The sequence below is a fragment of the Homalodisca vitripennis genome, chromosome 7 (assembly GCF_021130785.1).
Source record: "Homalodisca vitripennis isolate AUS2020 chromosome 7, UT_GWSS_2.1, whole genome shotgun sequence".
NCBI lineage: Eukaryota > Metazoa > Arthropoda > Insecta > Hemiptera > Cicadellidae > Homalodisca > Homalodisca vitripennis.
Genome location: NC_060213.1, coordinates 105003953 through 105148131, shown reverse-complemented (window position 1 = coordinate 105148131; position 144179 = coordinate 105003953). Strand labels below are relative to the sequence as shown.

At 34.0% G+C, this 144179-nt stretch overlaps 1 protein-coding gene across 3 annotated transcripts; it reads left to right on the top strand.

Moving 5' to 3' along the window:
- The first annotated feature begins 24559 nt into the window (after window positions 1–24559).
- LOC124366125 (peroxisomal biogenesis factor 19) lies at window positions 24560–109322 on the top strand. 3 transcript variants are annotated; one of them, XM_046822407.1, is made up of 7 exons: window positions 24560–24680; window positions 34276–34383; window positions 48399–48560; window positions 64563–64714; window positions 92260–92436; window positions 93945–94121; window positions 108993–109322. In XM_046822407.1, the coding sequence occupies exons 2-7, from the start codon at window positions 34305–34307 to the stop codon at window positions 109107–109109; spliced, it is 864 nt and encodes a 287-aa protein (XP_046678363.1). In that variant the 5' UTR covers window positions 24560–24680; window positions 34276–34304; the 3' UTR covers window positions 109110–109322. The 3 variants fall into 3 exon arrangements, with proteins under 3 accessions (XP_046678363.1, XP_046678361.1, XP_046678360.1); XM_046822405.1 differs by having other exon boundaries at window positions 24601–24872; XM_046822404.1 differs by lacking the exon at window positions 24560–24680 and adding an exon at window positions 33827–33938.
- Window positions 109323–144179: the final 34857 nt, after the last annotated feature.

Genomic DNA, 144179 nt, shown 5'->3' with positions numbered 1-144179 from the left:
TCTCATCCCAAGTCTTGTGGTATGTCCGTGAAAAATTCGTACGTGCCACCTTAAGATTTTTATTAACCCGCATCTAGCATGACTAGGATTAGGATTCGGGTAGTAAGCAGAAGTGCGTAATATATGTTGGATACCGTAAGTCATACACATGTCTGCCAATATGTCTAGATTTAAAATGGGATAACGTTATTCTGAAACTAAAAAAATTTTGGGGAACCCAAAAGGAGAAAAACACGTTTTTTAGGAACAAAAAATATCCACTGTAGTTCTTGGCTGTAGCATTTCTCAGCTGGTTATACAGGAAATAAACCAAACTTGGTGAAGAAACGCATTCAACTACCGTCAAGCAAGATTATTTGGTTGCTTAAACCTTTGTTTGATCTAGGAAGTTTTTACCAATGTGATCTATGGAATATCTTTTCAAAAGGTTCTTGTAACTACTTTCCGATGCAAGTTTTACCCACTCTAGAGTTTTTGAGACCTGCTTGGAAACGTTGACAAAATTTGACATGGATCTTACTCGGTCTGCTATTATTGTATCAAGTTTTTGGGCCCAAAAATATTTTATGAAGGAATTCGTTTTTGATGTCTTTTTAATGCCCAAGTGAGCTGCAGTTGGGGACTCATGATAATATTTAATTAACCATATCGGATGAGTTTTGTTAAGGTAATACCACTCTAGGTGTATGTTCTGTCCGATATTTTGTACCATCAAAACACATCCCTGACTTAAGTTGATAGTTAGTGGGGCCTATTACTCGACTTTATAATCTTTAAGAGATCTAGGAGGGTCTTCACGTTGATGAGTACCAATATCTTTTAAACATTCTGGGAATCCTGCCAAGAGTGCCACTTGGTGTGTAAGGTGGATTGGCTTTTCCGAATGAATTATTTTGCGTGCACTTCAGCTTGCGTTCACTGTTTTCGAACAGGCGCGATAATAAACTAATCGCATACTACATTATCCGATCTCCATTTGATAATGTTGTACTTGGAAATTTAAACGAATACTTAATTAATTGTAATCCATGCGAGAAAGAAATTTTTCCCAACTTGACGTGGGTGGTTTAAAAAGCTCCAGGATTAATGCCGAGCAAATCCGTCTGCCAAAAGGAATTCCCTATGTTCAAAGATACTGTTGGGAATTTGGAAAAGGCAATGGTCAACCAGCCAGGCATTCAAGTTGAAGAGTCGTTCATATTTTGCTCATGCATTGTTTAGTGGTCGCGAAAGCAAGATGCCACTGGCAATCAAGTTGCATTATATTCTTGGCTGAGTGAAGCACCCCTAAAGGCAGGAGGGTTGATGCATCGGTTTGTTAAAACAAAATCGATCGATTTAAAAATCCGGGGCATTTTTCAAACTGCATTTGAATGTCAAGGCTGTTTTTAAAGTTTCGATGCGGATTGTGTAGTTCAAGCCCCCAGGTAAAATTTTTACACCTTTACTTCTTTAGACTATTAAGTGGTTGCGCTATTTTTGCAATATGAGTTTAATGAATTGTAGGAATAAAAGGCTTGTATACCCAAGAAATCTATTTAGCTGTTTCAAGATTTTTAGGAGCGGGGGAACTCAAATCTATTGGGCTTTGCCACCTAATCCGTGTGAATCGTCACGGTATGATTGAGCAAATGTGTGGACCTAAAAATTTGGCATGTGATTTGCTGCCAGGGTCATTTTATGCATGGGATTGATGGTTAATCCTGCACCTGCTTTAGCCGATTTTTTCATGACTTCTCGGAGATGGCACAAGTGCTGGATCCAAAAGTACCCGTTTGTGTATATGCACAATCATCGAAAAAATTGAAACCACATATTTGTATTTTGATATCTCCAAAAATTTGATTTTCCCCCCAATTAAAACGTGTTAGCGACTTGAGAAGCCGGTGTTGCAAGACCGAAAGGCAGAAAATTTGTACTCAAATTGCCCGAAAGGTAGAACAAAATGCTGTATAATTTCTTTGAGTTCTCTTGTAAGAAGGGGAACCTGTAAATAGTGCGCTGATTTAAATCCCACTAACAAAACTAAAGACAAAGTAGCTTGCCCTATAGTGCTGGAAAAGCAGTAGATTCTATAGTTGGCATGGGAGTTGACCTCAGATCTATTAATTGAGTCTTAAGCTGTCTATAGTTAATTACCATTGCGCGTTTTTTCCGCCTTTCTTTGGTACTTAAAAATGCTGGGCGACGCATAGGGATGCTCACATTGATGGTTCTAAATCACTCCGTTGGCCATATAAATGATCCACATGTTCCTTGATTGGCCTCCCATTTTAGGTGGAGCATAACTGATAGGGGGCCTATTTCTAACCGAATTGTATCAGAATTCAGTAATTTGATTTGATATTCGACCTAAATTTGTTACTGGCCTAAATTTAGTTAGTAATTGGTTTCTGGAAATTCATTTACTAGTCTTAACAGTTGGCGTACCGCCTTGATCAGATGAGAGGTTTTCCCCTAACATAGAATTGGACATATTGTTCGTACTTGAGTTAAATTCAAGCTGATTGAGCGAGATACATGATCCGAAGGAGTGCCAATATGGAAAAGTTAATGTATTATTTTGCCATATTAATGATCACCCTAGGTTTTAGTTAGAAAGTCACAGCCAGAAAAAAAAACCCCCCCCCCCCCCCCCCCCCCCCCCCCCCCCCCCCCCCCCCCCCTCAAAAAAACCCCCCCCCCCCCCCCCACCCCCCCCCCCCCCCCCCCCCCCCCCCCCCCCCCCCCCCCACCCCCCCCCCCCCCCCAATATTGGCATTGGTAATTCCTGACGGCGACATAGGAATAGGAAAATCACCAAGACAAGTTTGAAATCTTTTGAAGTGTTAAGTATAACCTTTAAAATTAAATATTAATATTTTTGTCCCGAGGCCTGGAAATGGCGGATCTCCATTGTTATGGTTTGACAAACAGACTTTTATCACCCTTGGTATATTCTTTAAATTCTGCAAAAACAGGCATTCCGAATATAATTGGAGAATGAAGAACCCGAATCTACCAAAGAATTTGCAATGATTAAACTTGACGAAAAGTCAAAGGGACTGTACATAAACTGAACTCCTCGGGGAAAGAAGGAGCTTGAAGGCCCGACTTGGTTGAAAGGTTGTCTTCCACTGCTGGCTTGATTTTATCAAAAACGGGCGGTTAATGTTAGAAGATGGGGATTCTCCGCCCCATTCAGAACCCTCTTTTGTACGTTTATAAAACCCACGTTGAGATTGATTTCTGGAGAATTGATTATATAGTTGATTCCTATTTGTTTGGTATTCATATTTTGAAAAGGAGGTCTATGTTGAAGTTAAATTGTTCCCGATTGACTGCCGGCGGTTATGAAAACTATTTTGCTGATCTGTGTATGGGATATCGATTATAAGTTACATTGGCCTCTCCCTATTTGGTCTATAAGATTGGTTTAGTTGACGTCCACCATGGGGACCTGGTGGTCCAGTTTGTTGATAATACTCCGGTGAATTTAAATCTTGTGTGAAACCGGTTTTCCGTATTTTGAATTTACTTGTAATCGAGGGGGCTAAGCTCAAACAATTCAGAAATGGTGGCTGGAGAGAGCCGGAAAACCCGCTAATACGAGCTCTGGTTTTGAGGTGTTAAATTCCTGTAATGACAATTTCAAGCATTCTCCTGGGGTGAAATAGCCCGGTATATAGCAAATTCTGCTAACGGTTTGATTATCATTGATAAAACTATAACCAGTGTTTTCATTTTGGTTTCTGGGTTCTATATATTAAGTTCGGACCGTGGGCCTGTTTGACGAGCTCATAGCAGGCAGAAAAGTATCGAGGTACACGGTGGTAATTAGACTTTACGGATTCTGTTTTGATTGAAATTAGCTTTGTAGCCAGAATATTTCTTAATTGACCTGTAGTTTTAGGTAAAATTGCTAATATGACGCTGTCTGGATTAGCTAAATTTAGCATCAAAATTTCCCTAAATTTTATAACAAAAATCGAGTAGTTTTTCTAATAAAACTATTCCAATCAAGCGATGGTAAAGCTGTAATTAAATCAGTCTAACACAGGTAGCGGGAAACCATTGCGCGGTGATGTCCGCGGGTGGGACGGTGAAGTCCCCTGCATCTGCGACAAGGCTGACGCAATTTGGTTTCCCACAGCGGTTGCCGTTGTTCGTGGACTATTTGCATTCCAATTCGGTTAACGGGACTCTAGAATGTTCTGTGGTTGTTATGGCTAGTAGACGGACTCTGTTGGATTAAGGAACTGTTGCTTGAACAGTTGGCTCACTGATACGCTCTTTTAGCTAGAACACGATTGTTCTACTAATTTAGGTGACTGGAGTTATTCCCCAACATACCAGCATGTTCTTTGGCCCTGAGATTGCATTTAAGTAGATTTTACCCAAAGCCAGTCCTTTAGGGCGTTTTTCCCATTTCAATACGGTGGATTCAGTGACACTAAGTCTTCTTTGAGGATGATCTTCGGACTCGTAACATCTTATTTATGCTTGACTCAATATATAATTAAATTATATCTAATTACTAAAATTATATCAGATACTAATATCACAATTAACTATTTTTTATGTAAAGATGGAGGGGTATTCCAGTACCCATTGTAATCCATAAGGGGGTTTACCAAGTAATATGTGTTGTATGTTTCACTTTTATCTATATATCTTGTTATTAATTAATTACTGCACAATAATTGAGTGCTTCATTTGATAGTTCAATTTTATTATAGTGGACCAATTATTTAAGCGTAAATATTCAATTGGATAGATAAAAAAAAATTATTATATTTAGGTAATATTAATTACTTAAGGCTTATATATGCATTCATATTTTATCTTATGGATACCCTTTTATTACTTTACTGGCATTAAAGTATTCTTTTTACAGAAAAACCATACACAACAGTCTGTATATTAAACCTATGAAGCATTTAAATTCAGTTTTAAAATAACAAGTCTTATATTCATATTTTAGCTGGTTTTAATAACTGGTTTCAAGAGTTTTTTTTTTTTAACTCTATCTTTCAACTAACATTGTTTAAACAGTAGGAAACCCTTCATTGTTAAAATGTACGCTGTCTAGTCTCGTCCGAATGTGGGTAAAATTTATGGAATAAACTTATCGATTATAAATGACCGTGGGAGTAGGAACAATAATGTTGGTTTACCCGCGACTTACAATGAAGAATAAAAACTGGTTGGAAGGCATTTAATTTATTAACTGTGTGCATGATTGCACCGTTGAATGACGAGGTATAAAACCGGAAGCTCGAGACATTAGAATGTGTAAATTTCAGGACATAGGCCGTCGGAATGCAATTTCAATAGAGCTACTTAAAGTGTTGCTTTATAAAATGTCAACAGGTCGTGGCTGGTTCAGAATATCATTTTGTGCGATCAGCAGGGAATAGAGGGTTAATCAGAATTTAAAAAAGGTCGCTGTGATTTGATTTTTATCTTTTAAATCACATACTTTAAGTCCGGAAAAAAACTAAAATTTTGTCTCAACCTTTAATTGTGGAAACTTTTGAATCTTACTTAAATAGAAAAAATAAACGTTCGGGCTCAGCGAGTCACCCATTAATTGAATTTCGTGAGAATTTATTTCATTTTATTTATGGTAAGAGCGAGGGCGTAGGGCTTTCTAAAAATAGGAGGCAAGAAATACTATTGTTAAATTGCATGAGGGTTATTACCGAGTCTAAAAATATATTAATTTTAGTTAAAGGACAAATCATCTATAACGGGTGTCGAATAAGACATTGTTTAAATCAAACCATTCATTACCAACCAGTATGCATTTATAATTTAAGAGATATTCATAAAAAAAACACGCAATATAAACAGGATAAATCTATAATTGTTTATAATTTTTAATTTTTCATTAAACTGTTGTATCATAAAACTTTTACTCGACCTTATCGTATAAGTTAATTACTTTTTTTTTTAAACCAAGTTTGAACAAAAATATCAAAGTTTCAATATCTACAGATTAACAATAAATAAGAACAAAATTAAATTATTTAAGTATGTTACATAATTAAACTAACTTGTTACAAGTTTAATTTCCAATAATTCAATTGATTTCAATACTTTAAATTAACTTCAAACATAACTTCCTCACTTTCTTCAAGTGTTTCCTGTCCGAGATTTTCTCACGATATATGTAAGACAAAGTTTGTAATTGAGTGTACCTAAATAAAATTAAGTACAACTCAAACGCATGTTGTAAAATCCCAGCAGAAGGCAAACAATAGGGCCAACTTTCCGGTACTGATATAATAAGCGGATAAGATTTATATTTATTTCCAGCAACTTTACTACGCACCATCAGTTAACTTTACCTTTTTAAATCTTGGTTAACCCTTAAATCGAAATACCGGGTCTTGGATGACCGCTAGGGTAATTTTGTATGTAGAATGTTGGTAGTACTCTACTTGACACCCCTTGGAGGGGTACTCGCGCCTGTTGTACACTTTCCCCCCACTCTTTTTTTCCGGTCGATCAACAACTCTTCCCGCTCAGTTACAGTTCCAGATTGTGGAAGCTCAGGTTAGTTGTGTCTTTTAAAACGTCTGGCCGGTTTCTGGTATAACGGTCCACCCCATATTTCTCTTAACGCGCTGCCCCGTTTTAGCGGTTCTCTTACATAACTGATATTTCTTGGGAAATGAGCTCAAAAATACATTTTGAACTTTTCTTATTTCTTTGTTTATCTTTACTTGGACATGTATTAATAGAGTGCAACATTTGTAAATACTTGTAAATTGACTCTGTATAGTGGGTGCTGGAATAAAATAGTTGGATATAGGGGAAGTAGTGGAAAAAAGGTCTTGGTTTCATTCACTATGGATCAACAACCTTCATCCAAGTATGTGACCAAAAGGATCCTTTAGCAAGTGATGTGGACGTCGATACCAGGATCCAGAGACTCTTGAACCGATGGATGATAACCTTTCTGATGGTTAGTTCAGAGCTGACGATTCGGTATCAAGAGCCCAACTATGTTTCCATCAGACAGCGACAGCTCCAATTGTGACTACAAATGAATCCAGTGATGGATGCAGATATAATGCTGGAGGATGCGGTAGGTTGTTGTCACTGTAGATTAAACTTACCTAGATTCGCAGCCAGCCACAAGTTTTTTACATATATAGAGAAAAAACAGGATATGGAGCTGGTAGCACATGTTTGAGCGCTCCCAAGAAAAATTCGGCGAAAACGCCCAGCTCACAATATTATTAGGGGGCTGTCTGGTCTTATGCTGAGGCTTAAAGCTGTGGGCGGAAATCCACATAACCCAAAAAGGACGTTTGGAATATTGGATGCTTCACAGATAGGTATGATAGATACCTATAGTGAAGGAAACCACAATAGATTAAGCATGGACGGAGCTTAGAGGATGAAGAATAAGTTGACCCACACATTCAAAAGTATTATAATTACAATCAGTGTGATCTCAAGTAGAGGGTAAAAGAGCTCTGTTTATGGGTTGTTTCTTTATACCTCAATATTTAAATTCTGGTACATGATGATATGTGAGATCTCTGTTCAACCAAAGGATCCTACTGGGCGAACCAATATTTTTTAGCTACAATGTTAGTGATAAAAGGTTTGAGATTTTAATATCTTGTCTACGATTTGACGACTCCAACGACAAGAGAAGAGAAACAGGCCGCCATAGGCAGAAGATAAGGCAGCAGCAATATCTGATTTTATTCAATTCAAACTAATCTCAAATGGCATGGGGTTGGGGTATTTGTCCAAAAAGCAAATGTAACTGAGGATGAGCATGCTTGAGGCCTTTTAGGGGCAAATGCTCCGTTTTCAATACAGTATATGCCAAAAAAATCCAGCCCTAAAATATGGCATAAAATATCTTTTGTATGGCCGATTCAGGGTAGTTCGGATCTCTCTGTAATGCTTTTATTTTACCAACTTGGTAAAAACTGTTTGACCAGGTTTTGGTCTCACCAGAGATGAAACAACAACTACTTGAAGAGTACGCAGGTACTGTTCATAAAAATTAACAAAGCATATAGAAATGAAACACATCGTAATGTTACTGCTGACAATATGGTTCACTTCCATCCGAGCTAGTTTGACCAATTGATAACTAAGGGGATTAAAACATTTTGTTGAGCCACTATTAAAAAAAACAAAAAAGAGATTCCTCCAGAATTTTTTACCTCACAGGCAAAGACGTGTGGGATCTTTCGCTGTATGCTTTCCACAATTAACAACAACGTTAACTTTCTGTTGTGGCCGAAGATAAATAAGGCGCGTACTTCTTATTTTCCTCGATGCACCACGGATATTGAGACAATTTCTGAAAATAAATTAACGCCTGAAATTGTAGGATTTCTACAAAAAGACTAAGCGGTGGCGTTGATAACCCTAGATATGAAGGACATCTAAATAAAAAAAAAATAAAAAATCTATGGGCTGTAATCGAAAGACTCTCGTCGTTGGCTCAATGGCAGTATTTTTATGCCATAAATTAATATTGCCTGTGTTAACGCCGTTCATAATTGTTTCTTTGCTATCGGGGGAAGTTCCAGTTTTGACAAGACTTTCAGTTTTTATAAGCAGGCTGGCTTTTGAACTAGTAGGAGCTCTTATATTGAAGGAGACGGACTAGAAATGCTCTAACTATGAGAGACAGACCTGAAAAAGGATCCATTCTTTCTGTTTCGTGGACAAGATCAGGTGCGAGGAGAAGTGCGTGACGATCGCTACAATAAGAGGTAAATACCTGCAGCATATGACCCTTATGTAAAGTAGAGAACAAAACCATAATACAAGGCATTGATAATGTGAAGAAACGCCCATTTGTTTGGAAATGCTCCCCGCATAGTGTGCCTAAATGGGCATAGGTAAGAAATGATGTGTTCATACATTCATCCAAGGACATATTAAGTTTTCGTGCATGATTTACTCTTATTTAAGGCTAATTTTTATTACGTATTCCCATTGTTCAATAAAAAAAAAAAAACATTAACCAAACTTACATGTGTAAAAAAGGTGGTCATTTTTCATTATTCCTCTTGTTCAAATCCAACAAAAATACCATTGATGATAATAAGTATAACATTCTTTAATTATCTAAGCTATTTGCATTTTAATGAGAAGATTTAACTTTAATAGGCCTTTTCAAATGTAAAAATAAAAAACAGATAATTACTCAGCGGGTCTGACAGACCTCGGTAGTTTCTCTGGCGAAAACATCGGGCGGTCTTGGACATTTTCCGCTAGTTCCCTGGCGAGTCAAAAAGTGCCTATTTCGGTTTATGTTTTAAAGGGTTAAGAGGGATATAACTAATTGTAAAGCTTTATTGCTATTCATAGAATGGAGAAAGTTTAATTTATATAACTTGTACTTATCTAATATGTGTAGCATGTGTGTAAGTCTATGAAAATAACATACTGAATTGGCCAGAAATTTATGGAAACTAGAGATATACGCGGACAAACATTATAGGTTATTTACCAGTATAATTATTTTATCCCAACTTATCTGACTACAAACCTCATTCCTGGGAATCCAAAATATAATACTGAACCTGATTTTGCCTCAGTGGTTTTAAAATTATATCAGAATGAATAAAAGTAAATAATTTTGATCAATAGGCCTATTAATCTACAAATAATGTTTTTATTGGCCTTAATAGATACGATTTTAATATATACTTCAATTGAGAGCTATAATTTTGGAATGTTTTCAATCAACAGAATAGTATGAAAATACAATTACTTGTGGCTTGATATTTGCCGTTAAAACATACCTCCCAATTTTATATGTGAAATTACTCCTGTAAATGGTATTAATGTTTTATAATCAATTTAAGATCGATTTTTTTTACAACACGGGAAAACTCTAAAATAATCTATTATGGTTTGGAATTCCAAAGTAGTCCTATTGGGGACTGCTAATGTAATTAACGTATCATCAAGTGTATTAAATTAATAAATTAGTAACTAAAATGTATCAATAATCTAATTAGTAAAACTAGAAAGCAAGCCATCTAGTAACCAATAATCTATTATAATATAGATGATGCTTAGACTGTTGTAATAAGATTAAATTATATAAAAGTTTAGTGTTTTCCAAAAGCTTGCACTTGAATTAAAACACACCGTGTCAGTGGGACTATGGGAAAGAAATAAATTTGTGGAAAAGTGAGCATTTTACTGGTTTGAAAAGTATCCTGACATTTGACTTATTTTTGTTACAATTTTATGTATATTTTATGCATTGCTTTTTGGTATTTTTTATAGGTTTATTTTGGATACTTGAAATAAATTTAAGCTCAAATCTCAGTTGTATTCGTTTTATTTAGATCATATTGCAAACTTTCACAACAATCGCAACTCTGTATTTCTTATAGACTAGCAGTACTGTCTGTATATGTACTTATTCAAGCATAGCTGTTGGAATTGTAAATTTTGATTTTAATTTAGATAATATGACCATCTTGAACAACTTGTTTTTCATTAAATTACATATGTTGACTATTAGAAGTATTACCAAATATTTAAACGGAATTTAAGTGTTGATATTTAATTTATTTTCACTATGTTTGCATAACCATAAAGGTTTATTTAAGTACCAATGTAAACAAAATAAAATTTTGATAATGTAATTACTTTTGTTCTGATGCCAATTCCCCAGTTTTTATTAGGTTATATACTCGTACTATATGTCTATTAAAATATGGCCGAAAACTTTCCAAAATTAAATCATTTCATAATTAAATTATAGTTTGTAATGCAAAATTGAAAGGTTTTTTAATATTAATTTCAACAAAATAATTTTGAATGTAAGCCCAAATTCTCCATTGTCGGCGTGGGTGTCCGGCAGCGTTGGGAAAACTAATTATACTCGATTATATTGTTATTATAATCAAGTTAATGAAATACATAAAGATCGTTAAGTACTCATGGCTAAAGTTAATTTATATTTCTGGCAGGAGATCACATTGTTAAATACTATCAAACACGGCAATTGTAAAAGGCCAAACTTAATATAATGCTGGTCGCGATAATGAATATTATTCTGTGATAATAAATATTTCTTTTTACAATAAATAGATTGATATTCACCTTGTTTAGTAATAAGTTGTAGAAACATATTTCAATCTTAGAACAAGTTAATATGAATGTCGACATTGATTTGTTTTAGGTTCTTATTTAAAAAAAAATTATTTAAGATTTTGCGAAATGAAGTATAAGAATTTAGTTTATCCAAAAGGATTTTTGAAAACAGATATGTTAAAATAACTTTGATTCAATCAAAATTTTATAGTTTTTCGCCTCTGCTGACTTCACATTTGTGACGCATTTGGGATGGCATTTTTTGCGAAGCAACGTGTCACCGCGCCTAGGACTATGGCTTGTACCCACCTGCCACGATGAAGACCGTGGAGCGACCAATAATTCCTAATTACACAATATTCTCCTGCCAGCATTTGGGATATCGAATTTTAAGTTATTAATTTAAGCACAAAAACAGTTTTTAAAAAGTAAATCGTAAAACAATTTAATAACCGCAAAGATTATATTTTCACATTCACGACACCAACTTACACTTACCGACCACGACCGACCTACCAATTACGACAAAAACCCGCCCCGACATACTAACAATTTAGAATTTACAATTACCACCCTTAATTTTCCGGCACCTAACCCCCCCTCCTTGACTATTAAAATCAATCCATAGTTGTAAACACATTAATACAAAAAACGCAAAACATCTAATTAAAACTTGCGACAGGTAATATTTCCGTCACCGCCACTCGCCGATCAGACGTCCTCTCACTGCTCCCTGACTCAATTCTAGACTCCTCCCTTCTTATCAGACCACCGGTCCTCCATCCATCGCACTCGCGGCTTATCAGAGAAAGACCCGGTTCCTAATCGTTTTGATTCGGCGGTCTGATAAATGTGGTGGGCAGTCACCACACATGATTCCTGGAAAAAGAGTAAAGGCTTTCAAAGAACTTTTTGTTAAAGACGAGCAGGGTAAACTTTTGAGGGACCCAGTGGCTGTGTCAGACAGATTCAACACGTTCTTCGTTGAGGTGGGCAAAAGAGTTAAAAGTCATGCTGACTCATCTGGGTCTATGTCTTATCGTTATTCCCAGCTGAAAGAGTGTGTTCGTCGATGGTTCTTTTTCCTGCAAATCAAGGAGAAGTCGTTAAAGTAATCAAATCGCTGAAGCCTGGTAGCTCTGCGGGATTTGATGGAATATCATCTAATCTCTTGAAGAATTGTGCTGATCTTCTTGTTGGGCCACTGACATATTTGATTAATTGCTCTTTTGAGGAGGGAATATTCCCTACAGCTCTTAAATTATCTATCGTAAAACCCCTCTATAAAAAGAATGGCAGTGATCATGACATAAATAATTTTCGTCCCATAGCTATTTTATCCACGTTTTCAAAGGTATTCGAGAAGCTCTTTCTTGCAAGGTTATCTTCTTTTCTGATTTCAAACAATATTCTTTATGCACATCAGTATGGCTTTAGAGAGGGTCTGTCTGCAACAAACGCAATGTTTAGTCTTATATCAGACGTAACAAAGGCTCTAGATAACAAGGAACATGTGCATGGGCTCTTTTTAGACCTATCTAAAGCCTTCGATGTGGTAGATCATACTTTGCTTTTGAGGAAACTGGAGTATCTTGGGCTGAGAGGCAATGTGTTTGAATGGATACATTCTTATGTGACTGGTCGAAAACAGATGGTTGAGATTCCCTATATGGATGCTGACGGACTGCTAAAAAAAAAACTTTCTCAAGAACTAATTGTCAGAACCGGGGTGCCCCAGGGATCGGTCCTTGGTCCTGTATTTTTTCTCCTCTTTGTAAATGACATAGCCGGGTGTATTTCGGACTCTCACTTGTACTTATTTGCTGATGACACATCCCTCGTAGTCTCCAGTAAGAGTAAACCACAGCTGGAGAATCAAATTTTCATAGACGGGAGCTCATTATTTCAGTGGCTGGAGGAAAACTCTTTATGTATTAATACAGCAAAGACCAAGCTAGTTGATTTTGCAATCAGAAACCAGTTGGATAATGAATGTTTGAATATTATCATAGGGGATACCGAGTTTAGTCCGTCAGCCACTGTTAATTATCTTGGTGTTGTTTTTGACCGTAATCTGAACTTCTCAAACCATATTGAGAAAGTTACAGGTAAGCTAAGTAGCAGTATTTTTTTATTGTCTCGACTTGCCTGTTTCAAAAGTGCTGACATCCTCTTGTTGGCTTATCATGGTTGTTTTTACCCTTATTTATCTTATGCAGTACCAATTTGGGGCCATGAAAGCACCAAGACGCAGAAGACGCAGTATGTTTTCAGGTTGCAGAAGAGAGCTGTTCGGATAGTTTTTCACTTGGCCGGAAATCAGTCATGCAGATCGCTATTTCGAGAGAAAGGCATACTCACTTTTCCATCAATATACATCCTCAACAGCCTGACATTTCTAATCAAGAATTTTGGTTTATTTACTTCTCATATTACACATACTCATAGATACCAACTCCGTCACAACAATAACATAACCCTACCTCGCCATAGCACCACTTTTTTCAGAAATAAAACATATTCCTCCTGCATATCATTGTTTAATTCTCTACCACAGTATCTAAAGAATGTTAAGGAGCCCAACAAATTCAAAAGCCAATTGAAAGAATTTTTAATTCAAAAGGAATATTACAGTGTCCAGGATTACTTACTTGAGAAGAAAGACTAGTTTTAGTATGTTATGTTTTGGTTCTGTATGTAATGTTAAATTTAGTAATTTAGATAATTTTACTTTAATTTGACCTCTGCCTGTGCAATCCTTGTATTGTTTGTGGCAATAAATGATTTGACTTTGACTTTGACAGTATTAACCCATATCTCAAAATTTTGTCCGTTACAAGGGTCTCATATGAGTCCTGTAGGCAACCTTAAAAAGTTGTTCATGATTTAATATCCAATTGTGGAAATTCATTAAAAACCACAGTATTGTTAATTAACTTTTATATAATCACAAAATCTCCAAAACTACAAAATGGATCCTTGTTAACATCTTACCTCTTAGGTGCTCGATAAGAAAAGGTTTAAACAAATTTTGCAGTCTGACCAAGTAAATCTGTGAGGAGTCACGATGCATTTAATGACATCTTCTATTTTGTCCTATATCTATATATAAAAGCCAATCCACTTAAGACTAATCGCAAAATTTCCATTGTTAAGAAACGGATTTATCTGGAATTTTGTATGCTTGCTTGTATAAGTGTGTTTTTTGTCCAGCGGTTCAGTATCAGAAGCTTTATGTTCCTGCTGGTGTTGGTGAAAATATTATTTTATCTCCTTAAACCAAAAGTTACAATCACAAATGAAATTTGTGCATTATTATACCGTAGTGAAGCACAGGTATTTGAGCTAGTTCAATCATAAAACTAAGTTAAAAACTACAGAAATGAAGATGAAGTAATAACATTGTAAAGAAATGTATCCAAAATAGTAGTTCAGTTCAGGTGTAAGAAGTAGGTAGATTTTGGCAATTGAATTAATTACAAAATTTATGGAGGATTCGTCAAGCTTCCATAATATTATGAAGATATCTTAAATTTCATTTGTGAAAATCAAGAGAGGGATGCCTGAAGTAATGGAGGAGATCCAGGGAGAGAGCTGCAGATTGGGAATCGTCCAAATCTGAATTCAGATGATTCCCAATGGACAAGGCAAGTACTGTACTTCCTCAGGATTGGTAATTTCTTGGAACCTTCACCTTGTTTGGATCCCACTTTGGCGGTCTTCTGTTGGTGTCTTCTGCCCACTACCAGCAGTGATGCCAGTCCCAACGTGATACCTGCTGTCAACTAGTCAGTCTTCAGGTCACATAATACAATGTACATGTCAGGGTTGAGCTCTGGAAGCTAATAATATTGAAGCCCTTGAATCCCAAGGTGTCAGGTAACCTGCTCCTAACAAATGAATGACAGGAGTTGTGTATCTAGAACGAAGATCTTGAAAAGTGGGTAAATAGGCTTACCTGATGAAACAGCTCTCACCTGGTATATCAGTTATTTTCCCATTACTTGTGGGACATGGAAGTTAAAAAACCAACCCAACAAACCTTTACGTGATTTTAAGCCAAGCTGGCTGTTGCTTATGGCAATCTTTAATTCAAGTTATTTAAAGCGGTGAACGTTATTCAAATATTTGTATCTTCGTTATGATTCCAAGTAAAGGGAACAAAAACAAAATGTTTTTAAATAGTACATTTCATAAAATGTTTCCATTTATATGCACATAACTATTTCAATCTTTTACAATTTGAAGATAGTGGGACTTAAAAATTGATGAAAATATTACTGTAATATGTGATAACTTTAGAATGATCCTGCCATACATGTTGATGCATATGAATGAGTAAATATGATTACCATTCAAACTTTAAGTTTTCTTTTATTAAATGTTAAATAAAATTATTTGTCATGTTACTAATTTCAGTTTTCCTCCAAGATCCCTATACTAACTAAGAAACAAGTACGCAAATAAAAACTGTATTGGCGTTACCTTGAAGCAAAATATAAAAACAACATTGAGCTAAAATGTGTTGTATATCATTTTATGCAATAGGAAGGTAAAAAGTGTTATTGAGTGAAATTGGCTAACAAATTTATATAAGTAATGTGTGCAAGTTTTTTATTTACACCAAGTTTAGTTTTTAATTAATTATAAAGCACTTAAAAGATAACCACTTATATCCCATCTAAGGTAATGAGTTAAGAATATTGGAGATCTCGGAAAGTTGATTTCAGTGGGTCAATTTCTTTGAAATATAGCTTAAAACAAACATAATAGTAAGTACAATGCAAGCATAATGTCCTTTAATATAAGCTGTTCAAATGTAGTTTTTAACACAACTAGTCATTCTATTTATTGCCGATTGGCGTTATGAGTCCTAAAAGATTAGAGTGACAATGAATGAAATATGTTTTTGGTCAGCATTTTAAAGTATCCATACCAATTCCTGGATTTTAGGCTGTACTAAGAAAGTCTATTAATATTAAATTTGTTCATTAAATACCTGATATCCATATAGATACCTATTCTTGTAAACTGTGTTGTTTTACGAACCAGGGTGATAACAGTAATAATTTTTCACTTGAACAAAGTTATTCAAAGATTTTTTGTATTTTATCATGGTTTTCAGTTTGCGTGTGAGTGGTTTATAATTATTCACACCATAAAATATGAAAGAACTTATAAATGCAAAATATACAATTTGTAGCGTTATTAAGTAAAACTTTTTTTTAAATTTTTCAATAAATGCATAACAATACAATCATACAAGACAATATTAATAATTGTATAGTTGACTTTCGAAATGGTTGTCTCAACTTAATTGTTATCTAATTGATTGGAGTCATTTTCTATTGGAATAATTAGGTTAGTTTTGGATTTTTATTTTTGAAAAAGGATATACACTTTGTTTTATTGGGATTTTAGAGGTTTTATTTTCTAAGAACTTTTTAATTTATGTTAGATTAATGCATGATGAAATATCAGATTGTATATTATTTCCGGATATTATTACATTTATATTATCTGCCATTAAATAGACTGAGCCACTATTACCCCATATGAGACTCCAAAAGCTTCCTTATATAACTAAGGGGTAGCAGGGGTCCAAAAATAGACACCTGAGATATCATGTCCTAAGTTCTGATACAACTATTTTTATATACTTGTTCAGTTATCCAATTATATAATGCGAAAGTTTGAATGTTTGGATGTTTGTCCTGGAATCACGCTGAAACTGCTATACGGATTGTGCTGAAATTTGGAACAGGTATAGCTTTTGGTCTGAATTAACACTTAGAGTACTTTTTACCACCCATAACACATTCATTTCACCAAATAAAGTCGAATTCAAATTGGAAAATTAGTTTGTTTACATTCGAATGTTATGATATTTGAGTGTTTTAACTTACATTGGATCCGGCAGATTGCGCTACGACACGTAATATAAATTTTATTGAACTGATACTTAACAGCTGTTAACACTTTAAGCTGAAGTTCATCAAAGAGGCAGAAACATGTGTTTACATTTAAATTTTAGTAAATATTCAATTATTGTAAAGTGCTTAATCAGTAGTGTAATGCAGATTGCAAATACGAAGTTATTTAATTTTAAATTTAGATTGTGCCAATGATCAATAATCCATCTAATAAAATAGAAATGCTATTTATACACTGTTATAACAACTACCTTATTGTATAAAGCTGTGAATAAAGCTGTGTGTTTGCACATAACGTAATCTAATCTGGTTAGTTTCTTTAACATTGTGTATGGCCTTTTTACTGTAGTTATTGAAAAGCAAATGGAGATAACTTTGCCCTAATACTTGAAGCATATACCCATAATACATATTTAGTGATCGGTAAAAATATCAAAATCACTTAATCATAAAAATTTAACCTAAGTTAGATTATGAAACCAACATATGAGACCATTGTTTTGGTTAGTGCAACACCATAAATCAATTGTGGAACTGTAAATAATAGGTGATTCAAAAAGAGCGCCGGTTTTGAAAAGATCGGTAAATTTTATTTTATTGGTTGGCAACTATGTTTGACCTTGATTCTATTTCTGACTACATTCCGATTGTTGACGTAGCTGATATTTCTCTCATTAGTGCATTCTGTGTCTAATCATAGAGAAGTTTACTTGTGCGCAACGAGTGTTAATAGTGAAATCGTTTTATCAGAGTGGAGAGAGTTGTGCGGCTACTGTTAGGCGACTTCGCGGTACTCTAAGATGTAATGAAGCACCGAATGAATTAACAGTTCGCAGACTCATGAAAAAGTTTCAATAAACGGGTTCAACAGTCGAGCTCAAAAGTTCTGGACGTCGTCGTTGTGCCCGAACTGAACAGAACAGAACATTGAGGTGGTTCGTGACAGTGTGGCTGTTAGCCCAGCGAAATCAATACGTCGCCGTTCTCAACAATTGGGTTTAAGATGTTCTTCTGTACGGAGAATTCTTCGGTACGATCTCAAATATCACCCCTATAAAATTCAGCTGACGCAACAATTGAAAGTGGCAGATCACCAGAAGAGACGACAGTTTGTTGATTGGGTTTTGAGAAGTTCGCAGGAGGAAGAAAACTTCGCAATGAATATCATCTTCAGTGATGAAGCGCACTTTCAATTGAATGGATTTGTTAATAAACAGAATTGCCGTATCTGGGGTTCAGAAAACCCTCGCATGATTAACGAAAGGGAAATAATATATCCACAACGAGTGACAGTTTGGTGCGGCTTTTGGTCGGACGGCGTCATCGGCCCTTATTTTTTTGAAGATCAGGAAGGGCAAGCTGTGACAGTGAATGGAGACCAATACCGTACGGTGATTAGGGAGTTTTTGTGGCCTCATTTGGATAACATAGACATTGACCAGTTGTGGTTTCAGCAGGATGGTGCCACCTGCCACGCTGCCCGTGAAACAATTGTGTTGCTCTGTGACCGCTTTCAGGGTCGCGTCATTTCTCGTAATTCCGACTACCAGTGGCCACCAAGGTCATGTGACTTAACACCTTGTGACTTTCATCTTTGAGGTTATCTAAAGTCATTAGTTTATGCCAATCAACCCCGAACTATCAATTAGTTGAAGGAGGAAATTCGACGGGTTGTTGGCCAAATTGAAGTGGAAACTTGTCGTGCAGTCATGGCTAATTTCATGGACAGAGTTGTTGCGAGCCAGCGTAGCAGAGGAGGACACATGCATGACATCATTTTTCATACATGAAATCGGAAGGTTAGATGAACATATTTATGTATTTGATTTCTGATTTTCATTAAAATAAATCTCTTAATTTGATATATAAAAACCGGCGCTCTTTTTGAAACACCCTTTATTTAGATTAGACCGGGGGTGAATTTAAACGATCAGAACAGACTCATATTGACCGCAGCAACTTTTTAGTTGGACGATACACTTTCGTCATTGGGATAAAAAGGCTAACTCTTATTGTTACTGAAATCGTCGGAGCACTTCAATAAATTATCATGGAATGTTGGAGGGAATACGAATCTTATAAAAACTGTTTCACTTTACGACTTCAGGACCCCAAAACACAGTTCTTTAAACTTAAATCTAAAATGGATTATGAGATTGGAATAACTTTGAGTAACTATCGATTATCTCAGGAGTGTTTATTATGTCATAGAAAAAGAATACATAGATATATTGTCCAGTTTTCAACAGAAAATTGCGTGCGAAGCCGCAGGTAACTGCTAGTAAGTTATATTTCTACAAATTAACCTCTTATGGAGGTATGAATCACTAATTCCAGACCCATTGGGACATGTCTTTGTCCACCCTCCCCTTTTTATTCTGACAATTTTTTTCTTAGTGTAATACTCCTCTTCATTTAATTAAATTTATTCAGAAGTAACATACAGTGGTTTGTTCAGGGGAAGGTGCTGGGTAAGCCGAACTTTCCCCATACTGTCTGATAAAAATAATTGAATAATGAAAAAACTTAGACAGGTGAATAAGTTACTTTTCGCAAAAACCTTTTTTATTAAATAAAATTGTGCATTTAATAAGTGTTTAGTTATTATATGAACTCAAGCAAAAATATTAATATAGATTTGGGTGTGATATATTTCTATGAGTTACTCCATCCAAACCCAAGATCAGGGGAGACTTGTGATTGGTTCAGGAGTGAGGCAGGCGTGGCAACTTGTGATACTGGGAAACTTTTGATTATGTATTAAAAAGTTGGAACCTACCAGGATAGTATACAATCGTACATTAAATAATTTTGATGGCACCACGTTTATAAGTCTACAAGTAATGTTATGTAGTAATACCCCTTTTATGTTTGATTTTAGGAATTTTTATTATGGCTTGTTAGGACAATTTTATTCCTTTTCATCCCGATTTAAAGGAATTCTTAGAAAGACGCATTTAGGAAAAATATTATATATTTGTTCATTAGTAAGCGTTATTCACCACAATGTACTAAATAGGGACATATAGTTTTTCCATTGAGTTTAACGGAAGGTCAGCATTTTTAGAGTTATCAGTGTTATTAAACTCATTACATAGGTCCTCACATTCTTGGTTCACCTCGGATATGTAGTCCTTTCAAGAGTCTCTTGGGACGTAGGACATTGCAACAAATAGGCTCGTGGGCTAATCGAAGTTTCCTATTTAACCTCTTAATGCCCACTACATGATGCAGTATATAAAAAAAATTATTTTATGCTAAAAGTTACTTTAAATGGTACTTAGATGACCTGTAATTTTTTTCAGATTTTTAAATTTACTATTTAACCAAATTTTGGGTAAGTGCCAAATCTGGCACATTGGGCAAATAGAGAAAATAGTGCACTTTAGAGAAAGTAAACAGGACATAAGAAAAACTAATAGTATATTGCTTCATAATTACAATATATTTAGAATTATAAGTAAAAACACATTACTACACAGTATAAGGAGCACCTTACAAGTGGAAATCCACAAAACAGTTCTTTCCTTTGTTTAGGCAGAGGTGAACTTTACACTTTTCAACACATAATGGATGATTTCTGCTTGCAGAAGGGATGCTTGCATCTCTGCCTATCTTCGACAACAGATGGCCAATGTCCAACTCCATCTTTTCTAACATCTGGTATAGGGATATTGACACATGGACCTTTCTTCTTTTTCTTTGAAAATTCGTTCTCTACCCTGTCTGTTGATGGCCTTCCTCTTTTTTATTGGGTCAGCTCCTAAGTTACAAAGAGACTCGGCCACCTCACACCGGAAAGCTAGCAAATCCATTACTCCCTGCTTAGCAATTCCATTATGTTGACAGTCTCGTCTGAAGAGAAGCCATCCATTGACAATACTTACGTCAACAAAGTGGAAGAAAAACCTCAAATAAAACTTCCGAGATCTTAGATTAATTCGGTAGTAGCTGATAAGTCCATCTAGAAGGTCCACTCCCCCCATGAACTTATTGTATGTTGTAACGATTTTAGGGCAAGTGACATCAATCTGCTCACGACCTTTAGAGTCAAAGCGTTGCACAGTGTTGATAGGGCAAGCAGACTCAAAAGTTGACGCAAGAGACACCCCTCGATTGTCTAACCATTTTTACAGCCCTAATTTTTTACCCCATCAATTGTTGCCTCTTTTTCCTCATAAGACCCACGGCCTTTCTTTTTCATTTCTTGGTCAGATGAAAACAACAAGCCTGGAAATCGTCCTAGTCGAATGGTCCCGAGGGATTGGAAACCAATATTTGCTAGAGTCACTAAGAGAGCTGGTGATGAGTACCAGTTATCAAAATAGATTAAGAATTTGTTTTTCATTACGAGGCAAGTGTTCAACCAGTCGTAAAACAACATTTGAAACTAGCTCCAATGTCAGGTAGGGAAGTAGCAGGTAGTATGCGACCAGTGTAGATCTCAAAATTGTGAATCAGACCCTTGCTGTCACAAAGTACAAACAGTTTGTATCCCCACTTGTGGGGTTTCATCGGGTTGTACTGTTTTAGTAAAGATGTGGCCTTTGAAGGGCACAATCTGTTCATCAACACAGAGCATTTGTTCCTCAATAGGAATGTTTTTGAATTTGTTTTGAAGAGCATCAACTAGTGGGCGGATTTTTAAATAGCCTATCTTTGTTTGGATCATTCTGTAATGGCATGTGATCATTGTTATTGAAGTGCAAGTTGGCCTTCAGTTTCCTCCCATCTGTTACGTGACATAACATGTGCAACCTTTTCTACTCGTGTATTTCCATTCCAATACATCCTACTACTAGGTAGACCATAAATGCTCATGTAGATGCAAATGCCTATAAACTGCTCTACTTCCTTCTCTGAGGTATTCAAGGGTTTATTCGGATTTTTTTTGGACACTATACAAGTTTGACTGAGTAGCAATCAAAGTTAAAAGGTCATTGTCAAAAAAATCTTTGGAAGTAGTCAACTGGAGACTGAAGTACATGTTCGTTTACTTAATTCTAGCATTGGCGGAGAAGGTTTCTCACTGTTATCTGGATTCACTTCCATTCCAAGCAGGTACTGGTTTTTTGGAATCTTCTTTTTTTGTGGCTGTAGACGTTGAAGGGATGTTCTCTTCGTCTTCATCTGTGACATCACTGGAGCTCGCTGCATTGTTCACTGAAACAAAACAAACTCGCTGTTGCCTTGCTTTTTTTCAAACCACAAAAAAGTATGTATTTCACACTAAAATAAATAACATATTGAGGTCTTTACTAGTATATAACAGCACCGCTGAAACAATTTTCTATACAGCCTAGTGTAACATAATCGGAATTATCCTAACCGTGTGCATTAAAAATGGTGCTGTCATAACAAGAAAAGACATATAATAAACAGAACATAGCCTATTAGTATTGAATATAAATTTAGATTAGTAAGTATGAGCCTAACTAAGTTAATTATGGAATTAATGGTATAAATAAACTTACAAAATAAGGCTAACTTGTTCTTTTTGTCACGGCCAGGGGTGTAATCTGGATCCTCATCTGAGTCATCCACCAAACTGTCTTCACTGTCATCGGGGGGTAAAAGCGAAGTTGTGTTGTTATGTCCTTCTTAGTCGACAATGTGACATCTGACAAAAATAAACATTGTTGTACAAAAAGCTTGTAGGTTGACTTTAATGCCCAATGTGCCATTTTTGGGACGAACTGAAAAAACTGCAGTTTTACAGTTGTGCCCAATGTGACAAATTTGGCACAAACCTAAAAAGCATCATAAAACATAAACTAGACATATTTTATGAACTAAAACTACTGTAACACACTTTCAGTTAACTATGTAAACTAGACCATATTTTATAAAAAGGGTACTTTACTTTTTATTTCTGCTAAATACAGGTATGAAGACTTAGAGGTTATGAAGAATTGGTGTTTACTGTGTATGGTAGATCTGCTCACTGGCTGTAGTTCACATAACTGCCACCAGGCAACAGCACAGTACAGTAAAATTATATTGAAAATAGTTCCATATGTGTCACAATGGGCATTTAAGGTTGTAATTTTCATTCTGACACTATACTACATGCATAAAATGGGTATGTGACAAATTTGGCACAGTGGGCGTTAAGAGGTTAAGGAGAAACTATCCTGTTATTGGTCTCAAGTTTACTCGATAAAGTTTCCCACTTAGCTTTGGTGAAGCTACATCTCTGCCTGAGAGAAGATTTTACCAGTGGAACCACCAATTGTCATAGGCTTAATATATAGGCTACAGGAGAAAAGCAAACATCAGGAGAAAACCATGGCGCACCGTGTCCATGGAATAAAATGTACGACTATCTTGAACATCATACACTAGGAAGAAAGTATTATTTTCAGTCCAGTCGATCAATCCCTTGTTATTCCCATCATCTGTTTAATATCTCCATTTGTGATGGCTATTGGAATCCCCAACATAAAGGACATGGTGTTTAGGTTATTGGCAAAATGTGTCCAACCAATGGATATTAGGCGGTGTAGTATATTCACTATAATTGGATGATTCAGACACCTTGGCTGATAATATAGATAGAGAAATCTTTATTTGCTATCATCAAGATAGAAACAGACTTCATGTACATTATATAGAGAGAGTAAAAACAAAACAACTAGTTAGTTAACAGAGTCAGTGCAGTTAATGCTATGCGTAATTTGGAACACAGTCTGTTTATTTCCCAATTACCATGGTCACTCCTAGGTTAAAAATTCATTGACACTATAAAACAGTATCTGATAGCCAAGATGTAACATTTTACTTAACACTTTTAGCTCCAAGGCCTTCAAGGATGCGGCCAAGGTAACTTATAATAGGACGGTTTTGCTATGAAGAACTTCAAGCAATGGGCCTTAATTTAAGTCTGTCCCATGTCTGGTGCAGTGTGTGTGTGTGGACATACTTGTTCTATTTTTTTTAATATCTTGCACTGAAGTGCAAGGATATTAAAAGTAAAGTGATGTCTTATTTTACCAAGAGAAGTTGAGGCTAATAAACCCTCTCAAACACTTAAACTGGGGACCAACGGCTTTAAGGTGGCTTCTGAAACACCAACAATGGCTGGGGAGGCGGACTGCTTGCAAATGCTCAGCAACATCATTAACACTAACATAATTTTGGATTTAGTCATGCTAACTGCGTTATAACTTAGAATATTAAAACTGTTAGAAGGATTTTCTGCACTGACACACTTTACTTTCCCAGTTGTGTCAGCTACGGCAAAACATTTTAACGGCCATTTCCTTGACCAAATTGACTTTTTAGTCATAATATTTTAAATTAACATTACTCGCGGAGTAACAGTGCGTACTACGGACTGCTGCAGACGCGAATAACACAACTTTCCAAGAATTATAAACTTCTCATTTGACTCTAAAACTGATATGGCTGCTTATAGATCACTATTATAAACTTAGAAATATAAATTTGCTTATCTAAAACAAGATACATTTATGATTATGTCCAGTTCCTAAAACTAACTTTCTTGTTATTAGGATGTTTCTCCTTGGTTAACAGCTGTTTGTAGAAATAATATAGACTAACCATTAATGGTCATTATTTCATTCGATAGGTGTGTTTACAGCTGACTTCTTGAAATGTACGGTCATCCCGGTCTGCTAGATCGGTAGAGTCTGGAAGTGCTAAGTAATTCTGTTTATTGTTTGTTGTTCTATTCTTTGAGTAGTCATTCAATCATTTGTTTATCTAGTGTGTTGTTCCTTGGTTCTCGGCTTTGGGATTGACGCTGAAAACGAACACTTGTGAAAAAATTTCAGGAGGAGGCGTGTGATTGTGATTGGTATAGGTGTATATAGATAATATTCTTATTTTGTTTTTGTAAGTATTTCTATTCAAAGTAGAATACATAAACGTGGATAATTTAGAATATTTGAATAAATTATTGCAGTCCAAGTACCATGACTCTCTTATTTACAGTTGTTCTGACTTATTTTGGAATTTTTCAATAAGATAGGTTAGCCTGTAAGGTTAATCGTGGTTCTTGGAATAGTTATTATGATAATCAACATTAGTGGGCAGCAAAGTGGGCGAATGATGTACCTGCTATGGGACAAAATTCAAGGTTACAGTGTAATAAGTGGCCACCTTGACAATTTAATTGAACCAAATTATCGATTAGAAAGACTGAATACAAAATCTTTCAAATTATTATTATTTACAATTCATTATTGCTGGCTGTTTTTAATTTATTGATTAACAAAATTGTTCTAAATTAATTCAAGCAAATTAAAATCATTTGTATGGTATTTGAGTAATGGCCACTAGTACAACGTTGATGTATGTGTGTTTGTGTAATAAGCTGCCAGACACGTTTATCCTTCACCATTGCAAAGGAGTAAGGCTGCAGCTCTAACCGAGAAGTCATGGTTTCGTTTCGGGGGAAGTAAAAAAACATTTGTAAGTGGGTTTGGTCTGTTTTCTTGTAAAAACGTTTAGTACTTTTTATTGAAATGACATTGGCGTAGAAAGAACCACTTAAGAAAAAGACTGTCTTGTTTATTACATTTTATACACATAGCGTCGATAGTTTTTTATTCATTATTAAATTGTTACATTTTTAGATATAAAATCACTGTAATTTGAAATACCTACCTGTATAATGTAAATGTAATTCAATTCGACACCTTAGGGCTGCAGTATAATATGCGGTCACCACTACAATGGAATCATCAATATTCAAGATTATCTAAACCACCAAAACCAAAATTTAGAACCGAAATATTACTTTCAACTAAGAAGTAGTATTTTGGAAGGGGAGATTTTAATAAATGGTATTATTCAATTACTATTATTAAACAATTCAATATACTATACGACTTTTATATGTACAAATCGTACACAATAAGTATATGAATGAATGAATGAATAACGTTTATTCCAGCAGTTTATATGTAACATATATACAATGGTTCTTAAATGAAATAGCTATTATTATATATACAGCAGCTCATATATGTAGAAGAAATGTAAGAAAAATGTAACGAATAGCACAATGAAAATAACAATACTGGAAAGCCTACATGGGCAATCTGCCTGTGCGTAGGCCTAGTTGCATCTAGCCGCCAACATAAAATTTAAATAAAACGCTGGAATGTTAGTAGTAGAGTAAAAATAAGGTAAAAAAGATAAAGGGGGATATATGTCTATTGCTACTTGAATTTTACTGTGTAAGTGACTGTTTTTAATCAAGCGGTGGAAACAAAATAAAAATGGTATGTGCTGCTAAGCTCAAATAATCAATTTATGGAGAAGTGAGATGAGAGAGAGAGAGAAAGAGAGAGAGATAGGGGTGTGTGTGTGTGTGTGTGTGTGTGTGTGTGTGTGTGTGTGTGTGTTCGGTTAGTAATAGTAACAACGTCATGGTCAAGGGTCAGGTCCCCTGTACCTGGCAGTGATAATGATCTCCGCCCCTGATACGCCTAATTGCAATAGCCACTCATTGATACGATTTTTAAAAACTGACAAGGATTGTGCGTTAAAGAAATTATAAGCGTGAAAGAATCTAGAAATATTTCTGAATAGTATATTTGATATGTAATACGAATTAGTTGTGGAGAAAGATCTATATAGTTGTAAAGTGGCTATTCCTGTGTCACGGGCATATCGGGTGTTATATGAATGGGGAATTTCTGAAAAGATAGAGTGAAAGTGTGAGAACATGTGAACCATGAGAGATTTTATAAATAACTGACGAACTGTAACGATTGATAATTCTTGAAATAGGGTGTCAGTAGGGTAACGACGATTTTTGTGAAAAGCAAGTTTTAGCAACTGTTTCTGGCATAAAAACAGGCTATTTAGAGTTGTTTTGTAACTAGCTCCCCCCCAAGCGATATTTCCAAATGATAGCATAGACTGAATGTAAGCGTAGTACCCTAGCTTTATCTCACTTGCACCAAGGACATCGCTCAGCTGTCTGAAAGCAAAAATCAATCGACGTAATTTTTTAACTAAGTAATCTACATGATATGACCATGTCACCCTATGATCAAAAATAACTCCTAGATATTTGTAAGCAATTGTTTTATCTATGCTTTCGCATGTACATGAATCATTCATAAAATTTCCACAGCTATGAATTGTCAAATTTTTCAAATGGTAGTCAGAAATAGAGCGAAGAGATATTGGCAAGAATTTTGTTTTTGAAATATTAAGCGTTAATATGTTTTGATCAAACCATTTCTTTAACGTCATGAGGTCACTCTGAGCTTTCCTTCGCACTTCTAACCAGTTATTACCGTTTACAAAAATTGAAGTGTCATCTGCAAATAAAAAAAGTTTACTGTTTAAATTTATTTTCGAAATGTTATTAATGTAAATTAAGAATAAAATTGGTCCGAGAGTACTTCCTTGAACAACTCCATAGTCCACTAACAATGGATCACTAGCGACCCCGCAGACAGAAACAAATTGAAATCTATTACTAAGATAGCTTGAGAACCACACAAGGTATCTATATAAGTTAATATATAATATAATAAGTTAAAGTTAGTATATAATAAATTACCATAACAAGAAGAATCTCGTACATTACAATTTTAAATACATAAATTTTACAATAGCATTACAAAACAACAAAACCAACTATGGCCTAGACTTAGATATCAGAGAAACCTTACAATATTTATAACTTGCCCAGCTTGATATTAATAAGTATCCACTTTTGTGAAATGGTGTAAAGAATTCTCCCCATGTGTTACCAGGAGCCAAATCCACATGTTGAAGTTGCTTAAACAAATCTCAACTTGTGAGAATTATCTTACATAGTTTCCTCATATTCATCGCCATTTTCAAAGTCTCAAAATACTAGTTACAGTACTTCTTGTTGTTTATTGTTTATATTAAAATTACTATAACTGATAAGTTGAAATCATATGCTAAGTTAAATAAATTGTAATATCGAATTATCCTTCGAATAAAAACAATCGAACCATTTAGTAATAGCAATCAAATAACGAGTGTAGGGTGCTAATTAAAGTCTACCCTTTTGGAATCACTACAGAATGATCTTATAGATAATGACTGTAGCCTATATAGTTTATAAGACCATAACTTTGTGATTGTCTGTAAAGTTGACTAGCATTGATACTACATATAAGCGATTTTGCTGGTAATCTCCAAGATGGCTGCAGTATAATAAGCGGTGACCAACACAATCGAATGATCTGGAATCATCGATATTCATGACCGTCCAAAGGACTGAAAGCAAAATGTCAGACCAAATAACATAATAGATATTTCAAAGAACAATTAGTTTGGCTGGTATTCATTGTTAAAGATTAATATATAAATATTAATATAATTACAACAAAACAATAACATTTACTTACCTTACGTTTTTTCAAGGATAAACATGACTGCTTGTGAAACAACGAAGACACATAAGTCATTGTTTTTGCCGCTATTAGTCAATAAAGAAACACATGATTTTAATTTTGAATTTATTTCCAAAACACGTTTTTATTTTGAATAAGTTTGGAACGATGATGTTGAGCTGCATTACTTTTTAGTCTTTAAAAATGTTAATATAGGGAAACTATACTTTTATATACAACAGAAATGAATTTGTTTCGGATCACGTATACTAATTAAACTTTAAAGTCTTTTGAGCAGCTTAGTACTTATGATTACTTTAGCCAATCTGAAATTGTATTGCTGCAGGTACTGATGCCATAAAAACTACATTAATTAATAAAAATCTCCCAGTTTGTTTGATTTAAAGTAAAATAGTACATGATTCTTTTGTATATTCATAATATCAAATTTAGAATGTTAAAAAAGTCTTCTCAACTGTTTTTTGCAACGTCGTGTTTGTTCTGACTTTTAGCGAAACACTATTTGATTTCCTCCTTTACTCTAGTTTTCATCTCGTCACTAAAAACAGGATACTTTGTTTTTTGAGGAGCTAGATCCTTTTCTTGAAGCCATTTAAAACATTGATCAGTGTTTTTAAAAAACATTTTGAGCCAATATTTGAATATTCATTGCAATTATTCTTGTCGTTGTCACTAGCCTCCTGCATAAACCTAAATAACGGCTGGTAATGACGTCATTAGTCTAAATAAAGAAAGCTGGCAATGATTATTATAAATATGTATAGGTCAATTGTCGCATTCAATAATATCGATATTTAAAATCGATAATCATCATGTGATTGTGTTGTTGGCTGCTTATTATACTGTAGCCCTCTAAGATTGCCAGTATTTGATGCCAAAGAACTTTAAAAGGATGCATATAATATATTGGCTGACAGTTAATCATCCTATTATGTTTGAGCACTTCATCCAAACAGAAAGTATTATTCTTTTGATTTTATGTAGGCCATATATATATATATATATGTATGTATGTATGTATGTATGTATGTATGTATGTATGTGGGTACTTTCTGATTAAACAGAGGCCATCGATAATAAACGGGATTTAATAACTTTGGGTGGACAGTTACACAATAAATACTATGGATCATATTTGTTTATCATCTCTAAACAATTATCACGTTATAGGAATTGTTATCTGCTTGGGCAGTCAAATCAGTGAAAGTATGTCAAGTCGAAGGTCATTAACTGCAGTGCTCTTATCAGATTCGTGTCTCGGTTTATCATACATAACCTAACTCTGTAGCATTGTTACCTTAGTTTTCGTACTGTACACTTGTTCTAGTGATTTGTAGATAGTACAATGAGTAATGTTATTTCGATTTGGGATTTGCCAAAGAGCGAGGAAGAAGCTGTATCGTTTTTACAGGATGTTTGCCGTCACTGAAACAATGTGTGAATGGTCATAACATGAAATTGTATTTTACTACTAATAATCCATCTTGGCAATGTAACACTATACCGTGCCAAAAAAATTGTACTTAGTGTGGATACATGGTTTTTTTTACAGTAGGCTGCACTTTGTCACAATGGTTCGATTTCTATATTGTTGGTGCGAACAATTAACATCCATATTTTGGTGCGAGCAACAATGTTTTCGCCACACTTATCGCCGACCGTGTCGAGTTTTGGAATACCCAATTGTAAATATGTGTTTATAATTTTGTAAAATACTTAAAGATATAGTTTTTGTGTTCATAATCGAATTTTACTTATATACCTACTTTCTTAATTGTTAAACAGGTGGCCTCCTCAGAAAGTACCATGTATGTGTGTTTATGTATATACAACGTGTTCATTTTAGCTGTGCCACCAATTTACCAAGAAAATAAAATAAAAATAACAGATGATAAATAACGGAATAAATACATGTTTACTACTTTCATGCAATCTACTTCAGTTAATAAGCTATAACTTTCATTGTAAACCTTAACAACCATTGTTTCTATACAGATGAGCCGACATGTATGCAACCAATAAATATTTGCTTACAGGTTTATTTATTGAGCATTAATTGTGAAAAAAACCACCGGTTAGCTAAATCAGGGTTAGCTACACAGTGACATTTTTAAGGTTATAAAATTTTATCTGGAGGTATAAAAAAAATTTATGCATGTGTTTTTCGTTTGTAAATGTTAACTCGCCGCATGGTACATTATCCAGAGGTCACTATTTTATAATGGATTTTTTCTTATTGGAGACATAAAAAACTGCATTATTATAAAGAACAACTTTTTTCGACTTACTAATGATTTCATTGGTTCTTGTTTTCTGCATCCCAAAAGGAAGCATAGTTGGCGAGAAGGATGCTACTCTATCCCTATCTACTATATCACGTTCCAAATCGTCCAAATTTTTTGTCATCAGGTCATGTTGGATGATCTGGCACTTAATGCTCCTGGCCATCAGTGTAAGCTTCAGTGTCGCCTTCCTTCACTTTTGGTGAAAAAAGATGAACATTAATCGAGCATTGCTTCCTTTTAGGAGGCAGAAAACAAGTAACAATCAATCAACAACAATAACAACATCATAATGACATATAATTTTCACAATAATTCAAATAAAGTCTGTTCTGTGTAATAATGCAGTATTTTTAGGTTCATGTGAGAAAAACCCTTTTTGAAAAATAGTTGCCTCTAGTTAAAATACCATAAAATTCGTTGTGAAATTATTCCTATTAAAAATATACCATTCAGTGCCAGAAAACTAAATACCTCCATATATTTGTTCCTTATAAAATTGTGGTAATTTTTTTAAATCTTGGATTTTTTAAAATATTGATCTTACCATCCCTTAAATGTGATTGAAGCTAAAAGTTTAGTGGGAACTTTCAGGATATTTTATTTATATCATGTAAATCTTTCTTTTGCGATAATAACAATATACAGTTCTGAAAAAAATCAATAAAAATAATGATACATTATTTAGGCAAGGCATGTGGTTTGACGATTTGTTAGTATTTTAAAGGTTTACAAAGTGCTGAAAACAGGGTGGCCATTACGAACTTTTACCATGCCACCAAATCTGACTAGGGTTAAAAGTAAGGTTAAAAATAGTTGAAGCCCAGCAGGGAGTACTTATAAAATTTTTACTTTGGCCTTGTGAACCATGGAAACAATGAAAAGATACACAGAATAAACATGTTTTTAAACAAATGGATTCCAACATGCTTAAACCAACTTAGTTTGAAAACATGTTCACCTACAGAATCATATAGTACTGCAGGGTCCTAATTATTTGAATATTTGAACTCTCTTCAACTAACTGTCAATAAATGATTCAATTTTAAACATTCATTCACAATAAATGTCTGCTTTTGAATTTAAATTTAAAAATGTTGAATTAATAACAAAAATTTAATTCTATGCTTCTCTCTCTCTTTTACTGTATTAGACAGTTCATAAGTATTTATTTTATATTATTGATACATAGCATGCGTCACATAATAATAATTTTATATTCATTAAAACAATAAAATGTCTTATGCTAATGATTTAATTTTGAAAATATCATAAACAATATCGTTTTTAGTTAACATTAAAAGTTGTAAAGCAATAAAATTAATATACAGGGGTGCTGAAAAGTCCCGGGACGGTCGAATAACTTTTGAACTAATTACAATATAAGAACCAAAATTTACATCAAGCTTTTGCTCATATAAAACTATTATTTTATGTATTTCACCATGATATTCTGCTTATGGGGGACGTCCCGCTAGGGGTTGGTAAAAATTCTTAAATAGAAGCATAGGTCGAGTCAGTCGTACATCAAATTAAAGCTCTTTTTAATTGAAACATTTTGGCGAAAATCTGACGTAAAAAAGTTGACGCATTACAAAATGGCGGACACTCAAAGATTATAAAATTCAGAATTTTTCAAATGCAAACATTCTGGTTGTTAGAGAAAACTGAGACACTTAATATTTTATTTTACTTCTTTTACTTCAAATCACTTACCAAAACAGTTATAACAAATGTTCAAAGCGTTTGCCTTCAGTTTGCTGACAATATCCCAATCGATTGTAGAACGCTGATATCGCATTGTTTATCTGGAAATTCCTTATCAGCAAGTAAGGTTATTACCTTCCTTATCTGGGAAAAGTATCATTAAACAGATGCCTTACCTCATCACATGATCTAATACGGTCACCAAACCCGCGCATCATTAATAAAGTTATTCTTTCTCTCTCGGAAAGCGCCATAGCAAAATAAACTAGCACTACTGAAACTACTTGCAAAATTAGGGCTTGAAGACTTCTAAGTGACTGAGTTGATAAAACAACTGTATCTGTCAGCTGGCAATTTCATTGTTGTCTTTTTGGTCTTGTTTGCTCCAGCTGATTACCTTCCAGATAAGGAAGGTAATAACCTTACCTGCTGATAAGGAATTTCCAGATAAACAATGCGATATCAGCGTTCTACAATCGATTGGGATATTGTCAGCAAACTGAAGGCAAACACTTTTAACATTTGTTATAACTGATTTGGTAATTGATTTGAAGTAAAAGAAGTAAAATAAAAGATTAAGTGTCTCAGTTTTCTCTAACAACCAGAATGTTTGCATTTGAAAAATTCTGTATTTTATAATCTTTGAGTGTCCGCCATTTTGTAATGCGTCAACTGTTTTACGTCAGATTTTCGCCAAAATGTTTCAATTAAAAAGAGCTTTAATTTGATGTACGACTCGACCTATGCTTCTATTTAAGAATTTTCACCAACCCCTAGCGGGACGTCCCCCATAAGCAGGATATCATGGTGAAATACATAAAATAATAGTTTTATATGAGCAAAAGCTTGATGTAAATTTTGGTTCTTATATTGTAATTAGTTCAAAAGTTATTAGACCGTCCCGGGACTTTTCAGCACCCCTGTATAATAAAAAATAACTTTGGATGTCAACGCACCTGTACTATTGCACATTGAAGCTAGTGAGATGGTCCATGAATTCACCAACTGTATAAAATGAATGAAACACTAAAAAGTGTTGCAATGCACTTTTGAACTGATTTAGATCATTTATTAATTTTATTTCTTCAGAGAGGCCATTTAGAAATTTTATGCCAGCTTGAGAAGGAAGTTGCTCATATCTTCTGAATCTATGCTGAGCAGATCTGAGATTTTCACGATACCTTGTATCGTAGTTGTGAATGTCGTGACCTCGAACCATTTGGCTCTTAAACCGACAGTGTACAGTAGTTTCCAGTATATACAAACATGATAATGTTAGTAGTATTTTGAGCTCCCTAAATGAACTACACGACTCTCTAAACTTTAATTTAGCAATATTTCTGATTCTCTTCTCCAAGACAAACAGTTTGTGGAAGTCGCTATTTGAACAGCCACTCCACAATATAATACCATAGGATAAATGTGGGTGGACCAAACCGTAATAAGCACAAACACTGTCCACATGGTTCCTCCAAGTCAACCCTCTATCGAGGTGTATTCCCAGGAATTTTTTGTACAGTCAACTTCATCCAGGACCTTCTCGTTCAACATCAAAGCAGGTCTGTACTGAAATGGTGCAGTGCTTCCACAAAAAAAACCATGTAATTTGTCTTCGAACAATTAAGTTTCAAGTTTATGTTTTCAAAGTATTGGGTTCATATATTTAATTCTTCGTAAGCTTAAATTTCAACTTGAAATTTTGATTTGCATGTGAAAGAGAGAGTCGTGTTAAATGTTTTATGTTTTGTGTAGGCCTAATACTACTACAATTGATACCTTCAAATATGACCAAGAAATAGATTTATTTTAACAAATTTGTAATAGCTATGTAATGCAGTATATCAACTAAGTTATGTATAAAAACGTATTATTTGATGATCTTTAAATGTTACTTAGGTAGCTTCCACTACGTGATCTATCTAGTGATGGCAGAGAGCAATGAAAAAGAGACAAAAAATGTTGAATCACAGAAGGATGATGATGACCTAGATTCACTTTTGGACAGTAAGTAAATTACCGTAATCATCCTTAATCTTTAACATTTGAACAAAATATAGTGTTCTTGAATGTTTTCATGTTAAAAGCGGCTGTAGTGAAATGACTGATTTGTAGCCCATAAAAACAATACTAAACTTCATATATTTTTGCTCCCTTATTTTTAGTTGTAGCATTATGGGAGATGTCCCATTTTAAAGATATAATTATTACGCATCCAAATGCTTTTTAGTTTGATTTTTAAGGTACATATTTTTGATATATGTGAGTGCAGATCTTTTGTGACCTGTATTTATTTAATTCAGATTTAATAATTAATTAGTGTTTATTTTTATTAAATGCATGTTTTAGAGTTAGTGTGCATGGAGTTTCAACACAACATAGTTGTTGTGATCCCCGACTTTTGCATTGTACAATGCTCTGATATGATTTGTTTATTTTAACCTAAATTGTAGTTATGTGTTAGGTTAGTTATTCACGTGAGGAGATCAGGTTGTAGATCTTAAAATGAGTTTTACTGATTTACTGAGTTTTTGAATTATTGAACAATGGCAAATGTCCAGAAAATCCTGTTTCCTTCACAATCCTTCTACCTCAAAAAAACTTGAACAAAGGACTTTTTAAATATTTTAAAATGAAAATATTAATTATAATATTAGTATTTAATTACAAAAATTCAGTGGAGTCCTGCTAATCTGAACATGTTTAATCCAAACATCCGGTTAATCTGAACAGGTCCGGGAGGAAATCATTATATTTATTTATAACTATAATACACAGATATAGCAACTAATTACTTACAAAATGAAAATGGGTGCATAATTTTGTAATAAAACTGATTTAATACGTGTACAGCATTTTATTAGGACTAATTGTGTACGGTGCAGTACAGTACATAAATAATGAAGTTTGAATACAGTACCAAATTGAAACTTATAGGTTAAGTATGAGTTAAATTAAGGAGTACAATCTGTTCCGTAATGCCTGGAAAGTCAAATGTGCACTACAAAAGTGAACTACGGTGTACTACGGTAAGTTACTAAGCACAGTTATGTTAAAATATGGGAAAACACTTGAATATAGGGAAGACACTTGGAATTGGGAGCTTTAGGCATAGTCATATGATGTCAGTTATAATTATATTGTGCAGAGTGATTAAAAGTATGGATACCATATTAACTTTTTAAAGACCGCGTCTAGAATAACCAAACTCAGTATACCTTTGTAGAGTACAAAACTGCACATATCGATTAGTATCTTAAGATTGCCCCCACTCCAAAAATACCAATTGTACTGACCTACAATACCCAGCCAAATGTTTTCAGAGAGGGTTAACGTCAGACCAGTACCCACAGTTGTGCCAGTTTAAATTTGCCGTTTAGGATAAATTACGCTTTGTCTGTGAAAACAATATTATTTATTACTATTGTATTATTATAAATAATCATCATCATCATTTTGGCGATTGAATCCGTCCTCAGAAATTACCTGAAAGAAGTGTATTTTGTAAGGGTTAAATTTGTTACTGCGCAGAAATTCACATACTGACATGTAGCAGATATTTAATATTTTTAAACTAAATGAGTTGGAACAATGGGATTCTCTACAAAAAATAGCAATTCAAATGTTTATTGACATTTCATAACTAGTAGCTTACTGTGGTGTTCAGGTTTTGAGGAGAGACCTTTAAAACAATGTATAATTTGACGGGGTTTTCGTTAAAAATTGTTGAGGCGTGCCCAAAGTTTGGTATTTTGGGGTTGGCAATCTTGTGATAGTAATTAACCAAAAAGTGCAGTTTCGTACCTACAAATACCTAAACGATCTGATGTGATGAATCTGGAGATTCTGGCAGCTGTTTTGGTAAATAAAGATGTTCCTGAAGTTGACCATGGTGGATGGAAACACACTGCATGTATGCTGACAGTGGAGTGTCTCTGTGGCTCTGGCAGTACCGAGTGATAGCATCGTTGAAAACTTGGCACTTATGGGGTTAAAAGTGCTCAGGCGTAAAATAAATACCATAACAAAAGTTTTCTTCTGTGCCACTGATTTTGTTTTGTGCAATCTAATAAGAGCCTATAACTGGTTAAATGTCGTTTTTGTCAAGTGGCATGTTTGTGTCAACTTATATTTCTAAATTTCCAACAGTGAAATTTAGCTGAAATATATGAGTAACCAAACAAATGAAATGTAGACATCAACATCGAATTGTAAGGATGTGGTTTTTAGAACAGTTTCAAAAACTTTTTACTAAAATTAAAATTAAATATTTTTAAGGATTTAATTAACATTTAACATTAGATTCGCTGTAAACAAAAGTAATTAAATCAAATTATTTTTAACAGGTTTTTGTAAAGTTTCCACAGTTTTTACTGAAAGCATAGTTTTTAATGTTGAATGTAAAAGAATTAACATGTTCACGACGACTTGTACCCCATTGGGGTACATCTTTCACAACTGCTGTTGTGCACTCAATCGTTTACACATTGAGCTTTTGTAAAGCATATCGTGCGCTCGATGGGGTACATGTTACTATGCATTTCCTTATTGCGTTTTTATTCATTGCCTGTCTTAGTGGTGTGTTAAATATGAGCTCGCACATATAGAAATTACCTTTGACTGTCGTGTACTTCATTGGGTACGATAATTGGGCGTGATAACTTAAGTTTTTTATATAAATTAATTGTTTAGGTACTCTTTGGGGAACATGAAAAAACATTGAAAAAAGTGTATTGAAATATTTTTTTGTGCAAAATTCCAAAGCCTACATATTTTTCTTGTTATACTTAGATGTTTAACATAAAATAAGATTACGGGTTTTTGCTATTATAATTGAATTAGACAATTAGACAATTTCTTTATTAACATATTCTTTGAGAACAGTTACACGTCAAATGGTCAATAAATAAAATTATGATAAATTTCAGCAATTCACTGGAGCAACTCCATAAACTCATTCTCTGAGTAGAACGGCCGTTCCAGAAGCCATGCTGTGAGTTGCCTCTTAAAGTTTTTTGGCTGTTCTCTCTTGAGGTGCTCTGGAAGGTTGTTGTAATAGAGGGCACCTTTGTAAGACGGTTTTTGCTCGAACAGGCTCAGGTGATGCTGTGGGATGGTGAAGTTTGCTGCGTGTCTGGTGTTGTGCTGATGTAGGTCTCGGTGTCGTGGCTGTGTTGTTGTAATTGTGTGAATGATGACTTCCCTTATATAAAATGATACTATTGTGAGTATTTTTAGGTCCTTAAATGACTCCCTGCAGCTGTCCCTGTAGTTTAAGTTGGCTAGGCATCTAATTGTTCTTTTTTGCTTTACAAGTAATTTATCTAAATTGCCCTTTGACGCCCCTCCCCATGCTGCAATACCATATCTGAGGTGCGATTCAAAAAGGGCATAGTAAGCAACTCTGGCCACGTCTGGACTGCATACTTGCTTAATTATTCTTATGGTGTATAGGCTAGTGGATAATTTCTTGTTAAGCTGATCGACGTGGGGTTTCCAGGATAGTTTGGAGTCAATTATGATGCCTAGGTATTTTGTAGAGGTTTGTGTCTGTAGTCCGGGTAGTGATACATTTGTGTTGTTGCGCTTAGTGGTGAATGTCATTTGTCCAGTTTTGTTCTCATTTAGGACCAGATCATTGGAGGAGCAGTAGAGTTTTGTTCTGTGGAAGTGCATGCTGGTTGTTAGTTCTAGCCTTTCTGTTGTTCTGTCGGCGAGAGTGAGTACTGTGTCATCAGCATACATTATATTGTGGCCTGCTTCACCTATCCATCCAGGCAGGTCATTAACAAAGAGGATGAATAGGACTGGCCCCAGTACTGACCCCTGCGGCACTCCTCTTCTTATACTGGTGGGTTTGGAAAGTGTCTTGTGTTGGTGTTGTCCTTTGTGTAGGCTATTTCCACATGCTGTGTCCTATTGGAAAGGTAGCTCTTGAACCATTCCGCCGCCATTCCTCGTACACCCAGCCCTTGGAGTTTGGAGATAAGTTGTTCATGGTTCAGGCAGTCGAACGCCTTACTGAAGTCGAGGAAGAGGCTTGTGGCAGTGCATCCTTCTTCAAGTTGGTCTAAGATATATTCAGTAAGTTGGATTATGGCAGTGGTTGTCGATCTGCCTTTGCAGAAACCATGTTGCTGATTGTTAAGGAGGTTATGTTGTTGTAGATGGTGTATGAGTTGGGTGAGCGCTATTTTTTCTATTATTTTCGAGAATGTTGAAATTAAGGATATTGGCCTGTAACTGTTTCTTTCCGTGGTTGGTCCACTTTTATATTTCGGGTAGACTTTTGATATTTTTAATTTATCTGGAAAAATGCCTTGTGAGAGTGATTTATTTATCAGTTCTGTTAGGGGTGGTGATATTTCATTTTTACAATTTTTGATCATTTTAGCTGATATTTCGTCAATTCCGGATGAGGTTTTAGGCTTTAATGACTGGATGGTTGTTTGAACTTCGTTCAGTGTAACCCGCCTAAATTGAAAACATGATTTGTTGCTGGTAGGAAATCTGGTATGTTGTTATTTATTGTGTTGTCAAAATCTTTAAGTGCCCTTTCAGCAATTGTTGAAAAAAAATCATTGAAATGGTTTGAAACTTCTGTTGGGTCGTCTATTATTTTATTGTCTATTTGGAGGTTGATGTAGTTTTCCTTGTTTGGTTTGGATTCTCTTTCTCGGTTTATTGTTTGCCACAGAGCTCTAGACTTGTTTTCTGCCCTGTTGATATAGGCAGTGGAGTGTTCTTTCCGGAGCTGCTTGAGATGTTGGTCATATTCCTTTTTACTTGCAGCTGTTTTAGCTTTGTCCTCAGGTTGCCCCGTTAGTTGTTCCTTTCCTAGGTCTTTAACATATACACTTCTCAGCCTAGTGGACTCTTGATCCCAGATCTGTGGCTTTCTCTGTTGTTTGGGTCTGGTTGTTTTCAGTGGACAGGTGAAGTTTAGGATTGACTGCAGTGTGGTGTTGAAGTTATTATAGGCTTCGTTTGTATCCTGAGTTGAGCTTACATTTTCCCAGTGTTGTTCCTGTAATTTTGTTCTGAAAAGGTCTATTGTTTGCTTGTTGATGGTTCGTTTGTTTTCTTTAATATTGCTATTGATAGGTTTTTTTATAGTTATTATTGCTATTTGTGCAGTATGATCTGATAGTCCTGATTGTGTTACTGAGGTTTCCATATGTTGGGGTTCTATATTAGAGCATATCCAGTCTATTGATGTTGCTGTGTTATTAGTGATGCGTGTGGGGGGTAGGTTAAGTCTTTTAATGTTAAATGGCATTAGTAGGTCTTCTATTTTTGACTTTTCGGTGTTGTCAGCAGCTAAGTTGTCCACGTTTATGTCACCCATTATGACTATTTGCCTGTCGGCAGTAAGTGCTCTCTCGAGTTGTTCCGAGATGATGGCTGTTGCTGTATCAAGGTTTGCATTCGGGGGTCTATAGACTCCTAGCACCAGTAGCAATTTCTTGTTAAATTTTAGTTCAAAGAGGGTGGTTTCACAAGTCATTTCGGATTCTTCTCCGCTTGTGCATAATAGCGATACTTGTTTTTCTGCGCTTTTTCTTACATATCCCGCCACGCCCCCTTTGACATGATTTTTTCTGCAGAACCCTCCGACAAGCCTTCTATACATGTGTTTTGTAGATTTTGATTTGACAGGCCATGTTCTGTTATTATCACAAAGTCAGGAGTTTCTTCTTGTAGGTAGTGCGCCAGTCTATCTATCTTACCCGACAACCAATTGATGTTTTGGTGAAGGATCTTAAGGTGTGTTTGGTGGTTTTTGGGTCTTGATTGGAGTTGTAGTTTTTGTGGGGATGGTGTGTGTATTCGAGTGATTCCTTGTGTCTTTCTTTTGGTTGTGATCTTCGTTCTAAAAAAGGATGTGTGTGAAGTACTATCTGCGGCTCCTCTATATTGCTTTGGGTATTGGGTGTTTCTGTGTTTATGTAGAATTCTGACAGCTCATGTGGGCTGAGTAGATTTATTTGTTTTATCCATTGCCCCAGTTTGTCGTTGCTATTCGGTGTTATGTATAAAAATGAGTTTGTGTGTCTTGAGACAGCAACAATGCAGTGGTGCAGTGATTCATAAATGTCTTCCTGTCTGGCGGATGTTCGAACGACAGCTATGTTTTTGGCTTGTCTGCCTTGGAATTCATGAATCGTGGATGCCTTAAATCCCAGCTTGTTTAATTCCCTTTTCTCTGACTGTTTAAATACTAGGTATTTATATTCCTTTTTTTCCGGGATGAGATTCAGACCCTCCAGTCCGTTGTACTGCCGTATCCCAAGCTCTTTTTCTATTTTGTTTGTTGTTTTAATTCCTTGTTCGTAGTACTTTGATATTATGGCTGTAGTACTTTTTGTACATCTGTAAGTTGTGTTTAGTGTTTTCGTGGTCTTGGCTATCTCTGTTATGTCGTGGTATTTGACTTCTATGTTTTTTGTTCGATTTATATATGGTATTTGGTTGCAATCGCCAATAAGCATCACTTCATCAGCTCCTGATAGGACAGCTGCAAACAACATCTCTCCCGCGTGCAGCATTAGAGCTTCATCAATGTAAAGTCTCTTGTAGGTGTTTTCTCGTTTTAGGTGTTGTGTTGAGTTTATTAGGAATGAGTGTACAGTTCGGAATGTGTAATTACACGCTGATTGGGCATAGTCTGGATGTTTGCTTTTAAAGCGCTGTCGGAAATCTATAGCTGAGTCTCTTGTGGGAAATAGAATGAGGTCTCCAATGTTGTAGTTGTTAAGTAAGAATGTTGTTTTTCCACATCCTGGAAAATATGTGGAATAATCGACAGTAAATAAAAGGCCGGTAATTAGCCGTTGTCTTGAACGTGTTAAAGGTTTCAAGTGCAAAGTTCCAAAGCCTACATATTTTTCTTGTTATACTTAGACGTTTAACATAAAATAAGATTACAGGTTTTTGCTATTGTAATTGAATAATTGACAGTAAATAAAAGACCGGAAATTAGCTGTTGTCTTGAACGTGTTAAAGGTTTCAAGTGCAAAGTTCCAAAGCCTACATATTTTTCTTGTTATACTTAGACATTTAACATAAAATAAGATTACGGGTTTTTGCTATTGTAATTGAATAATTGACAGTAAATAAAAGGCCGGAAATTAGCCGTTGTCTTGAACGTGTTAAAGGTTTCAAGTGCAAAGTTCCAAAGCCTACATATTTTTCTTGTTATACTTAGACGTTTAACATAAAATAAGATTACAGGTTTTTGCTATTGAATATATTGACAGTAAATAAAAGGCCGGAAATTAGCCATTGTCTTGAACGTGTTAAAGGTTTCAAAAATATATTTGGGTATTCTTCAACAATTATATATGCTAAATTTGGTGGAAATGATCCTATTCAACCAAGATTAATGCTTGTCTATTTATAGTTTCATAAATAGACTAGATGTTCATACACACTGCACAAGAAAAAAGTATTTACTCGATCTACCCCCAGTCAGACTCGAAAAGACCAAAAACAGCCAGATATTTTTCAGTATAAAATTATTTAATAAATTACCAGAGAAAGCATGGAATGTTACACTTAATAATTTTAAAGTTACCATTGCAAAGTGGCTGAAAAATAAAGCTTTTTACACTGTTGAAGATTACCTAGCCTGTGATATTAGCTCATTAAGTTTTTTTAATCCATTGTTAATTTAAGATTAGGATTGTTAACACATATTATATAGATTTTTAAATTATTTAATTGTAATTTTATTGTTTTATTCACATTTATATTATTGTTATTTAGTTCTAGCAATAGGCAATACTGTATTTTGTCCTATAACTGTACCTAGATTAAAGATTAGATTAAAGATTAAAGTAGGCTATATAATATGTTGACTTTGTCAATTGCATAATATGTATTGTGCTTAATGACAATAAAATATCTTGAATCTTGAATCTTACACACATAAAAATGAAGACATTTCCTTGTGAATCCCTTTCTGGATTTTTGAACTATCAACCCAAAAAGATATTCACCAAAAACAAAATTAGATACTTTGGATTATCAAAATACTTTCTAGTAATGATATGGGGAAGAATAAATAAGGCAAGTCGAGGAAGAAACTTGAAAAGGTTTAGGACCTATCCTCATGTTGTAGACTATTTGAAAAATGATATTTACATAATTTAGACTAATAGTTATTTTTACATATTTAGAAATGAAATGATATTGTTAACAATGCTCTGTCATATTACAATTCTTGTTATGGTAAGCTTACATTCGCTCTGATCATCAAACACTTCTGTTGGAGTGTTGTATGTGAAGTAATGTCAATTATAGTGTATAATCTTATCAGTCAGTTATCACAGTCGTTATCAGTCAGCCGAGCTAGGCGGACATGTATCCCTACAGCTCCTGAGCAAAGGTCATAACTTGCTACGTGCAAGGATAACGTGTTCAATCATTCGTTGTTTTAATTATAAGCTGTGGAGTGGTCTGTCATCGGAACTGAGTCCCGCAAAAACCCGAAATGCTAAGAAGGACTGGGTTTGCGTGTCCTGTAAGCCTGAGAGTTCCTCATTGAGTAGCGGCAAGTCTGGGACTACAGTCGTAAGTAAAGAGTTCCTTATTAATACCATGGAAGCTTTCAAGAAAGAAATGCTCATCGAGTTGAGTAAAATGACCACTGAGAATTCGGGTTTGGCAGACTCGCTCAAGTTTCTAAATAGTATTGTGGAAGAGAACAACAAGCTGATGGATGGTATCTCGAATTAACTCAGGATAATCCAGGACGAAAACTCTAAACTTAAAAAGGAAAATACTGTGCAGCGCTGTGTCTAATCTGGAGGTTAGAGTGAGGAGTATTGAACAATATTCTCGAAAGCAAAATATACAGATTGATGGTATTCCTGAGACTCAAAGAGAAGACATCTACGCTGTACTAAATGACGTCGGCAAAGCCATCGGAGTCGAGTTGAAGAAAGAAAAGGTAGTCGCCGCTCACCGCGTTCCGACCTTCAACAAGAAGAGGACGCCCCCAATCGTCGTGAGATTTACTTCCTACGATGAAAAGGATGTGTGGATCAATGGGTTCAAGAGAGTGAGATCTCTGACGGCTGACAAGATCAACCCTAACTTCAACTCGTCAACCAGAGTATTTGTCAACGAGCATCTCTCGCCAGGGAACAAACAACCCTGGAAAACCAAGGAAGCTGCCAGAGGGAAGAACTACAAGTACGTGCGGAGCAGAGATGGGAGGATCTTCGTACAGAGAAGTGAAGGGAAGAAGTATAAGAGAATAGACTTAAGTTCTGACTTAGAAAAGCTGTGAACAGTTTAAGGATATACAAGACAATGTTATTTTTAATTTTCTTATTGCTATTAACACACATATAAATATCTAGAATGAATCCCACATTTAATTTTTTAGATCAATTTTTTTCCCCTCAGTAAACACAATAACTTAACCTTCAGTCATCAGAACATTAAAAGTCTTAGGAAACATTTCGATTTACTATTGATTTATTTACAAAAATTGGAACGTGAGGTAGATGTAATAATTTTAACAGAATCGTGGATTTTTAACAATGAAATAGCACATTATCAACTTCCTAATTACACATCTTTTTTCAATATTGTAATGAATCTTACCGATCAGGAGGAATAGTAGCATATGTTACTAATAGATTAAAATGTAGCTTAGTAGAATGTAACATGAGATCTGCAGATGTTATACAGCTGCAAATATATTTTGATAACCTAACAATGACTCTGTTCGGTGTTAATAGATTTCACAATTTCTCAGTTTTAGACTTTCTCGACGAGATAGAACCGTACTTTGTAAGTTTTAAATCGAATTCAATAGTCAATGGCGATTTTAACATTGATATTAAAAAGACTACCATTGAATCGGAAGCTTACATCTCTTTATTTTACAATAATAGTTTTAGCTCATTGATAACAGATTACACGAGGTCAACCGTCGAGCACTCTTCATGTTTGGACCAAGTATTTGTAAGAAATAAAAATTATCAAAATTCAAATCAGGGATTTTTCAACTAAATATAACTGACCATAGTTTAATAGCACTAGTAATGAACAATCATAATATCTATAACTCAACAAACTATGAACAAACAGTTATTAAGAAAGTTGATTTTGAAGGTGCGAAATGCTGTTTGTTAAACACTAATTGGGACAAAGTGTATAACACTGATGACACTGACAAAGCGCTTAGCATATTTTATGATATATTAAATGGATGTATAATTTTGAACCAGAAAACCAAAATTATTTCTAAAAAGTTTAAAAAGGCAAAGTTTAAAAGTCCTTGGATAACCGAGCTAATTCTGAAAAAAATTGATAAAAGGAATAAGTTATCAAAAATTTTAAAAACAAGACCATACGATACAGTTTTTAGTACTTACTTTTCGAAATTTAAAATTGATCTAGATCTGGAAATAGAGAAAACTAAGAACAATTATTACCACAATTTAATTCATATTAATGCAGGAAACTCTACAGAGCAGTGTAAAATAATAAACAGTCTAATTGACAAAACTGATAAGAATCTTAATCTTAAGATAAAGCTAGAGGATGGTCGCATTGTTGAAGATCCGGAAACAATAGCCAACGTATTCAATGAGTATTTTGTGTCAATCTCCCAACAACTGATAACAAGCCCTCCCTTTTCCCCCCGCCCACTCACTGATACCCTCGCCCACTCACTGGATACCCTCGCTCATTGTCGCCGTCAATCTAACATTATATTTTTGAGCCCAGTTACTCCTTTAGAAATTTCAAACACAATTAACTCATTAAAAAATAAAAAATCTACTGGAATAGACACTATTTCACACGTATTGAGTTACATTGTTAATCTGAGTTTTGAATCTGGCAAGTTTCCTACTCAGTTGAAACAAACTATTGTAGTTCCTATTTTCAAAAAAGGCGTTAGGGAGCAGGTGAAGAACCATAGACCGATTGCTCTTTTATCTGTAATATCTAAGGTGTTTGAGAGATTTATGAAGTCTAGACTAATTTGTTTTCTCAATAAAAATACATTTTTTTCTTCTAAACAGTTTGGATTCACCAAAATTAAAAGTACCGAATCTGCAATCTTAACTTTCATGAAGGGAATTTTAAATGGTGTAAATAATAACAGTAAGGCCTCAGGTTTATTCGTTGATTTCTCTAAAGCATTTCATCTTGTTGATCACGATATTCTTTTAAACATGATAGAGTGTTGTGGGATCAGAGGAAACGCATTAAATTGGTTTAGAAGCTTTTTGACGGGAAGAGCTCAGCAAGTTAAAATTAAAAAATGTTTAAGTCATTCAAATCCTATATTGCAAGGTGTGCCACAGGGGTCTGTTTTGTTAGTAACCCTGTTCATAATTTTCATGAATGATTTATTGAATGTACCCTTTCACGGAAAAATCATAGCTTTTGCGGACGATATTGCCCTTCGATATACGTACAATGATCATGGCAAATAATTTGGGAACATATTAATGCAGATTTACAGACTCTAAGCTCATGTTGTACTAATAACAAAATGATAATTAATGCAGATAAAACTAATTTTGTAAATTTCGACCTTAAAAAGTTTTACTTTAAAGATACACTGAAATTTCACTCTTATTTTAATTATTGTTCCAGAACTCAAGATTGCCTTTGCCCAGAAATTAAACAGATAGCACATGTTAAATATTTAGGTGTAACATTGGATGAAAATGTTTCTTGGAAACAACATATTAATCAGTTACAAGCACAATTAAGTAAGAGTGTAAAAACATTCTATTTTTTACAAAATCTCTTAAATGACAAACTACTCAGAGTTTTATATTTTTCCTTAATTCATTCAAGATTGATATACGGTATTGAGGTCTGGGGAGCAGCTGGCAATGTCTCACTGCAACCAATACGAGGTATGGCTATTAAATAACGGGACTGATATTGTAAAAAAATTTATTTTCATTTTAAACATAATTACTTATTATCACCTTCAATATACACCCCTTCTCTATCCCTGCAACGCTCCATGCGAATTTTCCATTGTTGGAAACAATGCTGAAAGTCATCTTCTGCCAACTCTTTCAGGAGTCTTGCCGCTTTTTCTTGAACAGCTTCTACGGATTCAAATCTCGTACCTTTCAATGCAGATTTCACCTTAGGGAAAAGATAAAAGTCGCATGGTGCTAGGTCTGGCGAGTAAGGTGGATGTTCTAACACTGGGATGCTGTACTTGGTCAGGAACCGCTTGACAGATAATGCAGAATGAGCTGGCGCATTGTCTTGGTGCAAAATCCATGATTTGTCCTTCCACATTTCGGGTTGTTTTTTTCTTACTCTTTCAAGTAGTTTATTAAGTACCTCAAGATAGTAATGTTGATTAATTGTTTGACCTTCAGGAACCCAGTGAAGGTACACAATCCCAAGAATGTCGAAAAAAAAACAATCATCATTGCTTTAAATTTTGACTTGCTCATTCTTGCTTTTTTGGCTCTCAGTGAAGTTGAGGTCTTCCAATGCATGGATTGGCGCTTCGTTTCCAGATCATAAGTAAAAAACCACGATTCATCACATGTTATTATTCTTTCCAATAAATTTGGGTCATTTTCAATGGCATTCAAAGTGTCAGTACAAACATTTTTACGAGCTGCTTGTTGATCAATCGTAAGAATTTTTGGTACCATTTTTGCACACACTTTTCGCATGTTCAAATTGTCATGTAAAATTTGCCGTACACATTCTTTATCAATGCCTACAGATTCAGCAACTGCACGAATGCTTAATCGTCGGTCAGACCGAATCAAATTAGCAACTTTTTCGACATTGTCTTCTGTTTTTGATGTTGAAGGACGACCTGGCCAAGAATCATCTTCCACGTCTTGTCGACCATCTTGAAAACGCTTAAACCATTCAAAAACACAAGTCCGCGATAAACATTCACTGACATACACTTCTTTTAGTAAATTATAGGTTTCGGTAGCGGTTTTTTCCAAGTTTAACGTGAAATTTAATAACAATTCGTTGCTCTATTATTACGCTAACCATTTTTCCGGCAAAACAAAATATCAACACTTACATAAATGAAGGTTATGACACAACGATGTTGTTTACAGAAACGAGACTAACTGCATTCTGAAGAGGAAGTCTCAAACTACACAGCTGTTGGTCATTGTTGGTTGGCGCATGCGCACTCGTTCCACTGCAGCGTCAGTCCCGTTATTTAATAGCCATACCTCGTAGAAGTAATTCAAAAACATTTTGTAAGAATAATCACATGTAAGCCTCATAGAGAATCCTCCATACCTTTATTCTGAGTAACTAACATCCTCCCTCTCAAACACCTTTTTATATTTAAAGTTTTGAAAATATTCTACATCCGAAGTGGAAATGATGGAAATAAACAATTTCAACTCTACACTCGTGCTGCTACCAACTCTGTTTACATAAGACCAAAAATCAATAAAACTATGTTCGGAAAAACTTTTATTTTTATAGGCCCAAAGATTTTTAACCCACAGTATTAAAAACTCCCAAAACTTAAATCTTTTCAAAAAAGAAGTTGAAAGATGACTACTAGAAAAAGAAGACACGAAGGTTTTTTTTTGAGATTCTGCACTGAAGTTTTGATGTTTTTAGGAAACCTGAATGCAATTATTTTTTTGTTTTATATTTTTTATTGCTGTATCTTAAACTCTTATTATACACAAAAATGTATTAATTGTATTGTAGAATACGTAATTTCTTGGGTTTGTAATAATGTTTTGTTGCAAAGTGTATTTTAGTATTAGTATTTATTTGTATGTTATTTTTATTTCGTTGTGAACACTGCGGTGGACCGTTAGGATTTAAGTTTATTTAGACTGTAAGAGAAGTTTTTTTTGACAATTTCATTTCGTGCTAGCCATCTCTACTTGATTCGATGGCTAGAAATTCTGAGCCAAATTTGTATTGTGTACATAAAACTATGTAATGGAAGGAATTAATTCATATTCTTTTCTATTCTATTCTAATGAAGTAACCAATGTCATTACAATGGTTTTCAGGTGCTCTAGATGATTTTACAAAACCCTCTCAAGAAAAACCAACTGTGAAGAAAGAGGAGTCAAGTACAAGTTCCAAAGAAGATGATCCCGAGGTTATGTGGACAGAAATGATCAAGCAAGCCCTAAATGCAGACCCCAACATTCGGGACATGTTCCAACAAGGTAAGTAAAGTGTTCTAGAAATATTTAAGACCTATTGAACTTTGAATTTTTTAGAGGCGATAACGAAAAAGCAGATACAAACTAAAGAGTCATCTGAATGAATGAAAAAGCGTTAAATAGTTCTGAAACTTTCTAGAGTCAGCATCATATGTTAAAGACCAATGGTAGTGGCCAATGAAGGAACTACAACTGGCTAAATACAATTACTGTTTAACCCTTAATTGGTGAAGGTGAAACAACTGTGTATTTGGTATGTTGGGATCTTACAGAAGAATATTTTTAATCCAGAGCAACAGGTATGAAATACAACATTTTAGTACACAGTGCATTCAGCTGTATAGCAAACTTTTATTTTTAAGTAATAGATCACATGGTTTTTTTTTTGCTTCTTTATTGCAATAAACTTTGGAGACACACTTTTTCAGGAAGAAAATACATTTATTCCGAAAAAGCAAAGTTTACTAATTCTGAATTATTTTAAAATTTGTGTGTAGCAAAATAAAACTATATGTATGTTAGTGGTATATAAAAATAAATAACTGAAATTTAAAGCATTCTACACAACTATTATTAAAGCTGTGTAAGACTGAGATACATACAAAGTTTTATATAAGTTTATCATAATAAACTGCAGTGTAGTAAGTAACGATAAACATTTACTAACAGAATCAGAATCAGAATCAGAAACATCTTTATTCATATTAATACACATGGTGTACATAAGAATGGTGTCAATCCAATATAATACTATAATAATAACATTATTAACATTAACATCATTGTTAACAAATAGTAACAGGTCACAATTCATTATATAATACAATAGTTTCATACTAAAATTATTAAAATTACAAATGAAAATTTAAAAATTAAAGTTAAAGAAAAAAAAATGTAATAAAACATGGAATGTTTTTATCCATGTTTTCCACCATGGATTTCAAAAAATTCAGAAAACGAATACAGGGGAAGGTTAGTTAAATATTTTTTTAGTTTAACATTGAATAAATTATTATTTTCCAGTAATTTTATGTAGTTTGGCAACAAGTTGAAGAATTTAGCTCCCATGTATTTTGGTTTTTTACAAAAAAATTCCAAATTATGTCGGATGACTGCCATATTATTTCTATTTCTTGTATTATATGAGTGGTTTTTACCACATATTTCAATATCATTTATTCGATTTTTCACTGACAGTATAGTGTCATATATGTATGCACTATAGACAGTCATGATTTCTAATTGAGGAAAGTGGTTTTTTACGGATTCATTCCATTGTAAGCCGAGCATAATACGAATTGCCTTTTTTTGTACAGTTAGGATTGAATTTAAATTTCTAATTGAAGTTGATCCATATAGGGCAATACCAAAAACAATATGTGAATGAATATGAGAAAAGTATACTGACTTCAAAGTATTGTTTGTACATAATTTTGATATTCTTCGAAGAGCATAAAGACCAGAACCCATTTTTGAAAGTACATTGTCTATGTGTTTATTCCATGACAATGAGCTATCCAATGTTAATCCTAGAAATTTTACCTCCTCGACTTTTGCTATAGAAATTTGATCCATTCGTATACTAGGATTAATTTTGTTTCTACACCGGTTAGTATTAAATTCAATATAGTTTGTTTTGGTTGGATTTAGAATTAAATTATTTTCTTGGAAAAATTGATTTAAATTGGATAGACTAAGAAATGCATCCATTTCAATGTCATACTTAGATGGTGCGCTTATTCGCAGAGTGGCATCATCAGCATACAAACACAATTTTTCCAATTCAGGAAGACCTTTTTTTAGGTAGCAGAGAAATAGCAGAGGTCCCAATATGGAACCTTGAGGAACCCCAAAAATGGTTTGTTTTAAATTTGATTTGTAGTTGATACTAAAATTATTTTTAGTGTTTTAGTGAGCTATTTCCACAAATTGTTGCCTATTTTGTAAGTATGATTTAAACCAATTGTATTCATTTTCTTTAATACCTAGTAATGCTAATTTAGACAGTAATGTGGTGTGACAAACACTATCAAAAGCCTTATGTAAGACAAAATCTTGGTACAGTAGATGAGCAGATAGTATATAAACTCTTTCTAAAATACATTATCTTGTACTTCTTCTGCATCCAAAATACATACATCCAATTCTGTATTATGATAACTGTACTCACAATTAAGTCATCCTTATTATTATTTACCTTAGTCTCAAGTCACTGGTCACTGTCTTCCTCCATAAACATGTCATGCACATTGCCTGAAAAGTCAGGACCATTTGACATGTGAGTTCCTTGAAAAAGATGCCATTAAAAATTGTAAAGTAAATAAGATAACGTATATGGTCAGGTGGGGTCTGAGGAACCCTGCAACTAGTTTAAAGTTTGTTACAGACTATAGTATGTAAGCACCTGTATTCTCAAACAGAATGTAGTCTTGTCCAGAAGCAATTAACTGGAATGGACATGTAGTGTTAGCAGCAAAAAATGCATAGGTTTGCAAAAACTCAAATCCGAATTTTCCTGAGGTCCACAAGATCCCAGTTAAGCTACTAATGCAATGGCAAGAGCCAAAAGAGCTTTTAACAAGGCACAAAACAATGTAAATTATGCTGGTAGTTTAATCTTGGCAAAAATGTTCATATTAAGGTCTGAAAATTAATATTATTTAAGGAGTTATTTGTTGTAAAAACTGTTCTTGAAAAAAGAGTTTTTCTGTTACGTTAAATCTGAGAAATAAACAGAGTTTATTTGGTAAGTCTAGTAAATGAACATCTATCATGTGTTTATTTATAGATAGTTCTTATCTTAAGAGGAGTTATTACCAAGTTATATTGAGAAAGATGATATCTAATCATTAACTGGTGTCAGTTTAAAACATGCTGAGCTGACTCACCATTAGATTTGCACAATCATGATGGCTGTGGGTACCGCTCATTTGCATCCTAGACATTATCTTAGACCCTAGGCTTTGCTTACATTGTATTGGTTTGTCTCTATTTGTTTGATCTCTATTGGTTTGTTCTATGGTTGAATAATCAAGTATTCAGATTGATCCAGGGCGTGAGTCTTCTGGACGAAATACTGAAAAGAAAAAATGTTGACAGCCATGGCAGATTTGTTATGGTATGATGGTATGTGAACTCGCAAAAATATATGCATAAAGCTGTTGGCTTTGTCAGACCAGGTGCACGCTCAAATCAAATGATGGAAATGTGCAATAATCTTGAAGAACTTCACAAGGAAGACACTCTGGTTCTCTTGTGTGGGTCAAATGATGTGACAAAGGTCCAGATAGTCACCAGTGGAGTTTCTGATATTCTTAGGAGAGTTAATGGAACTGGAAAGATAGTTTTGGTAGACTTGTCAACAAGGTATGATCTGGTGGAATGGTCATTTGTAAACACGGAAGTTAATAAAACTAACTCAGTTCTTAACCCTTTCAGGGCCAGGACGAAATATGAGATGTTGCAAAATTTTTTCACATATCATATCCCCTTGTGACTAGTCAAAAGTGCTAGGCTAAAATTGACGATTTTGCAGTCTCTTAGATTAAAATTTATAACTTTTCATAAACATTAGAGAATGACCTAAAAGTTGCACCAAATTACTCGTATAGATATATACTATCAACAAAAAAATATATATATGTAGTTTTAAGTAATATAAAATAAAAAAAATGTTTTAATGGATTACATAAAAATTTTTTTATTTTTTTATTTTTTTTTGTAAATAACTAAAAAAGGAAAAATAATTTTACGGTAGGAAGCTATGTTATTATATTGTACATTTATAAAGGAACAACCATACAAAATTTTGTGTTATTTCTCTCATAAATAAATTTTTTATGACACATTTTGTATAAATACGCATAATTGTACTTCGCAAGTGATAAAGTGATAAAGCAAGTGATAAAGCAACTGACTCTTACACTGCAAGAAACTTAAAATAAATATTCACATTATGGATGTACCGGTAAACAGATGATTGTAGGATCCATAAGCAGTTTCAATACAGTTAAAAACACTATTTACCAAGAAATATTTACACAATTTTATTTGAAATTTATGTACACTTTTTCTATTTACAAATATGCTACTTACAATTTCACTCCCGTGAGATCGCAAATTGTCAGTCATTGTAACTACTACACACAATAGCTAAGCAGGTAACACTACTAATATTTACAACTACTAAATAAAATAATGAAGAAGAATCCAGCATACAATAGTACAATAATTACACTAAAGCATAAAGAATTAACAACAATAGATCGAGTCACCTGATAATGTCACGTGACACTTACGAAATAAAAATGCATAGACCTCCAAAATAAAAATTATATTCATATTAACTATCTACAAATATAGCAGGGAATAAAAAAACATAAAACTTTAATCATTTGACGTCGTATTTATTTAAGAAAACGACGAATATCAAGGCGGCAATATATTGCCGCCTAGCGCTTTTCGTGTATGTCACCGACGGCAATATATTTATGTCTATGGCGGCAATATATTGCCGCCTGGCCCGGAAAGGGTTAAGGAACTATGTAATAAAAATTCAAATGTAGTTCTAGTAGAGTAAGGCTGAAAAGATTCTTCATACAAGGCACGGGATGCATTTTAATCTTAGAGGGAAAAAGTGGTTGTCTAATCAAATAATTAACCATTCACACGATTAACCATTCCCACGCCATAGACGGATATATTAGAATGGTAGACTTGACCAAAATGCCAAATAGAGTTAATACCGATATTATAACTCGGGGCACTACTGTGCCTATTTTTAATTTCTGTCTCTGTCTGTCCATATATTTTAAAAACTTCATTTATTATGTAGGCAATTTTGAGTTTGATAATGATGCATGTCATTCTATGGGAATTTGTGCAGCCATTAGCGAACATTTTTATATTGGTCTTATGGGTAACAAATGATGGCAACAAAACAATCCCAGAATATATAAATTTTCAAAGAAACTGAATACAATAATATGATATTTTAACATGTGACATGTAACACTTGTAGCCTAATGAAATCAGTTGTAGTCTTGAAATTATGTATGCAACCTCGGCAAAGCCTATTGTGACAGACCGGTAATACTCAGTACAAATTTCAAATGAGTGGAAGTTCATGGCAAATTGGAGGATTGATACAGTCTAATTAATCATTGTAATATAGCCTTGTCACTAATAGAGATGTAAAACCACGTGTGAACGTTAAAATGAACTAATAGGGTAAAGATAAAATAACTTTGTATTAGTGCAAATTAAAATAATGGAATTTTTACAGTTACAAAATAAGTTAGTATTTTATAAATATACTTGTGGCTTCACTCACAATGTCTATGCAACATTCCGTGTATTTGTTTGAATAGCTCCCACGATTTCAGTAACACTTGATCTATTTTAATTCAATGTCTAAAAAAATCCGAAGTCATAGTTCAAAGCTTTTTTAGTTAAAGAACTTGTGATGTAATACGATAGGGTCCTATGATACTTTCAAAATGGAATTAGTCATATATCAGTGGAATTAGTCTTACATCAGTAACTGTAATCAATACGTTGACTTATCATACTTAATAAATAAAGACAAAATCAATTTTGTATCTGAAAAAAGCTCATAAAGTATGGCGTACCACAAGGTTCAATTTTGGGTCCCTTACTATTTATTTGCTATATAACAGGACTTTCTACAGTAGCAGAGGAAAACAAAATGTGTTTATACGCTGATGATGCAAGCATAATTGTCAAAGGATAAAGATCCTAAGGTAATTGAAACATCATCTCTTAATTGTTTGAATAAAATTAACTCTTTTTTAACTAAAAAAAATTTGTTACTTAACCCCGGAAAAACACATTTTATACCCTTTAAAACACACCAATCGAAGTTTAATTTTCAATATGACATTAAGATAAATAACCAAAATATAATGGAGTTAGAGGAAACTTGTTTTCTAGGTCTAATAATAGATCAAAATTTAAGCTGGAATCAACATGTACAAACCATAATAAAAAAAGCATCATCTGGCCTGTACGCCCTTAGGCAAATGGCAAACCTTTGTAACCAGAATACTTTAAAAAAAATTTAATTTTTCTTTAATAGATTCCCATATAAGCTACGGGATCAGTGTATATTTAGCTACTTCAAATAAAAACCTTGAAAAAATTCTTATACTACAAAAAAAATCAATACGGTTAATTCTAAATTTACCATGGCAAGCAACCGTTAAACATTTATTTCCACAATTAAGAATTTTAACTGTTTACAGTCAATACATATACGATACAATAACTTACACAAAATTTAAAAATATACCTAACTATACCACTCATAGATATAATACTAGGAGTGGTATAATTTTTGAAAATCATAAATTAGAGCTGATTAAAAAGAAAACTGAATACGCCGGTACACGATTTATTCAATACATTCCTATTGACATAAACAAAATTGAAAGAATCAATCCGTTTAGAAATAAATTAAAAAATTATCTCATATCACGATCATTTTATTCTTTTGAAGAATTTTTTGAGGGTTTGGGCCATTAAACAAAAATAAAAATTGAGTTGATTTTAGTTGTTTAAATTAACAATATTTATGTTAAGTTAACATAAGATTTTAGATAAGTTAACCTGTATCTGTGATGATATTAGTCGATCTGTATTTGTGACACTATTCTGACTGTATTTATAATATTACAGCTTTGAATAAAGATCTATGACTATGACTATGACTATGACTATCATGCATCATGTACCCATTTTTCAGTGTTAATGATTAATAAGCAAAATTGTGAGTAATTCAGGTTTTACAATTCTAGTTCAAATTAATTATATTTCCAACGTAAAATTGGAGTTTTTGCTAATTTGCTCTGAGAAACAATATAAATAGAACTGTATACATAATTTTTTTAATGAGATTGAATTCAAAACAGTACAGTTTTCTAAATTATATGGATATAAAAAATTGTTTCCGCAGTTTTGGCTGCATCTTCCTGATTAGTACCTGATAGTACCAACGTATTCCTTCTGAACCAGGAAAAAACAAAAAAGTAATAATAATTCAGCTTAAAATCCAACATCGATACTACGTTAATTGATAATTGTGTAAGTTCATTTAAATTTCTGGGAATTCAGATAGATAACTGGCTTAATTGGATCAATTATATAAGCACCAGACTTTTGAGAGTAATTTATTTGTTGTCGCCTTAAATTTTTTGTTCCTGAAAATTATGTAACAATTGCATGTTTTTCATATTTCCAATCAATTCTAAGATATGGATTGATTTTTTTGGGGGGGATTGTTCTAGAATTCAGAATGTATTAATACTGCAAAAAGAGCTCTATAATTACAAATTCAGATCCAATAGATCATTGTAAACCTTCATTTACACATTTTAAGATACAGACAATAATCAATCTTTATTTATATGACGTAGTTGTGTACATTTTCCAAACTTCTGAATTATTACAATTTAATCATTCCATACATACTTACAATACATGAACAAAAAATAACGCAATTGATTTTCATCGCTTAACTTAAACACCCAAGTCATATTGTCTTATCATTATCAGGTAGAATATCTAATCAGGGAGTATCCCTACATCACTTTAAAAGAAAAATTTTAAATTGGCTCTTGAAAAATCCTTTCTATAATTCATATTAATATTTTTGTCTAAACAATATAAATTTTTAATTAGTCTGCAATAAATTAAATTTTATGACCAATTATTGTTGATACATATAGGTGTATATTAATATTTATTATATTTGTATTATAATTATTATAATAATGATTATTGTTATTATCTTTATATATATTTCTTTTGTTCGTGTGTATGTGACTGAACTCCTCCTAAACAACTGGACCGATTTTGATGAAATTTTGTGTGTATGTTGAAGGGGATTCGAGAATGGTTTAGATTCACAATTTGGTCCACTGGAAAATGTTTTTTAATTAATTTTTCATTTGTAAGTAGTTGTTGATTTTGGAGTGTTTTACATTGGATCCGGCAGACTGCACTACGGTATGTAATACAAAGTGAACTAATACTTAACAGCTGTTAATACTGTCAGCTGAAGTTTGTCAAAGAGGCAGAAACATTTAATATTTAGAAAATTATTATTGTAAAGTGCTTGATCAGTAATGCAGATTGCATAGAAGAAGTTATTGCCTAATTTTCAGTTTAGATTGCACCAATGGTAAATAAACTATATAATGCAATGAAAATACTATTAAACGCTGTTATAAAACACCTCATTGCAAAAAGCCTTGAGTGTTTGCATATAAGGTAATCGAATTTGGTTAGATCGAAGATAAATGAAAAGAGCCGAGAGAAGATGCTTTATGATCAAAATTGGTTTTCTTTGATACATTTTCTGGATTGGACCACAAGGCAAACTCCACAATAGGCCTAATACTAGACATGTCTTAGACAGAAAACTAATACATACCGAATTTGATTGAAGAATCAAATTAGGTATAAAGATAACCTAATTAGTTTATCGAGGTTCATCTCTTAATTGTACTGAATAACTTATCAAAGCATAAACCACGAAAGATAGAGGCAGGAAATATGGTACATCCCTTTATAATGCACCTAAGAGGCTCACGACTATCAATTATCTCAGGCATGTTTAGAATATGATAGAAAAATAATACGTGAATATAGTGTACTGGTTTTCAACAGGAAATTGTGTGCGAAGCCGCGGGCTACTGCTAGTTATTAGTATATTTTGTGAAGGAAAGAGCACATTAGTATATTCTGATACTGACCTGGCATTATGCTGAATGTTTTTAATGATTTTAAAATCCAAACATCAAATAACGATTTTATTATTAGTTTTATTAATTTATTATTATTTATATATTTATTTAAAATACAAAAATAAAAATCAACATTAATAATACTAACACATTTCAATACTTACATTATAATAGTTGTCATCCATATGTAAAGCTAATACAATGATACAGTAAAGTACAAGTAAAATGTTCATGATTTCCAATCCATGTACGCAATATCATACTATTTCGTCGGTCCAGCCTAGAAATCATGTCAGTATTTATATTATCGTTTACCTTATGAGTGAGAAATGGAAAAGATTTCCTCTCTACAATTTTCTACCAAAAACATTGCATTTAGTGTCCGTGTATTGCTTTGTGATTCCACTTGCTATAATCACAGGCTCACTGTGCTCGCTTGTTTCCTAAAATTGTAGTCAGAGAGCTGCAGTTGTTGAATCAAGCTAATGCCCTGTTTCTCTGATTATGTTCCTCCAGCTACTGTAAATATGCTGTCCCACAATGTCTAAGGAAACCAAATTACATTCAATACCTTTCATGTACACATTTCCAATTTAGCTCATCAAATAAAATACAGAATAAATAACTTGTATTAACATAACAAATAAGAGTAATGTTATAAGTATGATGTTAAAATAGGAAGTGTTGTTACTTTTGTTATGCTTTCACTCTATAAATGTAAAAAAATTGAAAATATTGGTTAAATTAATTAAACATATGGTCATACTATCATAGTACAATGTTTACACAGAACAGTTGGTTCAATTTAACAGATTCTTTCAATTCATATTACATAACTGTAGAGACCAGTGGGGTGTAGCCCGGAGGGATTTAGTATTAAGAATAGTGTTATTTTTAGATCTGTTGATCTGTCAAAAGCCTTTGACACTGTTGACCATACCATTTTAGTTTCTAAGCTTCACTACTGTGGTTTTGACACTAGTGTAGACTTTGTTATTCTTACCTTAATGAACGTTATCAGTCAGTTTACTATGATGGTTGTTTTTCTGAAACTCTGCCAGTCCTTCAAGGTGTGCAGCAGGGATCCATTTTGGGTCCTACTATTTTTATTCTTTACATGAATGACCTACCAGACAATATAAATGGCCGAGGCGTCAGTAGCTACGTGTTTGCTGATGACCTTGATCTCAATGTTTTAGTAAAATTAAAGTTGAAAATCAGATGTTATTGGACAATATGACTGGTGAAATAGTGAACTGGTGTGCAGCAAATAAATTATGTTTAAATCCCGATATGATTGTTGATCTTATTTTTGACATTGGTAAAAATGGGCAATTTATTACATCCACCAAGTTCTTGGGTATAAATATACAAAACAATCTAAAATCGTCTACACATACTGATTTTGTTGCAACCCGAATAGCTAAGGATTTGTTCATATTGAGAGTTTTAAGAAATAATGTTTCATGTGATGTATTGTTAATATTACTATTTCCATATTTTTAGTCAACAAAACTATGGAACCTCTATATGGAGTAATTCTCCATCCGCTAAAAGAATCTGTTTTACAAAAACAGGCCATTAGAATTATAAGTAAAATTTGTAGTCAAGAGCATTGTAAACCTTTTTTTAAGAAACTTGGTGTACTAACATTGCCGTCCATGTATATTTTATACATTTTAATGTTTGTTAGAAGCAACGTAGATAGATGGAATTAGCTGCAGTTCACAATCATGACACAAGAAACAAGCATAGGCTGCTTAATAGCGAGTGTACCTTTAGTTTAACTCAAAAAAGTTTACAATACCAAGGGATTAAATTTTATAATGTACTTCCCGTACATAAAAAACTTCCCGTGCCAGTCAATTATGGAACTGTTCAAGAACTATGCACTCAATGCAATTATTTTGAGTTAGAGGGTAAAATTTACCGTCAAGATGAGGGGATGGCAATGAGTTCTCCACTGTCTCCTATTTTCGCCAATATCTTTATGGAGGAATTTGAGCGAAAAGCTTTGGCTTCAGCTCAGTTCAAACCGAAGATTTGGTGGAGGTATGTGGATGATACCTTTGTTATTTTTTCTCATGGAGACATTGAATTAAATAATTTTTTGAGTCACATTAATAGTATTTCTCCTTCCATCCGCCTCACAATGCAAGTGGAAGTCCAAAACAAGCTTCCCTTTCTGGATGTGTGTGTGTATTAAGAGATAGGGATGTCCTTAAGACAACTGTTTTTTGAAAGATAACACACACAGGAAAATATTTAAATTATCAATCCAACCATCAAAAATCTGTCAAAGAAGGAGTAGCCTACTCGTTGTTTGATAGAGCAAAGAGCTTGTGCTCAGATAAAGATGGACTAAAAGAAGAATTTAAGAAAATTGAATCGGATCTCAGAAGCAATGGATACCCTCAATTAATAATAAATAAGTGCAAAAGAACCAGAAGAATCATTCCTGAGTCAGAAAAACAGAATTGTGATAAATTTGCGTTTATGTCAATCCCTTATGTGCCGGGATTATCGGAGAAAATTAGAAGAGTAGGTAGAAAGTACAACATTAGAACCGCGTTTAAAACACACAACACTCTTAGACAAAGTCTCGTAAAAACTAAACCAAAAAATGGCACACAGGATTCCAAAAACTGTGTTTACAGTATAAAATGTAGTTGCAATAGGGAATACATAGGCGAGACAAAAAGACCACTAAACGTAAGGATAAAAGAGCACAAAGAAAACACGAGAAAGGGTCTCATAGAAAAGTCAAAAATTGCAAACCATTGTTGGTCCGAAGACCATCATATGAATTGGGATGAAGCCAACATAATACATCAGGAACCACATTTCTTCAAAAGGAAATTAATTGAGGCAACATACATTAAATTGGCAGACCAACCAATCAGTCAACCATCAGTCGAGATTAGGCCGCTTTGGTTGCCAATTCTAAAAAAATGAACTAAAGAGAAAACCAAAAGTATCAAACGGATCAGATATTTGCAATAAACCAATGCGGAGTTACAATATGGTTTTAAGAAGTTCATCTCGCATGAACCAATAATAACGAAAGGGCCCATTCCTGTCCACCTTCCCTTTTATTTCCGCCATCTTGTTTTAGCCAGCCGTGACGATCACCATTGGCTAGACCCTCTGGTCAGTCGTAGGTGGTTAGTAGACGAGTGAAGACGTATTGTAACCTGTATTCCGTAGTTCAGTTTTAATGATTAGTGTTTTGTATAGTTTTTTATTAAGTGCATGTTTATAGAGTTAGTGAATATGACAAACAACATGTAGGTTGTGATTCCTGACTAAGGCGTGCCACAACGCTTTGGTAAGATTTGTTTATTTTAACCTAGTTTGTAATTATGTATTAGGTTAGTTCTTTACCTGAAGAAGAGATCAGATTGCAGATCTCGAAACGTAGTGTTACTGATTTCTTGTTTCACTGAACGATGGCAAATGTCCGGAAAAATCCTGTTTCCTTCACAATCCTTCCATCGTCAAAAATAACCTTCAAACAAAGTCTTGATTCTTAACTAAAGGCAAGTGGCTGATTATTATTAACGTTTTTGGAAGTGTAATAAGTATGTATCCCATTTATGAAATATCTACAAATTATAAGATAGTATATCTGTATCTTTGTAAATATAAACTACTCTATGTATGGTGCCTACATTAAACATTTAATTTGTATTTTAGTCATGTAGTTAAACATTCCTAAAGACATACGTCATAAATTCATAAATCATTTTATCCAGGATATCTGAAAGGCATATACTATTTAAAAAGTATAATTTTTTACCTTAGGTTTGTTGAGTAAAGAGAGAGAAGTCAAGTTTGATAAAGAGATATTGGATAAAGTTGTAAAAACAAGCTTACCCTTATTGAATTGGCGGCATATTTTTCATAGGGAAAATGTTAATACACTTCAATCACTGTCAGCTGAAGGTACTCTATTCTCTTGCCAACATCTTGAATTAGATACAGCCAACATCACAGCATACAGATATTGGCTATAAAGCTCTTTTTGATTATAACAGTCAGCTTGAAATGATGTGTCATAACTTTGGTGTCACATTTGTGGAGTCGAACTGCTGGGTTTCGAGGCGAGAACCTGGCCGAGATGGCAGACACCTGAACAGGAGAGGTGTGGTGCAGCTGGTGGAACTCTTTGAGGCTATGATGGACTTTGACCTCAGGCTCGAGACTGAGATTTTCCTGCAGTATACCTCCCAAACTCAAACTCCAACTTACAAACTCCGCCAAATCCGGGAAACGGGCAGTAAGAGGGAGTAAACTTAGATTGGCTCATGTAAATATGCGCTCCCTAACACTGGATTTGATGAACTGCATGCCCTTGTGATTTTGAGGTAATTGGTGTCACTGAGACATGGGTTGACGCTTATACACCTTCTCTCAGCTACGAGATGTCGGGTTATTCTTTGTTGAGATCTGACCGCAGTTTGCAGCAGCCTGGTGGTGTTGTTGCAGTTTACATCAAGGACTGTCTTGGATTTGACCGAGTCGAGCTGGCCAAACACATTTCGTTGATTGTGAAAATGAGAGAGCATAGAGGTTGCAATTGTCTACAGATTGCCTGATGTAAATTACACTTGTCTCAAGTCTCTGTTCTAGTGGTTTTTGTGGACATGGCTGTTGAGGTGAACTCAACATCCATGTCATCTGTTGGGGTGACATCAATGTTCATCTGAGGTCCAATACCTGCATTGCTGCTGGCTATCTTCGTCGTCTGATGATCAAGTCCCACAATGTTGTACAGCACATCGGTGAGCCGACTTAAGTGACAAGTCTTCAGAGAAACTGATTGATCATCTGATTGCTGTCAAAGCTACCAAAGTAGAAAGGTTAGGTTAGAAAGGTAGAAAGGTATTATAGATTATCGAGGATTGAGGATAACAGACCACAGACTAATATATTGTGACTTAAGATTCAAACAAGAGAAGACTGAGGTCAAGTTGATAAGGTACAGAGATTACTCAAAGTTTAATGTGAATGACATGTTGGCCATGGTTGCTGAAGTAGACTGGGGTAAAAGCATGTGATCTCAGCAGTGTTGTTGAGATAGAACATTTCAAAACTTCCAACATTAAAAACATTTTTGACAAACAAACCCCAATGGTTACTAAACAAGTTACAAAAAAGAAGGCCCTCTGAAGAACCTGAGAAGTTATAGAGCTTATAAAAGTGAAAACCAGGTTGAAGAGGCAGTTTTCTTAGAGTCAGAATGATGCTAGCTGGACAGAATATAAAAGAGTTAGAAATATACTGAATAATGCTATAAGATCTGCAAAGAAAATATATTTTGAAGATAAACTGGCCAATTGTAGAGACTCTGGTAATTTTTGGAAATGTTTATGGCAGAATGATGTAGTTGGGCCAAAAGATCAAAAACTGCCTTCAAACTTGAATGTTAATGACATAAACAAGTAGGTACTTCACAGAGATGGGAACGTGTTGTGATTCTTATGAATCATTGCAGCAGTATTATGATATGAACAGAAGGGTAGGACTAACTACTGATTTTAAGTTAGGATAGTTTCACACAAAGAGGTAGTGTCAGCAATGAATGAAATTTCCTCTAGGGCAGTAGGAATAGATGACATCGGTATTGGTATGATAAGGGCAGTAAGTCTATATGCTTTTGATGCCATTTCCCATCTTGTAAATATGTCCTTGGCAAGAGATGAGTTTCTACAGACATGGAAGATATGTATATTAAAACCACTGCGAAAAACACACAGTGTTTCTCATGTTAGGCCTATATCCATCTTGCCAGCCATATCGAAGAAAGTGGGAAATTGGTTGTTAGACAGATTGCACATTTTGTTGATGAACAAAGTATTCTCCCGAAACTCCAGTCTGGGTTCAGGAATCATCACGGGACATGTACTGCACTGGTCAACTTGTTTAGTGACTTGTTTGAGACTCGAGACGGATGCCAGTGTAGTTCACTAGTCATGCTCGACTACGTACAGGCTTTTGACTCAATCAACCATTCTTTATTGCTTGTCAAGATGAGGTTTCTCGGTTTTGGGGATCATGCAGTTAAACTGGTTTAGGTTAGATTTTGTAGAGAGGCAACTGGTAAAGATTATGGGTGTGATGACATTTCTCTGGTGAAAGCTAGAGACGTCCTGCAAGGAAGTTGTCTAGGCCCTGTCCTCTTCACTTTGTATACATCATATCTAGACAACTGTGTGCGCCAATCTACAGTGCACCTGTATACCGATGACTGCAGTTGCATAGCAAATCAGTATTGGGGATGAGAACTTGAGCATAAGTGATACTGTAAAGCTTGTATATGCTGATATCCATTAAGCTGTCTCTCGAGTTGCCAATGTTTTATTATGTTTTCCTGCGTACGGCAATAGCATCTCAAAGGAAGACACAGAACAAATTCAAAGAATGCAAATGCTGCAATTCGATTTGTATACGGTCTTTGTAGAAGCAAAGACCCTTTTTTCGAGATGCTGCAGGACTTACGACCATGGCTGCCTTGTGTAGGATGCAGATTTGCTGCCTTATAAACAAGACAGATACCTAGCAGAAAGGCTATGCAGACGCGGCAAGATCGTTTGCCACAGCACTTGGTAGAATGACCAACTCCACTTCAACGAAGTGGATTGGTCAAAGGGATTTTCCCATTTCGGTCCAAAGTTGTACAACAGTTTTTGCCCTGTGACCTTAAATAGCTCAAGGGTCCCATTTTAAAGTTAAGCTTAAGAAACATTTCTTTTCACTTGAACGAACGTTTTGTTCTAGTAATTGTTATAAATAAGTTTTTAGCCTTTAAAATATACTGTATTATGTCGTTGACGTGAGTTATTATGAAAAACAGATGTACCTGATAATTGCTCAAAATAAAAGGCATTTTTATTAATTTAAGGTCATGGGAGTATGCCAGAGTACAAAAAATATTGAGTCGAGCTCGAAGAGATGTACAGTCCTGTGGCCGGGAGTAGACAGCCCTGCCAAAAATCACGTGGTGAAGAGTTAATAACTTGATCTTGCATGCTGACATTCAGTAAATTGAAGAGAAATGTCTACCTCATCGATATACTTACCAATATATCAGTAAAACTTATTGCCTTGTACTTACTGCGGGTTTTTATTGTACAGATCTACTCTGAATTGATTTCAATAGAAATATTCTTATCAGTTTTGTACAGAAAATTAAATTTATATCTGATGATGTAAGTACATATTTTAATTTTTTCCATAGATGGCCAAGCAGAATCTGATTTTTTCAAAGACTTCACAACGTTTGCAGAAGCAGCAGCTAAAGTAATAGAAGGTGACACACCTCCTGGCAGTTTTGCAGAAATAATGACGGAAACCTTGAAAAATCTCAATGAAAATTCAGAAGCAATCCAGGTTAGTTTTTCTACTATATCTTTATCACCTGTCATAGTACATAATATTAATTCTCTGGTGAGCCTGTAACATTAACCTAGACTTTGGTTTCTACCATGCAAAGGTTGGTTAACACTCTTTGACTTCGTTTTCCATTTTGAATGGGTCTTGAAATGAATTACTTGAGTTCAGAATAACCTTGGCGGTGCGGTATACCTAACTAATGTAAAACAGGCCAAATGTAAATGTTGTAAAAAATGTAGCAAAATAAAATAGTTTTTAACCCTAGTAGTGTGTGAATTGCATTGCACATGGACATATAAAAAGCTGTGTGTCATGCGGAAGTGCATGTCACATTCAGGGATTTTGGATAAAAGGACTATTTATTGGGAAAATATTTGGATGATATGTATATCAATGTATTCAAGAAGTTCTAAACTACAAATTTATATATATATATATATAAATAAATATATATATAAATATATATATATAAATATATATATATATAAATATATATATATATAAATATATATATATATAAACATTGAATCGCAAAAAGTATTAATTTATTTATAACATTCACCCGGCAAGTGAGAGATCCGGGTTTGACTCCCGGCGGAGCAAGTACTTTTTGCGATTCAATGTTTATTGAAATTAAATAAGGCTACTGCCATTTATACAATTTAATATATATATATATATATATATCTTTCAATAAACATTGAATCACAAAAAGTACTTGCTCTGTCAGGACTCGAACCCGGATCTCTCACTTGCCGGGTGAGTGTGCTACCACTACACCACAGAGCCCTTACTTTTTATGATTAAATTATATTGTACTTGGCTATTTCTGTCACGTATGCGTTTAAATAACCAAACTAACATATGATCGGAAGACCAAGTACCTGTCAAACGACTTTTATTTACATTCTTTTTAAATTTGCATAAATGGCAATAGCCGAATTTATTTCAATAAAAGTTGAATCTCAAAAAGTATCCCTCTCTCTATTCTCTATATGTACAGGGTGAGTCAGAAATATGGTAAAATATTTTAAGACGTAATTCTAGAGCTATAAATAAGAAAAAAATGTTATATAAAGGTAAGTCCGGAAATGCTCTATTAGTGAATAATGGCTGGTGAAAGATTTTGCTTTGTTTTCAGTTCACCTGATGAAATTAAGTGATTCTGAAATGTTTTGTTCTTAGTTTTTAACTCAGATATGGTGTATTTATAAGGAAAATCACCTGAAAAATCAAATAAAACCACTCTAGACGTTTTAGTGTGAACAGTTTTTGAGAAAAAGTATCAAATTTGCCAAAAATCTAATAACAAAAATACCGTCTTAAATGTTTGATGTCCAATAACATTGTTAAATGACCAATAAACAAATTGTTTTTCCTAATACAGATTGTGGAGAATTTAGTTTTGAAAACAACCATAATAAGCAAAATTAGCTAAATGTGTAAAAGATTTATGAAATTGACTCCTCACGTATTACACTACACAGCAAACTTTTGCTGTTTTATAATAAGGAATGAGTATCTGATTGGTAACAGCTGGTAATAATATTAATCATTTCAACAACAGCTGTTTAAACATTTTAAAATAATAAATAATCAGCTGGGCATTTATTATTAGATGACATATGTCACCTCATTGGTGAACAAAACAACAAACTGTAAAGATAATGTGTGTTTGTGTTAAGTATTTTAACCAGTTATTTTCATCCATTTTATTAGTGATTTTGTGTTGTGTGTTTCCTTTATTAAAAATGGAAGGTAATATTCATGTGTATTCAAACTCTGGATTAGCAGACATGCATTTAGTATGGTTTGGGAAGCTGTAGTACTGCAGCACGATGTCTGTATCATAAGACCTTTCCTAACCGCAGGTACAAGATTTTTTGCCACTATTCATCAACGTCTATCTGAAACAGGTTCTTTGAAGTCTTCGGAGCATAGTTATGCAGGCATCGCCCGATCATGTAGGACTGTTGAATTAGAAGAGTTCTTAATGAAATTTCTGATTATCCTGAAATGAGCACTAGAGAACTGTCAGTTCAATGTCAGCCAATCTAGTATTCGGATAATACTACACGAGTACCAGTTACACCCATGTCACTTCCAGCATGTCCAAACTCTTTTGCCACAAGACTACGCTCCCAGTGTTGCTTTTTATCGATGGCTTCTGGGAAAATGTGCTGATCCAAACTTTTTAAATACAATTTTGTTTACCGATGAGGCTCACTTTACAAGAACAGCTATCATTAACTTCCATAACAACCATACTTGGGCAGACAGAAATCCTCATGCTATCAAACCTAATCGCCCACAACATCAGTTTTCAGTAAATGTTTGGGCTAGAATCTTAGCAGATTATTTAGTTGTATTCGTGCTTCCTCCCAGGCTTAATGGCGTGGTGTACTTAAACTTTTTAAGAGACGTCCTACCTAACCTGCTTGATGATGTACCTCTGCATTTGCGCCAAAACATGTGGTTTATGCATGACGGGGCACCTGCGCACTACTCTCTGGCTGTTCATGGACACCTAAATGAGAGTTTCACAAATCAATGGATAGGCCTAGGTGAACCAGTTTCATGGCCAGCAAGATCACCGGACTTAAATCCTTTGGTCTTTTACCTTTGGGGATATTTAAAAACATTAGTTTACTCTTCCCCAAATAGATTCCATTGAAGAACTCCAATTAAACATTTCTAATGGAATAGAAACCATTAAGCAGACACCTGGAGTTTTTGAAACTCGATGAGAAGACGCCTGAACGCGTGCATTTTGAACAACGGAGGTCATTTTGAGCATCATCTTTAATCCTCCGTTGAGACTTAAAGCGATTTTAGATATGTGTATTGTATTTCAAAATAAAATTTTGATCCAAAAATATGTTTGTTTTTCACCAGCTGTTACCTATCAGATACTCATTCCTTATTATAAAACAGCAAAATTTTGCTGTGTAGTATAATACGTGAGGAGTCAATTTCATAAATCTTTTACACATTTAGCTAATTTTGCTTATTATGGGTGTTTCAAAACTAAATTCTCCACATTCTGTATTAGGAAAAACAATTTGTTTATTGGTCATTTAACAATGTTATTGGACATCAAACATTTAAGACGGTATTTTTGTTATTAGATTTTTGGCAAATTTGATACTTTTTCTCAAAAACTGTTCACACTAAAACGTCTAGAGTGGTTTTATTTGATTTTTCAGGTGATTTTCCTTATAAATCCACCTTATCTGAGTTAAAAAGTAAGAACAAAACATTTCTGAATCACTTAATTTCATCAGGTGAACTGAAAACAAAACAAAATCTTTCACCAGCTATTACTCACTAATGGAGCGTTTCCGAACCTACCTTTATATAACATTTTTTTTCTTATTTTTAGCTCTACAATCACGTCTTAAAAATTTTACCATATTTCTGACTCGCCCTGTATATAAAAAATGTAAATTAGGAAGCGCGCACCAGTGTACTTCATTTTTAACCAATCACAGGACTGATATGACGTGATTGACGACACATCATTGCCAAATGTCACCAAATGCAAAAATTAGTTATCTTTTCAGCACTGTGACTGCCATTTCATTCCGTGCCCTATTTTGTTTACTAAAACGTTCTTCCAAACTCTTTGGGCCCGGTAAGTTGCGTAAAATACATTGTTCGGGAAAATGTAATAAACTCCTTTATATTGATGGATCTAAATTATAAAACATTCTCTCAGAAGATGAAGAGCTAATGCATTGAAAGAATGGTCAAGAAGGTGTTTTGTGCTGGGGAGTTTTGAGCTACAGATTCAAAGCATAGAGCTGATATATTTCTCCCACAACGTCTATGTTTGCGCCTATCAAGTGTCTAATCAGTTTGCAGACCTAGCCCACTTGATAACGCAAGTCATAACCTTTTTCAATAGCAGTAAGTTCTTTTTTTTAGATAATATACTTCTAAAGATTACTTTGATTAGTATTGTGAAATGTTTGATATATAAATCAATAATGAAAGTAGCATGTTTTAGTGTTGAAACAATGATATACTTGTACAACAAAATTCATATTTCTTTGTGGGCTCTAAGTCTGTTTCTCCTGAAATGGAATGTTCATTTAATATATTTCTTTAGATGAAAACGTAATTTTATGATTTGTGTAATTTTTTCTTATTCTTTATTCTTATTATTTTTATATTGTAGAAGTTTTTAGTCTTGATAAATATTCTTTTAGCTATAAATATTTATGAATATCAAATAGGCCTACACATTTCTTAAAATTGGATTATGTTTAAAAAAAAATGCTTTACAAAATTATTTGTAGAATAACAAAGGTCTTCATTTCAATAGTTATAAACTGCTTTTTATCTATCCGAAAGAGGCTATGTTTAGGTTTTATATTACCACATGTATCTTTTTTATGTTTAGCCATAACACAACATTTCATATATTCACAGATGTTTTCTAATAAAGTATGTGATAAAAAATACACAATACATTTTATAATTTATTTTTACAAAAACCTTTATGCATTGTTTTTAGCAAAAATATGTCAAAGAGCAGCCTGATACATGTTATGTTATATTTAATTTCTTACTCACAATATTTTGATTTTATACTTATTTTCCATTACCAAATTAGTTTCCTATGTGGAATATATTTTCAATAAAAATATAAAGTTCAGTATTAATAGGGGCTAGTTTGTAGCTGGTTTTCAAGGATTTCATTAAAAATTTGTGTTTCCGTGGTATTTTTTTGCTTCTAAAATATTACATCTTTATAGCTATGGTTACATGCATTGTTATTTTATAATATGGTATATTTTTCAAAATGTAATTTTACAATTACACTGAGGTATACAAAAAAATACTTAACGTACTTTTTAAAATGTTGTAACTTATGTTTTTTTTACTAAACAATTACAGAAAGTACAATATTTATTTTTACTGAAATATTAATCTTTTAATAATATTTAATCTTTTATAGATTAAGACTAATAATTGAATCGGCACATGCTAAAAGGGCCTCAGTCAAAAAAATTGAAAATTAAGTTCTCTATGGAAACCAAGTATTTGAGGATAGCTTTACAATTCTGTGCTAAAAGGACCTCAGTCACATGCATTATTAGTAGAGAAAATGGCTGATGAAATTTGTGTCATGTGCTAGAAGGGCCTCAGTCAGTGACTGAGGACCTTTTAACACACGCTGTTGGCAACACTGTAAAACCTATTTATTTCAGCTGGTTATTTTAATCTAATTATTCTAACCTGAAACTTCAAAGTTGATTCTTTGCTGTACTCTATATTGTCTCTTCTTTAATAATATTGAGTTTTGTCAGTATAATAGTAAATTTTGTTTTAGCTAAATGGATGAGTTACAGGAAAGTGTAGAACAAGTTGGTAGGAAAAGAAAGGCTAACAAGGATTTATGGAAAAGAAGCATAATAAAACAGGCTAGGGTGAAAGGTGAGGAGTTTGTTGATTTAACTCCTCATTTGAATGAAGCTGCTAAAAGGGCTGCAGCTGCAGAGTTAGTAGTTCATAAAACAAAATCCAACAAGTTCTATAACCGCCTTAAAAAAGAGGTGGAGAATAGGGATGAGCCACATGTCCTAGCCATATCTTTTGATTTCATGCAAAATGTTCAGCTCCCCAATATCCCTGTCCAAGAGACATTCTATCTTCGCCAGCTGTCAACCAGTGTGTTTTGCATACATGACATAAAAAAGAATGATGCAGTAATCTATCTTTATCATGAGGGTACTGCCAAGAAAGGCCCCAATGAGGTATGCTCGTTTGTATATGACTACTTACAGAAGGTCTCATCGCAGTACACAGAGCTTCATGTGTATTCCGACAACTGTGGGAGGCAAAATAAGAATCATTCTTTGGCAAGAATGTTTTTAGCCTTAACTGACACCAAGCGATTTGACAAAATTGAACAAATCTTCCCAATCAGGGGACATTCATTCCTCCCCTGTGATAGGGATTTTGGAACTATTAAGAAAGAATTGAAAAAACATGACAGGATGTATACCATTCATGAAGTGACATGCCTTATCATACAGTCAAGTAAGTCCTCCAAGTTCATAGTTAAAGAAGTAGAATCTGAAGAAATTTTGGATTTCAAAAGTTGGTGGCTTACTGAGATAAAAGAAATTGTATATCTCAAGAAACTAAATTGAGGAATATTCCTAGAAATGAGAAAGTGCAATTTATGATAAGTAAATTTATGCATCTAACTTATGATTCTAAGTTTAGTTCTTATATTGTGGGAAGAAACTTTATTGACTCAATAGTTTCTCATACATTTTGCCTTGGCCAATCAAAACACCAAGCAGTTTTGCTGCCAAATAAGATTGCTTACCCTTTAAATAAGGTTCCAATTAAACGTGCTAAGCTACAAGACATCAGGAGGTTGTTGCCTTACATTCCTCATGAACATACAGATTTTTACAACCTGATTTTGGAGTGGCCAACAACTGAGGACAACGAAAATAATGAAGAAGATGATGCATAAACTGTTTTTGATCATAATGTTAATTAAAATATTACTTCTGTATATTCTTATATTCATATAAAAGCAAACTGGCCTCATTTTAACTAATAAAATATTCCAAAAGTATGATTATGAACTCAATTATTCATTGCAAACCCCGTTCCATGCTAAAAGGGTCTAAGTCTGACACATTTAAGATTTTTTTTAAATACAAAGAATTCATAAAAATGTTTTCTTATAACAAAAATACTAACCCATACCTATCCTACCTTATGGTATTTTTTATTTATTTTTGTTATTAATTCTATGTTCTAGAAACAGTTTTTATTGTTTTTTCAAAAGTAGGTTGTTTTGACTGAGGCCCTTTTAGTATGTGTCGATTCAATTAATCTTTTTGTATATTTTGCATGTTTTGGGTATTTGGAATTTTCTTAAGTTTTCATACTGTTAAAGAGAGATCAAAGTAAAATTGTTGTACAACATTTTTACCAGTTGTCATTCTTCTCATAACATTTACCCGTAAAATATAACATTCATAAATAAGGGAGATGATGCAGCAGTTTTAATTCGAGATCAAATCAAGTCTGAGGTGTAATGTAGGTATTAAATTACATTTTGAGATGGCTGGAGTTGACGTCTGCTTGAGTTTTCTCGGGAGAATTTGCTGTGGTTGGTTTGTACAGATCACCTAATGGCCAATTTGGTGTGTTTTTTTTTCGAGAGGCTTGAGCGGCTTTTAAACTATCTCCTTCATAATTTTAAGTATTTTTCTATAATAGGGAATATCAATACTAATGTTTTGAATATGAATGATAAGCAAACTCAACAGCTTAGAGATTTGCTAAAATCTTTTAGTCTTAGCTGGTCGGTGAACTTGCACGACTCGTGTAACAGTGACATTGAGTACTGCCATTGATAATGTTGTAACAAATGTACTCAATAGTTCTGTGTCGGTGCTTAATACTGCTATATCCGACCATTACGCACAGGAAGTGGTGATCCATGGATGTTCAGTGAACCAAGAATTCCACAATACTGTTTTAAGGAGAACTTTCCACCCCCATAGTATAAATCTTTTAAATAGATGTTTGGCAAATGAAAATTGGAATTTTTTAGATTCTTTTACTTTTGCAGACACAATATTTGACTCCTTCAACAGTTGATTCATATTCCACTTAAATGTTTGCTGCCCCCCTAAGAAAATAAAAACAAAAGGTAAAGTTCAGAAGAAATGAAATATTCAGGAACACTAATGATTATAAATTCAAATCTTTCTATAGAAATTACAAACAAAATTATAAAAAAGTAATAACTGCTGCAAAATCATACAAAATAAACAATAAACTTAAAAAGTCATCAAACTGTTCTAAGACAGTCTGGAACATTATAAAAAATTCAACAAATAAAGCATTTCCATAATCCATTCAGCTTGATGCTGATGGGATAAAATTAACCGATCCAAATTCAATAGCTTTGCAATTTAACAAATTTTTTTCCTCAGTGGCTAGTTCTAACTTGATGCTGACTGTGAATTGGGACTGGATACAGTCACCACACATACCCCTGCTTCATCTATGGTTCTGGTTCCTGTGTGTGAGGACGAAGTGGGACTGTAAGGTTTTTTAAGTTCGGTTTAGTTTAAGATTAAGTTTGTGACATACTATGAGCAAGGGTTGCTGTGAGAGGATTTAATAATAGGTTAGATTGGCAGTACAAATACCCTCAAATGAACCAACACATTTATTTGTGACAAACATTTCATTAAATTGATTAATTGATTGCGTCAATCGACATATTAAACACAAACCTTAATACCTTAATACTTTGAAAACATGTTTGATATTAAATTATTCATTACAATTTATTTTTAAATTTAATTCATTATAACATTTACTAGTAATTTTGTAGTGCTGCAATAATAATGAGTTCATGGACTAACATGAGAAACTATCTTTAAAATAGCTAAACATTTACATAAATTTACATTTTCGAAATTGTGAACATTTAAATAGATATGGAATTGAAAATGATTAATGAACCCTAAAATATACTAAGTTCTTAAAATTACTTACATTTTATTTCACATCACACTTATTACGCCTAGAGATATTTTTCCGCACACGAACACCAAAACACTCCCGACTTCACTTTTACGAATTCCGTCCTCGACTTCCACCTCTCCTCCTTGTTTCTTCAGTTTTGATGTTCTTCTCCCGCCAGTCATTGACCACGCCTCTGCCAAATCTCTCCATCATAATGGTGAGTAACAATTTTCCATATCAGCATGGCTGTCCCTTACATTGTCGCACGGTTTTTACAAATAAGCATTTCCTGTTTGTTCACCATCGGCGTCTGGGCGGATGTGCGTATCTACTTACATCCGGAGGATGTTTGTCTCGAATTGCAATACGAGACTTCCTTTCCAGCAACTATCTGTACATCTATTCTATGAATTTTATTTTACTAATAATACATATGTCTTACATTCCCCTGGCTTAATGACGATTCTACCTACGAATCGTACTTATAGTCTAATTAAGGTTATCCATTGGGTAGTCACGTTCATGTACTGTAGGCTTCAGAAATTTTTATTTTGATGTTATTAATGTGGATGAAGTAGAGGGCTATAAAAAGAAAGTAGTGTTATTATAGAAGTCCAGGCTAAATAAAATGTACAAAATGAGTTCCATGTTGTTTACTATGTTTTTGTCGTCGTGTTTTAGCTGGAAGTGGTGTTGTCTTTGTAGATTGTGAACAAAAGCAGGTGAATGCGCAGGTAGCTCGGAGAGTAGGTAGTGTTGTTGTGTTGAGAATGCTGTGTAGACCATCTTCCTTGTTGTCTGCCAAGTCATGTATTTTGGTGTTATTGTCGCAATGTCACAACACCATTCGAAGAAATCTCCGACGAACGTGAGCGATCTTCTGTTTCTATCTGGTTGCTGTCTTTGGATGAATGGGAGGTGTCCTGCTACCATTTGTTGATGTATGAGGGTTTGTAATGTGGAAAGGTTGTTCTGTATCTTGCAATAGGTTTGGGAGTTGTTGAGGTTTTTAGGGCAGAAATTTAAAGAGGGTTCGTTTTTAGGTAAATTTTGCTGTGTTTTGAAAGGAATTTTTTATGTAATAGGGATGGAACTGAATATAAGGTAGTGTCTGAGGCATTGGAGTAAAGTACGCTTCTGTGAAGATTTGTACTAGAGGCTTATTGGGTTCTTCTGTGTTGTGGGTTGATGTGCTGGCAAAGGTGGTCGAAAAGAGGCATGGCAAGTGCTGTCAGTAGTAGTAGTAGGAAGTGCTGTAAGGGACTTCATCTGTCTCGTGGGTGGTCGGGACGGTTTAGAGTGCTGTAGACTGGTGTCTTGTAGATTGGTGTCTTGTAGACTGGGTTTCTCAGGTTGTGGTTGGTTTTTCTGGTGTCATAATTCTAAAACTTATTATCTACAGGTTACATATACATTTCAGTTTAATATTTTGTAATTAATACACATTTATGTCTAAGGTTTTTATTTACAGAAATCTTTTAATGACCTCTCGATGGTGTGTCGTATTTCCTAGCTCTATGTAAGCATCTTAATCTCTAGTGTTCTTAAATAAGGTTCGAAATTATGTTATTTTATCATATTAGAAAACGATACTACGCACCTTTGTTTCTGAGGAATATGTAATATCCCTTCTTTTGTGCTTATTGTCCATAGTCATTATTATGATCATAATATATGTTGCCTAATCAAGGCTGTATGGTTTGTTAATGAGCAATATTGCTGTGCTAAATACATACTATGTTAAATATATGTTACTTTCCTTCAATGTTAGATTAGCTATGTAATAATTTAAACATGTTATATAAGTCATTTACATGTCATATATTGAAGTATTTGTTTATCCTAGGATTATATAATATAGAACATGTATGTCTCTTTCTTTGAGATGCATCTCAGGAAAATTGAGTCCTTGTAGGGTATATTAAGTTAACACTGCTATCTACTAACTTAAATAAATATGATATATGTAGTACACTTTATCATATTTTATATTCTTTATTACTAGGCTATGTATACACGTATCCCTCAGGTAAGTATAATATGTACGTTTGTGTCAAGTTAGAGTACGCTTTGTTACTGTAGTAAACGAGTACGTGGGAAACATTACTTGCATACTAAGCTGTCTGAACCACCAGGGCCCTTGGCGACCCAGACTGCCGGTACAAGGCAATGCCCCCTAGTCATAGTCACAACACAGTCGGTGTAGTATAGCGTGGGAAGTTAGTTGAGTTAGCAGAAAACTTATCTGCCTGGGAGACATACCAGAGTCACGGTCAAGTCTTACTAGCCCAGTCCTAAGTACGGTTACCGTGGGTTACAGGCTCTGCTCGTGTCGTGTCGTGTGTGCTGTGTTTAGTGTCCTGTGTATTGGGATTATCTATACCAATATCTTTGGTACGTGTAACCTATCACTTAATCACTAAATTACAGTAAACCTCACATTAAAATACAAAGTTAGGCGTTTTAATTTTCTAAAACTATTATGTCTTTATTCTCTATCGTTTTCCGACACAACATCGAGATTTTTAATATACATTTTTATTTCTGTTAGACTTACTTCAGTGACTCTCAAGGTTATATAACGTTATAATGAATCATTCAAACCGTAATCAAGTTAACCGGTCTCTCAACTCCTGGAGTATAATACCTATTTTTTTAAGCGATTCTTGCGTGACTATGTAGTAGCTTTTTACCCTCATATATTATAAAATTATTGCGAAATATACTTTTTCACTCTCTTCAAATTTTACTACAAGGCAGTGAGTGCATAGTGATGTTCATGAGAAATATTGTATATATTATTCTTGAATATTTTATTATTGCTCAAGTCCCTTCATATTTGTTTTATATTCTCTTATAGAATAATTTCATTCTAGCAACATGTATTGGTTGTTCTGTTAACCTTCCCCTGTGGTAAATTTCTACTGCATATGTCACTTCGTTAATTTTTTTCTTGACAACGAAAGGACCTCTAAATGGTGTTTTGAAATTTACTATATTTTTTTGTGTGGTCTTTCGGGAAATGGACCAAGACTTCATCGCCGGGGTTTAAATCCAAATGAGTTTTGTCACGGTCAAAGTATTTCTTTTGCGCTTCCTGGGCTTTTTTCATGATTTTCGGCATATCTTTGCGTATTTGCTCTAAAATTTCTATATTTTCCAACACCATTTTTTCGGGATTAACCTGTAAATATATACAATCAGACGGTTAAGTTAGCTTCGTAACCCAAACATGAGGTAGTGCGGGTGTGTAGCCTGTTGAAATGTTTACAGACGTGTTGTAGGCAAAGGTAACTATTTGTACGTATTTTGACCAAGTTTTGGGGTTTTTTTCCACAACGTAAATGAGATATTGCCTTGATTAGCGTGTGGTTGTATTTTTCAACCGCACCTTGTACTTGTGACATATAAGCAGCGCCTGGCCCTTTGTTCAATCCCGAGTGCATTTAGTAACTGTGAAATTACAGAATTCATAAAGTGTGTTCCTCTGTCCATGATTAATAATTCTGGGAAATCCAAATGTGCAGAATAGATTTTAATAATTTTTGCGCTACTGTGTTCGCATCTGCATTTCTACAAGGGGTTGCAAATGCCATTCTAGTGCAGGCATTGGTCGCAACTAGGATATATTTGTAACCATTACTTTGTGTGTAATATTACCTACAAAGTCTATTGTTTATTCTGTCAAAGGGTTTATTATGGAGGGTGCAATAGGTTGTAGTAGGCCGTAATTTTTTGTTCGTTTTTGGCCTACGTAGTTGACATTCTTCACAAGTTTTTTTGTATATTGGAGGATATCACGGTACATATTCGGCCCAGTGATATCGTAATTTTATTTTTGAAGCTGTTTTGTAATGTGATAAATGTCCACCCGTGTAGGGGTTGTCATGGAATATTTTTAATATTTCTCGTGTTTTGTTTTTGGGGTATAGCCAATAAGTTTCTAGTTTCTTGTCCGTTGAAAGTTTTGAAATATAACAATCCATCTATTTCTTCGTAATGTCTTGAAGCCCGTCTGATTTTTTTATTTACCGCCTCAGGTGAGGTCATCGCAAGGCGTATTTGTTTCAAATAACTGTCTTGAGCTTGTAGTAGGGGTAGATTTGTCTGTATTAAAGTATTGACAGTTAAACACACGTCCGTAAATTCTTCATCCAAAGGTTGTTCTAAAGGTTTCTGCTTAAGGCGTCTGCTAACACGTTTGTAGCACCACGTTTATGTTTTTACTACAATGTCGTAGTCTGTTAATGACAGTGCTAATCTGTTTAATCTAGTGGAAGTGTGCTTAAAATTTTTTATAAAACTGTAATGCGGCACAGTCCGTATAAACTGTTGTTTTGTCTACAAGCGTGAATTCTCTGAAGTAGTTCACAGCATAGGTTAGCGCTAGCATTTCAACGTTCAGCATTGCTGTAACGCATTTGGGTATTTGAATATTTTTTGACATGTAATAAATTGGGTTACATTCTATTATTTTCTTCATCTAACTGTACTAACGCTGCTCCGCATCCAATCAAAACTGCTATCTACATAAATGTGTGCTTCCCTGTTGTCCTTCCAATGTGATAGTAATGGTGGGTTTGTCAAAATTTGTTTGATTTTTATAAAAGCCTGTTCACATAGATCCGTCCATTTAAATGCCATGTTTTTTATTTGAATCTTTTATTATCTCAGTAAGGGGTTGTGCTATTTTTGGCATAATTTTGGATGAATCTGCGAAAGAATCCTGAGCATCCTAAAAATTGTCTCACTTGCCTTACACAAGTTGGTCTTTATAAATTCGGTGATAGCTTCTACTGACTGTTTTTGGGGTAAAATGCCTTCCCTGTGATACCTCGTGTCCCTAAAATGTTTACACTTTTGTAGAGAAATTTACACTTTTTTGTATTTAGTTTCAAATTAGCTTTTTCTAGTTCTTCTAATATAGTTTCTAGATTATGTTAAGTCATTTTCAAATGAGTCACCATAACAAATTAGGTCATCCACGTAACAGATGACTTTATTATAAAGGTGACGGTATTAATATCGCATTCAAGGCTTTACTAAATAATGTGGTTGAAGTTGAAAGTCCCATCGGCAGTCGGCAAAACTGTAGAAGTCTATCAGGTGTTTTTTATGGCTAGGATGTGCCTATCTTCTTTCCTAACCTCCATGGAATAAAAATGCATTTTTAAGGTCTAATTTTGTAAATGTGTGCGCTTTGTTCAAAGAGCTTTTAAAACCAGGTTTACTGAAGGAATGGGGGTGGGCATCTGTTTTCAACTGTGCATTAACCTTCCTGAGATCAGCTACCATTCTGTCGCTTCCATCTTTATTTTTCACTAAAAATACTGGGCTTGCATATTCTGTGTAATCCTGACATTCCTCTAATATTTTTGCTTGTACTAAATCGTCCAATAATTTGTTTAATTTTTCCTTATCTGTTTTACTCTGCCTATACGGTGGTGAGTTTACAGGTTTCGTATTTGGTTTTAATTCGAGTTTAACAGGAGGTATGTTTGCAGGAGTTAAATCGATTACCTTTGTTGTAAATATGTGTCTGTATTTTTGTAAAACGTCAAGGACTTGTTTGTGTTCTTGGAGGGTTAAATGTGGTGAGATATCAAATACTATGCCCGTCCTTATCTGTCAATATTGTTTTTCCTGTGTCAGTTGTAGTGGTATGGTGTTCCAGGGTAGGCTGTGCTTCGAGAGTTGGGTAATGTATATGTCCTATCGTAGTATGTGCGGGTATCCTTTTTGGGAAATTTGTGATGCGTTATAAATATTTACAATTGTATCTGTACCATCTTCCCCTTCTGTAAGATATGCATGACATTTCTTTTTTATTCTTAGATTCCTATCTGTTTCCGATGGCTGTTCGAGACTCTATACCTTTTTTAAAGAGCTAATCCTAATTGTGCTGATGTGGGTGCTATAATTATGTCTTGTGGGGCTGTTACATCTGTTATTTGCTGTACTTCTAACTCCTGTGTGTTTTTAAAATTCTTGATGTCTAACTACCACTGTTTCATTCATAGGTATTATATGTTCAATCTGATATTTGGTAATTTTTATTGTTTTATTTTTATAGTTTAACTCCACGCAGTTCTGAAATAGGAATATGTTTCCTACCAATATAGGGCTGTTTAGATCAGGTGTCACATAAAACGTGTCTTCAAGTATTACTTTGGCCAATTTTTATGGCGATCTTTGTTGAACCCAAAACTGTTAATGGTATACGTTAGCCGATATCAACGAGGGTATGTTGCTAGTATTTAATTTTGTTTCACAAACTAGGTCTGCTCTAATAATGTTTATGTTACATCCTGTATCTATAATGCAGGGTACTGGGATGTCGAGGGTTTGTGGTCAAGGCTACGTCTATTGTTAGGACAGGTATCTTCTTCGTGGTTTTATTTCGCAATTAAATATAAGTTTCATAAATATCCTCTAATAAATAATGTTTTATTTTTCCTCGGTCTGTGTATTCCTGTCTTGCGTTATTTCATGCATGTTAGTACAATCTATCATATTCTGTTTTCTTCTGTTGCTCTATGTGATTTTAAAATCTGTATAGTGTCTATGTCAATGGTTTTCTTCCAATCCAGTATGTGTGTTTACCTCCCCCATACTACAATCTGGGTCCTGTTTTACGTGCGCTACCCCCTTTAATACGCTAGGTGTTGTCTGTCGTGTGAAATTTTCTGAGACTGCAAGGTTTTTTGTAAAGCTGGGTTTATTTATATTTGTTGTCCCCGAGGGGTTTGGTTCGCTTAGGGTTGGGGTTGGATTGAACACAGATTGAAGTTTTATGGTGTGTATAGGCTTTTTTGCATAATAGGTTGTTCAATTTCTTCTTCCATCTTCTTTAAGGTGGGGAATTCTTGATTATAATCTATGGCTTTAAATATCAACTTCTGAACTGGTCTTTCCAGGGGTTGATAGTGGTATTACTTTGGGGTTAGTTGGAGTAAATGTCATAGACCTTATACATTTGTAAGTTTGTCGATTCCTTTGGTTAAAATCTGTAGTGTTTTATTTGTTTTCGCTTTTAGTAAGGGGAAGTTCGGTAAGGGTTAGTATAACCTCCCCCTATTTCCCGTTTTTTTGTTGATTTTGTTTATAATAATTAGACTTGTAACATGATTCGATATTGTGGTTTGTTCGCTTGCAGTACCTGCAGAACAGCTCTTGTGTATTGTTGGTTTAGGTGCCAAGCGGTTACTTTTGGGGTTGAGAAGTTAATGAACGTTGCTTGAACCAAACATTGTTCAGTATTATGGTTGTCTTTACGGCAAATAGTGCAATTACCTATTTTGTCTAGCAGGTTGTATTTGGGAATGGTTTTGTCCTTCCTCCTATCACTGAAAGTAACGTGTTTAATCATAGGTGGCCTTTGGGTTTGTTTGGGGTAGTTTGGGCTTTCCATATGTCTATTCTGGGGAGGACTAGGTGTTCTATTATATCTTGGCTTATATTTTGAGTTTTCATACGGGGATGGAGACCTTTCGTAACTGTGGTTATGATTTGAAATTTGGTTTGTAGTTAGGGTAGCTACTAAATTGGTTAGGGTGTTAACTTCTGTTTGTAGTTTTATGGATGATGTTTTGTTCATATAAGGGTGTACTATAGGGTCTGTTTGCTGCAACCCTATTGTATCTTTCTTTGTTTTTCATTTGTGTTAGAACCTAGCTGTTCTGTAATTTTTAAATTAGTCTCTAGATCACTTAAGGTGTCGTTTTTCAGGCCTATAACTCGTTCACAGATTTCTGGTTTTAGTCCCCTGTATGATAAAATGTATAATTTGCTTGTCCTGTATTGTGGGGTCATATCTTCGGCATGTTGTTAATATATCTAAAAAATAGGTTAGTGTTGGCTCGTTCTCTCCCTGTATTTTGTGTTCTAAAATAATTTGTAGACTTTGAGTTTGTGCTAATGGAGTGAAAGCCTCTATGAAACTTTTAGCAAGTTGATCCCATTGTATGGCTACCCCTCGTTGTTTTTGCTTGTAGTGTTTGAACCAAGTTAGTGCTGTGCCTGATAAATGCGCTGGGAATAAATTAACTTTAGTGTTGTCTGTCCATCTGTTTGAAGTTGCTGCCACTAGGAATTTGTCTAAAAAATCTTGTCGATTTTCGCTCTGGAGACCTGTGTAAGTCCCAGCTGATATTAACGGTATGTTTTCCCCCATGGTTACTGTGTTCGTCCTGTCAGGTAGTGTGAGTGGCTCGTAATGTTTGTGCTAAGGTTGGGGGTGCTTGTGTCTTGATGTCCGCCTCAGGGTTATGTACTATGTCGTATAAATTTGTTCTCTGCACTAGAAAATCCTCGATTGTAGCTAGATCCTTATAGTTTTCCCTGTCCTCTTCACTTAGGTGAGTTTTTCGTGTAGTTAAATTATTAAATATGGTTTTTAATATTAGGGTGACTTGCACTTATACGTGTTAAGTTCTTAAGTGCCGCTAGGATAGGTCTGAGGTCTGCTACAGTGTCTGTGTCTCTAGATAGTATTCCATTTTCATTTAATATTTTTATTATGTCACTTTTGGAAGTCCTATATGTGTCTAATGGTATTAAATCTTCATGTAGTATGGTTCCCATTTAATTATACATGTCCATTGACGTACCTCGTTTACTTTACTTGGCGTTACTCTAATTACGGGTTTGAAAATATTTTTTGAGTTATTGGAAATTTAATTTATCTTTCAGGTAAATGAGTGGTTTGTCACTGAAGTAGGCTATTTTCGTTAAATACTTTCTTATAAATATTATTTAGTTCTAATTTATACCTAGCCTATGAAACTATGTGCTTGCCCATGTGAGGAATTTGAATGCCAACCGAGTTTTAGCGCCTCCACCATGTAAGGTTTTGTAGTGCTGCAATAATAATGAGTTCATGGACTAACATGAGAACTATCTTTAAAATAGCTAAACATTTACATAAATTTACATTTTCGAAATTGTGAACATTTTAAATAGATATGGAATTGAAAATGATTAATGAACCCCTAAAATATACTAAGTTCTTAAAATTACTTACATTTTATTTCACATCACACTTATTACGCCTAGAGATATTTTTTCCGCACACGAACACAAACACTCCCGAACTCACTTTACGAATTCCCGTCCTCGACTTCCACCTCTCCTCCTTGTTCTTCAGTTTTGATGTTCTTCTCCCGCCAGCTCATTGACCACGCCTCTGCCAAATCTCTCCATCATAATTGGTGAGTAACAATTTTCCATATCAGCATGGCTGTCCCTTACATTGTCGCACGGGTTTTTACAAATAAGCATTTCCTGTTTGTTCACCATCGGCGTCTGGGCGGATGTGCGTATCTACTTACATCCGGAGGATGTTTTGTCTCGAATTGCAATACGAGACTTCCTTTCCAGCAACTATCTGTACATCTATTCTATGAATTTTATTTTACTAATAATACATATGTCTTACAGGACGTAATAATATTTCTTTCAAAACTGGCACCTTCCCATCCGCACTCCAATTGGCAAAAGTCGTTGACCAATTTCACCCGTTTTTAGCAACAATTTTGAAAAACTGTTTCTGGACCAACTTGAATTTTCTTGAAAAACACAAAATTTTGTCTGATCAACAATTTGGTTTCAGACCAGGAAAATGAACTTTTGGAGCAATCACACAACTTGTAGATTTTATTGTGGAAGGCTTTGAGACTCATCCAAGAACACTCAGTGTCCTTCTTGATCTCTAAAAAGCATTTGATACTGTTAATCATGGTATAGTGCTACACAAGCTGGAAAACTTGAACAGCAGAAGTCAATGTGTTCAGGTCCAGAATGCAGTATCAAGTAGTATTAGAATATACTAAGGAGTCCCACAGAGATCTATCGTGAGTCCTGTCCCTTTCTTGATTTATGTGAATTTAATGAATATTTTATAAATGTAGCACTAGATATGAATAAAACGCAAGTACCTGCTGATTTTAGTGTAGCTCTTAACTTAGTAAATAATTATGTAAATAGTTGTACTCCAAGAAATACGTTATATTGGAAAGTAATTGTTGTTGAAGATGTCCTAAAGTGTGCTTCTGAATTAAATCTATCTGGTAGTGAAGATTACTAAGGTTTTTCGAATAAGATTACTAAACAGATTATCAGTGTCATAGCTAAACCACTAACTTATCTATTTAATCGAATGTTAATTGAAAGCACATTTCCTCAATGTTTAAAAATAGTAAAAGTAATCTATAAGAAGGGTGATAAAACAGACCCTTCCAGTTATCGTCCTATATATTTAATACCTATTTTTAGTAAAATATTTGAATACTGTATCAAAAACCAATTACAAAACTTTTCATGCTTAATGGCAGTTTCTGTTTTTACCAGGACTGAATACTACAAAAGCTGTAGAAACTCTAGTTGGTTCAGTTATTCATAATTTTGAATATAAAACAACATCATCTGCAACCTTAATTGATTTGTCTAAAGCCTTCGACAGCATATCTCATGAGTTACTTATAAGTAAACTTTATTGCTATGGTGTGCAAGGTAGTGAGTTGAATTTGTTGGTATCTTATTTGAAAAATAGTAAACAAATGGTTTTTCAGGGTTCTAATTCGTCTCTCATCAAAACCATTCAAATCGGTAAGCCACCGATTCAAGGCTCGGTTTTAGGTCCTTTTATATTTATCGTTGCATTAAATGATTTTGCTTTCAATGTACCCTGTATATCAGTTTTGTTTACTGATGACACTACTCTTCTAAATCACCATAGTACACTTAATGGTTTAATAAAACAACAAGAAAATGCAATGAAGGTAGCAACTGAGTGGTTTCAGGCTAACAGGCTTGTTGTAAACAATAGCAAAACAGAAAATATAATATTTTCCATGAACAGCCTGTTAATCTATTAGAAATCTGTTTAGAAAGTAGACTAAGCTGGGAAAGCCATATAGAAATCTTTGTAATAAATTGGAGAGAGTAATTTTCCTACTGCGTAATTGAAACTCTGCGTCACTGAAGAAATAGTAATAATCTCCTATATGCCTTTTTCCACTCCCACTTAGTCTATGGAATTACTTTATGGGGAAATAATTGCCATTCAAATAAAGTGTTTGTCTGGAAAAAAAGCAATAAGAATCATAAATAATCTGAATATATATATATGTATGTATCTGCAAAATTATACTGCTAGAGAAACCATACATACCTATAAAACTAAAAAAGTACATGTTAGAGCTGCCAAGGACCAGGCTTGAAAAAACAAAATGTAGTCATATCTATATGAAAATAAAACTATTTGATAAATTATCAAAAGGAGGATGGATTGTAAATATAAATAGGTTTATAAGAGTTGTAAGCAAACGGCTTAAAGAAAAGGCATTTTACTCTGTGAATGAATATTTGGCCTGTGATATTAGTTCCTTAAGTTTTTAATTTTATCTAATCAAGTTTTAAGTTTTAACTTTTGTTTTATAGTTTTGAGATTTTAAGTTTTAACCACCTGATTTACATATTTTAAATATTTATATTGTTACATTTTTCATTGGCTTTTAATTGTATATGTTCTCTGTATGTCTTGTTCAATTTGTGTTTTTAGTCTTTTACCCTACAATGCTTTCATTGTTTTCTTAAATAATTTCCTATGACCACTCCCTATTTATACCAGTTATTAGTTTTATAAGTTCTTAAGTATTTTGCAACGTTCCTGTTAATTTTAAAATAAGTCTCCAATTCTAAAATTTTTATTTTTAAAATATTACTGCCCAATAGTTTGACGAAGTCTATTGTAACTTATTATGTTGCTTAATGACTAATAAATACATCTTGAATCTTGAATAAAATCCATGCGTCAGCCTTATATAGGAAAATCATTCAATATGCAGATGACACAACTCTGTTTCTGGGTTGATTCTCTGACTCCTTTAGAGAGTCAAACCTTCACTGATCTTAATTCCTGCATTCAAAATTTTCTGGTAAATAATCTCAAAACTAATCATGAAAAGACAAGTTACATCAACTACTGTTTACGTGGTTGAATACTTATGAAGCCCCAACAGTGATGGTGGATAACATTGTTCTGGAGGAAACTGATACTGCTAAATTTGTAGGAATACACCTAGATAAAGGGTTAACCTGGAAAGTTCACATTAAAAGTGCATGTGGTGAATTGGCAACTGGAATTTTTGTCCTTCGAAATGTACGAAGGACAAAAAAAATGTATGTGTATGTGTGAGTTTTTGTCCTTGTGAAAGCTTTGTACGTCTGATGTTTTAATGATGGCTTGCTTTCTATGGATTAATATTTCCATACCTGTCGTGTGTACAAAATTTCTCTGTGGGGCAGTTGTGCCATATGAAACTTGGAAACAGTATTTAGACTGCAAAAAAGCTGTTAGAATCATCACAAAATTGAACAACAGAGAGTCATGTCAAAATGATTTCAGGGAGCTCAACTTGCTAACTCTACCCAACTTTTATATTTTAGAGACTTCATTTTACTGTCAATTTCAGTGTATATTGACACAGGGCAGTGATTTTACATAGATACAAGACAAGAATCTACGGAAAATTCACGGTAATAAATAAGGAACATTGGAAGCTCTGACATGATTCCTGACATCTCTTATTTATTACTAACATAACTCTGTAATTTACTAACATTGTGACACTATTACTGTTCTTGAAGAATATATTAATAAAGAAATATGACTATGACTATAAGAGCTCGTGAGCATAGAACAGCAGCATTTGAACGCCCTCCTTCTCAAGCTGGGATCAAATTCATTAACAGTCTCCCTGAAACACTAAATTCAGAAACAAATAAAAAAAAAATTTTTAACACAAATAAAACACTACTTAGGGTCTTGTGCTTTTTACTCAGTTGGCGAGTTCATGTAGCACACTTGGAATTAATATTTTTAGCGGTGTTGCAATCCTGTGGGTTGATCCCATGAATTTTGTTTCTTTGTATGTGTATGAATGTGTGCCTGTGTGCAGCTTTATGGAAGGTCGAGTGAATGGATTTAGTTTTTAAGATATATACTGTGAAAAAGGTATTATTGAGTATTGCAATACATTGTAATATATATTGTCAACACAATAAATATATTCTATTCTACTCTAAATTATATTAACTGCTTCTAAAACTACATTCTATAAAAAAAGATTTGATACAATGTGTATAGTAAACAGGTTTTAGTAATTGTTTACAGATTTTTTTAAAATCGCTTGTAAAATGTAAAAAAAAACCGTACCCCATCTATGAGATTTAGCATGGCTGCAGTAGGGTTAATATAAAATATGTAAAAATAAAGATTGTTGTATTGTCTCATTATAAATCACTTAAACCAACTCCTTACCTCAGTAATTCAATCAAATTCAGTTAATTATTTAAGCTTAAGATTGTTTCAAAGTAATAACAAATTGGTGAATTGTCATAACTAATAATGTATATTAATGATCTTAAACTAAAAATTATTCAAGCTAAAAAAATATTTTTTGATAACAAAATAAAATGTTCAAGTAACGTTAACAAAACAACCTGGAAGTTAATTAACATGCAAACTGGTAAAAATAAGAATTTAAAAAAAAACATTATGTTGCTTGATAAAGAAAAACTGTTGTTGGATCCAGGTAGAGTTTGCAATGTTTTTAATAACTTCTTCATCAATGTTGTGGATCAGCAGATATCCCAGGGTGATGAAGATGTGCCTAAATCCTCAAATTATTGTAATAGAGATTGGAATCCAAATTTAAAAGTATTTCGATTCAGTCAAGTTACACAACAGCAAGTTAAAAAAATTGTCAGTTCATTTAATAATAAATATTCTACTGGTTTTGATGAAGTACCAATTGTAATAATAAAAAAAGCAATAAGGCATTTATTAAGACCGTTAACACACACAATAAACTCTTCTCTAATATCTGGTAAATTCCCGGATGAACTGAAAACGGCTAAAGTAATTCCTATTTACAAAAAGGGAGATCCTCAGTTGCCGGAGAGCTACAGGCCGGTATCATTATTATCGACGTTTTCTAAAATATTTGAGAAAGTTGTTAATGAACAACTGTTAAATTATCTGTTGGAAAATGATCTTCTTGATTATCAACAACATGGTTTTCGTCCAGGCAGGTCAACAATTACTGCATCAGTAGAATTTGTGCAAAATTTAATAGAGGAATTAGATAAAGGTAATAGACCTTTAGGAATTTTTATGGATTTGACTAGAGCGTTTGACAGCGTAATTCATGATGAACTTATAAATGTTCTGGAAGATTTAGGCTTAAAAATTCAAGAAATAAATTGGTTTCACTCTTACATCAGTAACCGTAATCAATACGTTGAATTATCATACTTAACCCTTTGAGTGCCGCAGCGTCTACATAGTAGATGTTGTTAAATGTGCATAAATTGCCGGCTTCTACCCAGTAGATGATTTGTATTTAATTAATATCACATATAATTCATTTTTGTTTTGACAAATAACTTATTTCACGGCAATCTACAAGTTTTGAACAATCGATTGTGATTGATTTTTATTGTTCACCGCCCCTTGTAGTTATTTGCCATCAGAAAAAAAAAACAGATGACGCAATAGTTGGTCAGCTGCTACTTGTTGCCATTAACTACACAGTTTCGTTTGTTGTGTGTTTACATTGTGCTAGTTTCGTGTGTTTATGCTGAAAACTGTTGTTATTACTATTCTGCAATTGTGTTAAGTAAAACTTACAATGCATTTATAAACTTCTTTTTTCGTGTTTAGTGACGTATATTTTATTGTTGGATTGGTGATGAAGTAAAAGGCAAGTTCCAATCAAACTATTGATTTTAGGTGAAGTAAGGTTATATTGTAGGCCTGTGTATATTTTTATACAGGGTGTTTGAAAAGAATGGGTACGGCTTAATATTTTAAAAACCATAGGAGATAACATCTATAAACTTTGCACAGTGTCATATGGCTATGTAAACTAGTTTTCCTTGCTATTACCATGACATGCCAACCATGGGGGGACGGCCCACAGATGAAAACATGGAAATCTTAAATTGAAGCATGGGTCGAGTGATACCTCATTTGAAAGAGCTCACTTAGTAGAGTTGAATGCCGCAAACCGCATCTCAAAAGGTTTATCCAATCAGAAATGGCGGGTTGTTTTAGGTACACATTGTGAAGTACATTATGCGCTGCCATTTCTGACTGGATCGTCGTATTCTGATGCAGTAGGCGGCGTTTCACTCTACTACCCAATGTGTTTTCACTGACTTTTATTAATTAGCAAATTATGACATAAATTTATAACACAATAAATAAAACACAATAAATACCGATATTTTTTAGTTTTATTTATTGTGTTATAAATTTATGTCATAATTTGCTAATTAATAAAAGTCAGTGAAAAACACATTGGGTAGTAGAGTGAAACGCCGCCTACTGCATCAGAATACGACGATCCAGTCAGAAATGGCAGCGCATAATGTACTTCACAATGTGTACCTAAAACAACCCGCCATTTCTGATTGGATAAACCTTTTGAGATGCGGTTTGCGGCATTCAACTCTACTAAGTGAGCTCTTTCAAATGAGGTATCACTCGACCCATGCTTCAATTTAAGATTTCCATGTTTTCCTCTGTGGGCCGTCCCCCCATGGTTGGCATGTCATGGTAATAGCAAGGAAAACTAGTTTACATAGCCATATGACACTGTGCAAAGTTTATAGATGTTATCTCCTATGGTTTTTAAAATATTAAGCCGTACCCATACTTTTCAAACACCCTGTATACTTTTTATATAATTAGTATTTTACAGTCGTCTTACTTCATTGAGTGAAATAGGATAGTTATAATATTGTTTCCAAACTTTTGACAAACTTGAACAAAAATTGCTTTTTGTTGTATTTTGTATATATTGCAGTATCTGGTTAAATATTACTGTAACACACCATATTATGCATGATTTTTGTTCAGTTTTTCATGCTCTTTCATATGGTATAGCTAAAAAAAATTAAAAAAATATTGTATAAATAAAATTTTAGTTCAAACTTGAAATTTATTTTTTTTCATTTTTTAGTTTTTTGTTATAAACTATATTCTTTTTGTGTAAATAAAAATAAAATTATAATATTATATGGAAAAAATACTTTGTTTTATAACACACAAACTAAAAAAAAATTATTCAAATCAGTTGAATAGTTTTTTTAATATAGTTTTTTCCACACACGCTTGCAAAACAGAAGGAAATGCTCCGGCAATTTATGCGTATGACTTGGGAAAATATGCCGTGGCACTCAAAGGGTTAATAAACAAAGACAAAATCAATTTTGTATCCGAAAAAAAAAAAGCTCATAAAGTATGGCGTACCACAAGGTTCAATTTTGGGTTCCTTACTATTTATTTGCTATATAACAGGACTTTCTACAGTAGCAGAGGAAAACAAAATGTGTTTATACGCTGATGATGCAAGCGTAATTGTCAAAGGAAAAGATCCTAAGGTAATTGAAACATCATCTCTTAATTGTTTGAATAAAATTAACTCTTTTTTAACTAAAAAAAATTTGTTACTTAACCCCGGCAAAACACATTTTATACCTTTTAAAACACATCAATCGAAGTTTAATTTTCAATATGACATTAAGATAAATAACCAAAATATAATGGAGGTAGAGGAAACTTGTTTTCTAGGTCTAATAATAGATCAAAATTTAAGCTGGAATCAACATGTACAAACCATAATAAAAAAAGCATCATCTGGCCTGTACGCCCTTAGGCAGATGGCAAACCTTTGTAACCAGGATACTTTAAAACAAATTTATTTTTCTTTAATACATTCCCATATAAGCTACGGGATCAGTGTATATGGAGCTATTTCAAATAAAAACCTTGAAAAAATTCTTATACTACAAAAAAAATCAATACGGTTAATTCTAAATTTACCATGGCAAGCAACCGTTAAACATTTATTTGCACAATTAAGAATTTTAACTGTTTACAGTCAATACATATACGATACAATAATTTACACAAAATTTAAAAATATACCTAACTATACCACTCAAAGATATAATACTAGGAGTGGTATAATTTTTGAAAATCATAAATTAGAGCTGTTTAAAAAGAAAACTGAATACGTTGGTACATGATTTATTCAATACATTCCTATTGACATAAACAAAATTGAAAGAATCAATCCGTTTAGAAATAAATTAAAAAATTATCTCATATCACGATCATTTTATTCTTTTGAAGAATTTTTTGAGGGTTTGGGCCATTAAACAAAAATAAAAATTGAGTTGATTTTAGTTGTTTAAATTAACAATATTTATGTTAAGTTAACATAAGATTTTAGATAAGTTAACCTGTATCTGTGATGATATTAGTCTATCTGTATTTGTGACACTATTCTGACTGTATTCATAATATTACAGCTTTGAATAAAGATCTATGACTATGACGACTATGACTAATGATAATTAAATTTAAAACACACACAACAAATTTCCTTAACCAAATTACAGCTACAGAATTTGTAACAAATTCATGCCGAATAAATAAACGTAAATACACATTAACAAATAGTTATACATAAAACACAAGAACAATATGCTTAACTAAAATACACATGTTGCATTGTGATAGAACTGACCAATATTGTCACTCAAATATCACTTATGGTATAGTAGGCTTTACTCAGAAATAATTCCGTAACATCTTCTTCATACTTTGATTCAGAAAGAATCTTTTTTTACCAATTTGGAATTTTATAAGAATTTTCCTGAAAGGTTATGATACCCAAAATTGAATAAATTTGTATTACAGGTACTCTTTTCCTGAAAGTCGGATTTTTATGCACGGATCTTAAAAGCTCATAAATATATAAAAATTACAGTGTAAATATTTTAGGCAGTACAATCTGTCCTGTATGCAACTCCCATCATTACTCTTATCCAACATGTTTGAGCTCTAAAACTTTGCTTAGATCGGTCACCCTATTGGCTCTTGGCTTAAAACATTTGCAGTACAATCTGTCCTGTATGCAACTCCCATCATTACTCTTATCCAACATGTTTGAGCTCTAAAAACCTTTGCTTAGATCGGTCACCCTATTGGCTCTTGGCTTAAAACATTTGCAGTACAATCTGTCCTGTATGCAACTCCCATCATTACTCTTATCCAACATGTTTGAGCTCTAAAAACTTTGCTTAGATCGGTCACCCTATTGGCTCTTGGCTTAAAACATTTGCAGTACAATCTGTCCTGTATGCAACTCCCATCATTACTCTTATCCAACATGTTTGAGCTCTAAAAACTTTGCTTAGATCGGTCACCCTATTGGCTCTTGGCTTAAAAAATTTGCAGTACAATCGGTCCAGTAAGTTATATTTTTATTTTTATACAAGTATAGATGTAAAACGTAAAATGTATTACAGTTATTATACGTTTGTATTCAAAGAAACATAAAGTTAACTTATTAGAGATTCATAACAATATACTGACTGGGTATGCAGTAAAACACATTTTATAATTTTTCTGAACTAAGTATGTATTATAAATCGTCTAGACGAGGAGTCTCCAAATTTGAGATTTTTGTGGATAGGCGTGTCAAGTACTTTCACATGTATTTTAATGAAGTACATTCACGGATATTTGCATGTGTGAATGATTATGTATGGAGTTTTCTTTTTTTCATAGATTAAATCCTTTTAATAAAATGTTATTTAAAAAAAAATTTTTAGTTAGTTGTTTAGTTTTTAGTTCTTAATAGATGTTAAGGTTTTTTTTGGTTTATAGCACAATAAGGGCCACGTGGCCCTATCTTCGCCTGTTAAAAAAAAGAATTTTAAATTTCAGAGTTGTAGTTTTGATGTTTCAACTTTTTATTAATGATATTCTTTATTATCTTTTACCACATGATTCGTGTTATTAGTATTTTATTTTATTATTTATAAATTTTGATGGTTGTTGAAAATAAATCAGTTTTGTACTATAATTGACACTATAGCTATTAACAATAAAAAAATATATTGAATCTTGTTGTTAGTTACACCATAATCATGTGTCTGCTTTACAGAACCAATTTAATAACCCCGATGAGCTGGCCAATATGTTTCAAGAGCTTGGTCTTAGTATGGATGGCCCCAAGGATAACAGCAGCATGGAAGATATGCCACCATTCATGCAGGCAATCATGCACTCGTTCCTATCCAAGGAGATCCTGTATCCATCTGTGAAGGATTATGTTGAAAGGGTAACAAGTAATGATATTTTTATATTTTAAGAATGCAATTTTTTTTATACCTGTACTTCATCTGAAAAAATATCATTTCATGTTCCCTCTTGGCTTGCCATCGTCAACACAATGCCTTCCATGGAATTGCGTACTTTGTATGGTCCTTGTGGTTGATCTGTTATGTATGGGCGTACAGTATTAGCATCACAACAGCTATAAATTTGATGCTGTCTCCCTTGTTTTTGTGGCATAAAGCTATATCGACTTCAAAGTTTGGCGTCACTTGATCTTTTGTAACAAAAGTACAGTTACTTTAGTTCAACACACACAATGATCCAAACATTCAGAAATTAGCTTTTGTATGCAATAAAGTTTGTGTAAAGCCATTGTCTGTTGCCTGTTTTATATCAGTAACACAAAACCAGATACTTTTATCTGAAAAGGAAAATACGGTTTACACCCATTATCAGTCTACATACTGTGGAACTTGAATAGTTTAAGTCAAAGTAAAATATTCTTTATTTGCCATAAAACATAAATACATGCATTGGCTTGCGTCAAAATAACCATTGAAACATAATATGAAATTGATTAATAACTAACTAATTAACATGATACATGACATTGTCCTATACAGCACAAAACCATTTGTCTTTTAAAAATACCTTAAGTTTCCTTACAAAACTGTTAAGATCTAACTCTATTCTTAAAAAGTCAGGTAGAGCATTCAATAATACTATTACACTATAATAAGACTTATTATCACTTAAATCATACTTAGTATGATTTAAAAAAAGATTAGTGTGGAAAGGGATGTTTAATTTATCTTTGTTTCTAAGATTGTATATAAATTATGGGATAAGAGACTGAAAAATACTACAGTTCTGTTTAAAAAATATCAATGTATAAATTATATAAATGCAAAGGAAAATTAGGATTTTAAACTTCTTAAAAATAGGTTTCCAAGTGAGAGTGAAGGTCATTATTAATACTTCCTTGACAACCGCGATAAGCATGGATCGTACACCAGGCATTTAGAAGGCCTTTTGCGAACTAAAAAACTCTCAAAGACAAAATCTATAATATTGAATATAACTTATTTGGCATATTGGTCAAAGTCTACCATTCTCATATATCTGTCTATACGGTGTGGGAAGGGTTAATGGTCTGAGGAGCACGAGAAGAAACCCTTTTCTTGCCTCTAATTTTTTTTTCATTTGTAATTTCCCACTTTGTCTTGACTTTATTAGAAGAGTTTTGTGTTTCATCAAGCACTTTGGATGATTTAGTGACTGTAATACTGGCTGTATACTGTCGCTGTAAGGATAAATAATATTGACTTCTTTCGTCAGAAGAATCCAAATCTTTAGTCAAATAATAGCAACTTCATCTCGAAGCTTCAACAGACCATCATTTAAAAACACCTTGCCACTATAGGTACACCTACATTAACTCCCTTATAAAATACTTGTGTATTATCAATTTTCAGTACCTGATACTAATTTCTAAAATATGTTGTGTGACAGTATCCAGTGTGGTTGGAGGAGCACAAGGCTACGCTGACACCAGAGGCTTATGACAATTACAGCAAGCAGTTGGAGCTCATCAAGAAGGTGGTGGGAGAGTTCGAGGCAGAAGCGGAGTCAGACAGCGATGATGTCAAGCGACAAAGGTTCCAGAGGATCATGACCTATATGCAACAGGTGTGTCATGCAATCTACAAATAAATTGAGAAGCAATAAAAATATACCATTTTCAACTTATTCTAAAGTTGACACTTTGAGAAACAAGTAATTTGATGTTAAAAATATAGGAATCAGTATGATTGTGAAACCTCTGATGTTTAAATGTAGTGATCAATATATTGGATCTGTTGCTTGTGACTTTCAACGGAGTATTATATTAGTGCTGCGACCAGTAATGATGAGGTATATACTGGGTAAGATTTAAAAGGATTTCTCAAAAAGCCTAATGTCAGAGTGTTATTGTCCAGCAGTGCTATCTTCATCATCCTCGAAAAAAGTAAAAAAAGCACACATTGTAATTTCAATTCGACAGAAACTTGAAATCATTGATGAGCTTGACTGAGGCGGAACAGTGCCAAAGATAACACGATCACACTCAGGTGAAATTGTTTTAAAATTAAGCAATGGAAATGGATTTATAAAATGTTTGCAGCTATAAGTCAGGCTTATTCAATTGGTTGGCTTGTGTTAAGTAAGACTATTGTATAAAACAAAATCTCAAATCTTTTAAAAAACTATTCTGAAAACAATTTATAAGTTTGCTTGTATAAGAAAAACTGTCTTGGAGAAAATACTTACTGACATCAAAGTTTACAATTTCAGTAGTTTTTCTAAGCAGCCAAACTAGCCTGTCTCCCTAAAACTGTTCCTGATGAAGTAGATATTGACAAGCAAAACATTAATGAATCGTTTGAATGTGACGTAAATATACTGCCCATTGAAATCCTATCTGATGAACAGATACATCCATACACAGTGTGGAAAGGATGAGAGTGAATGATAAAGGGGAGTTCTAGAGCGAGAGTAGAGCTGTCAGCTGCATCTTGGTACCTAAGTTGAACGAGGTCACTGACGAAAATATCAACACGATAACAAATAGCTGTCGGATTGAGTAATGATAAGAAAGCTTCCTTTAATGTTCGATCCATTAATTCCTGACTGATCTCAGGGTTATCTGTATTATTTGTGGTGTTTCTGGTTCTTTGTTTACAAAATAATGTAATTTCACAATACAATAGGGATCTTGTAAAGTAACTTTTCTATTAATTATACCCTTCTGCCACTCTGAACATGATTGCTATGTGCATGAGAGGAGGAGGAAAACCTTTTGTTTCGAAGAAACATAATATTTACCAAACAGCGTCAAAATTGTTGATGTAACAACATTGTACCTTTACATTGTATTTTGTTTTATTCCATTGGCAATTTCTGCAAGATCAGCCATTTGTTATTGCAGATGTACTTGATCATTTTGGCAAATTTATAGAACCTAATTAATATAGGTTAAAAGTATGTAGAAAGATGATCAGAAATTACCGATGAGCAATTATAATTCAATTCAGTACAATTAATTAAACAGTAACCTCTCCGTCTGTTTAGAACTGTTTTGGATCTCAAGGATCATCTCTAGCCTGAGTCCCCTTGATGAGAATACTGATATATTTCTGCAAAAAATCATTTACGAGTATTAATTCAGAGTGGGTTCTAGTTGAGATGTCAATTCAGTACAATTAATTAAACAGTAACCTCTCCGTCTGTTTAGAACTGTTTTGGATCTCAAGGATCATCTCTAGCCTGAGTCCCCTTGATGAGAATACTGATATATTTCTGCAAAAAATCATTTACGAGTATTAATTCAGAGTGGGTTCTAGTTGAGATGTCAATTCAGTACAATTAATTAAACAGTAACCTCTCCGTCTGTTTAGAACTGTTTTGGATCTCAAGGATCATCTCTAGCCTGAGTCCCCTTGATGAGAATACTGATATATTTCTGCAAAAAATCATTTACGAGTATTAATTCAGAGTGGGTTCTAGTTGAGATCTCAATTCAGTACAATTAATTAAACAGTAACCTCTCCGTCTGTTTAGAACTGTTTTGGATCTCAAGGATCATCTCTAGCCTGAGTCCCCTTGATGAGAATACTGATATATTTCTGCAAAAAAATCATTTACGAGTATTAATTCAGAGTGGGTTCTAGTTGAGATGTCAATTCAGTACAATTAATTAAACAGTAACCTCTCCGTCTGTTTAGAACTGTTTTGGATCTCAAGGATCATCTCTAGCCTACTACATAACGGCCAACTTGTGTACACAGGCCAAACTCAAACAACCAACAATTGTACTGGCGCAATAATGCCAAAGTATCCGTGTGGCATTTGCAAAACTGGTGTTAAATATACCAGGCAATTCAATGCAATGGACCCTGTGAACAATGGCATCACTCTAAATGCTTGAACTGGAGTGACAAATATTTTTAAAAGCTTGACTAAACAAGAAATTCAGTTATGGAAAATGTGCCAATTGTTTAATAACAAATAGGTCCAAAAGTTCCCAAAACCTCAGAAATTTAACACTTGACTTCCCCATGTTGAAAATGAAACCCTAAACAGCTCCATTAAAACCTTGGAAAATGGCCTCATTGAAAACAACTTTCTACATAACTCAAACCAGTGAAGAAGATAAACTCACTATGGCTGCAACAATAGGTTCTGCTCTGCTAGATGAAAACACACTGTTAAAGGAACAACTATCAAGTTTAGAATGGCAAACTAGCAGACCTGCAATGCAAACTTATAAGTTATGAAGCAAAGCTGGAGGAAATATCTGAAGAGGAAGGAAAATATCTGTATAAAATTGAAACATTGACTCAAGAACTAGGTAACTCACAGGCTCAGGTTAAAAAAGAAAGAAACAATATAGTTAAAATCCAACAAATTTTTGAAGATCATGACATATCACAAGAACAGCTTATCGCAGCACATGTTAAAAAAATCAGTGACCTTGAAAAACAACTGTTACTTTCTGACAGAAATCTACCAAAACAAGTAGATAAAGCCCAACTGCAAAAAATTGACATTGAAACCCAGACAACAGGCTGTGAAATCACTTCAAACTACACCCCAAAACCTTACTACTATCCTAATGGAAATAGCCCAATTGAAGGCCAGACAGAACAACTTTGATACAGTTATAAGAAACTTCAGTTCTTGGCCCCAGAGTCACTGTTCAAAACATCCCACATCAGTCAGTCCTGTACGAGCAAGGTACTCAAACTGAAGCCACCCTGAACAGGTGGCCGTCCCAAATTCTCCCTCTGGAGTTACTTATACTCCTGAGACCATTAAGAAAGGACCACCCATTAGAAACATTGAAAAAAAGCTAAATGTGCACCGTCGTACCTAACCTAACCGGTACAGTGGCAATATCAGCCGACACAAGTACGAGCAGTTCCAGCCTGAGCGCAGCCACTGTGCGCAACAACCAACCGAGCAGCCGCTGCCTGCCGCCACCGCCTAAATATCCCTGCTGCCACACGCTGCCTGTCTGTGTCACTAACCGCTGTCAAGAGTGTGCCGAGGCTTACCTGCCCGCTGCGAGTGTCGCCCGTTGCGCCTTCAATTTTCCGCTGCTACACTGCTGCTCGCCTGCCTTGCAGTTTGCCCTTTTACTAATGCAGGCTGCATATTGCTGTTCCTGCCTGAGTTCATTCTGTTATTAAATATTCACGGGAAATTTCACACCATTTGCAAATATACTACTGACTGATTTTATTTACTTCAAGAAATTGATTTTTATTACCTAATTATATCATCTCAATAAATAAAATGACTCTTACAATTGAACAAACTAATAAAGGGAAACCCTGTGTGGTTATCGGCAAATATAAATACCGAGAAGCATATACAACAAAAAATGGTGATGTGACGTGGCGATGCCTTGCCCGTACTTGTAATGCTGCTGTGAAGACCAACGCCGGACGAGACGAAGTTCTGCACCACGATGACCGTCACAGTGGCCCGCACGCGACGGCCACCATCCGCACAGTCACTCTTACACCGTCTCCTTGTCGGACTTCTGTGAGAGATTCTGATTTGCCCCTCTCGCCTCTAATCTCCAGCTGATCATTAAGAAAGACACCAGAAATGCGTTCACGGAGAAAGATTCTTTGTTTTTGGAATCTAAGGACGACCTGGTACATAAACTGCAGGTCTTTGAGGTCTGCACAGTCTTCCCTTGTAGACGAGATTTCAGCGTCTGACTCTTGAGTTGGAGAGGGCTCAGGAGATGATCGCTGGTCTTACGGCATCACAATCCAGTGTGGGTCATGACGATGGTTGCCTGCATCCCCTGCCAGTAACTCTGAATTCTATTGCGACGCAGACCGAGTTACCTTTCCATCCGCAATCCAGCGTGGTTCATGATGATGGTTGCCAGCATCAGGCATCCCCTGCCAGTGACTCTGAATTCTACTGCGACGCAGACTGAGTTTCCTTTCCATCCGCAGTCCAGCGTGGTTCATGATGATGGTTGCCAGCATCAGCATCCCCTGCCAAGTTGACTCTGAATTCTACTGCGACGCAGCAGACTGAGTTACCTTTCCATCCGCAGTCCAGCGTGGTTCATGATGATGGTTGCCAGCATCAGCATCCCCTGCCAGTGACTCTGAAGTTCTACAGCGACGCAGACTGATTTACCTTTCCACCCACCGTCTGTGGCGCCTGTTGGGCTGCGGTGTCTCTGTCCCGCCGCCTTCCTCCGGCTCAACCTTGAACGGTGCCCAAAGCATGAGTTCGAGGAATAAAAACTTGCCAAAGACTGGGAACTCTAGAGTTAAAACGAAAAACCACTTGGCTGAGTGATGAGGAGGTTTGGGATGGGATGGTATCAGGGACCTGAATTCTGACGAGGGGTACTAGTGTTGTCACCGGCTCTGAGTGCCTTGAATATTAGGTTTTCTTTACTCTCAGTCTCAGCCCTCCTTTATTACAGGTTTTAATTTTAAACTCTTGCTAGCCCCCATAAGTTAACTCTACTTTGCCTCCTAAGCATGGTTCCACGCAAAATTTACAATCACACTGTAAACAGTGAGGGCACTCACTGGAGCCTGATTATTTTGAACAGGGTTGAGGGCAAGTATGTTCACTTAGATTCCCTGCGAGGAGTCAACAGTACTTGTGCTCTTGATTTTTGTAACAGCCTTTGACAAAGTCCTCAGTAACCAAAACATTTCGTTTGAAGAAAAAAATTGTAAGCGACAAAAAAGACAGTTTTAGTTGTGGTTTTGAGTTTGATAAAAAATGCCAAATCATATGTCTCTAAATACAATAAAACAATAGCTCTTAATGGAAACTCTAGTAAAGTAATACTAAAACAAAGCATCACCAACCAGTAATACCCCATGGGACAAAGCTGTTTTGTCTAATGAGCCCGGACTGACACCAAAGTGTAAAATTCATATTTATGGCGATAGTCACTCCAGGGATCTTAAGGAAACCATTACAGCCCCTTTTAAAAAATGCAGAGGTTTTCGAACATTGCTACCCAGGCGCCCCTATGGCATTTGTTCTTTCGAAGCTAAGCAGTTGTAGGAAAGCTCTTAATGAAAATGACATTGTTATAATTGTTGGAGGCACTAACAATACAAGCCTTGGTCACTGTTTAAAGGTTAAGGGAATGTTGTTACATATAATTAATACTTTTTCATGTAAAATAGTTCTTACGAAGTACCTCAACTGCTGAAACAGCATCCTGCAAAAAAGCCTTTGAGATAGAGTGTGTTAACAATATGTACATTTCTCTGTCAGTAAACAACTAAAACCCCTCTGGTTCTTTTAAATCACTTCCTGGCCAAGAGGCTCTTTGCAAAGAGTGGCCAAGCATCTAAGTAAAGCAGGCAAGAGTCTTTTTGGTGTTAAACTAATCTAAGTGGCTGAATGCATTGTTTCCTGGAGCAGCAGTTGAGGGGCCACCCCGGATCAAATTTTATACCATACCAAAAACAATTGTCAAACTGCCTCCAGTCCCAGTACCTTTTACCAGCTCTTCACCTGACACATCATATCCTCTGTCTGACCTGTCTTCTTCTGCATCAACTCCCTATAATACCACAATCACAACCATCTCTTGTTCTGACAAGGAGCAAATTGACCCCCATGGCTCTTCCGTCGGCCTCGCCATATGTTCTCGGATACTAGCAACTCTTTTTTATAGAGTCAGTCCAACAGACTCCGCCTATCAAGATTCTGCACCAAAACATTCAATCAATTTCCACAAAACTGGTCCTTTAGAAGCTCTGCTACACAGTAGGAATGTCGACATTGCTTATGTAACGAGCACTGGCTATCTAAAAACAACTTTGCTGCGCTGAGTGTTCAGGGCTATTGGGTGGCAGGTGGCTTCTGCAGGTCTGATAGGATCAGGGGCGGAGTATGTGCCTCTGGTCAGTGATTTCTTTTTCGTATACCGTTGTGGAAAAAGCAGGTTACCTCTCACCTGAACTCAGAACTTAATTTGAATCCGTCACCATTCACATTAGTTGAATTAAACACCACTATCATCACTATTTACAGATCCCCCCAGGGCGATTTTTCATTGTTTTTGAAATGTTTTGAGGAATCGCTTAGAATCCTACATAAACCTGATCTGAGGATATTTGTCTGTGGGGATTTCAATGTTCATTTTGATAGGCAATATGACAGGCAGTTTTTACTATTTTCCGACATTTTTTCAAAGTTTTTCAATTAGAGCTCAGATTTCATCAGTGACCCGCCCATCACCCAACAGGAGGTTCATGCATCGATAATATTTTAACTAATATCGAGCCCTGACCATGTGAGAGCTGAGGTGGTCCCTTCCTGTTTGTCCGACCATGAAGCACAGCTTGTTACAGCCGTAATTCAGTCAATTACATCTAAGGGGGTGTAACTCTGCCCCTTACCGAGTTTTCTCAGGACAGAAATATTAATGTTCTTTATGAACTTTTAGATTCAGTTTGATTGGGATAATATTTTCTTATACGAGGACATAAATGACCAATACTCGTTATTCCTTAGTCAAGTATCATCCTGCTTTAACCAGGCCTTTCCTTTAGTCACATCGAAGCGTAAAAAAACGTCAAAGGCCTGGTTGGTTGACAGGAGAAAGTTCTCTTGGCCAGAGAACATCTCAAGGACCTGTATATTTTGCAGCGTGACTATCCTTCTGAACAGCATAGGATATTGTATAAGGTCAATAAGAGAAACTACAAGTTACTAATTTCATCTCTGAAAACCTCTCAGATCGAAAGCCGTCTGAATAAGAGTAAGAATGTTGCCAAAACTGTATGGAAACATAGTGTCTGAAAACTCTGGAAAGCAAACAGATAGGAAAAGACATATTCAGGAGCTACAAGATAATGGAGCTGCAGCAGTCTCTGACCCACGTCATATCGCTGAAATGTTTAACAAATTTTTTTTATGAGTGCCCCACTGGCTAGAACCATAAACGGAACAAATAGTTGCACTAACAGCTCTTCTAAAATACAACTCCACTGTCCATCAAGTTTCTTCATATAGCCCCCAACAACGCTCCATGAAATGTTCAATACTATTTCATCTTTGAAAACCAGTTCAACACCTGACGTTTTTGGAATGAGTCCTTCAGTAATTAGACGGGTTGCTTCACCCCTTGAGCCCTCCTTTAACTCAATTGTTCAACAACTCAGTTCTTCAGGGGAAGTTTCCATCGGATATGAAGCTCTCTAAGGTCATTCCGGTTTTCAAGAAAGGCAGTAGGTCTTCGCCTCAACAGTATCGTCCCATATATCAATTTTACCAACCATCAGCAAAGTCTTTCGAGAACGTCTCATTCATGTTAGACTAACAGACTTTCTAATCAGAAATTCCATTCTGAGTGACACCCAATTTGGATTTGTTCCTTCTAAATCCACCACCGATGCTATTGCCCAATTTTCCAAATATGTATTTACTCATCTTAACAATCAGAATCACGTAAGCTGGTGTTTTTTGCGACCTCACGAGAGCGTTTGATACAGTTAACCATCTGAAACTCCTTAATAAGCTTGAACTCTACGGCATCAGAGGTTGTCCCCTGCTGTGGTTCAGGTCCTACCTTTCAAATCGTTACCAGAGTGTCCAGGTTACCAACTCCTTTGGTACGGCACAGTCAGATTTCGTTGAGGTCTCCATGGGTGTTCCTCAAGGTTCTATCTTGGGACCTCTTCTCTTTGCCTTATATGTAAACGACTTAAGCTCTTGTGTCCCTGAGGCTCGCGTCACTCAATATGCTGATGACACCACGGTCATTGTTCGGGCAGACTCTTCAATAGCGTTAAATCTTCAAATTAAACACTACAATCGAAAAAAAATGAACTCTTGGTTCATTCGCAACAATTTATTCCTCAATGTTGACAAAACATCCATTCTTCACTTTCGATCTCAGACAGTTTCTAAGGGTTTTATTGCTTTAGACGAGGCTGACATCATTGAGGTTGATTCAGTATGTTTCTTGGGCGTTCATCTGGATGCTGGTTTTTCTTGGCGTCAGCATGTGGAGGCCCTTTGCTCTAAGCTCAACTCGATATTGTTTTCCTTAAGATGTCTTTCAAATTTTCTGAAAGTAGTGCACTGAAAATGGTATATGATGGTTACTTTTCCTCTGTGATGTCATATGGCATAATGTCAAGGGGAACTGCTTCATCTTCTCTGTTACAAAGAGTATTCAAATTGCAAAAGAGGGCTATTCGTTTAGTGTTTGGGTTGAGGGGCCTGGAGAGCTGTAGGCAAGTGTTTCACCAAGAAACGTAATACTAACCCTCCCTCCATTTTTATCTATTCCGTATCAATTTACACTTTTAAACACATTACCGATTTTCCTACCCACAATCATATATATCCCACCAGAAATAAAAATAGTTTAACAGTACCCCACCATAGTAACAATATGTTCCGCAAATCAATAGAATATTTAGGACCTACAATTTATAACAGATTGCCAGATTATTTAAAAGCCAGCACTTCACTCTTGCATCTTTTAAAAAACAAACTAAAAGACTTTCTTGTGAAAAACTGTTTTTACTCACTCTCTGAATTTTTGTGCCCCACCCCAACCTTACAAGTAAAACTATCATTAGTACTGTTTTTCAATATATTTTTTAATTTGTAGTTTTACCAGATATAGCAATATTTTTAGTATTTAGTTATTTTATACATATTGACAATTCTCGATACATGTTAATGTTAATGAGAAATAAATGATTTTGATTTGATTTGATTTGATTTGAGAAACCTAATCTTGCTCAAAACCTCATGGCTCAAATAAGGGCAGGAAGAGTGCAACAGAAACTAAAACCAACCAGTTCAGCGTGTCTCTTCAGGTTAAGAAAAATAAAATATATAATGAAAAAATAAAAAGTTACCTCAAACAAGTTGTAAAAAACACGCTCCAAAATGACAAATTTAGTCAACGGCAAGCAATATGGAACCTTTAATATAAGTAGATGCCCTCCATTTGAGTGCAAAAATACTAGAAGATAATGAGGACCTATGAGGGTTTCCTGCAAAAGAGTACATACTGCACGTCCTGAAGACACTGCCTGTATCAGTCCTCCTCTACGGACCCTGCCGACCCAGGAACCAACCTTCCAATACAAAATTCCCCGGAAATTATACAGGATGGAAGAGCCCCTGACACAAAAACTCCCAGGGACCAAGCTCTGGCCCCAACTGCCCCTCCTGTTCATATGCAGGCAACTCGCAAACCAGATTTTTTAGAACTCCGTCAAAGAAAAGAATGAGAGAATGAGGCACCATCAGAAAACGAGAATATACATCAACTCCTCACTAAGGCCAATTCATCTATGACAGACTTTTTCAATTCTCCACCAGAACGTTAGGGGTCTGGCAAACAAAATTGACCGTGTTAACCACCTGATACAAACAACAAAGCCAGACATCATAATCCTAACAGAGCATGGTTTAAATAGAGATGAACTGAGCATGGACAAATCTGATTCATTACACTCTCCTGACCCACTTTAGCAGAGTAGACCATAAAATGGGTGGTGTTGCAATATACGCTAAAGTCTGCTTAGCTGAACATATTGCTCCCATTGATGTGCTAAATAAGTGCAAAGAACTAAACTTGGAAGCATCAATGATAAAACTAAACAAAGGAAACAGCAAAACTGTTCTTGCTTCGACTATACAGACAACCAAAGGCTAATTTAGATGAAGCCTTGGAAAGGCTTTCTACATATAATAGAAGAAACAGCAGCCTACAAGTATCCATTGATCATCATGGGTGACATTAATGTTGATATTCTAAAGACTGACACCAAAACACAGCTAAATTAAATGAAGCACTGGCCAATTTTGACATTGAGAGACTATCTATACCTCCTACCAGAGTAACAAACACCACTTCAACTTCAATTGACTGTGTCTGTGCAAATCACTACACAAAAGATTTGGATGTTGAGGTTAATACATACTGGCATATCTGACCATAAGGCCCAAATATGCAACCTCAAAATTTCACTGCCAAAACTCAACTCAACCAGGTCAGATCATCCGACACTTCCGTGAGGAGAATATTTATCACCTGAAGTACCTCCTAGCAGAAAATAGCTGGCTCAAAATTCACAATGCCATAAATGTTGACCAAGCCTATGAAAATTTCTCCAAATCACTGACTGCAACTATAGAGATGGCTTGCCCAAAAAAGAAACGAAGACCAAGAAAAGAAGAAAAACTTAGATATGTATGACAATAAAGACGCACTTTTACTGAAGCAAGCCTACCTGCAAGCTCTCTCTAAATTTGAACTGACAGGAGATATTGAAGACAAAGCAATCTGCACTGATGCAAAGAAAAGGTACGATCTAAACTAAAATCCCTGCGCAAACAAGCAACTGTAGAATACATAGAAAAATCTGTTAACAAACCAAAAGCTATGTGGGATACAATAAATAAGGAACGAAAGAAGCAAGGACAAAGGGAGCCACAGATACAGCTGAAAGTGGACGGAAAGTTACTGGACGAGCCACTTGAAGTGGCAGAACAACTAAAACAACTATTTCATAAAGCTGCTGATGAAGCACTAAAAAAGAGTGACGTGACAAGAACTGCCTAGAGCTAACCCTATCACATTCACATGTGACAAATATCTTTCAGAGCTGTCATTCACCAATCCTGAAGAAGTATCAAAAGTAATTCAAACATTTAAACCGAAGTGGTCTGCGGGACTGGATGAGGTTCCCTCACAACTTGTAAAAATCTGCTTCAAAGAACTAATAACTCCATTAACCAGCATAATTAATAGATCATTTCAAGAAGGGACAATTCCCAAGTGCTCTTAAATGTGCAAAAGTCTATCCTAAATACAAAAAAGGCTCTGCAACAAGATCTAACTAACTATCGACCCATATCTCTAGTTTCCACTTTCTCTAAGTAATTGAGAGGTGGTCCTAGCACGATTAATGGATCATCTCGAAGCTAACAGCCTGTTAACTGAGAAGCAGCATGGGTTTGTAAAGGGGAAATCGACCACAACAGCAATAATCAGCCTCATGAAGAGTGTAATTGATCAGCTTGAAGACAAGAAACCGGTTACAGGAATACTTCTTGACTTCAGTAAGGCTTTCGATTCCCTAGGGCATGATCTTATCCTCTTAAAACTTGAAGCTCTAGGCATACATGGGACAGCAAAATCTTGGTTCCAATCATACTTGAGTGGACGCTCTCAAGTAGTTGAAATAAAGTCTACATCCAACAACATGGTTACAATTTGTAAAATCCAGTCCCCAAAGAAATAACAAGAGGAGTTACCTCAGGGTTCTGTTTTGGGACCAGTCCTTTTTATTTTATTCATCAATGACATGCCACAAATCTTGGTAATCTGAGCACCTGTTTAATGTATGCTGATGATATTACTCTTGTAGTTAGCGGTGAATCAGCTGCTAGTTTAAAGGAAAACTCTTCCCAAAGTTTTGAATAAGGCCTATCAAATATTTGCAGGGGAAAACGACTTGGTTGCAAACACTACAAAAACCAAGCAGATAATTTTTGGAAGGAGAAGTGTCACACTAGGTATAGACAATGTAGTACAAGAAGAGAAAGTAAAACTGCTAGGAATGACGATTGATGCAAAGCTCACTTGGACCCCCCACATCGACAAACTTGTGCAAAATAGTTTTTCCTCTGGCCTATACGCTGTGCAAAGACTTAAACAAATAGCTGATATCAAAAAACTGCCAAAACAGCATATTTTGGACTAATTGAGTCACATATTAGATATGGTCTAATTATTTGGGTGGAACCTCAATCTGTATACCATGGAAACGAGTGTTGATCCTGCAGAAACGAGCTGTGAGGATACTTGCAGATCTGCAGCCACTACAGTCTTGCCGTTTACATCTTTTAAAGAGCTGGGAATAATGACAGTGGTCAACCTCTACATACGAGAAGTGATCATGTATGCCGAAAATCAAGATCCACCTCGTAACAGTAACGTCCACAGCTACCCAACCAGGAATGCTTCATACTTTGCAACACCACAACATCGGCTCACTCTATCCGAGAGACAACCACTCTACATTGGCTGCAGACTCCACAACCATCTTCCAGATCAACTGAGAAGAATAAGAGGACAGAACCTGAAGAGAGAGCTCAGCAAATGGTTGGCGGAACGGCCTTTCTACAGCATTAGCCGAGTTTTTCAATGACAATTGAAACAATTGTATTTTGTGAAATATTTTTCATTGACAAGTATAATTTAACCTCTGACAAGCAATTGTTAACAAACTTCTTGTTATTCTGTACTTTTTTGGAAAACAGTATTGACGCCTTTGTATTTCTCTACGATATAACAAATAAAGAGATTGATTGATTGATTGATTGATCTAGCCTGAGTCCCCTTGATGAGAATACTGATATATTTCTGCAAAAAATCATTTACGAGTATTAATTCAGAGTGGGTTCTAGTTGAGATGTCAATTCAGGTCATGCATCATATATTGATCTCAGTGATTGTGGAGAGGTGGGTCAAGTATATGATCAAGGATATCTGCGGTTTTGGCTCTTGAAGTTGAAGTTTTTCTAAATCTAGTAAATTGCACAATTTTTAACCCTTTAACTGGCAATCAACGGATCTTTCGTTGATTAAGCCGTGTATCAACTGGCATCAACAGAGATTCCGTTGATTCACAGCACACGCTTTTGTCACTCATTACATATTCGTGTGAGTATTGACTTGATTTATATACCACTGGAAATGGGAAAAAATGCTGAACATTATAATGCTTTTTTTATTTCACTATATCGACTGTGATGTCATAGATTTACGTAACAAAAGTAATGATGAGTAATTTGCTTTAATGTTTCGCAATCTTTACTTGGTCGAGTACTGAGATAGAGGTGTTATTTATTTTAACTTTCTTAGGAAATAATAGGTTGATCAGTGCATATTATTCATTGAAATAGTTTCAATTAATGTTGAGAATGTTTTGTAATGACTAGTGAAGTGTTATAACAATTATTTGTGCTATATTTTAAAGTTAGTTATAGGCTTGTTCTAGGCTATTGCTAGAAAGACCCTCTGTTAGTTTTATTAGAAATATAAAAAAAATAATATCTCAAAATTATTGTGACAAGTCTGATGGACTAAGAAAAATTAAGATTAGTTTTTATTTTTACCCAGCTGGAATTTTTAATTTAGGCTTCTAGTTCATTCTGAACAAAGTGACACCATATATAGGTAGAATTGCAGCAGAAAGAGGTTTTTTATGAAATAATAAAAATAGTATGCAAATCACCCAAAATAGTCTGCCAGTTAAGTTAAAACAATCTACCAGTTCAAGGGTTAAAACCGCATCCTGATATCAAATTCTGAAAACCAAAAAACCAAATAAATACTTTAACGTATCATGAAATTACAATCACTCACAATATCATCCGGTCTATTAGACCTTAGCGTTTTTCACTGTTTTTAAGTTATTATTTATTTTAGTTTTATTTTAAACACAAAACCTTGTTTAATTACCTATTTTTGATAGTAAAACTACAAGTAATATTTAAAATAAATATATTATTAAATGAATAACTCTGACAATTTTTGAAGGAAATTAATATTTTTGAGTACCGGCATAATATAAAAATGTATTAACAAAAATTAGAGACCTAACTATAAAATGCATCAATAAATTTTTACCGAAGCATTTAAAACTTGAAACAAAAATCATGAGTACATACAAAATAAGTATCCACAGTTTTTTAGATGTTTTGGACATATGCACGGCACAACTTTCTGCTGCACTCCAATTAGATCGGTCGTCTGTATTTAACACGGTTTCTTTTACTTTAGCAGTTGGACACTTGGAACATATAATCCATTTGTCTGATTTGTTACTAGGAGTACATCCAGTAGGATTTTCACCTTCCGTTTCTCTGACATACTTTGTGATAACACCTCTAATGTCTCATGGCAAGTTTTGTATTTCTAGGTGTCTTGTTGTATGGTTTTATAAGATGTTTTATAAAATGAAATCTCGTAATGAGTGTATTTTCACAAAAAGAAATGTGCACTATTAGTGCATTTACACAATTGATATCTGGCTTTTGATAAAAGTTAGCCAGAGGCCTTTGGAGAAACCAGTTGACAACTACAGAGAGTGGGGAAAGGGCACGGTACACCAGAAGTGCCAGAAAATAGAAATTCCTTTTCTCACAGACTTAAGGAGCAACAAAAGTTAGGGACTTAACACTTTATCGTATCCCCAATACGATAAAGTGTTAAGTCCCTAACTTTTGTTGCTCCTTAAGTTTTATGATTATAGTGTTCAGATTTTATACTATAAACAGTATATAGATTTACAAAATGTTTTCATCCGTTTTCACTGCATAATCTAATAAAAGATTTTCTAAGAATTAAAAGTGTTTACAATCACATATGAATGTATTGAACTATTGGAAACATTTAACATTGGATATTGGGGAGGACAGTAAGTGGCAACTAAAGATTTGTAAATCAAACTCCATATGTGAATGTTTCAGATGCAGCTGTTAGGCCAACCTCCTGCGGACTTAATCGCTGGAGACTTGCCGCTGGATGCCGCAGCTTTACCCAGTATGCCCACAGGAGTCGATCCCAGCCAGTGTTCTGTCATGTGATCCGAATACCTTACAGCTCAATAATAGTTCCGCTCAATGGCCATGAGGGCCAGTAGCATTTGTACATACAATTTGAATCCGAATAAGTTGCAATTGTGAAAGTTATCTTGGTAAACTTTCTCTATAGAGTAGTGTTGTAATAAATGCGTAAGTTATCATAACTTAAAAAATGTAATATTTATATAATAAAAAAGATTATTTATGACATTAAAATGGTTTGTTTTATTAATACCTAATCTTAAACTTTTGAGGTTTTAAATCCCAAATATTAAACCTCCCTATACTATTAGTTGTATAATGACTTTCATTACAACACTAGTACAGCATATAGTATGGAAACATCATATAGCCAAATCCAACTCCTGGCCAACAGTTTGTTTTGGTAGCAATCCTCCTGTAAGGAGTTGCTATGGGTACTCATAGACAATATGGCTCATTGAAAGGATTTTCTACAATTATGGAGGATGTGGATATAAAGTTTTTTTGTCCAATACACATGTGGTCGCAAATGTTCTAAAAGGGAACACTACGTGTTGCCTACAAGGAGGCATCTCACAAATTCTCAATTTTCTTGGAAACGAAACATTTGTAACTCCATGTGTATTGGACAAAAAATATTTGTATTCACATTCTCTATCGAGCCTGAAACATTCGACTTTTATTGGAATCACCCTGTATATTTGTTTCTATCGTGACTTCCAGTAATTCCAACGTCCAGTGCCAGTCAATAAGCAAGCAATTAAATAAATACCTTTCCCTCTGAGAAAAGCACATCCCACCTTATTCCATTGATGGGATTGGTTATCAAAGGTTTCCTTTTCTTTTTGAAAGAGTTGTGTAGTTCAGAAAAGAAAACTTGTGTAGTAATAGGTTACTTTTGATGTTGATGTAGATGCCCTGCGTTGGTTCCACCATGTAGAGTTGTTAATATAAATTATATTCCACATTGTACACGATTTGTAGAAGTATGGTGTTTAGTTAAGTTCCACATTTTTGAGTAAATTTTTATAGTTAAATTATAGTTTGTTGTAGAATAATGTTACAAATTTTAAATTAAATTATTTGTTTTTACTCTCAATATCTAGACTATAATATATATACTATACCTTTGAAATATGGGTTTCCACTGAGATTTTGTTATTATAAGTATGCTACAAATTTAAAAATATGTAAAAGTCAAATACACACCATTCTTTCATGTCATTAACATTGTATTTTAATTATAAAACCAATAAAAGTTTGTGACAATGTACAGTTTTATCTATAAATGTTCAATGAAATATAATAGTTTGCACCTAGATTTTTGTAAAAATATTCTTTCCACTTGAGAAGAAAAATATTTTTATTTTTGTTATTAATAATTTTTTTATGTGTTTGATAAAAATAGATGATATGTGTACTGTTACAAGATTTATTGATGTAAAATTAAACAATTGGTAATTTTTTACTATAAAACAGGGGGTTTATAGACAAACATGTTCAATATTGCACAGCAGCCTAAATAGTATTAGGCCCTGGGTAACAATCACCAGTATTCCTCAGACACAGAGAATAATTTTGGTCTGGTATCCAAAGGGTTAAAACTAACATATCATAATATTTTTTATCTTGATTAATTTTTCTGTCAGGTTACGTGATTTGAAATTAGTACAAAAAACAAACCTCTATTATAAATGTTTAGCTAATTTGTGAACTCTCAAATAACATTCATACAAGCTATAATACCAATATGTTCACATTGAAATATATTGTAAATAACACAACTTTGGGAAAATAAGGATTGAAAAGTGTTGAGGAATACACTTAAAAGTATTCCAAAATTACTTGTATGCAGTATATCTCCCATCTGCTTTTCACTGATAATCTATATTTTCATGGGACCTAAAGGACTGATATATTACAGATTTGTTACCAAGTTAGGAAATTAAACACAACCTAGAGGATGGAATGAAATTTGTATAGAGATATTGAATAGCAAACAATTTTTTGACACAATGGAACTTGCTAGTTGCATTTCTGTTTAGAATTTGATAAAATGCAGATTTCAATTTTCCTGAGACAATACAGTTATGAAAGTGTGCAGAGACATTAGCTACGTCTGAATGTAATTCTGACAAATAATCCGACATTACTGTCGCTCCATCGAAGGAATGAGCAACAATGTTTTCTACTTTACTCCTTTTCCTGACTCTGTGTATATGTTCAGACAACTTACAAATTTAATTAGCACTAATATCCGACAACTCTACAAATCTACTTCCATCCCTTTTTATTTACATATATCACAACTGATGACAACTGGACTGCTTCGTAAGTCTGACGGTCTGTCTATGTAATAGCAACAAAATTTGACTTCAGTTTCCTCAATGACTATTACAATGTTGCTGATTACACTTATTAGTTAATTTTGTATACCACTTTATTTACCTTTAAAACTTTCACTCACAAAGCTTACACAAGATCAGACACTGTGTTGCTTGGGACCTAAAGAGTTAAATACTGTAGGGCGCTTTTTGAAAACTATGTTCGTTTCTCATAACCGGGGCCCACATTTTTAACATATATAACGTTTTAATATAATCACATGTAATGGAAAAGTTAAGTGACCTGTTTTGTTTATTTGGATTACCCTCTTTTTGTTTGTTTGAAGTTTATCTTTGACGATGGAAGGATTGCGAAGGAAACATGATTTATCCGGGCATTTGCCATTGTTCAGTGAAACAAAAAAAATCAGTAATACTACGTTTCGAGGTCTGCAATCTAATCTCTTCTTCATGTAAATAACTAACCTAACACATAATTACAAACTAGGCTCAAATAACCTCTTATATTCTTACTGACAAGGCTCATCATTCATGTCAAAAGATCTTAAAGACTTTCTTAACTCCAAAGGCATAGCGACAAGTAGAACTACACCATACAATCCTCAAGGAAATGGCCAGATCAAACGTTACAACGACATAATCTGGAAGGCTATTAAACTGTTGCTAAACAGTCGATATTTTAGAATAAATAAATGGCAGTATGTCTTAAATGATTCCTTACGTTCTATTAGGTCTCTACTATGCACTGCTACAAATGTGACACCATGAAGAATGTTTATTCATTCCAGAAAATCCTCAAACAGCCAATCTTTACCAACCTGGCTACTCGAATCCGAAAAGTGTTCTTGAAGAGAAATGTAAGATAGAGCAAGTACGATCCGCTGGTAGGTGAGGTCGAACTAATAGATGTAAATCGCAATTACGCAACTATACATGTAGGTCTCAATAACGGAGTTTCCTTGAAACAGCTAGCTCCAAAAGGAGACAAAGCCGCTGTACTATCAAAAGATAACACAGATCAATCTGTTTTTGTAGTGGACCAACCGGACATTAATATCTCTGAAGAATCACAAATATTGAATATCAGGAATATCTGTCTTGCACCACTTACTCATTCATCTAAACAAAGTAATTCATACGCTTCGTCACAAAACATCGATTCCCCTCAAACAACTAAACAAATTCATAATTCTGACTATTTACTTTAAGACGAACTACAAGAAATAAACATCTTCCAAAATACCTAAAAGACTATTCCCTATCAAGTAGGTGTGAATGTGATTAATAATTAATTAATACAAACTACTCGTTTTATATGTTTACATCACATGTGTTTTGTCAAAACTTATTTATTATTCTGTATTGTTCAGCAGTATTAATTTTCTATGGTTTGTTTTGAGATGATTAGACCCCTTTATTCTGTTACTTTTTATTTTCTATTACAAGGACTTGGAGCTGAAGCAAATCTTTATCGAAAATTACCTTTGTGAAAAATTTAGTCTCTTTATATTTTACCTTTTTCATATTAAGATAATATGAAATGCACTTATATTAAGATAATATGAGAAAGAAGAAAGGAAAGTAAGCACTGGAAGTTTACATTATGTATGCTAAAACTATTAGCCCACATTGCATTGCAGATTTTTGAACACATGGATGCCTTTAATTACGATTTGACGTTTGAGTTTGAACTTAAGAATATTTGTCATTGAAAACACATTGACCTTGAGATCTCCTTCTGTTATAAACACATTTAAATAAAAAAAAAAAATAAATATTTTCAGGGATTTCTTTGTGGTTGATAAAATAGTGTTCATCCAATATTATTAATCCTTTTTCAAAATTAATCAGTTTTTAATTTTTAAAACAGGGGGTTTTAATTTAAAAAGGCTTAAACATGTTAAATTTTATCTATCTATATATATATATATATATATATATATATATATATAGGGGTATATATTATGTCTGGAAACACCCAAATATATCCTTTAATAATTTAAATATAAATTTGAAACCTCTTACAATCGTGATAGAGATTGGGCATCTACTTTTTGGAACAATGTTTTGTTATGTCACACCAACGGGGGACGTCCTGCCGAGGGTATCGTGAATATATTCTTAATGGAAGCCTATACCTTGTGATACATAATTTTAAAGGTAATAGCTTACTGAATTGAATGCCACAAACCGCATCTCAAGGGAATTATTCTATCAGAAAATAGAGCATTTTTAGTATTGAAAATTTACTGATGTTCAACAATGTAATTTTAACATGGTTCTTGCCACAAAATGTGTTACACTAATTTTTTAGCATTTTTTTAAATGTTCAATTAAATAAAACAAAAATTTCATTTTAAGCTGGTTCTATTAGCACAAATTTGCCAGTTTTTATTACAGTACAATTATGGAAATACTTATGTTTATTGATTTCTTATTACAAATAAAAAATAATGTATGCTGTTAGAAAAAGTCTTACAACAAACGTTTTACCTGCATTTGGTGTCAAAGCAATTGTTTCGAACTGTGTTCCTTCTACGGTTTGACAATGAGCCAATCTTGTGTAAAATGATTCAACAGAGTTGCCTAACATTTCTTCAGTTATCAAAGCAATCTCCTCTATAATCCTGTTTCTTAGGTCTTCCAAATTATGAGGCTTTCTTCTATAAACATTGGATTTTAAATGACCCCATAGGAAATAATCGATTGGTGACAAATCCGGAGATCTTGGAGGCCATTCGATTTCTCCTCTTCGGCCAAATCCATTTTATGAGGAAACCTTAAATCCAAATACTCTCTTACCTGTCTCCCATAATGGGGTGGAGCACCATCCTGCTGAAACCATACATTATCAAAGTATTCTCCTGATGCAATTTGAATAGCTGGGATTATTTCATTTTGGAGCATATTGTAGTAAAGTTCGGCATTTAAATTTCCATTGATGAAATAAGGGTCCAACAATTTTGTTACCTAAAATTCCACACCATACGTTCAGTTTTTGTGGTTGCTGTGAATGGGACTCAGTAATCCAATGTGGGTTTTCACTAGCCCAGTAACGGCAATTGTGCCTGTTAACATTGCCATTTAGGAAAAAAGTTGCATCATCAAAAATAGTATGTTGGTCAGAAAATCTGTATTGTCATCACATTATTGCGCATCACAAGTTCACAAAACTCAAACTCTTCTGTCGTAATCATCCTCACTTAAAAACTGTTGGACTAAAATGAACTTTAAATGGTTTGTATTTTATTAATTTTCAAAATCTTACTCACAGACATAGGGTGCATATCATGTTGCTGTGCAGCTTTTCTGAGCGATGTATGTGGGTCTTCAATAAATGTTTGCAAAACATCTAGTGCATGTTCTTCATCTGTTGCAGACTGTATCCTACCCGACTTTGGCCGATTACGTACACTCCCTGTCATTTCAAAAACGCTCAATAGTTTTTGATATTGTTGAAACACTTATGGGATTCCTTTCTGGGAAAGTGTCATTAAAACAAATTAACAAACTTCCCGATAAGATCTTTGACGATCGCCATATCCTCGCATCATCAACAGAGTAATTCGTTCTCTTTCAGACAATTCCATTAAAATGCCAAATAAAAACTGAACTACTGTAATTAGATAACTTGTTGACAGCAAATGCTTCAGAGACACTGATTAACTCGACAGGAATGATATGACCTTTGTCCATTTGTAATTCCCAAGCTTAGACCTGTCTAGTGAAAGCTCCATGCTCAACAAACTGAAACCTGTAGACCAGATGATTAATAACACAATAATGTTTCTCATAGGCTAGTGACCTTTGTCTCTTTTAAACCTTCCTGCTGACTGGAAAACACCAAGTACAGATTCATAAGTAATCAGAGAAAGTGACTCATAAGTTTTATTCATTGTAATAAAAAACTGGTAAATTTGTACTAATGAAACCAGCTTAAAAATAAATTGTTTATTTTATTTTAATTGAACATTTAAAAAAATGCTAAAAAATTAGTGTAAACACATTTTGTGGCAAGAACCATGTGAAAATTACATTGTTGAACATCAGTAAATTTTCAATACTAAAAAATGCTCTATTTTCTGATAGAATAATTCCTTTGAGATGCGGTTTGTGGCATTCAATTCAGTAAGCTATTACCTTTAAAATTATGTATCACAAGGTATAGGCTTCCATTAAGAATATTCACGATACCCTCGGCAGGACGTCCCCCGTTGGTGTGACATAACAAAACATTGTTCCAAAAAGTAGATGCCCAATCTCTATCCACGATTGTAAGAGGTTTCAAATTTATATTTAAATTATTAAAGGATATATTTGGGGTGTTTCCAGACATAATATACACCCTGTATATATATATATATATATATATATATATATATATATATATATATATTTATATATATATATATATTATATAAGTAGATATGAATATGGCGGTTCTAGCGCACTTTTGGGACAGACAGAAAATCAAGGGAAAATACTGTTTTAAAGGACAATAAAACGAATCTGTAAAATCAAACAGTTAAGGCGGTTCTAGACCACTTTTGGGACAGACAGAAAATCAAGGGAAAATACTGTTTAAAGGACAATAAACGAATCTGTAAAATCAAACAGTAAGGCGGTTCTAGACCACTTTTGGGGACAGACAGAAAATCAAGGGAAAAATACTGTTTAAAGGACAATAAACGAATCTGTAAAAATCAAATAGTTAAGGGGTTCTAGACCACTTTTGGGACAGACAGAAAATCAATGTAAAATACTGTCCATTGAACCATAAACAAATCTAATAAAATCTAACAGGAAAGCACGAATGTTAAATAACCGAATCTTTAGCTGTTTTACTGTTCAATGTTTGCTTCTACATTTATAAGCTGTTTTAATGAAAAAATCAAAAAATCTTAATAAAAAATCTTTATTCTACAAAGTTAATTGTAACACAGTCTTTATCTTTAATAGTCTTCTTTCAGTAACAATCAAGTGTAATTTTTCATTTTTGTTTAATTCTTTAATCTTTTTCTCATCCAAAACAGTCAAAAATCTGTTCGGCAAGTGTACTTTACAATCTTCCAACTCGGCAATTATTGTAAACCCGAATTTTATCTTTCATTTTCTCCAAATTCAAGATTCTATATCTCTTTTTTTCTTCCAATTCCACTAATTTCTTATATTCCTTTGAATCTTAGTTCACCAACCTTATTCAACTCTTGTAACAGCGCCGCCATTTTATTATAGAAAAAATCTTTTAACTAAATTTAGTTAAAAGATTTTTCTACAATAAATAGAACAATCTGAAAACATTTGACCAGAAATTGTGCTGATTTGTGTCAAAAATCACCACTTCTCAAAATTTTAGTTTACAAATTTTTGCTCTTTAAATATGGAGCGGAAAAAGATAGAGTGCCCATACTGCAAAAAAAGATGTTTTTGAACATCATTACACCCAGGCTTATAATGGGGGGGGGGGGGGGTGGGGGGGGGGGGGGGTGGGGGGGGGGGGGGGTGGGGGGGGGGGGGGGTGGGGGGGGGGGGGGGTGGGGGGGGGGGGGGGTGGGACCTTTCGTTATTATTGGTTCATGCGAGATGAACTTCTTAAAACCATATTGTGACTCCGCATTGGTTTATTGCAAATATCCGATCCGTTTGATACTTTTGGTATTCTCTTTAGTTCATTTTTTAGAATTGGCAACCAAAGCGGCCTAATCTCGACTGATGGTTGACTGATTGGTTGGTCTGCCAATTTAATGTATGTTTGCCTCAATTAATTTCCTTTTGAAGAAATGTGGTTCCCGATGTATTATGTGGGCTTCATCCCAATTCATATGATGGTCTTCGGACCAACAATGGTGTGCAATTTTTGACTTTTCTGTGAAACCCTTTCTCGTGTTTTCTTTGTGTTCTTTTATCCTTATGTTAGTGGTCTTTTTGTCTCGCCTATGTATTCCCTATTGCAGCTACATTTTATACTGTAAACACAGTTTTTGGAATCCTGTGTGCCATTTTTTGGTTTTGTTTTTACGAGACTTTGTCTAAGAGTGTTTGTGTGTTTTAAACGCGGTTCTAATGTTGTACTTTCTACCTACTCTTCTAATTTTTCTCCGATAATCCCGGCACATAAGGGATTGACATAAACGCAAATTTATCACAATTCTGTTTTTTCTGACTCAGGAATGATTCTTCTGGTTCGTTTTGCACTTATTAATTACTAATTGAGGGTATCCATTGCTTCTGAGATCCGATTCAATTTTCTTAAATTCTTTTTTTAGTCCATCTTTTATCTGAGCACAAGCTCTTTGCTCTATCAAACAACGAGTAGGCTACTCCTTCTTTGACAGATTTTTGATGGTTGGATTGATAATTTAAATATTTTCCTGTGTGTGTTATCTTTCGAAAAACAGTTGTCTTAAGGACATCCCTATCTCTTAATACACACACATCCAAAAAGGGAAGCTTGTTTTTGGACTTCCCACTTCCATTGTGAGGCGGATGGAAGGAGAAATACTATTAATGTGATTCAAAAAATTATTTAATTCAATGTCTCCATGAGAAAAAATAACAAAGGTATCATCCACATACCTCCACCAAATCTTCGGTTTGAACTGAGCTGAAGCCAAAGCTTTTCGCTCGAATTCCTCCATAAAGATATTGGCCGAAAATAGGAGACAGTGGAAGAACCCATTGCCATCCCCCCTCATCTTGACGGTAAATTTTACCCTCTAACCTCAAAATAATTGCATTGAGTGCATAGTTCTAACAGTTCCATAATTACTGGCACGGGAAGTTTAGTTCTATCCTTTAATGTTTGGTCTTCTTTGAGACGTTGATTTTAATAATTCCGAGAGTTTCTGGAACTGGTACATTTGTAAATAGACTTTCGACATCAAAACTTACCAGTTTGTCAGTTTCAAGTCAACTTTAGGGATTTTGACTTCTCTACGAAATCCCTGGAATTTTTGATGAAAGAGTCAGTTTTTCCTACCAATGGTGTTAAGATGTCCAAGAGGACTTTAGACAATTCCCTGCAAGGTTGAATCACGAGAACTAATGATGGGCCGGAGAGGGATGGTAGGTTTGTGGATTTTGGGAAGGCCATACATATGGGGGATTTTGGAGTGGTGAGGAGTTAATTTAGATCTAAATTTATCTGAAAAAAATTCTTTATGTTTTCTTAAGGTGTTTGCTACTTTGCGTTCAAATGAATCAGTCGGGTCTTTATTTAAAACTGTATATTTGCCAGTATTTAAAGTTTCCGCAATCTTTTCTTTATACGGCTACTGAGTCAAGTACCACAGTAGCGTTGCCTTTGTCGGCAGGTAAAATTTTACGCGTTTAAAACACACAACACTCTTAGACAAAGTCCTCGTAAACAACAAAAACCAAAAAATGGCACACAGGATTCCAAAAACTGTGTTTTACAGTATAAAATGTAGCTGCAATAGGGGAATACATAGGCGAGACAAAAAGACCACTAAACATAAGGATAAAAGAACACAAAGAAAACACGAGAAAGGGTTTCACAGAAAAGTCAAAAATTGCACACCATTGTTGGTCCGAAGACCATCATATGAATTGGGATGAAGCCCACATAATACATCGGGAACCACATTTCTTCAAAAGGAAATTAATTGAGGCAACATACATTAAATTGGCAGACCAACCAATCAGTCAACCATCAGTCGAGATTAGGCCGCTTTTGTGTTTGCCAATTCTAAAAAATGAACTAAAGAGAATACCAAAAGTATCAAAACGGATCGGATATTTGCAATAAACCAATGCGGAGTCACAATATGGTTTTTAAGAAGTTTCATCTCGCCATGAACCAATAATAACGAAAGGGCCCATTCCTGTTCCCCTTCCCTTGTATTTTCCGCCATCTTGTTTTAAGCCGGGCCGTCACGATTACCATTGGCTACCCCCTCTGGTCAGTCGTAAATGGTTAGTAGAACGAGTGAAGACATATTGTGACCTGTATTCCGTAGTTTAGTTTAATGATTGGTGTTTTGTATAGTTTTTTTTTTTATTAAGTGCATGTCTTTAGTGGTTAGTGAAGTTGACATACAACATGTAGGTTGTGATTCCTGACTCAGGCGTGCCACAACGCTTTAGTAAGATTTGTTTATTTTAACCTAGTTTGTAATTATGTATTAGGTTAGTTCTTTACCTGAAGAAGAGATCAGATTGCAGATCTCGAAACGTAGTGTTACTGTTTTCTTGTTTCACTTAAACGATGGCAAATGTCCGGAAAAATCCTGTTTTCCTATAGAATAAGCTCTCGAGAGATTGCCGTTTAGTTTTGAATCCACCCTGTATATTAAACAGATAAGTCTTACTTAAAAGTTCTCCAAATCTGTTGTCATTGAGAATAACCTGTAATAAATACTATCCATCATAATTTTTGCTCGATTTATTGTTTATTAAGAAACCCGGTAATTTTTGCCCATAGGAAATTTTGACGAATGCCCAATGTAGTTCTTGTGGCAAAAGTTAAACGTTAGCAAGTAAACTGCATTGGTTTGTACAAAATAGTTCATAAAATATTAAATACAACTGATGTGTAGCACTATATTTAAAATGGTTGGTAAAACCAATTTCATTATATAAATAATGTTTTTCTATAGCTTCCAAGACAAAAGACAAATGTTCATGAATATTTCCAATGTGAGTTCCAGGCTGTACAAAATTATTGTCTAAACTTTCAGGTCTCTAAAAATTAGGGTATCTGAATAGTAATTGAAAACTAAGATTTTGGATTTTACCTAACTAAAACTTAAATAATATTACCTTCAAATTTTAAACAAACGAACACACATAGCCAAATGAAATGATGCTGTACAAATTAAATTGTTTATGTATCCTCAGTGAAGCCTGTTACGCGACACTTGTTGTAGGTACTCAAAAGTTTGTAGACATACAGCTAAGCTTTTATACAGTTAAACTTTTCTCTTACAATCACAACGAATTGGTAGCATTACGCCTTTTAAAATAAGGTTTAGAGAGAAGAATAATTGAGTCTTTGTATTAAAAAGGGTAAAATAATAGTTTAAACTAAAACTTTAACAATTTAATAATTAATGAACTTTCAAAACTCGATCGAGATAAATATGTTTCGTGATTATGAGGAACTCATCTTTGAGAACTTGGAAGGAACTGAATATTCTGATGTCGAAGAAAATCAAATGAACAAAAACAACTTGCAATATACTTCTGTAAATATGGAAATTCGAAACTCAATCTATGATAAACGAGTTCTTTTGAATAGCATAGTCACATTTTATCACACATAAATTCTAGAGATGAGGCCATGAGGAAAATCGCCTGTAACAATATCCTTGACAAATTTTATGTATGGATAGTCTTAGTCCTGTAATATAAAAAAGGTTTACACTAAATAATGTGTTTATATATAATACATTAAGTAAACTGTACTATCCTAATACGTCTCGGATATTGTAGGCGGTGAGTAACAGATAACAATTAACAACGACTGCTCGGGACATCTAATATCCCCACCATCAATACTCTGTATATCTTCTCTCTCTCTCCTTCACAAGAGAGAACGTAATTACGAGTTGAAAATATCAAGGTTCTTTTAAGGATCTTATAGATAATTTTATTTATATCTTCTTTGTTATCATCTGAAAATTACAAGAAAATACTTTTAAATAATAATAAAATTTGTGAAAATAGCATATATTTTAAAAAGTAGCCAATATCTTATCCAACTCGACTTTTACCAGAAATAATTATTTCTACATATTTCACATACAATTATAAATAATTAAAGTTTTTAAATTTTACCCTTAAACTGTTTTTATAAGTTATTTGTATAATTATATTCAGTGTCACGGCACAATTATGTTAATTATTCAGTTTTTCAACAGTGGAGTCATTTATCATGACCATTACTTTAAAATCTACCCACGTTCATTATTTTAACATTATTAACCTTAGTAAAGAAAGCTTAAGAGTTTGCATGTTAGTAAGTTAATAAACAATATTACCTTTTGGGAATGAGGTTTTTATACAAAATCTTATTACGGATAATAAAGTATAAAAACAATTTTGGATGTCCTTTAAAAATTAGGACCTTATTGCACTAAAAAAGAGAAAAATGTACTCTTGAATATAGTTAAAGTGTTTGACTCTTAATCACAGTTTTCTACATATTTTTTTAATATAGGAAATAGATACCCCTTTTGACAGTAAGACTTTCTTTTGCATTATAAATATCTTTCACATTTTTTATAATACGTTAATTTATAACCTAAAAATATAATACCATATTCAAGTCCTTGAAACTAATAACATATATGTATTGAACACATAAATCTTTCTTTGGTTCTCTAAACTTGTGTTATGTTAAATTACATGTCATAGTTTCATCCATTGTTATGGTTTAGTAAAAAAAACTTTTTAATCTTTCCCATACGGAATTTGAGGATTGCAAATATCCTTTAGACCAAATTTTACAGAATACGTGGCTAATTTCATTAGTTTTTACTAACAAATTAAAAAAACTATTGGTTACATTTAATGTGCAGCGTTAAGTTTTGAATTAATTCGTTATACCTAGTCGTTTCAAATATCCCAACAAGGTTCATGAATAGGTTCAAGGCAAAACACAAAGATATCATGATTATTTATAATGTGAATACTACAAGCATCATACTTTAAACTTTCAGGTCTCTAAAAATATACGTTATATGAACAGAAATTGGCCAATTAAAATAGGTCCTTTTGAAATAACTTTTAATTGAACACTATTGATTTAAACATACCCCAAATATTTGTTTAATAATATTTTGTGCCTTTCAAGAAGTGATCTCCATAGACTTTAGTTTTCTAGGTGGTTTAAGCTTTGTAGGTTCTGAAATCTGAAGACATGACACAAAAGCATTTAGCTCTAATGAAATAGAACACTAGGTATAACACATTTGGAAACTAATTTAATATTATTATTTGATTTTTTAGCAGAACTAACAACCAATAGAATATCAAGAATATGTTTGGCCATTGAAGTCATCGATGGTTTTCATATTCTCACACAATGTTTAACAGATACGGTATAAAAAATCGCGAGACATAAATAACATCAGTAAACTATTATGTGATTTCACCAATTTAGCGTTAAAATAAAATCCTCTAACATAGGGATACTTTTTGCATACTATCCCCTCTTTCAGAATTCCGAAAACATATTTATTACTCGAAATTTAATTAAAAAACAGTAATAAAAATCTGTGCATTGCAGACCACAGAATGTAGGGAGACACTATTTAATAATTAAAATGATTTAGTAGGTCTTAATGCATGTCATAGTTCTCATTTAAATGCCAAGATGATAGGAGTTAATATCAGGAAATATTTCAGGATGAGACATGTCATTGACAGATGGGGGAGTGTCAGTAGGAGAGCATCTTCTACAGCAACATTAGCAACAAATATTCTGACATCTGTCAATAACCCACTCTGCAAGAAAAGACGTTCTTAACAATTCTACAACCACATCATCGTTGGCCCTTGACGTTCAGTTGTTTCATATTAATGTCAAAAATGTATTCAACCTTATTGCTTCTGAGTTGTAGTTGTAGTTGAATTTTACCGTGTAATTTATTATATAATATTAATTATTAACTCAATATCGCTTTGAGACAAAACATTTTTTTAAATAATTAATGAATACATATGCTATATTTATCTTAGTTTCTTTTCTGATCCAGAACGTGAACAAATACTGAATACGAGTAAATACGTAGCTTTTGATAGATCGGATCTAATAATCCAATCTGGATAGATTTATTTTGCTATTATACCACTTGCACTTAAACTTCGTTAACTGAGACTATAATAAATCGTGCTTGACAACTGAGGAGAAGACTTAATTTAAAACGTAATGTAAAAATGTGTAATAGCTGTAAGATACGTGTTAAACCTGTGGGCTTCCTTATCTTCCTTAATGTTCCTAACTAAAATCGAAACCTCCTTATATCTTAAATTACAAATTGCACGCTTTTTTGTATTCTTGTTGCAACATTAATATTAACTTAGCAACTTAATTAGTAATAAACTTAACTCAACAATAATTTCATTCCCTGTTTTAATGAATGCAATTGAAATTATTTGCAAAATGGTGCACAAAACCTTCTTATTATATTTTTCAAAGATCCTCACACAGGCCAGTGGCCAATAAGAATGGGCAGATTGAGGCATACAAGGGATGGGTCATTCTTAAAAAAAAAAAAAAATTTAGAAATGTTATAATATTTTTAGTAAAATATAGCTCATAAACGATAAAGTCTAATAGAAAATATCAAGAATAGGAAACTATTAACAATGTTATTTTGAGCTGAACTGTAAGAAAATATAAGATGATCCGTAATGAAATTTTAATTGCATTTTATTTTTGCAATCTTAGCAGACTTTTTTAAATTCTGGAATAATATTTTTAAATCTTACTCAAGAGAAGGTAATAAATCACACTCCATTGAAAATTTACTGCAAATATTTAACAATTCTTTTAATTAAAAATGCATTTACCAATGCCTACAGTACTGATAAATAGCGTACTTGTCTGTGTACACACTGTTCAAACCGATAACTGGCCGGCCAAGAACAAGTGATTACAAAACCAGGAGCCCAAGAAATCAATTGTACAAACGAATACTTCAGTTAACATACGCCAAGTTGACAGTTTACGATGATTATCATAAAACATTGAGAATTATTGCTTGCAATCTGTTTTTGGTAGAACATATATTGCAAATATATTGCATTAGAAGGTTTTATATTTATAAACATTCGTTAGAATGTCAAGTAGGATAATCAACTTAGAAAATGTACCATAATAAAAGCAAAAATAAAAAGCAAAATGCTGTACTAACCAAATTAGGAGAGTAATTTTAGGGTATAGTAAAATAACATTAGTACAACTTCGGTGGTATAGTAGAAATGTAAATACTGCGCATTACATATTTGGACATTGCATTAATTACATTACTTTGGATAACAAGAAGATCACAAAATCTTAAATTACTTATTGATACTATTTTTGAATGTTGAAAAATATTTTCAAACTGATTGAAATGTATATGAAATACGAGACTAAATGTCTCGTATACACATTGTCCCAAAATTCCATCTCCTTACTTTAACTGTGATACGGATTAAAAATTTTCAAATAATCTTTGTGTGTCTTATGATAATATTTCATGAGGTTTTATGTGATAAAGTATGTAATTAATGTAAAAGAACAACTGAAATCATTTCAGTTGAATGGCTCAAGGAGGGATTTTTCAAAATTGAATATCTTTATAAAAAAAATCCAACAACAAAGGAAAACGTTTTTGTGTTCCATAAAAAAAGATAGGTTTTTAAAATTTTACTTTTTACAATTGGGATCTGAAAGTAAACTTAAAGCAAACTAGATACACACAAACTTTTATACACTTAAAAATGGCCTCCTATATTCTTTTAAGAATGTAATGGTAAGCATTCAAGTTTTAAAAGAGTGTCCAAGAAAAATTATCAGTTTATATTAAAAAGTCAATAAATAATGTAAACAAAAAATTCCTGAAAAATCGGTAATGAACGAGTTTCTTTTCTTTAGTACTGTAAAATTCTTTACTTTTCTAATATAAAGAATTACGTCTAGAAATCACCTGTGTTGTTTATTCTTTTGAACACTTGATAAATATATTCCATGAACATATGATTGAAATATAAAAATGATGTACACTGAATATGTATTTGGTAATAATATTGTATAAATTAAGCACACTAAACTAATTTGTTTCGGATGTAGCAGACAGTTATTTACAGATAGCAATCAACAACGACTGCTCGAGACAGGTGTGTTAGCTAATATCCTCACCATCAATACTCTGAAATCTCCCCTGTCTCTCTTTTCCAAGAGAATGTAATTGGAAGTTTAAAAAACAAAGTGGTTATAAAAAGGGTCTTAGGATTGATTTATTTACTACTTTTGATTAAAGTTATAAGAAAATATTTCTCTAGAAAGTGGAGTTGTAAAGATGACACAACCTTTATCAAATATTTCCTGCAGCCTCAAAATCTCATGCAACTCTAATTATTGTACCAGACATTACTAGTTCTACATATTTTCACATAATCTTATAAATAATAATAAGTTGTTTGATTTCACTATTGTAAATGTTACATGAAGTGTACTATATAATTATATATAGCATCCCGGCGCACTTCCGTTAGTTGTTATTTCACCAGCAGAGTCATTCTTTTTATAAAGAATGAGTCTAATAAATAATATTTGTATATTACTTGAGATTCTCTGTCCATGCATAACTTTAAATTCATAAGTTAAGTAAGTAAAATAAAAAATTGTAGTTTAGGAGGTTCATAAAGCATTTTTCCTTTTAGGAACAAACCAAGAGCTTAACGAAACCTCAATCCAGATGAAATCTTGAGATAAAGTCGATTTCTTTGAATATTTCGCACATCGGTGTACTAAAAAAGAGCCAATTTAACCATAATTGTATAGAGTGTTTTTTTATATTATTTCTGATTCTAAAATCAATGTATTAGTATAAAGCAGATGGCAATCCCATTTTAATCTTCATCTTGCTCGTGTGTAGGCCACAGACCTGTGTGAGGGCCTTATTTTACAGAGAAACAGAGTTAGGGGTGACCGATAAAGTACAAATTCATTGTTATTAATAAAAAGTGTAATGATCACAGACAGGATTTGAACCACGCTGTCTATAAGATCCAAATGTTCACCTAATAGATCAATCGGCCATTGGCACCTCCCAACTAAATCCTATTAAATCTCCTAATAATTTAGTTAGGAAATTCTTTTAAAGTCTTGCAGGTTTCTTTATAGTTGTGAAGTTTAGGAATGGTAAAGTTGTCATTTAAACAAAACTGAATTGGGACTAGTATTATTTTCTTTAGTTAAAAACATATTAAAAACTGAATATCACAAATGATTAGGAATTCTTCACTATATTACACGATTACAAAATGCAGTTTAATGAAAAGCCATATCGATAATTTTAAAGGTAAATTGAAATTGTTTTCTAAACCTCATAAGTTTTATTTCTTTGATCTGATGTATTATAAAAGAAGAGTTAAAAATAAGAAATAAACACTTCACAGAAAATGAAATAGGTACTTGCTCACGTGTTATAATACAAACTTATAATCATTTTAACACAAGTTTACAATCTGCTAAATATAAATATAATACTTTATTAAACTTTGAAGCCAATACAGATATATATTAAACAGATAAATCTTACTTAAAAGTTCTCAAATCTGTTGTCATTGAGAATAACCTGTATAAATTCTGTCCATCTTATTTTTGCTTGATTTATTGTTTATTAAGAAACCGGTAATTTTTCCCCACAGGAAATTTTTCGATTGCCCAATGTAGTACGTGACGCAAAAGTTTAAACGTTTAGCAAGTAAACTGCATTGGTTTGTACAAAATAGTTCATAAAATATTAAATACAACTGATGTGTAGCACTATATTTAAAGTGGTTGGTTATACTATTTTTTTTTAATATAAATAATGTTTTTCTATAGCTTCAAGGCAAAAGACAAATGTTCATGAATATTTTCCAATGTGAGTTCTAGGCTGTACAAAATTACTGTCTAAACTTTCAGGTCTCTAAAAGTTAGGTTATATGAATAGTAATTGAAAACTAAAATTTGGCTTTTTAATATTTCTTGTCACTTTTGAACTTGGAAAAATTATGAAAACTTGTTATGTTATACATGTTGTACCTTTTGCTAATTTATCTGGATTGATTTTAATTTTTCAGTGGTTTAAACTTCAGGTACACAAGCTTTCTGTTGTAGCTTGTATTGTTACTAAGTTTAATTCTTGTTCACGTTACCTATAATTTACGGTTACATTTGAGAAAATAAAAGTTTTACTAACCCTCAGCACAATTTCATGGGATGGCACACACCACCGTTGAAAATCAATGTTGCCTATATTGAATTGAAGCTCGTGCCAAATTCCAAGTCTATAGGTCAGTGTAAGTAGTCTATGGGTTTTCAAGGTACCCTAGGACAGACAGACAGATACAGCGTACTAAAATAAAATCGTTCCAAAACCCTTAATTGTACAGTAAATCTGTCACGAAAGAAGGTCTGTATTTGGGGCGACTTACCTAAGAGCTGTTTTTTGCGGAAATGGATAGAAAGGCATCCCAAAAGCTTAACTCCAAAAACTCGGGATGGTTTGTCAAGACGATTTTGAGAAAACTCAAAAAAGTTTTTGGATATGAAAATATCTCGGAAAATGGTTGGTTTTTTTCGGAAAATGTTTGAGGACAAAAAATGTTGGGGCAATATTATTTACAACTTTTCTCATTGGGTCGATATGCTGCGATGAAAAGTACAAGTAATAAATGGCGCTAAAGTACCAAAAAAGCGTTTTTTTTTGACAGAGAAAGAATTTTTTATAACGCACAACTGTCAATGAGAAAGTTGTTCATTTCAAAAGAACCTATAAAATTGATACATAAATTTTTATTTTTCCGACTTACCGTTTAGAAGTTATAGCGTGACAAACCTGTCACGCCGTAGATTTCCCATTGCTTCCGACGACGGCGATGTTAGTTCGGGTACATAATAAAATCATTACTCTAAACTGAACAAATAATCTTTTTTTTGTAAGTAGTGAATTTTTTTATTATAAATTAATATTTATTACTATTACTTTCTTCCAAAAATGTGCTGATAATTGTTGTTGAGCGTGCAACATAAAGAATGCATGAAATCGTTTATAGAATCGTGGCTGGGGAAAAAGAAAAAAATGCTTCCTTCACGTGCATGTTTATTTTATACAAAACCCAGTAATTGTTTGACAATATCAATGACATTTTTGACTATCAAAAATTCAATATCCAAAATCCATAGTGTTATTTACTTTTTTTTGCCGCCTCTGCTTTTTTTGTGGTTCATTGGGATGAGTTTCCATCTCACTCGATGTCGTTGATGAATCAGTTGTTGAACCACCATCTGTGCTATTGTACATTTCATTTGAAGGCCAGTGAACAACTTGAGATGGGAAATCCAGATCAATGTCTTCAAGTAAATCATTTTCAAGGTCGATAACGGGGACATTGCTGCAATTTTCGCCGCCACAATGCTTGCAAGCAACTGAGCACGTGAGGCCTGCCTTCCTGCACCCGCAAGATGCTCCACAATTATTAGTCTTACAACTGCATGTTATGAGCTTCAAAAGGTTTTCTGGAGCTGGGTCAAGGTCTGTTTCCAATGGTATCAAGCCACGATCAGTATTCTTCCATCCCCACTCAGTAGGCTCCATGTCTTTGCCAAGCCAAGCTTGGACTTGGTGGTAAACGCGTCGACTGTGAAAATTAGCCGCTTGTGGAGATGGCGGTAGGCAAGAAAGATTCACTTTTGTTTTAGCCGCACATTGTGTAAATTTTTTTGAATCGAAGGGTGGCAAGTGAGTCGGTGCATTTATCTCCACCATACAAAGCTGTGAAAGTATCCCGGCCTGCTGCATCGATGGGTTCAGTACGGCTCAATGGATCGTAGAAAATTTTGGCAGTTGTTTGCAGACTAGGGCTTATGTTGAACAATTCCACCAATTTTATTTTTTCCTTGGAAATAAGGGGCGGAAGTGGTATCGCACCCGCTGAAGGCGTGAAGGAAAAGCACGTATGGTGTCAAAGATGGATACTTAAAGGACTGCGCGGAGTAAAGGCGCTCAGGTGTTTTCCCGTGACTCGGTTTCTTAAGGTAGATCTTTGATTCTGGCTTTGCCAAAGCTACAAGCAATACCAAAAGGTCGACATCTTCCCCAACCCCAATTATGATTGTTGAATCATAGTCTGAGGATCTTTCTAACGCCGTCTCGACTATCAAACGATCTGCATCTTCAAAGGCTTGCCCAACTTGAATTCAAACATCCTGAAATGCCGCTCGGCGAAATTCTGTGAAGCGGTCCTTGTTGCTTTCGTTTGACAAAAAAGTTTCTTGCGAAACTGTTAAAACAGTATCCCTCTCGAAGTCAATTGATGGAGAAGTGTACCTAACGGAGCGACGTTGCCTTTCAGCAGATTTTGTACCAATGTTGTTTACATCAGAAGGGTGTCCATCAAATATTACTATAGTTTAACCGTAAGAGTAACGCTTCTGCAGATATTTAACGTACAGCCCGCAGATGTCTGTAATCGAAGTCTTTTTGTGCCACTTCACTTTGTGGAGAAGAAAACCTCCATCGAAAACATGTAAACGATGTTGACCGTCAGGAACTGCAGCAGTCAGCGGGGTGAAAGCGTCATAGATAGCAGATTTCTTTCCCTTTCTCATGCCACATTCGTACTTGAGAAACACCTTTAATTCTTCAGTAGGCGGTTGGGAAATGACTATCCTGTGAAATAAAAGCATCGGATCGATTGACACAACAGTGTCTTTCACTGTCAACTTTTTTGTCATAGTAGATAGGGGTTTTACAGTTTTATTTCTTTCGAATTTTAGGAAACCAAACGTATCGTTTACAACCGCGTTCATCATGTCGGTGCCCTTTTCTTCAGCTTTGTGGCAGTCAATGGTTTCGTCGCCTACAATTCCCGAACCAATGGATACTAATTCCTGAATGACAGGGAACGGATTGTGGAATGAGAACCAGGTGTCCAACTTTTCAGTGTCCTCATTATCTGTTCTTATCCTAGCTGCTCTGCTACTTACATGCTGCTCTGAACTGGTAACGTCGCAGTATTTCTCAAACTGTTCACAAATGTTAACGAGGCTGAACATGGTTAAAGCCCATTTTGCCGTGACATTGTCTGTGATGCCACGTCCGGGTACTGTGACACCCTCGCGCGATTTGGCCAGGCGCATAACGGTTTGTTCAATTGTTTGATCAGGGGATATCCCAGCGAAGTATTTTTTGCTTCTCCTGATCGTGAAGTATCCCATATCAATGAACTTGTGGTACTCGTCCGGTGTCATTTGGTCTTCCAACGAAGCAATATCTTGCAAGTACAGATGAGCTGACTTCGCATAATTAAAGTGACCGCTGGCATGAAAAAAGGGAAGCATTTTTCTAATTGTTGATACATGTAAATCCCAATTTCCAGAACGCTCGGATTCAAGAAACTGCTTATAGAGGACATGTCATCTTGAAGTATTGGACCCAAAGTTTTGCCGTTGGTCCCCTCTGTTCGAATTGATTCAGTTTTCTTTCAAATGATTCCAAAAACGATGTGGCAGATGTTTTGTGAATTGGGTCCAAGGCATAAGTTCCATCCAATTCTCCTAAAATTCTGTCTAGAAATTCACGTGTTTCGAGGAAATCCGGTTCCTCTTCATCCAAGGAGTCGATGATAATCTTTGCCAGAGACAAATTCGTCAACATATGACCCATTGCAGCTCTTGCATATGATTTCCTGAGAAGCATTTGCGGTATCGATCCCTCGGCGTAAATTGTTGTCCACGCATTTTCCAATCCGCTACCGGACATTATGTTGCCTATTGAACCCATGAAGGACATGATGAGATGTAATCCACCAAGATGAACAACAACTTTTTTTAATTCGGGAGGAGCTGTTGCAACGATGCCTCTCGCTTTCCAGTAGAGTTGCTGGTCAAAGGTTACAAACTTCGTGTCCTGACCGCTCAATTCACCAACTTGGCAGGCTTGAAGCAGAGTTGTCAGTACTGTTGCATTGTCAGTGAGTGGTGCATTTATGAAGGGAAGATATAATATCTTCGAAGAATCAAATGGTTTCATTTCTGTGACCTGTTCCATAAAACCGTTCCAGCCAGGAAGTCCATTTTCCATACATCCACAGCAAGTCAATGAATGATGGTACGATTGATGTTGGAATTGGATACAATTTGTTCAAATCCATAATTTTGATAGCGTTTAAGCCAACAGAGGGGGGTTTGTCGTATGGAACTAATTCAATGTGCCCTATCTCCGCTGGATCGATGGATTTTCTTTCTCGATAGTTTCGGGTAACTGGACCTTCGACCTTGATCGACGTATCTGGGGTGACACACCGTATCATTGCCATTACATGCCATGAACCTCGTCCATCCAAGGTATTGATATTGAAATCTGCATTGTCAGCAACCCATTGAGAGAAACCACTGGATAGAACTTGTGGTTGCTGCCTTGAAATGCATGATAACTCAAGGAGTTTCGACTTCAGAATAAGAGCACGAAAATCCAATAGATGCTAAAACAATAAACTAAATATCTTGAAGCAAATTTCTTTTTCAAGAAGCATCCGATTCCCAGCAAAACTTTGGAAATGAAACACCTAGGACGAGTTGCTTTTATAATCGCATGTGCTATGGATGTGACCTGCTTTTTCCAATAATCTATCGATGTTCCTCTTTTACCAGGAATAATGAAATCATTCAGAAATATTGACAAACTTTCAGGGGACGTCACTTTCAGCACCTACTAAAAATTCAGTAGTCGCAGGGTACTCATCTGCTGAATACAGCTGAGAACGAATTTCTTCTCTAACAATAGCTGCTGCCTCGCGCACAACTCTTTTTCGATCTTCGGTATTGTCAGTCGACTTATTTTTAGACCAATTATCGGACAGTAACTGACGTCCGGTGTCTTTGAAGCAAATAATTGATCCCGCCCCACGTACTTGGTATGTCAGAATTTCATTGCCGTACTTCGATTGAATTCTTTCTAAAATGACTCTTTCACTAGGGCGATCCTTTTTTGAATTTTGTTCAGCAAGGTGTCTTATAGAAAACTGACAGTCGTCGGAATTTTCAAGGTAAGAGTAAATGTGCTCCATTGCAACATCAACATATGACATAATGTGCTCTGTCTGTCCTTGAACTAGACTTTTCTTTCTGCTTAAATTTTGAAGGCATGACGGGTGATACTTAGCCCCAACTTGGACTAGATCAACATCTTTGATCTTGGAGAGTATCCTTAAACTATCAGCATTCTGGTGTAATGATAGCAAATTAATCAGCCGTTCTTTTACTGTACTTTTCTTTATCGTATATACGGGTAACAATCTTTTCCCACCTTTCTTCATGATCTTGTCGGTGGCTAATTCACAGATGAAACAGACGCTGATATCAAATGTAGGAGTTTACCGTATCTGCTTGGGATGAAGGGCCTGGCTGGAATTCGTCGTTTGCAACATCTATTTCCTCATCATCCATTTTCCTCAACATCCATTTCCTCAACATCCATTTGACTGCTGCAAAATGAAATGCATACATATTAATTATGGGGGCGGATATAATCCTGTGTGAATCAGTAAAAGACAGTATTTAATTTTATTGTACATTGCTACTATTATTATGTTTATTTATTATTGAAGTGACAACGTCTTAAATTAGGTTGCGGCTCGGAGTCACTCATGAAAAAGTGTAACGCCCGGTAACGTTACGATGCCCGTCCAGTGGGTCTGCCGCACGGGATCCGCACGGGATAAAGCAGATAACTGTGGGTCCGCCGCACGGGATAAAGCAGATAACTATGTTTATTCGTGAAAATGTGGAGTGCTTAGATTCGTCATTTACAACAACTACAACAATAAAGGTAAATAATTGTACACTGATATTTCATTATCGTAAAACTATGATTGATTGATTAATTGTTAGATTGACACAAAAGTTTGAGAAACTGAGTTTATAGGTTATGTCATACTATTGACAAATGTTGATAGTGTTAAGTAAATTATTAGTTTAAATCACTCTGCAATCAATCGTAATTCAGTCGATTGAGAAGAAACAGCGCGTATTGCTAGTCCAAACATTTTAAAATAACAAATTATAACCTCTAACCTGTCATAACAGTGCGACCAAACAAACGAACTAAACCGACCAATCACCACGCGCGGAGTTAGAATTTAACTGTGTTTAGCAAGAATTTCAAATTCCAATTTTAGTAAATGTTTTATTCAACTTTACCATTTACAATAACAAATTTTAATTAATTTCAAATTATGTACAATGTTTTAGTAAACAAAATATATTTCTATAGTTAAAATTTGTGCAATTCTTATTTTCATTCAATTCCTTGTTCCTATTGTGCAATTTAATAATATTCATATCAATAAATATTCTACCGAGAAAAAGACGTTGTCACGTAAAATCTTCGCCCGTAAAACCGACTTTACAGGCAACCATAAACCAAATGGCAACCATTTTTTATTTATTATTATTATTATTATTGTTATTTCTTTTTAATCTTCATGTATTATTTAAAAAAAATTTAATATTACTCTTTCAATATCATGCAAAAATTTTCGTCTAATTAATTTGTCTTATTGGAAAGTTTACTTGTTTAAACACTTTATTAAAAAATATAACATAATTTCATATATATAAACAAAAATTTGTTATTAAATAAATAAGAACATGTTACTTGCAACAAAACACAATTTCCGCTTTATTAAATGTAAATTAAATTGCTATAAAATGTTAAGTGCAACCTTTGAAAATAGACGATTTTGAATAAAACTAAATAACATAAACATAATACATCATTTTAAAGAATAAAATTGTGAATAAATCGTTACTAATTATATTCTGCAGCAATTTTTTTTAAACATTCCATTTCAGCAAGAGATTTTACAGAACTATTATTTTATCTCTGTGTTTCGTTGATAACAATTGATGAAATAACATGTAAAAAAGAAATTGCTATGAATAAAAATTTAGTGAAGATTAAATTTGCAAGAATAATTTACACTCAAGACGCTCTTTCAAAAAGTACTGCAAATGGAAATGCAATATTACCTTTCCAACTCTTTGGATTTTCGTCGTGCAGCTGCCTCAGCTGATCGTGTATCTCTATATGCTTTGTAGCATTTGGGGTGTACGTTGATGATTGAGTTATCTTTAAAACAATTCTGCAACTCAACATCCGTTTCGAATTGTCGATGCCTCAAGCAACGATTTTCGACCTATCGGTTCGACAGGGGGCACATTATTCGCAATACTTTTTTTTGCACTTGAAACAAACAGACATTTTTTAGATCGTAAACATTGGATTTTTCAATTCGACGTACGAGTTTCGACTAACCAGGTATGCATAGGCAGAAAAGGCCCCCTTTGCAGGCATGTGTGCAAAGGTGGCGAAACAAAACCGGTTTACACACGCTGACATTGCTCTCGTGGGAAATCTACGGCGTGACAGGTTTGTCACGCTATAACTTATAAACAGTAAGTCGGAAAATAAAAATGTATGTATCAATTTTATAGGTTTTTTTGAGATGAACAACTTTCTCATTGACAGTTGTGCGTTAAAAAAACTTTGTCTCTGTCAAAAATCAAAAAAAAACGCTTTTTTTGGTACTTTAGCGCCATCTATTAATTGTACTTTTCATCGCAGCATATCGACCCAATGAGAAAAGTTGTAGATAATATTGCCCCCAACATTTTTGTCATCAAACATTTTCCGAAAAAACCAAACCATTTCCGAGATATTTCAAATCCAAAAACTTTTTGAGTTTTTTCAAAATTCGTCTTGACAAACCATCCCGAGATTTTGGAGTTAAGCTTTTGAGATGCCTTTCTATCCATTTCCGCAAAAAACAGCTCTTAGGTAAGTCGCCCCCAAAAAAAATTTACAGATTGACTGTACTATTAAGTGATAGGTTTCTATAACCTTTTTTATTAATTTACCAACTTGTAAAAATCTATTACAATACAGCAAAAGTGCCACATTTATAATATCTATAAATCAGCAATAAAACCCTTATAAATTAAAAATGAACTAAAACCACGCTTAATAATTAACCCCCATAGAAAAACTTGGTCGTTCCAGACTAAAGATACGGTGGAGTTAATAATCCGTTAAAGCTCTGTAATTGAACCTGGGCTGGGAGAATAGGGCAATAGCTTTCTTTATGGCTTTATAGATGTTTCCAGTAATAAATGGTTCAAACATGTACGGAATATCTGCTATAATCAAAGTACATCCAATCTTCGTATATTAGATGAAAATAAATAAGAGCACTATATATTGAATAATTGTCGTTTATTTTTCAATACGTTCATATTGCACTAGGTATGTCAAAACCCATATCATAACCATGCTTTTTAATAAATAAAATCAATGTCGATGTCTTAAGCAATTTAGATGGGTAAACCTTTATTGGATCTCTTAGTCACACAAGCGACCTTTGCGCTGTTTCCGGAGTCGTAAAATGGTAGTTGGCGGAGGCTTTTTTGTTTGCACTAACTATATAGTTTGGTAATTGTCAAGAACTGAATTTGAGCTAAGTAACTAACCACCTAGACTGTAAGTTTTGTAGAAAACTCAGTCGACCAAGAAGAAAGTTGCAAAAAAGTTTGTTACCTACACAGGTATATTGATGTAACTGAATACTAAGTATGTATAACATAATATGAATAAACCTTCATCTTCAGGTCCTAATAAAATAAATCACAGATTTCGAAATGTACATCGTAAGAAAAAAAAAAGTTTAAAAAGTGTTAAAAGGTGTATTCATATTGTGTTTACATATTTACAAAACACTTTTCGAGGTTACATCTCTAACATGAATACTAAGAGTTAGACAGTAAACTGTCAAAATGATTATAAATTTATTTCACACAATATATATATATATATATATATATTGTGTAATATATATCTGATAGGTAACAGTATTGAAATAATACAAATAATATTACAGCTGACATTTATCAAAAAAATTAAAATATATGCTCTGACTGGCTGACTGCCTAATTGTGGAAAATTATCATATATTGCAAATAATAATATATATGATATTTTATACAGTTTATTGATTGGTTTTAGTAGATTATTTCATCCTAAAATTTTGAATAAACTTCATACAAGCATATCTATAATTAAATTACACAAACAATAGAATGGTTGTATGATTTCCTTTCCAAGAGAGCAATAAGACGGCATGGTAATCAGATGCAAACAGCCTGATAAAGCCTCCAATACAATTAGCATAGATTGTTGCAGAGATACAGCTGCGCTCAGTGTACCTTAACTACTCGTCATTTCTCTCCAGGGAATCTTCACTTTATTAGTAATTATTACAAAATTACCTCTTTAAGGTATTTAAAAACTGTTTTACTTTTTCATTTTTGTATTCATATTTTTTATCAAAATATAAATGTGGTAACTCAAATTAACCATACATACTAATGATTGCACCACCCTGAACCTTTAAAATAATTTTTAATTAAACTCTCTTATAATTTAATCCTTAGGGATTCAACGTATTGACATCTTGTACTTTAGACTACCACAAACTCATGTTTGCTCATGACTCCTTATTAATAACCAGATGATAATACGTTATACTAGTTTTGATGACGTTTTGGATTGATGTAGTATGTGTCATAAATGTGTTCTTTATTTCTATTTGTGCCCTTTGTATTCAACTCAACTTGGAGGTTATCTTATGTAAGTAAGCGTGCAAAGGAAAATGTCAAACAGAACTTACCACACAAGGGTTGGTGTTAGGTTTTCTCTCGAGCTATGAATTTATTTGCCTCTTTAAGTTCATGTGTATTAAAATTTTTAACTTTTGTAAAGTAAGAAAAGGATTATCATAAAGATTTTTTAACGCAATTGTATGGATACATGAGGATCTTTTCAAACAGAATGATGAGAGAGTCGTTGTAATACAAGGTCACAAGGCCGATATAAATTTTGAACAGTTATTCTGTCAAATATAGGTCTTGAATCTGCGCTACCTCAAACACAAATTGAAAATAAAAAGTCTTTTACTAGTCAGAAATTGGCAATCCTTATTAATTTGAAATGTTAGGATACTCGGTATTTTATAAGTTTGCGTAAGATCTTTCAGAGAATCTATTTTTTTAATAGATTTCTACAATAATATACAATGTGGTGAATTGAGACTGAAAGTTGAAACAAATGTTTTCGTTTATTGTTAAATACCGTCTCAAACGGAACAATCTGTCCTTGACATTTGTTATATTTAAAAAAAAACACGATTTTCAGTCTGTTTTGTCAGTTAGTAATTCATAATAATAGTAAATCATTAATAATTTTATCATGAAATAAGAGCATTCTATCAAAGTGAATTATATATATGAAGTAAGAAAAGTAAAAAACATAAGTAATATAACTTGTTTAAGTAGAATATGGGATAAAGAACTAGAGTTGTTTGTGATGTTGCTAAATCTTTATACAACCAAATTGTATTACTATTAAGAAATATTTTGATAGTAAATGTCTGGCTATGTAAATGTTTAAAATATACTTACTAAATTTTCTCGGCGTTTTATGTAAACAACAAAAAGAGTTGTACAGCAAATTCTGCGATAAATTTATCTTATTAACTGTACACTATAAATATATCTCTATAATTATTTTACAATATAAACAATTTTCAATGTTTAGAACCATATTTTGTTAGAATATGTAATTGATATTTTACTCTTCGAATAAACGGTGGTTTCATAGAAGTTGTTTATTTTAAACACTTATGGAATTGCATTCCAGCAATAAAGCCCAGGTCTAGTGGCGGCTGGAGGAGAGGTCAAATTCTCATAAACGCTGAACAGAAACAGCTATTCCAGAGAAGCTGGCAGGCTGTAAAGTGTTAGAATATCAAGAGAAAATGCGATTTCCATCTTTCAAGATTTGGAATACTACACACATTTAAACGTCTCAAGTCACGTTACGAATATAGTTTGAGTGTATACTACAACTTTCAATGTATCCACTCAGTTGATAATAAACAGAGAATCTTTTATTCTACTGTCTAATGTTTTATAATTGGTTATATGTTATAAAAATTAAATACCCTAGGGCACGTGCATAGATATATATATATATATATATATATATATATATATATATATATATATATATATATATATATATATATATATATATTAGATTTGTTGTTGATAAGTTTTATACGAAGCAATATTTTCTTCTAGCAACGGATTACATGAAGTTGTATTATCTGGTTGGATAAAATTATAGGGACAAAGTTAATATTTTGGTTAATATTCCATAAATAGATCAAAATATCTGTTTAAACATTTATCGTGCGTTTTAACTTATTAAGTGTAGTTCAGGAGGTGGCATTACACCAGACATATCAAAACCATAAATTAATCCCTATTAGTTAAAATCATCAACACTCAAATAAAATTACAATACATGTAACTACAATTTCAAAACAAGTATTAAGTAAGAAATTTACAATAATATGTGTTTCTACTTCTTATTTATAAATCCAATGAAATCTAGACTTTAATCTAGGAATTCCAAAGTGGTGTGGAAGCGTCATGTGAAAGTATTTTTTCAGATATTCTCCTAAGAGAGCATTGTTCAGGGAGATTGAGAGTGGATTGAATTACTTTACTAGCCTGTACAGCTATTTTTATGCAATGGTAGGTGGTGTGCTGTGAGCTTGAAGTTAAGTCTAATTTTGTATTTTAACAGTGATGGTCTCCAATTTTATTCTGTTTTGTAACAAGTATAATGAAATGTATAAATGTTTGTAGTCTACAAAAATGGATTACTGTTATTATTTTTAGTTTCTCAAATGCTTCCCTATCTACAGCCTCATAAAATTCGTTATGAAAGAAATCTAACGGCTGTCGTTTTTTATATCAGGTCTCTTTTAAGGCTTGTCCCCCTGGACAAAACAATAATTAAAAACATTGCATTTTTGTAAATAAGAAGTAAGCGCCAAAATAATGTCCTTCCTATCCTCATCTCCATCAATCACGCGCCGTCAATATTGGTGAGCTCACACTAAACGGAATCGACCCTGTAGTAGAAAAGATCCTAATTAGGAAATCTCGTATATTCCTCTCACTTATCAGTTACAGAATAATCCATGGACTTATAATCGGGTTATTAGAATGGTACGAAAAATTAACAATTTTGCTCACATACGCAGATCAAGTGAACATAACTATTTATCCAGGCTCAGAGGAAAAAGTTAGTATAAGAGTATTCGCAATTTCGTTCACGCTCAAGTGAATAGCCCTGATAACTCGCTGCATGCCCTTGTTTAGGTGTTATAACTCGCTATATAATGTTGTTTAAGATACAAATTTATGGAAATTTTAATGAAATCACCACTGATTTATAATGTTTCCATGACTTCCAATAATATGCTTTGCTTTTCTAAAGAGATACGCAAAAATATCTTGAAATAAAAAAGGTGATGTAAAAGTAACCGCGTAGATCAAACCTGTACACTTATAACCTAAATATATATTTCGCATAATTATTTATTTATTTCTATGTATATCCTATACCGTATACAGCCGCATGTGAAATGATTCATTGACTGATCCATACATACAAATTTTAAGATACTTCTAGAATTTCAGGACACTTGAAATTTGGTACGAAGGAATAATCTAAAATCCGGACATTTCCCTCGTAATCCAAAAATTGCAAAAACGTGTATTTTTCACCCTTGCAGTCTTTATTTTGTTAGCCCTATGGTGGGCGAAAACGTTGGAGATCTGACGAAAATTCTTTAGTCACGAATAAAGTTAAATTCAAAAAGGGTCCACTTACTTTTAGTCCGACCTCCTATGATTAACTGACAAAACGCACGCATAAGTGACATTCCAGAGATTTCTTTAGCTTAGAATAATGTTTCGAGCCCAATATCAGCCGATCAGTTTTTTGTAGTTCAAATTCATATAACCCAACAAATGAGCAAATTTATTCATTTAAAAATAAAGATCCAGTAACATTTGGATCTTGATTAATAATAATTATTGATTAGAGGCAGATAGCGGCTCAATGATTAGGCGTAGTTCAAATTTAGTTATGTTGTCAATCAGAAAACGGTGCGTTCTGTAAATAATGTCCTGTGTATATTGTCTGTACCTTTAAAGTTTACCCCGGAATTAGCATTAGTAGATAGGGGCAAAGATATTTCAGAATTTTCAAACATTCCGAAGGTATAGAAGTGACGATTTTCTATTCCAATTTGGTCCAAATTTGCTTTTTACAAAATTATTACCACTATTTATGCAGTAGATAGGGACCGAGGATGTTTAAACCTAATGACTGAGTTTTAATAAGTCACAAATTCCTTCTTATCCTAAATATTTTAACATCCTGGCGTAGCTCCCAACAAGCCAAAGGCGAGTAGATGTATATATATATATATATATATATATATATATATATATATATATACAGTTACGAACCATTGTTTTTTTTAATTAAATTTACTAATCAATGAAAACTACTTTATATAACAGTTATGCCCTAGTAGAACAGAACTTATAAAAACCCTTATTATGAATTATGCTGTTAAATTTCAGTTTGACCTTAAACCTACCACTCAGATTATATTTACGTTTTCAAGCCAACAGTTTAAATTTCCCAAGATAATAACGGTACGGAGACCGAAGGTAACATGTAAAACGTCAACGTAGTAAGATGCAGCAGATATTTCATTCCCTCCCTCTCTCACTGCTCAACACTTCATCAGATTACCGTTAGTTTAAACAGCCAATCTCAAGTCCTTTTTTCTGAAAATTGATGTTCAAAATAAATGATTATTAATTAGTTTAACAAATAATCTGCAATAAGACTACGAATGCGCGAAATATTTTTGAGCTCAAAACAATATTGAATACGTTTTAATTTTTCAGCCAATTAGCTCTATTACCTCTATGTATTAAAGTAGCAGGAGTATTCAGTATTTAAAGAGTGTGAGATTTACCGCGTATAGAATGTAAATAAAAAACTCCTGAAACACTATGTACGCTACACATTTTAAGAGACAATAGGTTTTTTTTCATATAACTAGCGTGTCTTATCATATTTTTTAACTATCTGAAAACTCCACCGAAAACATGTACCTACAACCTGAACCAGAATTAATATGTTTAGTAAAAAAAATTTAATTGCTCTTTTATATTAAAATTTGTTTTACAGTTGGACACAATAAATTATTTTTTAGAAAAACGCTTGCAACAAGCTGAACCACCTCTCTTGAGGAGTAATGGACTACGATATAGGCAATGTTGAATCTCACCTTTGGTAATTAATACACTGAATAACTGCTTAATGGTAAGTGTTTGGCTAAGGGCTTAAATTTGGATTGCTATGAAAGTTTGGTTATTTTTTTTATGCTTAGGACATATTTTTTATCTTCCCAGAACGGTCTAAGGTTAATGTTTACTGATGAAAGATATTTTAGTTTTACAATGGGTGCAAGTGGACAGGCTAGGTACAATATTTCGAGCCATAAAAGATAAAGTTTTTAAAATGAGGTCTACTACACAGTACTAAGTTAATGTACTATATATTTCTCAAATAAGAGGCATGACCAGAGAGTAAATATACAGAGGCTCACAGGGCAAGGAAGATGTCTTTTTTTACTTGTTGGCTACAATGCTGTGTAGTTCACGGCTCGATTCTACAGAATATTTATACACATATAAAGGTGACATGATAACACTATCCGGACAATGAAGTTATTATGTTGTATAGTATAATATTTTCTTCCGATAAAACTATATGTTTTAACCGCCTCTCTACGGAAAATGTTACCACAGTGACACGGTACCCGCATAAATACCGTGCTTCGTAAACAATTATTGAAATTGACATTTGCTGTCTCATTGCAAGTAAAATATTTCATATGTCTCCAAGACCCTTTTTATGTTCATTATTTAAGTTAGGCTACTTTGGAATTGCTTCTGGTCAAACACAAATTAATGCAGAACAGAAAACATTTTACAAGAAATCCAGAGTGGAAATATAGCTATGTATATTTAATACTCTTGTAGTTTATCACGTTCAGGTATCAGAAACTATTATCACAAATTTTAAATAATCTCAGGATCTAGATTTCTTTATATTTCGATAAAAAACAAAATATTTTGAGTGTTTTAAATTTTTAATGAAACATCCAGTCTCTCAACATAATATTTTAGTCAAAACATACCCTTCATCTGAGAAACATATTTATAAAACAAGTTCTATAAATCGGCACCTAAAACTATTGAAAGCCAAATTTTTTGGTTAGCGTTAACCTGTAATTTATTTCTAAGAAAGTAAAAAGAGTACTTTTCTCGATATTTCTCTCCTTACTGCTCCAGACACAAAACAGGGCAGTTCCAGTCCAGCAGTTCCGATGTCCGCTTCAATAACCACGGTTTCTTACCGTTGTCACTTGTGTTTTCTAAGGTAGTTCAATACCAAATCAAAAATTATATACCTGTAAAAACACCTACTTTTCTCAAAAAAGGCATATCAATGAAGAGAGAATAGAGAATCTCTGTACATTGATTTGGAAAACATAGTGTACCAGTGTATTAATTAAACACGTATTAATATACCAAAATCAGGAATTAATTTACGTAATTTTATTACGCTGTCCCGTAATCGAAATTAAAGTTGACAATGCAGGTAAAAAAATTCTAGTCATCTATTTTTGTTTTTATAAATTTCAACATAATATAACTTAGATTTACTTAGCAAATATTTTCTCACCTATATTATGTAATGTTTTGAATATAAAAACGTGCCAAACTTATTTTTGTTCCTCGAATGTATTTAAGAAATAAACACATCTATCACTATGATATATATGTATGTGTGTGTGTATTTATATTTTTCTAACTCATGGAAACCGTTTAGTATAATCAGGTCATTTGGGGATATGAAATGTGGGTGAAAGCAACCTCAGAGATATTTTACACGTATTAAGAACATTAATTACAGAACATTTCATATAAGCAGAACAGCTTAATGTTTAGTACATTTTTCAAAGTAAATAAATATTTGGTTTTTGCTTTACTTTAAACAATATTCCAGTACAGTCGTTTTTAGTCTAATTGTTATCTGTAACTCACCGCTTACAATATCCTAGACGTATAGGAGTTTAGTGTGCTTTACTTCTATAACAATCCAAGTCACAAACATGTATCTACATAGTTTTTAGTAAAATATTATAACACAGAGGAAATCCGGCTAAACATTAAAATTAATTCTACTTCAACCAAAACTTCACTTTGACTCCATTTGGGGCATCTAAAACATTTTATAGAAAACAATGTTTTTCGCAATGTTGTCGTATTGACTATTTACACTAATAACTTATAATATTCTGTTTTAAATTATTACGATATAAACAAATTGGATGTTTAGTGTAAATCCTTAGTAAATACTTAGTATTACACTCATTAATATCCAGATGTTATAACAATCATGACTTTTATCTCATAAGAACAATGTTGTACCGCAAATAATTTTACGCCCTTAATGTATCGAATAATTTATTTAGATATGATTTAAAAGATGTGACTAATATTCATTATACGCTTTTTATTTTACCATATGAAGTTAATTGTTTATGAATATTTAAGGCATTTACGACAAAAATGTTTAAATATTTTCTAAATGAATATTAAAATAATAAAAAACTAAAAAACCTTTTCGATTACATTTTAAATATGATGAGACACCTCTACCAATCCTAAAAATAAAATTTTAAAAGAGTTTGAAGGTTAACATTATTGCTATGTTGCTAAAATTAAAATGATGAGTTCATGCTTTAAAACGGCCAAGGGTACGTTCTAACCTAGCACTAATGTGCAAAAGCAGCTGTGTTTGTGCGTATAAAATAAATTAAATATCTCCAAAATGGAAGCTTTAATTACCTATTCAAGCATTTTTATTTAATCTTTAGCAAGCATACTTCATCAAGAGCAAAAGACAAACCACTAAACTTATTTATGTTTCCAATCCAATTCAGATGTATTGAACTATCC

Coding starts and splice junctions, on each gene's coding strand:
- LOC124366125 (XM_046822404.1), top strand. CDS start 33,842: ATGGTTCCTCCAAGTCAACCCTCTATCGAGGTGTATTCCCAGGAATTT. Junction 33,939..34,275: donor CTCGTTCAACATCAAAGCAG/GTCTGTACTGAA, acceptor AATGTTACTTAG/GTAGCTTCCACTACGTGATC. Junction 64,715..92,259: donor AAAATTCAGAAGCAATCCAG/GTTAGTTTTTCT, acceptor TCTGCTTTACAG/AACCAATTTAATAACCCCGA.